The sequence below is a fragment of the Schistocerca gregaria genome, chromosome 1, assembly GCF_023897955.1.
Source record: "Schistocerca gregaria isolate iqSchGreg1 chromosome 1, iqSchGreg1.2, whole genome shotgun sequence".
NCBI lineage: Eukaryota > Metazoa > Arthropoda > Insecta > Orthoptera > Acrididae > Schistocerca > Schistocerca gregaria.
Genome location: NC_064920.1, coordinates 376,301,927 through 376,425,104, shown reverse-complemented (window position 1 = coordinate 376,425,104; position 123,178 = coordinate 376,301,927). Strand labels below are relative to the sequence as shown.

Below are 123,178 nucleotides of genomic sequence, written 5' to 3'. Positions count from 1 at the left end.
AATCAAAGGAATGTATGCATATATGCACATATAAAATGGAAATCAAACACTCTTTATGCAGAAACAAGCAAATTCCACAGCATTTTCTTGTTCCCTGAACAACTCTTCGTTGCAAGAATCAGGGCAATATACACACTGGCACATGTTCTGTTGCCTATACTTCTCCACATTCATACAGTGTTGGCCCTTGCAATTATCCCTGTTTCATTAAGTTGTCCTTAGATTTGCCAACACCCATTTGTAATGTCTTTAATGACCTCCATGTAGTCCAGTCCGAGTTTTGCTTGGCTGGTAAACATTCTGCTGGCTTCACCCCTGCTTGGAGGGCAGCCAATGCCCACATGTTTGATCTGGCTTTCTCAGCTGATAATTTAGTGCAGACATTGACTGTAAAAAGCTTTTCCTAGACTTTAACCTAGGTCTTGAAGGAGTACTTCCATGCAGTGGGTATAACTCATTTTCTTTGACTTTCTTTGTTTCAGTATTTGCAACTACTTCCTGGTGTATTTCGGGATGAGCAATGCCTGCCATGCAGTGCATATTATCACCAAGAGCTGGTTTCAGACATTCAGTAATCAGCCTTGGAGTTTTATTAACAGCTGTGCGTACTTATTTCATGTGGGCGGATTTGTACCACACTAGGCAGGCACATTCAACAGCCGAGAAACAGAGTGCCAAACACATATAAGGACCACCAGGGGTCAGGCACCACAATTACTACCGACAAATTTCCAGATGAGTAAGAGTTGAGTGGACACTTTATGTTAGGTTTTAAGGCAGTGTTGCCTGTAACTGAGTGAACTGTCTCAAGACTTTAAGGTAAATACAAGGTATCTGGTTGTAAAACAATGCCCAGCTTGATGCCTTCCCAAATCACTTTCAGTTTTCTTCCTGTCTTTATGTTTCAGAGGGGGGAAAGTGCATACTTGAGTTCTGTGGGGGTTTGTTTTCAGTTTATTCTTGTTATAGTAATCGGTAAACATTCCTACAGGTCGTGTCAAGATCTGTTCTGCTTCTTCAAAATCACCTGTCTATATTGTCCAAGTGAGGTCATCAGCATATATGAAAGTTTTAGATGGATTATGTCTTGGCTGATCATTTATGTAAATGCTGAAGAGCACCAGTAACAATACACTTCCTTGGGGGTAGATTATTTGTTTGGTTCCTCCATTGGCTGTGTCTTGCTTGCAACTCAATGCAGAATGTTTGCTTGTGCAGGATGGTGCTAATTATTCTAATCAGACCATTGTTCTGGGTCAGAGCATAGATCCTGTGCAGCATTATATGGTGTTGGATGTATTGAAAATAGATGAAAGACCAATAAATGCTTCTCCACAGATCTTCACACTTTCAGACCTGTCCTCTGTATGCCCGCATTAGATGAGCTACCTCAGGTGTGCAGTTTCTTTGGGGTTGAAACTGGGCTGTTCAGGTATACGTAAGCTGTCAATCTTTGGTGACAAACTGTTGAACAGCATCCTTTCAAATGTCTTATGGAGATGGCATGATAATGAGCTCTGAAGACCGAAGACTCTTTTCTTGTTTATATTTTTGAAATATTGTTCTGTTTTAAGCTGTTATTGTACATGGTCTAGTCATATTAATTTGACCACCACCTTTGTTCGATGTCAAGATGCAAAACCACTCAAAGATGTCAGCACTAGCAGTGGAGGGCATATAAAGCTCGTCGAGGGCACGCAAAAAATAGTGTAGTCGCCATAATGCAGAAACAGAACAATTTATCTGATGTCCAAAAGGGCATGATCATTTACTTTCATGTCAAGACTGGAAGTATTTTCTAAATGGCTATATTTGTAAACTGTTTTGGTGACACCGTGGTTGAAGTATACCATGCACGGCAAAATGGCACTATACAAAATTGGTGCTACAGCAAAAGTGGTGCCCCATGGACCTTAGATGATGGGGTGAATGACAGCTGCAGAGATGTGTAGGGGTGAATAGATGTGCAACTGTTGAGCAACTGCCTGCCCACATGTTGTTACATACGGGCCTCCACAGCAGACACCTGATTCATGCACCCATTCTGACTGCTGTTAGTTGGTGACAAAGGCTGGAATTTGCCCACCAAAAGTGCAACTGGACGTCTACTGACTGGTGACAGGTGGCCTTTTCAGATGACAGATGACCATTAGCATGTATGGCATGAAACTACTGAAAGCGAAAACTGTAACAATTATTGGAAGGGTCCAGGCTGGAGGAAAGAGTATTATGGTCTGGGGAATGTTTCTGTGAAATTCCGTAGGTGATCTCATCAATCTAGAAGGTTCAATGGATAAACACAACCATGTGTATAGCCTTGGGGACCGTGTTCAAGCCCACATGCAATTTGTTTTTCTTTCCGACAATGACATCTTCCTCCAGGACAACGCAAATGTGTACAGGCATGGTTTGAATTTACTGAACGCTCCTGGCAACCTAACTCCCTGGATTGAAACTCAATCGAGCATCTCATTAACAGACAGTGTCACAGCATGGAAGTAACATCAAAATGGGGAAATGTCACATTCAAGTTCTCACAACACTGCTTAACCTATACAAATGATTTTCCAGTTACTTCAAAGATGATTCAAAACCTCTAACATTTGCTGACACAAGCATATTGATCAGAATCCAAACTTTACTTAGTAGACACAGAACAGATGATAGCCAAGACACCCTACAAGTAATTCACAGCCAGCTCTTTTGTTATTAATCTTAATCTCATAAAGAATTGTACGATGCAAATAAAACAAGCAATAATAATGTATTGGCATCAGAAGTAGACGTTAATGGTTACACACTGAATGAAACACAGTGTGTGTTAAATTCCTAGGGTTACAGTTGGATAACAGATTAAAGGGATTCAATACACAAATATACTAAAGTTGTTCAGTTCAGCTTGTTTTAGAACAATTTTTTTATTGTGTTGACCTAAAGAAAATGAGTCTTGGCTTATTTTGCATATTTTCACTGCGTTTTGTCTCAGAGAATTATCTTTATCTTCAGGGTCAGTGCATGTAAAGTAAATAATGTGCTTATTCAGCAGAAGCAGGCAGTAAGAATATTGGATGAAGTTGACGGCTGTACATCTTGCAAAAGCTTTTTAAGGATCTTTCAATTCTTGTACTCACTTCCCTATATATTTATTCCTTAAAGCTTTTTGTTACTGATAACAAAAATCAGTTTCAATTGAACTGTGATGTACACCAGAATAGTTATCATGTAGACTTGGCCTGTCTAGCAGAATAATTATCATATAGACTTGCTCGTCTAGCAATCTGTTTGACAAGTTCCTATCTAACATAAAACAAGACATTGAGAATCCATCCTAATTCAAAAGAAAATTAAAAACATACCTCATCACACACACACACACACACACACACACACACACACACACACACACACACACACTCACTCAATATGAATATCTACACACCTAACAAATTTCTGGGAACACAAACAAACTTACTTACTTTTTGGAGTAAGTAATATCCACTGTCTGCTGTAAGGGCTAACACCAATCTTCTGTCTTTGATAACATTCTTAATCATCTCTAAATATTTCACTCTGTGATTTGGATTGATTAAGAATAGTTTCAGAACTCCTTTGAGCATTTACATTCACCAAAATACATCATCATGTTATGCCTCATGTTTTCTGGTGCTGGTGACAACCCCCCCCCCCCCCCTTTTTTTTACATTTGCCAAAATTAATAGATCGTATTAATGGTGCAGCCTGTTAAAATACTGACTGCCACACGCAAAGTGATGGATGTTTCACTGCCAGACCACACCCGGCACTTTGCAGCTGACAGACAGCGTCAGGCTGTTGGCAAAGCAGTCAACATGCTAAATTACACTGGCTAGTTGCATTAGTCACCTAATTTATGGCAATCAGAGTTTCTGTTCTTAGTTACCTTTCATCCTGACTGGAATTTTCACGAATTTCTAGATAAATTAAAAATGTTTTCTTGGCAAGGATTCAAACCTGAATGTTTAACATTTACTAACAACACTATTACTGACTAAGCTACCTAGGTATGACTCAACTTCACAGCTTTGATTGTGCTAGTATCTATCTAGAATGAGATTTTCACTCTGCTGCGGAGTGTGCACTGATATGAAACTTCCTGGCAGATTAAAACTGTGTGCCCGACTGAGACTAGAACTCGGGACCTTTGCCTTTTGCGGGCAAGTGCTCTATCATCTGAGCTACCGAAGCACGACTCACGCCCGGTACTCACGGCTTTACTTCTGCCAGTATCCGTCTCCTGCGAGGAGAGATTCTGTAAAGTTTGGAAGGTAGGAGACGGATACTGGCAGAAGTAAAGCTGTGAGTACCGGGCGTGAGTCGTGCTTCGGTAGCTCAGATGGTAGAGCACTTGCCCGCGAAAGGCAAAGGTCCCGAGTTCGAGTCTCGGTCGGGCACACAGTTTTAATCTGCCAGGTAGTTTCATATCAGCGCACACTCCGCTGCAGAGTGAAAATCTCATTCTGGAAACATCCCCCAGGCTGTGGCTAAGCCATGTCTCCACAATATCCTTTTAGTATCTATCTATTTATTCTGTCTTCATAGTCTGCTACTTGCCGACTCATTTCATTTAACAATAGTATTTGGTCCTTCGAATGCCTAAGAAACTGACTTTGTGCTCCGTTCATCTTTGCCTTCAGTTTACACACATCTTCATTTTATGCAGTCTTCCTTTAAGTCAACTACTCATCTTGCAAGAACCTTGGGATGTTCAAATTTAGATTCTGAGTTTGCTCATACTGTTACACAATCCACGTGAAAAATGAAACCTTTCTAACTACTCTCCTCTGAATATTGGGACAATACCACTGATGATGTATTACAGTGGCATCTGAAATTAAAAGAACTATTTTGTTCTTTTTAGAATGGACGGGTGATGTACTTATGTTTCTTTACACAAATTACTATCACTGGTCATTTAATTCATACTACTGTATAATGGCTGCACCATTGGCTATCCAACTCTGAAGACCTACCTTCTCAATAATTTTTACAAAAAACAACTCCTTGGGTTTTTTGCCCTTCTGTATCATTCTGTCTTACAACGTGTGTTCCATTCTCACACATACTGGTGCATCTGACGCATAGAAAAAAGATGTAACTGTCATGAATTGGAAGGTTGGTTTGAACACCACAGTGCTTTACGAAGCACTGGACCTATTGGAGGTGGTATGTGCTTGCTTGACGTTTGCATTGACTTAATTAGTTAAAGGTAGACTACAAACCATGGAGGCATTTTTCATATTAATAAACCATTGCCAGAGTTGGAAGAAGCAGCAAGTGACAGAAAAAAGCTACGTCTGACAGAGGACTGAACCCCAGGTTTTTCAATCTGTAGTCCAGCATTCACTCTCTCTGTCACCCAGCTACACTTATGCCCCCTTTCATCATAACTGTGCAATATTTCAACTGTGTATTTCTCGAGTGAGCTTGGAATGTTACAAACTCATCAGAAGAACAATTCCTGTACATCCTGTCACATTAGGTAGTCTAGTATCGTAGACAAAACTGTATATACTCTAAGACATTTCTCCCCCTCCCCCCCCCCCCCCCCCAAAAAAAAAGTGCACCATGGAGGAGTTATGCAAATTAGTCACAAATTGGCAAACAGGTATTGACAGATAATGCAAAATTATAAACTTTAATGTAAAGAAGACACATTGAGTTGCAGACAGAAACAATTTAATTAAAAAAAAAAAAAAAAAAAAAAAAAAAAAAAAAAAAAAAAAACAACTTGCATAAAGCTTCTGGCCATGGCTGTCATCAGGAAAAGAGAAAAACAGACCATTGACACATGCCTCATGCACATATGACCATCAAAGCCAGCATCTTGGGCATTTCAGGCCGGCCCAAGATGCTGGAGTTAGCAGTCATGTGTGCATGAGGTATGCTTGCTTGTGTGTCTTTTATTGATGAATGCTGTGGACAAAACTTTATGCAAGTGTCTTTAATTCCATATACTCAGTTGGACAGTAACTATATCTTGAAGACAGCTGTATGGACAGTTTACGCAGATGTCAGCATTTGAGAGAGGACGTGTAGTTGGGCTCAAAGAAGCAGGTTGGAGTAATCAGCATATTGCTCAACATTTGGCTAGGAGTGATGCCATATTCGATGATGCCGACAGGAATGGGTGAACCATGGTTGAACTTAGTGTCAAGATAGAAGCAGTTTACCTAGAGAGCCCACAGAACGTAAGGACTGAGCAATCATCAGAGAGGCACTCGGAGACCCAGATTCATCTTTATCATAGATTTGGTGACCCCAAGGACCATTAATAGGAATCTTACAGAAGGGAGTGGTGTCAGGCACATTTGATCTGGAATCTCACTAACTGGAGTTGAACTATCTTCACTAATGAGTCTTGCTTCAAACTGAGCCCTGATGACCAACAAACATGTGTCTGGAGACATCCCAGGCAACGGTGGGGGTGTCTGATGGCAGTACGGCCCAGCAGCCACGTGTGATGGTGTGAGGTGCCATTGCATTTCACAGCAGGGCCCCTTTGGTTGTCATCCACGGCACCATAACAGCACAGCAGTATGCCAACGACATTTTGCACCCTGTTTTGTTGCCCATCGTGGCACACCATCTGGAGCTTACATTTCAGCAAGATACCTGTCGCCCCCCCCCCCCCCGCCCCTCCCTCTGGTGAGAGTTTCTACTGCCTTCCTAACGCAGCAAGGTCACCAGATCTCTCCCCATCTGAGTTATGTTTGGATTGTTAAGGGCATGGCTCTTCAACCAGCTCGGGATTTTGATGATTTAACACTTGTATTGGATAGAATTCAGCATTCAGTGCCAAGTCAAATAACTGCTTGCATAAAGGCCAGAGGTGAACCAATGCATTATTGACTTTCTCCATTTGTGAAATCTTTCTCTTGAATAAATTATTCAATTTTTCTGAAATTGTAATCATTTGTTTGTCTCTACATGTACATCATATCTACTGATTTCTGTTCCATTTGGAAAATTCCTTCACAGTGAGGTTCTTTTTTTGTTGTTTTGTCTTCGTGCATATTTACTGCCTCAATCCATCTAGTTCAAAGTACCTGCTTTATCAATGTTGACACTCAAATGTGTTCTGGGTTGTCCTAATTTTAAGCAGAATCTTCATTTTGTTCTGAGTAACTTTGTCCTTCCTTAATTTGATATTCGACATCTTTTTTATACCATTCCACATTTAGTACTTGGACAGGGTGGTAGTCTTTCAGAAACTTGGCTGCTGCTTTCAACTTTTGTGGACAGTTGCCCAAGTAAACACAGACTTAAAAATGCCAGATTTGCAACCACACTTTTAAGTCTTCATTTAAAATATGTTGTTTCTTTACTACTGGGCATGTTATTTGTAGGTTTTAATCATTTTATGTACATATCATATGGTGAACGGTGGTGGAATCTTGCTTTATAAAATCCTAGCTGTCACTGGGTAGTCAACACTTGGTGGTGATGGGTAAGTCATCACACAGTGGCTACAAGCACACACTTTTCATGTGATCAGTAGAGCCTGAATTTTTATATAATTACCTATTGGTTTCCTTTGCCCTGACATACATAAATAGTGTAAACATTTATGAATTACACCACCACATTGATATATTTCACTTCACTTCATCATTACATATTGTCATGTCGTAATAACAATAAAGTTCAAATCTGAGAACAGAATTGTCTATGAAGTACAACACTTAGCACTGGAGATAACAGATACCAACATATTGCCAGTACAAAACGAAGAGTGTTGCTATTTATACAAACACAGAATATTCAAAAGTATGCATGTGTTACAAACATAAGAAGTTTTGGGAACCTTCCAGAAATGATAAATACTCAGTAACAAATACATGCTAGTGATGGGGTGTGGCTACCCAAAGCATGCCAGCCAGCAACACTAACTGGTACGCCCACGTTCCTGATGATGTCAGACTCCCTATTTGGGTACATAGGTTTGGGTTAACTCAGCTCTTATTCTTTGCGGCAAATATCCTCCTGAGAATTCTTCACTCCACAAATGATCCTGTTTTATGTGGTTCAGACTTTTTGAAGTGTATAGGGCTTCAGGGCAGACACTGTCTGCTAACATCTTGATTTTGCACTGGTTGAAAGATTCTTCTTATTGTAGATGTACATAGTTTGTATTACTAAATTCATCTTGTTTATTCAAGCTCCAACTACTTCTTTTTGTGTCAGATTAGTTGCTGTCCAGTCCCCTAGATATTTGAGTCTCTCTGAATTCTAATTTTTCCTCCCTCTACTGTCACTCATCCACAAACCGTCTTTAGTTTCATCATCACAATGTCTTCTGGACGAGATCTGTAGATCTGCTTCAGCTGCTTGTGTGTATAGTTGTGTGGTTTGATTAGCCTCCTGTTCTAATTATTCCAACAATATCACGGTCATGTATGAATATCAGACAATTTAACTGTATTCCTATTTTCCAGCCTCCCATTGAATTCTAACCGTCTCCCACTGCATTCCAACCATTCCTTTGATTTCGTGTCACCATTATGATCACTTTCTCAAGGAAACAACAAAAGAGCCAAAGTGGGAGTCCATCCCCCAACCAGTTTTGCTCTTGAAAGACTCAAAGCTTTCCTCTGAAATTGACATTGGATGTCATGTTGCTTAAGGTATCTTCAATCAATTCACTGGATTTTCCATCCAAACTCAGTGTTGTTTTTCTATCTTGAAGCCTACAAATGTGAGAATGAAATTCGTTGTTCTGTTTCTGATATGCAATTACCAACTCCTGAGTAACACTTACAGCACGGTGCCCGTACGCCATACGGGCGCGGCTGCCCTGACGTTGGCGACGGCGCCCATATACCATACGGGCGAGCCTTTATTTGCCTCTGTAAGCGCGTTTAGCGGGTCTCCGAAACAGTTTCATCAACTAATGTGGAGGTATTTCATTCTTCTTCCACAAGAGGCAAGCACTTATCGGCTATCTCATTCTGGGAGCAGTTGTGAGCACTGCAAAGACGAAGTTACCTGCAGTTCATTCACAGGTGTTTACGGTCGTGAAAATATCGCGCAGTGAGTTGACGGAGGCAAAGATATTAGATCTTCTTTATGGAGATGCAGGATCTGAAACTGATCATTCTGACAAAGAGGATTCATACTCTCCAGACGAAAGTACAAGTGATGATTGAGGTATGTATATGTCTCTATTGTTCATAAAGTGAAGAGTTCATTACTGCATTTTGTATTGTGAGTAATGTTCATTACTTCACTTGCATTTAGTACCTTTTAGTATCAATCTTAGCATTACTTTTTTTTCTATGACGACAATGGTACAGACCATCAGTCACCTTCTGTGGTACCTGGTCGTGTGTGCCTCACTGAGCACAAAGAGCAAGATTGTTTGGAACTAGACGATAGGCAAGCACTGCCGGATTTCCAGGAAGTAGTCGGTGTAGCATCGCGTTTTTCAGATGCCACTGAGGAGCTTCGATATTTTAGTTATTTCTTTGATGACGACCATATTCAGCTCATCAAAAGTGAAACAAATCTGTTATTATGACAATGAAACGCAAAGGTAGCCTGAAAATAAACTCTGTTTGGCATAAGTGATCTGCAGTAAAATTTCAAGAGATTTACTGGTCTCTCAATATTATTTTGCATATGTGCGTAGCCAAATTGCCAAAAATCAGTGATTATTGGTCAACAGATTCGTTTTCACAGACAGAATTTGTGAATAAATTGTTGAGTCGCAATCGATTTTGCGCTACATTGTCGATGTTGCACTTGAATGACAATGCTACGTTCATTAGTAGAAGCGAAGAAAAGCACGACCCACTTCACAAAGTGAGGCCTTTGTTTGATTTTTTTGCGAATAAAACCAAAATTAGTCCAGTTTTCGTCCAGGCATGAATCTGACAATAGATGAGGCAATGTGTCCTTTTCGTGGTAGAACAAGCTTCAGAGTATACATGAAAAACAAACCCAATAAATATGGAATAAAATTGTATGATCTCTGCGATTCATCTATCCTGTTATATGCTATACTGTAATGTATATACAGGTTCTGCAGGCAGTGTTGACAATAGTATCCAGGGCCTTGTAGACAGGTTGTGTTCACAGTACTTTGGCAAAGGACATTGCATTTATATGTATAGGTACTACACCAGTCCATCTCTTTTGGACATGTTGTGGGAAAATAAAGCTCTTGGAGCGGGAACTGTATTGAAAAACAGGAAAGGTTTGCGACGAATATTCAGAACACTGGGGGGGGGGGGGGGGGGGGGGGAAAACACCATCTCTTGGCAGTGAAGTGGAAGTCAAAACAAGTTTTTTGTCTTTCCACAAAGCATAAGTCTACCAGCACTAGTATTCAAGTGAGGGCCAAAGGTGGAATAGCAGAAATTGTAAAGCCAGACGTTGTTATTGATTACAATAAGAATAAAGCTGGGGCTGACAGAGCATATCAGTTCTCCAGCTATTATCCGTTTGCCCGAAAAACTTTGAAGTGGTGGTAAAAGCTGTTTTTCCACTTGTTTATCGTGTCAACTGTCAACCGTTTTATTTTATATAAAGAGAACAGTAGGAAGAATGTATTTCCAGTAGACTTTATTCACAGAGCGGGGAAGAAATTGGCTGAGAAGGCCGGAAATATTTTTCAGCAACAAGCCGCTTTATGCTCACAAATTGAGAGGACATTTGCAAGGCACTTTCCCGAGAAGGTCCCACCCACTGCAAACAAGGTGACTACTACTAGGTATTGCAAAGTATGTTCAGCTAGGGGGAAGAAAGAGACAGGTAAGCGCATCAGGAAGGAAAGTAGATGGTGGTGCAAGGACTGTGGCATTGGCCTTTGCATCCCACAGTGTTTCCAGGTTTTTCACACAAAGGCTAATTACATCTGAACTATCAAAATACTCAAGTTTACAGGTACCTGCAGTTAGACAGTCCAGTGATATTTTGTTTTAAAATTAGGTACAGTAATAATGGCATTACGCAAGAGACAGATCATGTAAAACTTTTTTATCCACGACTTTTTGTGTTTTCTTTTTTAAATTATAACACCCATTTGTATTATATATTGTGAAATAAACTCTCATTCATGTAAAGCTCTTACTTTTTCCTTTTAAATAATGCAAGAGCCACATTCTTATCATTTTTCTGTTCTTTGCAATCTAATTTCAAACATCCATTAAATACGCCAGTTCATAGCCAAGTGCCGGGTGTAAATAGGGCAGTGCTGAAAGTGTTAAAGGTTTGTTGTGCACACCATCTGACTTTCTTGAAGCCTCCTCGGTCCTCTCCAGTTTGTGGCTTTAGTTATTTTCCCACTCTTCAATAACATTTCTGAGAATATCTTATGAGGTGCAGTCAAGCAGTATCAGGAATTTTAATTTTTTGCAATTAGTTTTATTTATTCATCTACATAAATGTTACCTCTTTCAAAGTAGTCCCTATTGGACATTACAAGCTTATGCCAGTATTTCTCCCAATCGCCAAAATTCTTCTAGAGCTTGATCGTTGGGATAGTACTCGGCTCTATCGGCAATGTACTTTTAATCTCATCTAAGTGTGAAAAATGTCCCTTTTTGTTAATTTTGGAAAAACAAAAAAAGAATGCATTCCAGTCTGAGCTGCTGGAGATGTCAATCATGTGAGACAGTGTGAGGCTTGCTGTGTGTGTGTGTGTGTGTGTGTGTGTGTGTGTGTGTGTGTGTGTGTGTGTGTGTGTGTGTGTGTGTGTGTGCGCACGCACGCACGCACGCACGCACGCGCTTCCTTTTCTGAAGAAGTCTTTGGCCAATCCTATAAATTTAAAAACAAGAAATGAAGTCAAATGGCAACTTTCGCTTTGTTCCATAATTTTCTGAATACAATACTAGCTTAAGTACATTTTTTTAATAATTAAAATACATGTACAATGGAAAATATTCACCAGTGACGAACATTTCGAAATTCCTTACTGAATTTACTTCTGTTATATTCCAATCAAATTTAGTTCTCCATAAAACATGTAAAATTAAGCTAATGACACCCTTGCTATCAAGTGAGATGCTATAAATACTGTTAAATCTTTTCCAATAATACTGTATAACTTGCCTGTGAAGTTATATTTCTTGCAGTACCAATTCTTAGCTGCCATAAACAAAGTACTTTCTATTAGAAAAGCCTTTACACTGTGTTACAGTTTTGATATGTCAGATTACTTACACATAAAGAAAATTATTTTTAATTTATAAAGGTCACACAGTCAGAATTTGATAGTATTTTTCTCTGTATATAATTATACCTTTCAATTTGAAAGTATTCTCTGTTTGTCAGTGCACGAATTTTAAGATTGGTAGCTGACAGAATACTATTAATATGTTGCAGTCTCTAAGTGTACTTTCTGTTCAGGTGAAAAGGTAAGAATATTAGTGTATCAACATAAAGGCACATGGCACCATCACCAAATTTTCATTGTGGCAAGACACTGATGGAAAAAAAAAACTATTCTGTTCTCCTTGCTTTCAGTATTCCTAATAAAACACAAACTTCCTTACATATTAAAACAAATACTGAACACTTCAAACTTAATAAACAAGCCTTTTGAAGTATTAACAACAAGCCACTCAGTCTCCAGGTGGAGAATTACGCAATGGAAACATAAGCAATTTTGATTGCATAAAAGAAAGATCAGGGAAAGCATTCAGCACAGCAACTGCATCTTGTGAAAGACCCTCATGTCTATTATGAGAAGAGGGCACAGGTTCAAGTGGCGCAGAAGCCAACAGGTCTTGCATTAACTGCCTTGGTGCACTTGTCATTTCTTCTTGTGTTGAGCGATGACAATTTTCAGTCACACTATTTGGCTCAGCTGCTAAACCTGAAAAGGAAGAAAATAATTACAACTTAAGTTTTAATAAACTGATAATGAGATTTAGAGATAGTTCCTGCAGTGTTCACCAGTCAAGGTAGCCCATCTAAAATTTAAACTAGGTTTTGGTACAGGCAAACAATGTACCTGGGGCTTTCACAGCATTCTGTTTTTCCTCTTTTATAAATAGTAGAATAATGATCACAGAGACAAGTTTATGTTTTACCATGATAAAATGTACTGACCTGTATTATATACACACTGATGTAAAAAAAAAAAACCTATTCTGTTCTCTTTGCTTTCAATATTCCTTAAAACTACGTTTGGTGCAGGCAAGCAATGTACCTGGGGCTTTCGCAGCATTCTGTTTTTCCTCTTTTATAAATAGTAGAATAGATATATCACTATATCTTTGAAGAAAATGCCCTTTACTTTGGTGGGGCTCTGTTTATTACTATTATTATTTTTACCAGCTTTATAAAAACCAAAGGCAACAGATATTCAAAATATGCATGTTGCACCTTCTCTAAGTGACTCAGTGTCTGCAAATGTTGTATGAGATGAATTGCAAGGTACAAATTTTTGCTGATAATATAAATATTTTTGATACTTACGTGAAATGATACATAAAGTTACTTTTTTTTAAACAGTCATGAACATTATCTCTGTCTTGTTACAACTTACATACATTATTTTTATTTCTTCTAGACACAATCACAGCAACACACTTAATTATGACTGTTTTGGCCATAAGCAGCAAACTGCAAAGAATATTTACACAAAATGCAGTGTCATAACAATTGTAGGCACAATAAAAAAAAGACAAAAAATGCACCACTTAAATGTCAGCTGTATGAAACCAAATAATGTTACTATCAAATAAAAACAGTAACCAAAACAATGGCAACTATATGAAAGTCACCATCTTTGCACATGCATGGAAACAATATGCTTCTGTGTAATATCCAGTTAGTGTGTTACTCCACCCTACATATTGCAACAATCTGGGATCCTCCTCGGAGAGCTGCCTACAAGGCGGTCAAGACACTGCTGCTCAAGCCTGTCCTCCTCCAATAGTAGCCCTCCTGTAGTCATCAAGTGTGTGTGAGGAATGCTAAAAGGAGCAGAAAATTCCAACAAGTCCGAAGCATCTTCAGTCAGGTTCATCGCAGCAAGTATTACTGTACATTCCCTTTGGTTGATTCATGCCACCTGAAGGAGGGTGTTCAAGAGGGCAACACCGTCATTCTTGTATATCACCATCTTAAAAGACAAACTCATCACCAAAATACTGACATTAGAGCTGGTCAATAGGTTGGAGGATCCTGCAGATGCACAAGTTGACATAATTAAAGTAGCTGATATGGTAGACTGTAGCATCACTGAAACACACAGGCTTGTTTACTTTGTGTCAACTCTGTTTACTCACCACGAATATTCTTGGACTGACCAGTGGTGTCAAGTTTGCAACCTCTGCGTCGGCCGTTGTTCAGACATCTCAAAATACTAACTCCGCCAACCCTATACATATGTTCAACTGCGGAATTATTTGTTGACATTACCGACTTGTTGAAAACGGACTGCAATATTTGTTCAGTGAAAACAGGACAAAAAATCAAATGTATTTGGATAACACTTCCTTACGCACTATACAGAAAGCTCTGCACCAGTCAGCTGGTTTCATTTTCAATACACATCCAGTTGAATTGAGGAGGAGTATTCCAGACACGACCTCCATAAGTTATCCAACCTACTGACATCCTACTGCTGCCTCTGTACACCACTATCCAACCCCTATCATACTCACAGCGTTCCTTTTCGTCCAACCCTCATAGCAGCTCAATCCTGCCTAACAGACCTTTTCAACTTGCCACATCCCCTAAACTCCCTAGCAACTCTCCACCAAATTCAGAGCCAAAACATTACCATAATATTGTTGCTACCCTTTCCACCGAAACCCTCAACTCCACAGAAGTTTCAATTCTATCCAAGGCCTCACTTTTAGACAAAATCCAAATTTAACCATTTTGAAATCCCTACAACCAAAACCACCCTAATGCCAACAATGAACCCTGCCTCTTCCAGTTCATACCACTATCCAACTGTGTTTCCCCTCACCCCTTCTCCCCCACCCCACTCCCAGTTAACAACCCTCTGGTCACTTTTCAGGAATTCCTTACCTCCCACTTAGTCTCACCATTCTTCACAGAGTCCCTTCATCAGAACATAAACCTTTCAGTAGAAGAAAGAACAGCCATACACAACCTGAAAACATCCTCACCTAGGCATCATACCTGCAGAGAAAGGTTCCACCATTGTTTGTTATGGATCACAGAGAACACCTGGTAGAAGGCCTCTGACAATTGTATGATTCCTCCACCTATAAACTCTGCCAGAGTGATTCCATCCCAGAAGTCCAACACAAACTGCAACCTCTGCTAAAAGCCTTATGCTCTCACCTTAATCCATTTCCCTCCTCACTCCTACGACACCCCGCACACCCTCCTCCCCAAAATCCACAAACCCAACAATCCTGGATGTCCCATTGCGGCTGGTTACTGTGCCCCCACTGAAAGAATTTCAGCCCTTATTCACTGACACCTCCAATGAACTGCCCGTAATCTAGCCTCCCATGTCAAAGATACCAACCACTTCCCTCACTGACTCTCCACCAACTTCCTGGATCCCTACTAGTCACTGTTGACATCACCTCCCTATACACCAACATCTCTCATGTCCATGATGTCACCACTATTGAACACTACCTTCCCCAACACCCTTCAGAACCAACCCAATACCTCATTCCTAATACATTTTACTAACTCTATCCTAATCCAATGCTACTACATAAACAAATCTGCAGCACAGCCCTGGGCACCTGCATGGCACGCCCCTATGCCAACCTTTTTATGGGCCACCTAGACGAGACCTCCCTAACTTCCCAAAACACCAAACCCTAGTCTGGTCCAGGTTCATTGATGGTATCCTTCATGATCTGGACTCAGGACCAAGAAATGCTACCTTTGTTCCTTCACAATCTCAACACCTTCTCTCCCATCCTGCTTCACATATTCCATTTCAACCCAGCGTGCCATCTTCCTAGATGTTGACCTCCCCCTCTCTGAAGGCTCTATCTGCACCTCTGTCCACATTAAACCCACCAAACACCAACAATAGCTACATTTTGACAGTTGTCATCCTTCCCATGCACCCTGGCCACCCAGGGACAGTATCTGCAATGAGAAAAATTCCACTGCTCAGTATGCTGAGTATCTCACCAAGACCTTCACAGACAGTCACTATCCCCCACACCTAGTCTGCAAAAACAGACCTCCCATGCCATTCTCCCTCACAATCCCAATCCTCACATCAAAACCTAAAACCAGCCACAAAGGAGCATCCCCTTTCTCACACAGTACCACATTGTTTGCCAATGGTTTGATTACCTATTACAGTGTCCTGAAATGAAGGAGATCTTACCAGAGATACTTCCCACCCCACTTAAACTGGTGTTCCATCACCCACCCAACCACCACAACATCCTAGTCCATTTGTATGCCACTCCCAATCCCTTGCCAAAAGAAGCATATCCCTGTGGAAGATTCAGGTGCAAAACTTGCCCAATCCAACCACCCAGCACTTCCTATTCAAGTCCTGTCACAGGTTTATCCTACACCATCAGGGGATGGGCCAACTGTCAAAGCGGCCATGTCATTTACCAGTTTTGATGCCACCACTGCACAGCTTTTTATACTGGTATGACTAACAACCAGAGCTGTCCACCAGTATAAACTGCCACTGCCAAGTTGTGGCCAAGAGCAAAGTAGATCACCCAGTGGCACAATATGCAGATGAATGTACACACTTGATTTCAGTGGCTGTTTCACCACCCAAGCCATCTGGATTCTTCCCTCCAACACCACCTCTTCTGAACTGCGCACGGGGATTTATCACTCAAAACACATTCTCCGCTCCCGTAACTATCCTGGCGTCAACCTACAGTAACATACTGTCCCCACATCCCTCCTCCCAACAGTTTTCACTCCCTCTGTCCTATAACCTCCTGCCCATTCTCATCTCCCACCCTATTTATTTGCCGCACTCTGCCAAGATATCTGCCAATCTTTCCCACTTTTCTTTTTTTGCTTATTTTCCCCACCTCCCTGCCCCACAACCTCCTGACGCTGCACCTTTTGGCATTCAAGGCCCTGCACACTCCACCAAAAAGCGTTTGTCTCTCTCCCAACCGGTACACTACTATTCCTTCAGCTTCCCCAACCCCTCCCGATTGCTGCTTTCATCCCATGTGACAGCTGCATTCTGGCCCAAGATTCTAGAATTGGCAGTCATGTGTGCATGAGGTGTGCTTGCTTGTTTGTACGAATGGTGTGTGTCTCTCTCTTTCATTGATGAAGTCTGTGGTTAAAAGCTTTATGTAAGTGTCTTAATTGTGCCTGTCTACAACTTAATGTGTCTCCTTCATGATAAGTAGGAATCTGTCTTTTCCCACACTGCTGATGTAATAACCTGGCACTGCCATTGTTTGGGGAAAAAATTAAGTATTCAAATCCAAGTTGAAAGATTTCCTTGTGGCACAGTCCTACTCTGTACAGGAATTTGCTGTAATGTGTTATTTATTTGTATACTGTCCCACAATTTTTCATGCCTTATTAATTAATTAATTAATTAATTAATTAATTCTTTTGTGCATAAATTTTATAATTAGTACACTGTAACCTAAAAACCAACTTGTTCCACGGCAGGTACTTTGACTCACATGGTCCACAGAACCTGATAAATAATTATATTTCATGATATTGTACTCAAATTCCTTCCTTAGCCAAGAAAGGTATCTGACATCCATGTATGCTACCAGTCCAAAACATGAGTAATACACCTCCCTGGTATACCCAAGTGACTGTATGCCTGAGATGTGCAACAGTATGTTAACTGCCTCCATTCTCATCAACAAAGAGGATCCACTGCTCCAATTTTCATTCCAGATGTTTCCTTACTCATGACATTTGCATACCACTGAGCAGGGGGCTTTGTACCATAGCTCATAAAGGAAGCAGAGATGCAAAACTGATTGTAAGCAGACTGTTGTGTTCTGTTTGGGTCAACCTTGTCGTCCTAGTTTCCTCCTAAAATGAATTGTCCAACACTGGGTACCCACAAGCCATAATTGAAGATAGTAATCACTAGCAGCTGGTGTTGTTGACCACAGATGATCGCTCTGATGCACATTTTGTGCCTCGTGAGAATGACTGAATGTCCCAATGATATCACTGTGGCATGTGTCAACTTGGTGATCAGTTTCCATTGCTGAAAACCCTTTTTGCTATAAAGTAATGCAGTGTACACAATCTAAGCTTGAAGTTATCCTTTGAAGTATGTTGACAAACTTAACAGTGTTCTCAGGCCACTTTGTCCCTTTCTTCATTGGAAACATTGTCCTCTACTGAACTACACTGAGACTGCAGGTTACTTTTATCTCCATTACACGAGTGTCGGTGCATAGAAATATTCTGTACTTAAAAGAGTGTTCAGAAAATCAATCTATGCGAATCATGAGAGTGGTGCAAAACTTTTTTTCTGAGCAGTCTCTAACTAAAGGATGGGTGGTTATACAAACAAAAAAATGGAATATAAGTCCCAAGCCATAGATCTAAACAAATGTTGAATAAACAACTCATTAAATGTTGTGCTTTAGCAACGGAGATGGAACATAAGAAATAGCAACTCTGACACAGTACATGTCCCATTAACTTCATCGGGTAGTTAGAGAGAGTACTATTAATATTTATTAAAAGTAACTGGGAAGCCATTGCACGTGGTGATTTCAACGCTGATTGGATTTTGAATAGTGTTACATGACAACACAGAGCTACCAAAGAAGGGACAGGCACAGTGAACTATCATCTTCAGTATTAATAAACAGCGTCAGCTGTATTTCGTCCTTTATTTTTAAGTCGCTACCTGTTTCATGACACTAAAAGTCATATCTTCAGGTGAATGACTGCATAACAATAAACCAAGAAGGAATAACAACCCTGAGGCATACATTGATACAATAATTTTCTTAAATTATTTTGATATTTAAAATTAAAATACTATTAAAAACTTTTACATGAAAAATTAAAATATTTGTACTCACTTAACTAAAACATTAGAGCCTAAAGGCTCAGAACTTTGTACCTAATATTCATTGCCTGTCAGAACTAAATAACAGAGATCAACAAATTAATCTATCATTGATTGGTCATTTCACGGTTCTTTCTCATTTTAAGTAATATCAGAAAGGATGTGCACTCTGGGACAAAAGTCAAAACAGAAATCAGTGACATCCTGATGAATAATCTGGTGGATGAGTTGAAAGGCTTACTCAAGAACATTCATTCAATTTACTACTCAGAACAATGAGGGAGGAGGGGGGGGGGTGACATTACCATATCTGGATCTTCAGATCACCTCATGCAGCACTAAAGCCGCATTTGATATTTGCAGAAAGGCAAACACAAATGATTCATAGCACATCCAACCACCCTATCAAGAAAAGGTCAGCCTTTAGATTGCTGTTAAAGGAAGCCTTCAATAGAGACTTTCAAATTATATGGTACGCAACCTACAAAAATGGTGATAGCAGTGAGTTCATCAATGGTATTAACAGGGGTATCCCTCTGCTAAGCCCTCAAAGTTTCGTCTTGAACTTGCGTGAATCCACAACAAGTAATCAGCAGGATGATGAGATCCATGATTCGCAATCACATTACAACAACTTAGCCCAGATACAATTAGCAGCGGCCACTGTACGATGCAACCAGACTTGTCAGCAATCACCTCAATGGCAGACTCAGTAAGACTGCATTTGCAATGCACACTCCCAGTTTCAGAAATCTCAATATACGGAGAGGAGGGGAGTTTATTCCTGGTTTCTATTTTCCTTGATCTACCTGCTTCATTCAGTGGTATGCAAGTTTTTCTGCAATCTCCTTCTTACTTCAAATGGGATTTTTATCACAACCAGTTATGTTTTGTTTCAATATAGAATTAACTACTTCGAGCTCACCCATCTAGTGATGTTCCTTTCTGATTCTTCCTTTACTCATTGATCTGCTGTCCACTCTGTTTTGTGTAATTCTAAAGTTTTGCAATCGGAGTTGATAGCATAATTTGTGTCCTTCGTATGTCTGGCCACCAACTCAACCATAATTGTCCAGCATCATGCTGGTGATCTCAACTGTATTGTCCAGCATCATGCCAGTGTCAACCCAAGAAACCATTCATTTTCTTATCATTTTTCTGTTTTAAATGCATAAATTCATTCTCAAATTGTTTTATAACCTCGGTGCTTATGTACCATGAGTAATTTTTACACACTGTTTCAATAAATATTATTTTACCAGATGAAACTATTCAGTGACCATTTACATAAACTATTCAACTGAAATGTCCAGGTGCTCCTGCCAATGAGCAATAGGCGAGGGCCCTGACAAGTTCTGGAACTTATCAAACAACATTTTCCAATGTGCATGGCAGCTGATTTTTCAAGTAGCCTATTAGCTTCATGGGGGTAATCTATCGTTTATATTATCTGGGGTGACAGATTCAGCATCAGTCTAACCTGCACACCCATGGAACACCTGAAAAGCAAGAAGTTATGTTCATAGCATACACGGTTCCTGGCACAGCTTTGAACAAAGAAGTAGCTGGAGGAATGATTCTTCTTTGAGACACATGATCAAGTATATTTTAATGCCCAGGAAAGAATGAAAATATTTGTACAAAATGTAAAATACATAATATTATCAAAAAATAAAGCAATATCAGAGAGAACAAAAAAAGAAAAAGTAGACTGGACGGCAAATGAGAGAATAACTGAAACCAAACACCAATATGTATAAAAAAGGAAATGGATGCTTGGAAAGTCTTACGAAGAGGTGACTAGACCAATTCTGTCACAGCTTACTCAAATACACATAAAACATTTTGAGTCCTCTGCTTCTGTATTTTAATACACACTAAATACTGACAAAAATCAATTGCAACAAGAGGAAAGAATGTACAGGGTGACCCAAAAGTCAGATAACATTTGAAAATTCGACATTTCAATGAATAATGAAGGTAGAGGAGTAAAAATTGACGCACGTACTTTAAATGATAGGTGGTTTTACTGAAACCAAAAACTGTACAAAATGGCCAACAGATGGTACTTTGTCCTAAGTAAATTCAGATCTATTCTGTGCTAGATCATTAAAATATGAACTAAACATGCTAACGCTTTTTCTTAGTCTGTAGTTAGAGGATTGAATACGAGATACTTATACTACCTGATAAAAAGTATCCAGACACTTATTAATGGACACTAATATGAGATGTATGATACAAAACAACAAATGCTCAACATAACTGTAGTCAATGGACAACATTGTGAACAGCACTGCACAGAGTACCAGTAGGTATGGTGAGGCATTCCCATTGGACATTGTCTTTTAGCATCCCTAATGAGATTGGGAAACTGAGGTAGACTTGTAACTTGTGACTAACCCACCACCTATTGGCCAGTTTTGCAATCTTTTAGTTTCAGTAAAACCCCATATCATTTCACGCATCTTGAACTTTACCTGCCTGTCTACATTATTCCATTAATTAGTGCATTTTCAAATGTTAATGAATTTTTGGGTCACCCTACATATAAGGTCAATAGTGGCTAACCAAGGGGTGTTAATTAAAAGAAAATTAAGTGGTAAGTTATTTACATACACAGAAATGATACTTGTGCTTAATAACTAATTCAAAGTGAGTCATATAGATAATGTACAAGAAAACTGGCATACAAATTGGTGATTGCAAGACTGTGACTGTAGAGCAAAATGCAGAAGATAGATATTGAAGAAACTGGCAAGAGATTTTGTTCAGACACAGCTCCATTTCAGGCAATGTATTTGAAGAATGTTACTGGTTTCTTTAATTAAATACTAATAAATTCATGAATGGACAAGGATGCACAAAGACAAATTTGTTTGCCTCATGAGAAAGTGTACCGAAATACTGAAAAATTTCAACCTGGAGCACTAAGAATGGAGCCTAATATATCAACACAATATACCTATAAAATTTCAGGAACTTGTTTCCAGAGGATTTATGAATAATCTTCAACTCACTGTTTATTTCTTCCATAAAGATTTAGTCTAATAATAGCTTGTACAATGCATATTTTCCATTTCTCAGGAATGGAACAAGGAAAAAGCCTCAGTGTATATCACAATGTAAGCTTTCCCCTCCACCAAGTAGTGAAAGAGTGGAGTGCAGTGTGTAAACATATACTAAGAGTGTATGTGACTCACACAGGCTCAGATGAACAATTCAACTATATCAGTAGTGAAGAAGATGACATGGTGGGATTGACAGAAGACAGAATCCTTCACTCACGAGTAAATATGTCTACTGCCTTCCACAGTGACTACTGAAGACTAACATCATTAGTCCCCACTGAATAACCTTACAAAGTGTTAAGCCCACTGAACTCGACAATGGAAAAAAAAGGAGCATAGGACGTGAAAAAACAATACTGAAAGCCTGTCCTATGTGGATGTGAATCAGTGTTGAAAGACACGAGTTAAGAATAATTATACAGAAAAGAACATCCTTTGGCAGATAAACAAAAACAAAATATGAGTGCAGCCTTTCTCGGCGAATTTTGCAGGTTGTCAGCCAAGAGCTCGTAAGACCGACCACATAAAGAGAAAAGACAGACAGGATGAAGTCTAAGCAATGGGCTGTGCGTTCTTGCCATACACGGGTCCTCCAACAGCCAAGATCATGAGAATTCTGAAGAAACATGAAGTGAGCCTGCAAACAGGAAAATCAGAGAAGAACGTTCCGTCCCAACAAGGGCCAAGGATAGAGCAGACAGAGACAGACGCCGGAACACTAACCCCGCACACGTGTCCCCCCCACCACTGGCCACTCCAGGTGCCTCGGGCAATTCCGTGGGTGCATGATTGGCCGGTGACAGGAAGCGGAGAGCGGTCCAGCAGAGATATCAGCCCGCGAGCAACAATATCCCAACACTTCACCTGAAGATGGAGAAGCATTCCATCGAAAGGTTGCTACGAGGCGATGACGCTATTCGGCTGACAACCTGTGAAGACTTCATATATGAAAAACAAAATAGCAATATTACCTATCATAAATCTGCCTACTAAATGCAAAGATCCTTGAGAACAGGGAAATGAAATGGAAAAAAGAATGATTAAATTGTCTCAAAAAGCTACTGCTTTAGTAGTACAGGAACATAAAAGCAGAAAGAAATAATGTGACAAATATAAACAACAAAAATGTTTATTTTGTATCAGATATAGAATATTTTAGTGATATACATTACCAAGTGAAATCAAGAATGGAGCCCAAAGAGACAAATAACTGTGTGGTGGTCTTTGCAATGGCATTCTGAAATATTCAGATAAGAAAATACTACATGATACACATATATTATACGAGATGATGCTTGCAAAGATGAAAACAGCAACCAGTCACTGTCAATAATACTGCTTATTTACACAAACAACACTGTTACCAGTTGCATGCTGAGAGGTTCATCTTCAGGCGGCTGTTCATGTTTAGATTACATTTGTTGTTATTTACATTAGTTGTTGGCTGTTTCTCCGTGTTACAGCAAAAGTTTCGGCAAATAGCATACGTATATGCGGTATGTGGTTAAGAAAAGTAAAGATCTACTTTATTTACTATTTTATACTACAATCAACCTGCTACTGTCAGATCAATTTCTTTATTTGACAAGTTGATGCATTAATAAGTATGAACACAAGTCACAGCCTTAATATTCTACTTTCATGTCTAATTATTAAGAAACAACTTCTGCAATACCATCAATAATTACTGCAGTCTAGTCTCATTTCCATAATACAATCTCTCTTTTTACCATCTCATCACACTAATTTAACAGGATCATCATACTCTCAATTGCCTACATCCATTATAGAATCCTTTGGATGTAGATCAGTGTAAATGTGGAATACATAAAACACTTCTTTTAATCTCCTGCATTCCAAGACAGAATTAAAAGCTGATTTTACATGCTGCATTAAAGAGTCATGCATGGAGATAACAGGAAGATCAAACAGGGTCATTGCAGAAAGCAAGCAGAACATAGCTGAAACACCAATACTCACTGCAGAACTCCCAAAGAGTGTCAGATGTGGAGGATGTTGTTAAGCTATCAAATGTGTTGAGACAGTCGAGGTCAAGCAGGGCTGACTGGCAGCCTGCTTCCATGACCAATTTAGTCAGCATAAACACAAGACAGACACCATTACCACACAATTATGGTAATAAACAAAGACAACCACTACAAATTGTTAAGATACGTTATATCTCTTACATGCAGTTCTTTATTTTTTAATGGAGCAAGAGACATACAAATCAAGCTCTAAAATTTATCAAGAGAATTACACTGCAAAGTAATTACAATTTTATGAATTTTAGCCATCCGACATAAATGATGAAAGAAAAGTGGGAAGGGGGGGGGGCTGAGGAAGCAGGACAATGGCAGAACAGTGCATCCTCTGCTTTCTGACTGAATTTTGCCTGAGTTTTGATGCAAATGAATACTAAATTTTAAGAAACAGACTGGACACAATTGGGGCACAAGTTATTACACAACAACACTTAGACAATGTTTTGAGTATGAAAACAGAATTTTTATTTGGGGGGGGGGGGGGGGTGCAAGGATGGGGAAAGAGAGAGGAGGGTGAGGACTTCACTGAGCATACAGAATTAACAGCACAATCCAGAAGATACACAGGATAAACTTCTCAATTACAGACAAATTCACTGACAGATTTGTAATGCGTGAATTTTTGCGCACACAAGCTAAAGAAGTAGGAATTTCAATACTAGGTGCCCTGAGTACTATGGATCATCAAAACGTAGTAGTTCCTTCTTGGCTTTCGATGGTCACCTTATAATTTTAAAAAAATCTGTATATCAAAAAACAGTTCATCCAAGCCTATGATCTTGAGAAAATGAATAATTTTCAAAATAAAATAAAGAAACCATCTACAATCATAAAGCAGTAACAGAAAGGAAATCTAAACACAAACTTTATAATGTGGTTTTATTTGGGACCATCAAAATGATGGATTGTGTGCGCACATGCACATTAAATAGGTTTCCTGCCTTTGACACCTGTGTGGCCAATACAAAAAGTGTGCAACACAGGAGAAAAATAGCATGATGGAACAAATTATGAAATGGATAGCAAATAACACAGGAATAGCCTTGCATGGAGAGTATTTTTAACAATGGATGAAAATATAAAAAATTTCAATGCACAAGAGAAAGAACACAGATGAATTCATACAAAAAGTACCCATTTTTGCAAATTCTCGTAACTAAAACTATTACATAAACTGGAGAGGGTAAAATGAAACCTCAGTTCCACCACCTGAATTCAAATCTCACCAAGTTCTTTTCCTCTGAATGGAATAAAAAATAATTAGAAAACATATTTGGGTGAAAACATGCACTTAAGACAACCAAGCAAAGGGCCTTATAACACCTACTCTCAAATTACCCAGAGCTATGTGTCCCTGTCTTTGGAGCTCACAAGTTTGCATGCACATGTTAGAAAATTAACTTTTCAAATTTCAATATAACAATAAACAAAAGAATCACAGCTTTATAACTTCATGAAATAATTGCTATTTGAAATTAGAAATTTCAACTGATTTTATACAAACAATGTCCATCAATATCATCATACTCAGCCATGACAAGATCATCTTCCTCTTCGTCTTTTCCCATGGACATTGTTATCATCATATTCTTGACAGGTCCTGCAGTGAGTCACTCTCTTCATATGATCAAACTGCCATATTTTCTATGGGTTGAGATTTACCAGCATGCTTTTTTCTAATGTGACAGTTGTCAGATAATCTCATTCTTCATTTTATATTTCTTGTCCTTTTGAGCACGACAGTAGGAACCCCATTACTGTTTACTTGTTTGCTACAGGAACTACAGCTGCTTCTTGACCATACATCAGTACAGATACGAGGTACTCTTTTGATGAAATATTTCAACTAGTTTCCTACTTATCTTCTTTGCCAGAAGGTAATCAGTAGGGCACTTGCAAACATGTTGCATCAAGTGGTGCCTTTACTCAACTGCTAACCCAAGAACATACCATGAGTCAAATCCACAGGGAAAGGTGTCTAGTGGAGTGTGCAGAGACTAGACTGCAGACAGGCGCAGTCAGGAGGTTGTAGGGCAGGGAGGTGAGGAAAAAAGGAACAAACAAGGAGAGGAGTAGGTAAAGATGGGCAGATGGTTTGGCAGAGGGCTGCAAATAAACAGATTGGAGATGAGAATGGGGAGGAGATGATAGGGCAGAGGGGGCAAAAACTGTTGGGTGGAGGGTGTGGAGACAGTATATTACCGTATGTTGAGGACAGGATAATTACGGGAGTGGAGAATGTGTTGTAAGCATAATTTCCACCTGCACAGTTCAGAAACGCTGGCGGTGAAGAGAAGGGTCCAGATGGCTTGGGTAGTGAAGTAGCAATTGAAATCAAGTGTGTTATGTTCAGCTGCACGCTGTGCCACAAGGTTGTATACTTTTCTCCAGGTCACAGTTTGGCTGTGGTCATTTATCCTGGCGAACACCTGGTTGGTAGTCATACCAACATAAAAAGTTGTGCAATGATGGCAGAAGAGCTGGCAAATGACATAGATGCTTCCACAGGTGGCCCGGCCCCTGATGGCGTCTGATAAACCTGTGACAGGACTGGAATAGAAAGTACTGGTTGTGTGGATTGGGTAGGTTTTTCACCTGGGTCTTCTAATCCTTGTGGTAGGATGGTGTGGCTCCATCCACCCCTCTGTCCACATTAAACTCTGCAACCAGCAACAGTGCCTACATTTTAACAACTGTCATTCCTTTCATACCCAAAAATCCCTCCCATATAGTCTGGCTATTTCGGGACAGCATACCTGCAGGGGGAAAAAAAAACTCCATTGCTCAGTATGCTGAGGGTCTCACCAAGGCCTTTGCATACAGGTACTATCCCCAGACATAGTCCGCAAACAGATCTTCTTGTCAATTCCCCTCACACCCCCAATCCTCCCACAACCAAAAAAAGCCACAAAGGAGTGTCCTCTTCATCACCCAGTACTATCCCAGACTGGAAAAACTGAACCACACCCTTCGCCAGGGCTTTGATTACCTATCATCGTTCCCGAAATGATGGACGTCTTACCAGAGATAATACTTCCCATCCCTCCTAAAGTGGTGTTCCATCACCCACCCAACCTCCACAACATCATATGCAATCCTTATGCCACTGTCAATTCCAATCCCTTGCCACAAGGATCACATCCCTGTGTAAGATCCAATGCAAAACCAGCCCATTCCACCCACCTGGCACTTTCTATTCCAGTCCTGTCACAGATTTATCCCACCCCCCAGGGACCATTCCATCTGTGAAAGCACCCATGTCATTTTCCAGCTCTGCTGCAATCATTGCACAGCCATTTATGTTGATATGACTACCTACCAGCTGCTAACCAGGATGAACGGCCACCGCCAAACTGTGGCCAAGAGCAAAGTATACCACCCTGCGGCACAGCATGCAGCTGAACACAACACACTTTATTTCAATGGCTGCTTCACTATCCAAGCCATCTGGATCCTTCCCTCCACCAGACTGTCTCCACATCCTCCACCCAACAGTTTCCACCCCTTCTGCTCTATCATCGTTCCTTTTCACCCACATTTCTGTAAATTTTTAATGTATTTTGTATAGTTTCATGTGGTTTCTTGCAGTTTCACATATTTTCAGGTATTTGTGCATATTTTGACATATTTGAGTATTTTGCATAGCTGTACATGTTTCTGTGTTCTTTATGAAGTTTTTACGCACCTTTATGTACCTTTTAGCTTATCCAGTTCCTCTCACAACCATCAATATCTACAGAGTCCGCCAGAAAAATGTACACACTCTGTCTGGCTCTATCGAGATATCAATATTGTCACTTGATTTGAGTTACGAGTGCGTTGTTGTATGGTCTTTGGCTCAACAGATGTTAGTACTTTCATCTCGGTTTTTAGAAAACAAGATGGCTGTAGCGCGTTTGACATTCAAGCAATGAAAATGTATTGTGAAGTGGTTTTTCAAGTTTGATAATGCCGTTGAAGTGCAAAGTCAGTGGAAGCGGGAGTTTGAAACAGAACCACCGACCCGCCTAGCAATTAAATGCATCATTGACAGTTTGCGTTGCTTGGAATGATTTGTGATATCCACAACAGAATATCAGGAAGACAGTATACAGCTACTAGTCCTGCTTCATCAGCTCTCATGTCAGAAATGTTTCTTAATCACCCACAGAAGTCTGCTATGCAATATGCATGTGAAGTGGGGGTTAGCAGTACAAGTGTATGAAGAATTCTGAAAGCTGTGAAGTGGAAAGTTTACATTCCATGAATACTGCACATGATTAATGATGATGATCCTGATTTTTTAATGCAACTTTGCGAATGTTATCAGCAAATGGTAACTGATGACAAACAATTTTTGACGAAGGTAGTGTGGAGTGACGAGGCACAATTTACACCTAACTGAACTGTGAATCGGCATGCAGCGATTTGACACCCACGACTCTATGGAAGAATCTCCGTAGCTTGGGGGTCGGAAAGGCAAAATCGGAAACTACTTTTCATGTGTCAGCTAACGAATTAAATGAATTCTTCTCTGCACCTCTGAATACCAGCACGGCTGATGATTTCCGTCCACAAGAATCCCCAAACAGGATAACTAACAACTATACCTTTCATCTAAAACATGTAACAACAAATACGGCAAGAAAAGCAATAATGAGAATCTCTTCTGATGCAATAGGCAACGACAGTATCGGTATAACCATGATTAAGAATGTTGCCGATATATTAGTACCTGTCTTAACTGACATATTTAATTTTTCCCTCGTGAACGGAATATACCCCACTGCATGGAAAAGAAGCATAATTCGACCCATCCCTAAGGTCGAAAACCCGCAACTGCCTAGTGATTACCGACCAATTAGCATACTGCCTGCTGTTTCCAAAGCACTGGAATATATTGTTCATGACCAAATCACTGAACACTTGCATGAATTCAGTCTATATGACAAATTTCAATCTGGTTTCCGTAAACATCACAGCACAAACACTGCTCTAATTAAAGTAACTGATGACCTGAAATATGCCATCGACAATCGAAAGGCAACAATATTGACGCTACTGGACTTCAGCAAAGCTTTTGACACTGTTAACTTTGACATATTACTCAGAAAAATGCAACAGCTTAATTTCTCTGATAGTGCAATGAGATGGTTTGAAAGCTACTTAAAAGACAGACTGCAATGTGTTGTCTGCGCAAATGAAAAATCTTCCTGGAAACATGTTTCTTCGGGAGTGCCACAAGGATCAGTCTTAGGACCACTTTTGTTTTCTTTATATGTCAACGATATTTCGTCGGTTTTGTCCTCCTGTAAACATCATTTCTATGCCGACGACCTCCAGCTCTATCTCAGCGTCAGACCTGAAGACGTAAACACTGCAATCGCTCTGATGAATGATGATCTGTCTTCAGTAGTGACATGGGCGAAAAACCTGGGGCTTAAATTAAATGCAAAAAAGACGCAAGTAATCTTAATAGCCCATCAGAAATTAATAAGTTCAGATTTCCGCGAACGGCTACCTCCTATTCTGCTCGAAGGTACTCCAATACCATATCAGAAAACAGTGAAGAACTTGGGTGTAACTTTGGACGAGCATCTCAACTGGGCGGAGAATACAGTCGCAGTGTGCCGAAAAACGTCTGCTTGTCTCTATGCTCTCAAAAAGTTTCGGAACATATTCCCACAGGACTTGAAACGCCAGCTCGTGCAAGCACTCGTTCTACCGAACCTCCACTATTGTGATGTGATTCAACAAGGCATGAGTAGTGAAAACAAAAGACGGCTAGAGCTAACCATGAATGCCTGTGTGCGTTACACCTGCAACATTCGCCGATATGATCATGTTAGTGCTTCATACTCCGAGCTAGGGTGGCTGCGGCCGGACAAACTGCGTGACTACCACACTCTATGTCTACTTCACCGACTCCTCATCGCGCAAGCACCCCAGTACCTAGCTTCAGAGATTAAAATCCTGTCATACCATCATAATCGAAACACGAGGTCACTCTTATCTGGTATCCTAACTGTGCCCACTCACAAAACAAAAACTTTTGCAAACTCCTTCTCAGTTGCCGCTGTCCGCCTCTGGAACAAACTGCCCCTTACCTTGAGGAAAATTCAATCTCCTGTTGCTTTTAAGAAGAAGTTGAAGCATTTCCTACTATCATCCGCATAAAATTCTCCACAAAATTAATGTGCAAGGCAAATCCTCTCATCTGTCAAATAGCAAAGCTAGTGTCTCCTATCTTGCTCCTGAGATGCCTTCCTCTTCATCTATCTCTATTAGACATGCAGTCTCCTTTTCCTTTATATTTTCCTTAATTATGTTTCATCATGTCTCTCTATTCTTCTCCTCGCTTCACCATGAGTCTCCCTCATACTCCCTGCTGCCAGCACTCCTATCTTAAATCTTTCTCTTCAATAATGTATTTTTCGAGGTGTACCTTTCTAATTGTTTATCTCACTTTTTGTATTAGATGTAGTTTAACATGCCTACTGAAACATATGACTGTAAAATAAGTAGAATGCCTGGTTAGATGTAAGAGAGGGCCTGATGGCCCTAATCTTGCCAGGTTAAATAAATAAATAAATAAATAAAAAAATAAAAAAATACAGTGTATCCTGGGCACCATAAAATCTGCATGTTTATGTGGATGTAGTGGTGAATCCAACAGGGATTCATGTGTGGTGTGGATCATCATCTAGGAGCTTCATAAGGCCATTTTTCTTTGATACTACTGTCACTGGAGAAGTGTACCTGGAAATGTTATGGACATCAATTTTGCCAGGTATACATGCACTTTATGGAGCTGATGAAGAGGTCATACCAACAGGAGAGGGGGCCACCACATTACCACCTAGCCGTATGAACTTTCCTGGATGACAGTTTTCCAGGGCATTGGATTGGACAAAAAGATGGTCCATTGAGTTCCCTCCATGGTCACCAATCTAACACCTATGGACTTTTACTTGTGCGAAACTGTGAAAGATAACATCTACCGACATAAGCCACGCACACTGGAGTAACTTCGCCAGGAGATTACAGCGATATGTGCAGCGATCTCCACTGTAACACTGACTGACTTAGGTGCAGAAACCGCTTGCCTTTCTGTTATGTGTATAGCTGCCAATGGTGAACATTGAAAGTAACAATGTGCTAAACTGAATGTTGTACAAGTGTGATCAGTTATTAAATGTAAAATAAACAAATAAGTAATACTTTTCATTCCTTATAGTGTGCATACATTTTTCTGTCTGACTATGTTGCCCATTTCTGTGTCATTCCCATTTTCTTTGCACCATTCCTGGCACAATGGACCCTTGCTCCATCTTTCTGCACCAGTCTAGAAAAATATCCTTTTCCCTGACTGAAACCCAGTTCCACATCCTGTTTCTCAAATGCTGCCTAAACCATGGAATCCCCCCCAAATGCCCTAACTGTAAAGAGTCCTTTCTCTGCATCCCACCCTTCCTTTCACAATGACCTACACCTCTTCAGATTCTGCCAATCTCTGCCCTGGCCCTCACAAACCTGGTACTGCAACCCATGGCACAGGCATCTCAGAACCGCCTCTGCTCCCTCCACAAGATAATAGTACTCTATAATCCCTGCTCTATATATCAATCTCTGAAACTGAATCCCTTGCTCTCCAGCACCTGGAGGAGCATTCCAGACACCACCTCCAAAAAATTATCCAAGCTGCTGACATCCTGCTGCCACCTCAGGGCATCACTATCCATCAACCCCTATCACATCCACAGTGTTCCTCCTTGTCCAACCCTCATAGCAGCTAAACCCTGCCTCACTGACCTTTTCAACTTGCCACAGCCCCTGAAACTCCCTAACAAACACCCACTAAATCCAGAGCCAACAAAATCCCGTAACACTGTTAACCTTTCCATCAAAATCCCCAGCTCTACAGAAGTTACAATTCCATCCGGCAGCTTTACTTTTAGCCCTACACCCAAATTTAACCATGCTGGACTTGACAAAGGCCTACTTTCCTTCTCCCGATCCCTGCAGTGTAAGCACTTCTTTGCCACCAACCCCTCCAACCAAAACACCCCAAATTCCAACACTGAACCCTGCCCCTTGCAGTTCGAACCACCATACAATCACGATCCTCCTCCCCCTCCCCCCAACTCCCTTCCACCTTACCGCCCATTGATCACTTGCAGGAATTTCTTACCCCAAATTAGCCTCACCATCCTTCACCAGGTTCCTTCCCCAGAACACCAATCTTTAGGTAGAAAAAAGTACATCTGTACACAACCTCAAACCAAATATTGACCTAATCATCCTACCTGCAGACAAAGGTTCTACAACTGTTGTTATGAATTGCCGTGACTATCTGGCAGAAGGCCTCGCCAATTATCCGATTCCTCCACCTATAAACTTTGCCAGAATGATCTCATCCCAGAAATACAACACAAACTGCAGCCCCTGCTTAAAGCCTTAGCCTTTCCCAGCACATCATCCCTGAATCCATTTCCCTCATCATGCCTATGACACCCTGCACACCTGCCTTCTACATGCTCCCCAAAATCCACAAACCCAACAATCCTGAACATCTCATTGTGGCTGGTTATTGTGTCCCCACTGAAAGAATTTTGCCAGTGATTGACCAAAATCTTCGTCAGTGATTGACCAAAATCTCCAATCAGTTGCCTGTAATCTAGCCTCCTACATCAAAGTCGCAACCACTTCCTTCACCGACTCTCCATCATCGGCACCCCTCTACCTCCTGGATCCCTACTTATCACTGCTGACACCACGTCCCTACACATCAACATCCCTCATGCCCATGGTCTTACCACTATTGACACTATCTTTCCCAACATCATTCAAACTCCCAACCCACTACCTCATTCCTCATACACCTTGCTAACTTCATCCTAACATACAACTACTTCTCATTTGAAGGGAATGTATATAAACAAATCTGAAGTATAGCCACTGGAACCTGCATGGCAGGCTCCTATGCCAACCTTTTTATGGGCCACCTAGAAAAGACCTCCCTAGCCTCCCAAAACACCAAAACCTAGTCTGGTTCAGGTTCACTGATGATATCTTCATGGTCTGGACTAAGATCAATCACGCTATCTTCGTTCCTTCACAACATCAACATCCGCTCTCACATTCACTTCATGTGATACTCATCAACCCAGTGTGCCACTTTCCTAAATGTTGACCACCTCTTCTCTGATGGCTCCATCTGCACATCTGTCCACATCAAACCCACCAACCTCCAACGGTAGCTGCATTTTGCCAGCTGTCATCCCTTTCACACCAGAAAGTCCCTCCCATAAAGCCTGGCTACACAGAGGTGACATATCTGCAGTGAAAAAAACTCCTTTACTCAATATGTTGTGGGTCTCACCAAGGCCTTCACAGACAGGCGCTATCACACAGACCTAGTCTGAAAACAGATCTCCTTACCATTTCCCCTCACAACCTCAATCTTCCCATCTCCACCTAAAACCAGTCACAAAGAAGTGTCCCTTTCATCACCAAAAATCCCGGAGTGCAATAACAGAACCACATGCTTCAACAGGACTTTGTCAAAGCATGTGGTTCATCCTGCCCTGAAATGACGGACATCCTAGCTGATATACTTCCCACCCCTTCTTAACGCGGTGTTCTGTTGCCCACCCAACCTCCACAACATCATAGGCCAACGCCTTGCCACTCCCAATTCCAACCCCTAGTCAGAAGGATCACATCCCTGTGATCCAGGTGCAAATCCTGCCCAATCCACCCACCCAGCACTTCCGTTTCCAGTCCTGTCACAGATTTATCCTTCCCCATCAGGGACCATGCCACCTGTGAAAGCAGCCACGTCATTTACAAACTCTGTTGCAATCATTGCACAGCCATTTATGTTGATATGACAACCTACCGGCTGCTCACCAGGATGAACGGCCACTGCCAAACTGTGGCCAACAGCAAAATATACCACACTGTGGCACAGCATGCAGCTGAACATAACACATATTATTTCAATGTCTGCTTCACTATCCAAGCCATCCAGATCCTTCCCTCCACCACTAGCTTTTCTAAACTGCACAGGTGGGAATGATCCTTACAATACATTCTCCACTCCTGTAATTATCCTGCCCTCAACCTACACATATCTTTATCTACTCCTCTCTTCATTTGTTCCTTTCCCCCCACCTCCCTGCCCCACAACTTCCTGATGCTGCACCGTTCGGCAGTCTAGTACCTGCACACTCCACTAGACAGTGATTGTCTCTCTTCCCACCTGTACACTACTACGCCATTCCCTTCCCCACCCCTTCCAGAGTGTTGCTGCTTGCACCTCACATGGTGATGCATTCCAGCCTGACATGCTGGAGTTGGTAGTCATGTGTGCATGTGGTGTGCTTGGTTTTGTGTGTGTGCGCGTGTTTGTGTGTGTGTTTACTGACAAAGGCTGTAAATGACATCTATATGCGTGTTCCTTTTAAAAAATTGTGCCTGTCTCAAACTTGGTATGTCTTCCTTACAGTAACTAGCAATCTATATTCTCCACATTGTTGATGTTCCTACCTGGCATTTCCACAGCTTGATTACAGGGAAAGGTGATATTCTCATAAAGTTATGAAGTAGGTTTTATACAGACTAATCTACGAGGCATGTGGAAATGTTCAGACTCAAAGTGTCTGAGATAATACATGATAGGATTATAAGCTCTTTGCATTTTCTTGTTAAACTCTTAACACACAGTATCATCAAATTAATCAATGCTATGCAAGTACTGGAAGCTGGTGTTCCATAACCATGATAGTAACCACAAAGAATCTATTTTAACCTCAAAAACTTACAGTGAATGGGTTCTATGTTACGTGTCATCTCAGCAGAGGTGGCTAAAAACTCCATTCCAAGATGGATTACTAGACATGTTGCTAAGCACTCTTCAAATAGTTACACAGAAAATATTTACAGAGCAAAGTCAGTGAAGAACGAGCTACATACAAATTAGTAAACCTGAAACTATCCTAATGACAGACAGCATAAAATTATCCCTCATATAAGTTTCTTTAAAAAGTCACGATGTTTGTTAACCAATAATACTTTGAATTTGATATGATAAGTAAATACTTACCGTCAAGGGGATTAACCAGTCCACTACTTGTCCAGTCAAACTGAGCTGCAGGAACAGCATCCTGTAAAATATTACAGTAACTTGACATAGGCAACACCGATAAATGGGTTGTCAAACAGTTATATATATATATATATATATATATATATATATATATATATATATATATATATATATATATATATATATGTATGTATATAGAAAGAAACTTCCACATGGGAAAAATATATTAAAAACAAAGATTCCAAGACTTACCAAGCGGGAAAGCGCCGGCAGACAGGCACATGAACAAAACACACAAACACACACACAGAATTGCGAGCTTTCGCAACTGGCAGTTGCTTCGCCAGGAAAGAGGGAAGGAGAGGGAAAAATGAAAGGATGGCCTTTAAATATGTCTGCTTGTGTCTGTGTATGCGCGGATGGATATGTGTGTGTGTGTGTGTGTGTGTGTGTGTGTGTGTGTGTGTGTGTGTGTGTGTGTGTGTGTGTGTGCGTGCGCGCGAGTGTACACCTGTCTTTTTTTTTTTCCCCCCCTAAGGGAAGTCTTTCCGCTCCCGGGATTGGAATGACTCCTTACCCTCTCCCTAAAACCCACATCCTTTCATTTTTCCCTCTCCTTCCCTGTTTCCTGACGAAGCAACTGCCAGTTGCGAAAGCTCGCAATTCTGTGTGTGTGTTTGTGTGTTTTGTTCATGTGCCTGTCTGCCGGCGCTTTCCCGCTTGGTAAGTCTTGGAATCTTTGTTTTTAATATATATAGAATAAATCATATTTGTGAGTCAGAAGTTCCTGTGCCTACCTCTGATTCCATTCCTAAGATTGTTATCTGTATATGTATCTGATACCTTTGTATGTGTCTTGAGATCCCAATTGTGATGAAACATCTATCCCAATGTCTTCAAATGCAACATACACCACAAGCTTCTGTTAAGCTTTTCTCTAGTCCCCAATTTTTTTCCTTTCTTGGTCCATCAGTCCATTGACTGTTTTGAAGCAGTCGACCATGTTTCCCCCTCCTGTGCAAATCACTTCATCTGAGAGATGCATTGCTAACACCAGAGAAACTCTTCTGGCACTGCACTGCTACTTGTTCCTACTTCTCTGTGATACATTCATCTTCTATGTTCACCTCACCTGTTTCACAGAAGACAACTACATATCACAGTGGGACCAAAGTGCCTGGACAATATTGTGTGCAACCCGACACCACCCCCCCCCCCCTCCCTCCCTCCAAGTTTTAAAGATATCAACTGTGTCTGACATATTGTTGAAGGCTAGTCTTCACTCACCTTTTAACCTCCAGTTAGGGTAAAATAGACCTACTGGTGTGAACGAAAGAAATTCAGGACAAAAAGTGTCTTAGAAGCAGGTGGACTTCTATATCATTTTCTCTTTCTTTGAATTATGAATGAAATTCAGAACTAAGATATATTATTGATGACAATAAAATAAGGCCACAGTTTTTGCTGTGTATGATGTTAGTCTCAACAGAATGTACAATATAATAATATTTTCTGGATGGGGCCAACGAAAGAATATGCTCTCACATTGAAACACAAACAAGTGACTAGAATGTTTTGAAAGGAAAGGGCATTTTGTTAGTTGTTTGGGACAGATAAGGAATTAAACAGTGGGGTCATCATGGGGCTCTCTACCTGGAATTAATGACCTCAGCCGCAATTTTGGTCAATTTGAAAGATGATATAGGAGTAGTAAAATACAGGTTCTGAAAGCAATATTAATGCCAGTGATGAGGAATAATTGAATGAGGAATAAATGTATGTGGGCAGGATCAGTCTACAGGCTACACAGCAGACAAGCCCCCTCCCTCAGCTCATCTGCAGCAACAGGCACCTTATCCACATTTGACACCTCACTGAACCAATGCAGGGCTAAGATGACAATGGAATACATAATTTCTTCTAGTTAGATGGAGCAGATATGCATACAGTAAAATTTGAACAGCTAGAAACATAAGGAACATCAGTAGGACCAGTAATACTAAAACAAGGCGAGAGAGATACTCACATCGCTAGATGGATGTGTTCAGTCTAATGTCCCCTCTGGGCTTAGCATTTGTTGGAATGTGCCCCACCCCCAATCCATTATAGTCAAACAGTTAAAGATGGAAATGGAACTCACTCTCACTCTCTCTCTCTCTCTCTCTCTCTCTCTCTCTCTCTCTCTCTCTCTCTCTCTCTCTCTCAGAGGAAGCATAAAAACCTGTTCCTTCATCATCAGCTTTTATCAACGATAAGGAATCCTTAAGGTTGTGCCTCCGTTGGAGTGCTATAATGAAGGGTCACTCCTAGAAAAGTAAAAAAGGGTGCAACAGAAGAAAAGGCTAACTGCATCTTAAAGTAATTATACAAAGAGTAAAAGACGGTGGTAGCTAGAGGGGGTATGGTTGAGAGCTGTCTGGGCCCAGCTTGTGGAAGGAGACATTCCAATCCCAACCACACAGACTTCACCCTGAAAGCAGTTTAAAACATTAGATGCAAGAATAAAAACTCATCTCTCAGCGCAAACAAAAAACCAGTTCAAGTGTCTCCATATTGTTCACCAACATTACGCAAAGAACGGGGAAGACCATGTCTGGCAAGGAGAGCAGAATGAGAGGGCATTCCACCAGAATGTGAGCTACTGTCTATAAGGCTCCACAACCACAAATAGGGGGTGGTTCATTACATTAAATAAAACTGTGGCTCAGTCTGGTATAACTGATGCTAAGGTGAAAGGGCAGTGAACTCCTTCCAGAAGGAATGGAAGGAGGAGTGTCAAGTAGCTGATGTCTCCTCGATAGTGCAGAATTTTCTTTAGAGGGGACATTTGCAAGTATAGGTCTCACCTGCACCAATAAGCAACCTCAAATCATTGCCTGTGATCATCAAAGTGAATGTTGGGTGAGTAATCATTTCTCTAGCCAAATGTCTAACCAGTTCATTTCCAGTATACTCACATGTGTTAGGACCCAGTGGAAGACAGCTGAACAGCTAGTATGACAAAGGACATATGGAAAATTGTGAATTCCAGATATAAGATGATGACAAGAATAACACTGATCAATAGCCTGCTGATCTCTCATGGTGAAACTACACATTAAAACTAATCAAAATATCCACGGGTGTACTGCCGGTCTATAGTGTCCAATTGATTATCAAATACGCCGGGAGAAACTCAAGAATCACATTAAAACTAGTTTGAGTTGGGTCTGTTTAACAAGATGCAGGACACTTAATGTCTATTATCTTCACCACAAAAAAAAATCTACATTTTCCCTGTAAGGAATGCTGTTGCTAACAGATAGGAGATATAAAAGCATACCCAGTCCTATCCAACAACAGGCAAGGACTGTGTATCCAAACAGTTCTTGGACAGGATGAACAGAACTATGGCAACAGAAATGTGTGACTTGCATTTTCAATGGAGAAAACTGGGCACTATGGGAAAGAGCCCAAGTGGAAGCCCTCCAGATAGCTCCTTGGAGAAGGTATTCAGCCAAGGCTACAGACAGCAATACCAAATAGAGAGGTTGTTGACATACAACTCACGGGTAACCACTGGTCCATTAGAGGCCATTAGCCCATTGATGGCAATGAGGAAGAGTGTAACACTTGCATGGAGCTCTGGGCAATGCTGTTCTCTTGGAATATTGGGAACTGAGTGATGTATCCATTCCAACTCAAAACAATTGATGCGATAAAAACTGACGAATAAAATTTGGTAGGGGGACTAGAAAGTACCAGTGAAGGAGGAGGTGTACAATATGATGACATCAAGTGGTGTCTTACACCTTATGAATGTCGGGGGGACTGCAAAGAGATGCCGGCATTCAGAAAAAGCCTATAGGATTGCTGTTTCCAACTTTAGCCATATAAGTTGTTGACCACTCCCCCACTCCCCCCCCCCCCCCCTCTCCGCTCCTGAAACCACACTTACAGGCAGCCAGAGGCTCCCACAATTCGATACCCCAGCATAATTGTCGAGCTACTATCCATTTACGGAATTTTTGGAGGCTAATCAGTTGGTAGCTATCTATGGACATAAGCTTTCTACCTGATTTAAGTATCAGGATGATGGCAGTTTGCCTACACTGCAAACAGAAAACGTCTGTGAGCCAAATGTGATTGAAGACTCTGAGTATATGGAGTCTGTGAGCCACATTCAAATGTTTGATCATCTAATTATGAAACAAATTAGGGCTTGGGGCCATATTGAATAATGAGTTGAAAGCCTGAACCAATTCCCAGTTCATTATAAAGTTCAGGATTATGGCGGCAAGAGGAAAAGGATACAGGGATGACTTCAACTTGTCATTTGTATGTTAAAAGCATAGCCAGGTAAGAAGTGGACACTTATGTTGTTGGAAAGAGGGTTGTGAGGTGTTCAGCAAGAACTGATGCAGCAGTAGAAATACCACCATGAAGGAGGAGACCAGGAACAGTTGCTGATATTTTGTAGCCAGGTAGACCTTGGAGTTTGGCACTGGGGTGAAGAGAGACACTTTCCTAAGGAAGAGATGTAGCACTCCATGGATTCCTTCTTACGCATTTAATTCCATAGCGAGTCTTTGCAGAGAGTTGCTTAAAAGTGATTAGGACAGCTTGAGGAGGATGTTGCTTGAGACATTGCAGGGTCCTTCAACAGTCCTGAATAGCTGTTGCAATGTCTTTAGCCCGCTATGGTATCAGCTGCCAATGGATGGGGCTCCCAGAAATGGGGATAAGTGTTCCAGTGCTATGAGTACAGCACTAGAGATATATCCAACAACCTTGTTGATACATTCTAATGAATCTACCAGTAGATGTATACAACTGCCAGTTGGCCCTTTGGACAGCCCAACAAGACAACAGGTCTGGCAAGCAGTGACAGGGTCACTGGAGAGTGATCACTATCCTGAAGAAGTTGATTCATCAGAAGACTTCTACCAGACGACATGGTAGTTCCCCATAGGATGGTGTACACTGTAGTCCCCAAGTAGCAGAAAGGGGGAGGGGGAATAGGAGGGGGGGCAGAATTATCAAATTAAAGTGGCCATCTCAAAGTACACTTACCCGTTGTAGGGGGTAGGAGCTGAAGAATATGGGCAACCTTGGGATGAGGAGTTCATGGCTTATTTAACCAATGGCTGGTGTTGGGTCATTGGTCTGTAGATTTCTAGGAAGCTGTCTCCATATGTGAGTACCACGAGCCAATACCAAAACTCTATCTGCTGCCAATGACCTGGCCACAGAAGTGGCACTTCACTTCATGAAATGCACTATTTACAATGTTGCAATTGTATGAATTTGTTTTCTGCCACATAACACTAAACTTTTAGAATTTTGTTTCCCGTTACTCAACCCACATCAAACTGCCAATAAATCTAAAATACAAACTGTTAATCTGTAACTTACATAACTGAAAGCTTGAACATACCTCAGACAAAGAATTAACAGTCTCCACTGCAGATGTCTGTGGATCTGGCTTCGCAGATGGTGATACAGGTGAGCTGATACTGGAAGCACGCACTGGCTCCAGTGGGCTGAATCCCAAATTAGCAGCAAATCTTGGTACAGAAGCATTCCAGCGTGGGCCAAAGAGCTGCAAAGATAAATAAGTCACTATTAAGACACACAAGACCTGGACATCATTTCCTGTCCATATTGTTGTGTGTACTCCTATTACATCAAGTCCCCATGTGGCCAAAATTTGCCTTGGTCAACTCCAACCATCACTTTTGTCACAGCAAATTTTTTTGAATGCTACCTTTTACTACCGCACTTAACACAAATTCAGAAAATCTGTTAACGGACATTTATAATGAAACAGTACATAATACCTATAAACTACTTGTACAAGAGAACAGAACAACAGAATATATGAAAAAAGAAAAGAATCTAAATTCTGGCTATGAAGACATTTCTAGCAGAAATCTTTTGCTGACTTGATAGGATTATAATTAAGATATATTTCTAAGTAATCAATGACTTGGGGCACATAGCATGACAGACTTAAGCATGCTTTAGTAACATGGGTCTATGAAACTGGAGATAAGCAAACTGCCTCTATAAAGGACCTTTCTCACTCCTTCCACTCTTTCCACAAGTGTTTGAGAGATTTGCTTGTAACAGAATACTGACTGATTTAACCAAAAAGAATTTGTTAACTCGCTCTGGTACTGGCTTCTGTAAAAGATTCTCCACAGAGAAAGCAATACAAGACCTCAAAAAACAAAGCATTAGCAGAACTCGGCAAGAAAAGTTATACAGTTGGTGTATTTTGTGACCTTATCAAAGTATTTCATTGTTTTTATCACAAAATTCTACTAAGCATACTGAAATGCGACAATATTAATGGTGTCTGTCTTGCAGAGATGGAGCATTATCTTCATAACAAAATGCACAGGATCTGATTGACAGGCTATGTCACAGGCATGAAACTAACCCGTAATGGGGGAATGTAACATGTGAGGTCCCCCAAGGATTGGTACAAGGCCCACTGTTCTTGACCTACATAAATGATCCATGATGAGATTTCCACTCTGCAGCAGAGTGTGTGTTAATATGAAACTTCCTGGCAGATTAAAACTGTGTGCCGCACCGAGACTCTAACTCCGGACCTTTGCCTTTCGCGGGCAAGTGCTCTACCGACTGAGCTACCCAAGCACGACTCACGCCCCGTACTCACAGCTTTACTTCCGCCAGTACCTCATCTGCTACCTTCCAAACTTAACAGAAGTTCTCCTGCGAACCTTGCAGAACTAGCACTCCTGAAAGAAAGGATATTGCGGGGACATGGCTTAGCCACAGCCTGGGGGATGTTTCCAGAATGAGATCCCGAGTTCGAGTCTCGGTCTGGCACACAGTTTTAATCTGCCAGGAAATTTCATATCAGTGCACACTCCACTGCAGAGTGAAAATCTCATTCTGGAAACATCCCCCAGGCTGTGGCTAAGCCATGTCTCTACAATATCCTTTCTTCCAGGAGTGCTAGTTCTGCAAGGCTGCAAGGTTCGCAGGAGAACTTCTGTTAAGTTTGGAAGGTGGGAGACAAGGTACTGGCGGAAGTAGAGCTGTGAGGACGGGGCGTGAGCTGTGCTTGGATAGCTTAGTTGGTAGAGCACTTGCCCGCGAAAGGCAAAGGTCCCAAGGTCGAGTCTCGGTCCAGCACACAGTTTTAATCTGCCAGGAAGTTTTACATAAATGATCTTCCAATGAATTTAAAGGGTGATTCATAAAACTGTAATGTTTTCTGATGACACAGTCACACTAAGATGTGACAAGATTTGTACCATGCAATTCAAACTAGCAATAATAGCCTGTTATCACCCAAAGTAGACATCAATTGTCATCCCATTAATGAAACATCATATGTAAGATTTCTTGGGGTGCAGTTGGATAATTAGTTAAAGTGGAGAGAACACAGAAATAACCAGTAGCACAGTTCAATTTGCTGGTCCTTAGAAGCACCTCTCATGGTGCTGACCTAAAGACAAACAGTGCTTGTTTATTTTGCATATTTTACTAGCTGTAGCCTTACAGAATTATCTTCTAGGGCACTATACCTAAAATTCATAAAATGCTTTTTCAGTAGAAGCCAACAGCAAAAGTACTTCTTGCCAGAGCCTTTTTGAGGATCTTTGAAATCTTACACTCACTTCCTAGTACATTTACTCTGCACTGGTTTTTGTTTCTGAAAAAATAATTTGCTTCAGCTGAACTGTGATACACACAACTGCAATTACAGACACATACTTCTTTTCCTGTTGAGTTTGTCTCCTCCTTTAGGGTTCAGAAGAGAGTTATATTTTCTTATGGGAACATATTCAACAATCTCCTATCTAACATAAAGCAGGAAATTGGCAGACCTTACCGACTAAAAAGAAAATTAAAAAAATTATCTCACCAGCCAGTCATTGTACTAAATATCTGAATATTTAGATTCAGCAATTGGATAGTTCTCTTAGCTATTTGGAAAGCATTAGTGTTTGTCATAATGCTGCATGACAAGTAGAAATTTGCTATAAACAGGATCTAAATTTACAGATTTTGGTAAATATTTTCTTTGAAAAATACCATTACAATCAAGTAAATATTAGCTGCCAAAAGCATGTAAACAACAATTATTTTTTTATAACTGAGAGTATAACATTTTTTTTCTTTCTAATTTACTTGATTAAATTTGGCAGCCCTATGATTTCCTTGTCTCTTGTAAATATATACGTTGACACACTCCAACCCCACCCTCTTGTAGGTTCTCCATTTTGATGGGCTCGATGGATGGACGAGTTTAAAGGCTACATTCAAATTATTCACACTTGTTCATTCATTATTGTGACTAACCATATCACAAAAATAAAAGTACGAGAAAGACAAGATGATATTTATGATTACTTAATAAAGTATGTAGTTATTAGCACTAACAGTCAGTGTTAAATCAGTTATACTAAGAGCAATGTTAAAAATCTATAGAACAGTGTACTTTCAAAAGGAACAGTTTCATCAGTGTTGCTTTTTTGATTAGTTAAATAGTGCATTGCAATAAGCCATTTGTACATATTCAATCATCATGTCAGACATGGTCACTGAAAATAAAATGACAGCTTTGGGACTTCTTAAAACCTTCAAATATTTTTGAATTAGCCAATGAATCATTAAACTACAGAGAAAAGTTTCTCATGTACCTGAATGATTGAAACAAATATAGCAGAAAAGTTTGCTCCAAAAATTTTGATCTCTGGGTTCACAGGAGAAAATTCAAGCCACGATACACTCTGGACTTTATATCAAATCTCTCGGAACACAGTGTGTCCCCTCAGAAACTTCCTAGAGACGTAAGTGATTACTGGGGAAACCTCGGTTCTCAAATTGATACTTTTCAATCGTACAACAAATTTATGATAATATTCATGAGATACCAAGCAAGTGAAAACAAGACATACAGAACAAACAACATAAATAAATCACTGCCATTAAAGGTACAAATGTCTAAATTATTTATGTATTGAAATCCATTCAAAAACGTTTCTTAAGAATGAAATAAATTTTTATAACCATTTGCTAAAATATCACATATCTGAATATGCTTATGTGTAAACATACATTTCTAAGTACAACACAGGACATACAGCAAAAAGAAAGCAAAGTGTGACAAAAATAGAAAAAACATCCTGCAGATAGATATGACTAATTCCTTGTCAACTGAATGGATGAACAATCACTTGGATACAAATTAAAATTTGAAGAGCTTATTTGCTTGTGCATAAACTACATTTCTTCATTACAGGAATCACTAATCAACTTTTTTGGTTCCACTATCTCTAATGAATATTGCAATCAATCTACAGTATTACACTACATTCCAATAATTTAATTAGTTCATTCCCAGCAACAAGTGAAAATAATCCAATGAAATGCATAAAACTTTCGCTGTTATATATACTGTGGAAAAAGATGCTAACAGACAAGATCAACAAAAGTACAAGTGTCTCAGTCCTGATTACAGACAACAAATGGTTCTGAGTAATGACAGGAGATAGTAAAATGGGGCCAACGGAAAATGTCTAAACAAGAAAGTGAATTGCAGTCATCATTAAAGAAAGTTGACAAATACATATTATCACCCTGTTGATGACACAGTCATTAGAGACAGACAGACAGACAGACTATAGTAAGTGGTGAAGAAGGAGGAAGCTGTGATGACTAAATTATAGGATTAGGTTTCTGCTGCTTTTGCAAAATGCAACTTCTTTTTAATTCCTATGACTATAGCCACAAACCAAAAACAGATTATGACGAACAACAGAAAAGAAACAAAGGCAGCAAAGAGTGAAAATAAGAGAAAGAAGAAAAATAGTGAAAACAAAAAACAATATTAATTCTATAAATCACTCACCAACAGAGAGACAAAGCATGTATTACAAATCAAAATTAGAAAGGCTTCTGCTCATTACTTTTTTTATAAAAGATAATTGATGGTTGGTTGGTTGGTTGTTTGGGGGAAGGAGACCAGACAGCGAGGTCATCGGTCTCACCAGATTAGGGAAGGATGGGGAAGGAAGTTGGCCGTGCCCTTTGAAAGGAACCATCCCAACATTTGCCTGGAGCGATTTAGTGAAATCACGGAAAAGCTAAATCAGGATGACCGGACGCGGGATTGAACCGTCATCCTCCCAAATGCGAGTCCAGTTTCTAACCACTGCGCCACCTCGCTTGGTAAGATAATTGACAAAGGCAGCACAAACTGTATTAGTGACATGTCAAAACGTGGCAGTGACAGATGTATCAATTTAAACTTTAAGTCAGGTGAGGATTTCTGTCACAGCAAATAACTATTTGCTTGAACTGTCTATGGTATCACCCAAAAAAAATTTACCATATCTACATCTACATGATTACTCTGCAAGTTACATCTGAACATTCATCAGACGGTGCACTGAACCACTTTTAGGCTCTTTCTCAGCTGTTCCACTATCTAACAACACAATGAAAAAATGAAAAATTAAATCTTTCTGTATGGGCTGTCATTTATCTTATTTTACCATGATGGTCAATTCTATTATTTTTAGAGCATTTCTCATGGAGAAACAGCAGTCTGGCTGAAAGTACTTTAAAAGATGGATTAAACACAGTCTTGATTGCAATAAAACATTATACAATACAATGTTTACTGATTTTGATCAGAATTTTACCATCTTCAGGCCCTTTATAGTAGGTGGTGGCAATGAATGGAGCAAGTATTATGACTCTATGAACGTTGACACCCGCTCCATTCACCACCACCACTACCTACCATCATGGTAAAAAGGGCCTGAAAATGATTGCATTCTGACCAGAACTGGTAACCATCGTAAATAAATGTTTTAGTGTCATTATGACTATATTTAATTCACTTTTATAGTCATTTCTTCCTATGTAGGTGGGAGCTGACAAAATTTTTGGAATATGGAGGAGAAATTTGGTGAACAACATTTTGTGAAAAGATTTCACCATAATGAAGAATATGATTGTTTTAATTATTACAACTCCAATTTGCTCACTATATCAAAAACACTGGATCCCCTACTTCATGACAATATAAAATGAGTTGTCCTCCTTTGAATTTTTCTCTACGTTCTCTGTCAATCCTTCGTCCTTCATAATCATGGTATATGTATGGTGAATTTCTTGTACAAGATGAGTTTTTAATATATACACTGCTACACTTTGTTTTATATGTCCAAGTAATGTATTAAACTTACTTTGTAAGTCCAGTTGTTAGCAGCATTTGCTCTTTTATTCTAACCTAAACGATCGCATGTTCATCGCTAGCATATCATCTCCTAATGATCCAATAGTATCAATATGTAACTAGTTATAATTTTCCTAAGACAGATTTGGAATGACAACATTGCTTAGAGTAAAGCTGCACACACACTAAATAAGCTTTGCTAATGGTCTTGTTCATCTGTTTGTGATGAATCACTACCTCCCATCCACCACGTAGTGCACACAAAGTACTTCCTATTGGAGAATTCCTCCAGTTTTACAATAGAACACCATAACCTGATCTCTGTAATGACACTGTTGTAATCTTGTAACAATTCACTCAAGAGTCTTGTACAAAGTCACTCGTGAAAGAACCTTTACTATTTTGACAGTCTACGTACAATTGTTCTTCGGCAAGATAACAGAACTCTAAATGGACATGTAACCTACTTCAAATGAACAACTCAATGGATACCTACTGTCTTGCTGTAACAGAGGATAATTCATTGGTTGGAATCATCTGAAAGTGAATTACGAACAACAACAACAATGGATATCCTGCCTTCAAACACACACAACAAATGTACAAAATGTTTATTACAACAGACACAGTGGTGACTCACCAACCATATCTATGAGTTTTATCTTCTGAAATTCCAGAAATCTATGGCCAAGTTATTTACAATGCCAGATTCTTTTACACAAATGAACCGGAATAATTATAAGTGCTGAAACAATTATAGTTTCCTCTAAGTGCTAGCTGTAACATTTTCTAACTCTTGTTGCCCCATCTGATCCCTCTATATAATCCACCAAAAACTCTTTTATTGCTCCTTTTCCTTTCTCCCTGGTGAATACAAATTAGGTACAATGTTGTCACCTTTCCTCAATTTTCTGTATTTACTCCCACTTGCTAATTTGCTGATTCTCTTTCAAAAGCAGAGAGAAAAACATTGTTTTGACCTTTCATTTTCAGTTGAATGACTTACTTCTCTGAGGTATCTGTTCGTCAAATTACAGATGCAACCTGACTTTTAATAATATATTTCAACAAGAACCAACACTATGTTTTGTATTTATTACCACCATCAACAACCTGATTAATCAGCAAAGAAACTACTATTTTCAGACAGTTAACAAACCAGTGATTGCAGTACAGTATTTTCAAAACATTTTCGGCAGCTGTAAGGACATTCTTCTCACTACTTAGGGTCTGACAATTTTGTAAGAACAAACCTTAAAATTTTATGAATACTTGTGCCATTACCACTGTGAACTACCACTGATGAAACCTGAATAACGATCTATTTTACAGATTGCACAGTTAAATAGATACATCATAACACTAACCACTTTGATTATAACTTCCACATATAACTGCATTCTGTCATCTTCTTATATCTGTTGATGTGTGCCAACAAACTTAATGCTGCACTTATAGGAAACTGAAAAGGCTTCTTATGAAACAGTCCAGTTGTGTGCAGACTAAGAATCACCATTCCACTATTTCAACCATGATCAAGCTGGGGTTCTGGGCCATCAAGCGCATTTTGCTGCAATGGAAGAAAATCAGGGACTGTAGATGCTTTTTGGTTTTAAGATCTCCAGATTGACTAAAATAAATGAATTATAGCTATTCCATATTGTATTACAGTAGTTTATCTTTGAAACCTGTGGTAGGAAATAATAGATTTGGAGCAAATGAGCTCTATAATGTGAAAGTAGAGTTCTGATGATATCAATGAACCTACAAAAACTGAAATGTGCAAAGAAAAACTGTGACCATGACAATCTAGAGCCTGTGATTCCACAATGAAAATGAACTATTTCTCTGTTGGGCCCAAAACTTGTATAAGATCACTATATTACATATTCTTTATACTTTTGACAAAATTAGCTGCAGATTGTCCATTTCTTGTTGATTACCTAAGTTCACGACAAGCATGTTTTGGCATATGTATCATCATCAAATGTTTCTGTTGGTATTATATTTATACATCATTTTATTCTACATCTATGGAATAATACTATGAGGTTTTACATGACGTTATAATTATGTCTAAATAGGGTGATGTCCATAAACCATCTTGCAACATAAGTAATATGTTGTTATCATATGTCATCCATTTGCTTTCTACTGAAGAATAACTGTGAATCTGTGTTATTTTATGACAGTAGTAAAATGACAGATTGTTGCAGTGATGCTTTATGTTTATCAGTAAATTATATCTCAGGGAGTCAGAGATGTTTTTTGCCAGAGATATTGTGCTTTATGTAGATTGGTGATCTTAATGTTGTCTATTGTTTTTTGTTTATCATGTTGTGTTTATCGCTCTTCTTTTTCTATTATGTCAAAATTATCTGGGAAACTTTATTGACATAAAAGAAACGAAATGAAAAAAAAAAACACCATGACAAACAAAAAACAACACACAACTTTACAACTGCATATCTACATAATGGACAATATCTCTCACATAAAAACTCTTCTGAATATGTAAGATATAATTTATTTTTAAATATAAAGCATCACTAGAATGATATATCATTTTATAACTGCCAAAAATTTACTCATAATTTCACTAATATTCTTCTATAGAAAGTAAATACAGTACATAAAAGGGCTTATGTTTCATGATGACTTATGGACCTTATACCATCTAGATGTAGGTATAATGTAAGACAAAATTTCATAAAACTACTTCATAGATGTAGAATAAAATGATATATACACATAATGCCAACAGGAACACTTGATAATGGCACATTTGCCAATAGGAGCTTGTCGTGAACTTATGTAATCATCAAGAAATAAACACCTTTTAGCTAATTTTGTCAAAAGTTTAAAGAAAATTAAAATTAAGTTTTTTACACTGCTGACACATCACAAAACAAGCATTACTTTATGCTGTTTTGTGTTTTGTTATGCCACACATATTTTTATGTTGAAAGCTCATTTTTAATTTTTGCTAGCCCACTATGCCTACAATGAAATGACAAACACTTGTGAAAGGACAAATGTAGAGGTCATATGATACTGATACATTCTCCAGAAGCTCAGCAACCTAAACTGGAAAGGTGTTCTTTATTCACACCCATTAGTCACCTTTCATTTGTAAAGTGTGAGTTTTGTTTTCTAGTTTAAGTGGTGATGAGTGTGTGTAAAGCATACTATCATGTTTGTGTTCTTGATGGTGATGAAAGAGAAGGGATAGGGGTAAAAGTGGTGCTGGCACAAAAGCTACCTCTCTCGAATAATGCCAAGACAATCACCAAGTTTAATGTTGCCATCCAACACATAGATAACCATAAAGTTCCATGTGCCACCATGAGACACAACAAAGAGACTTGGAATTTAATCCAGAATACAGGTGCAAAGTCTAATGAACATAAATTTTATGCCACTACTTCTCCCACTCTTGCTGACTAAATACTAGCAGTGAAAACTACTACTTTTATGAGGATTTAAAACACCTATCCGCACTTCAGGTAACCTCTACCGCCCGCGAAGTGAAAAACAAATGATAATTCCAATTATTTTCACTGCAAAGGCACTATTTCTTAATTCCATATAATTCTCCTGAAAATAGGCCAAAATGCGAATGCGCAGTTCAAAAGTAGTAGTATGTGCTTCTCAGCAGTGTTGCTAGCACACAGCAACTAAATGTAATTGATGGTCTACATTATCATAACAGATGATTTTTGTGTTTGTTCAGTACTGAACTTTGATAAAATCTATAAATTGATATTATGAATTAAAGTAATTCAAAAACAAAATAAGAGATGGCAAGGGTATAAGTGCACTTTAAAACTGACTAAATACCAAACAAGCTAACCATACTGTAATATATGGTAATGTTGGTCTTCACAGAAAAAACATCTCAACCATTAGTCTGCTAATGAATAAACAACTAAAACAAATTAGGTGCATTCGCCTAAAGAACACCACAACCATTAGTCTGCTAGTGAATAAATAACTAAACAAATAAGGTGAATGGATGATATGCAGCTCAAGATTTTGGATGTGAACAGCAACCACCAACATGTCCATTCCCGAAAAAGGTTGATATTTGGCTGACAAGTACTCTCATAGTGTCAATATATTTTTTTTGTTATCATTATAACATTTTTAAGATTATTGCAAGAAATTTTCATTACTGTGTTAATCAAAATTATTTCTGTACTTTGAAATATTATAGAAATATTGTACTTATGTACACAAGTAGTACAGCATTTACGTTACACAAGCTCGTTGCCAATATTTTCCAGTACAAGACAGATTAGCATGACATTTGTCACGCACATATGTAATACAAAAAATAGTCTCACAGAAACTGAGTTCATAAAATCCTTGTCCTCGCAACCAAGATTTTTTTAACAGGAAAAAAAGGCAACCAATAAATTTCTTGTGGAAAACACTATTCTAAAATCTCCTGATTGTTTATTCATTAATCACTGTGCCTATAGTCTAAATATTGGTGTAAATGTCTGTGAAACAATACCTGGCGTTAGAAAGTGGACACCTATTAATGTTATGAGACAGGAAGCAATACATTTAACACTGCATTTAACACTGCAATTAAAATCAGCAATAACAAGCACCTATAAAATGCACAGTACTTCAACGTAGAATGCAAATGAAGAACCAATGGTGATTTTTTATAAGAGCATTTAGGCCATGGTCTAAAGCATATTTCTGTGTTGAAAAATGCTTCTAATGCTGGCAACAATGCCAGATTCTATAAAGAGGCAAATAGTTAACTTTCAGACTGAAACAATCTCAACGAAGTGCTAAACAGTAAGGTCTTGATGTCATTTCATCACTGCCTAAGTTCATGGAGTTGAGTGTTATGGAGTTTTTAGCACAGAAAAGTGGGCACTGTTTGTTTTGTTTAGTACTATACTTCAGTTAAAATAACCGTTTGATTGACATTTCAGTGAGTTGAGTTATGGGGGCAAGGCATCAGCCAATTACAGCTGTTTCTTGGGCTCCATAGCTTTTCTATGTTGTCTACCCTGCAGGCATTAGCATCAGTGCCTTGCCAGCAACACAAGCTCCAAGGGATTTGGAGGACCCAGACAAGACAGATGAGAGACCATGTTTTTGATGGAAATCACTGATAAAGGATTGTTATTCCTTTAGTCAACTGGATGCCTCTGAAGCAAGCAGGCTCGTACCAGATGCATGCAGATGCAAACCAAGTGACCAAGTGGAGAGCAATACATGATTCCATTTGTTTGTTAATTTTCCTCTCCCCTGAGAAATTCTCCAAACTCTGCTCTAACACATCTGACAGAACACTTCTTCCATGATATCCATCACAGGAACGTGCTACCAAAATCTTCTGATCAAGGTTACTTAATGCTATCAAGACGAAATATCATGAGGCGTTTTTGCTCCACAACTGCACATACACAGATGCTGCTTCTTTGGGCTACCAAACATTGCCCTTCCCCAGATTCTCCTCAACAACATTTAGTAACTTATTCCTTCTTCGTTGGTTGAAGAAACTATTGTTTGGCAGGCATTTCCAGCACAAGATGGTGATAAATGTGAACAGTTTCTCAAACAGCCAAAATGCAGATACCTACAACCAAGTTCTCCACTGACTCAGCCACCACTGAGAATAACATGTGTCATGTTGAAGGGTGAATATGTGCAGAAGGAACAACACATCACCAGTTTCATGGTCACAGCTTTATTTCCTGAGGTGATAATTAAAACTTTACGATAACAGCTAGTGGCATCTGTTAGATTCTGAAGATGCAGAAGAGAATTGTTACACACATGTGTACTGCTCGGCTAAAAGTATCTTGTTACCCATGATTTCAACAGGAATTTAAACCTGACTTATCCATATACAGATATGCAACTATAATCTTCTTACACAACTTATAAATTATTTTGGTCACATGTACAACTCAATAAAGAATGATAATTTAATGCTTCCCACATACCTACTGAAGCTGTATGCTCAGACATTTAACTACAAGGGGACAAAATTTATATAAAACCAACACGCCAAACCTGACCCAGTAGAAACTATAGGGAGTTTTGTGGAACAAATACTAATATTCACTAGCGGAATTCATGCAAGATGAACTGATAATTTGAGCAAAGTGTACCTTTGTACTAGAGTTAATAATTAACCTTTTTGGCCCTAATAGGAGATTATATTAAAATTAGGCTAATGCTAGCATTTCTTGTACTTTGAGTGTGGTAAAATTGTAACACAAATTTTAGATATGTCTCTTGTACCTGAAATGAATGATTTAAAAATATGTATAATGTGAATAATAAATCATAATTCACAACTCTTCAACATTTGTTCATCAAATATGTTCAGACATATTTCTATTTTGCACTTTTTTTTTTTCATCCCGTGTTCTTACTGATAATTATTTTGACTGATTCGAATTGTAAATTTGACCAGAACTATGAATCAGAGCTTTTGTAGGCAATGCTCTGCCGGCCAAGGAGGACTCAAAGTGACTTCAAGCTCAAATTTACCATAAGTTTCCCCCTATAATTTTCCAACCCTACAAAGAAACTCTAGGACTAAAAAGCCATCAACTCTAGAGGTGCATTTAGATGGTCTGCATTTAATGGCAATATTTGGCCGCAATACTGTTGCATCAACAATGCTGAAATGTGACTGCAATAGATGGTAATTATACAGTATGGTTTCGCTATACTGCTGATGCTGCAGGTTGTTGCCAACATATTGCTGAGGGATTGCCAATGCTGTCCAGCAAGAGTGGCGAGTATTTCATATTGCAAGGTAATATCTGTCTCTGTCCTTGTGTGTAAATGCTTCTCTCTCATTTTCACCTTTGACTCCTACTTCTCTCACAGTCCAGTGCCTGAATGAAAACAAATTTGTTTCACTTTTCTTCGATTATTTGTGCCACATATTTTGTAGCTGTTCATTGTCAGGAATTTGTTATAGGCAGAAAGGGAAGTAGACAAATGAGAGAACTATAAATTTTGCAAATAAGATTTATCTCTGACTCACACTTGATGAAAGATATAAAAAATTCTGAAGACCTCAAATCTGAGCCAAATGCAAGGCAACAAAGTTGCATAGGAAGTGCATTTGATGCCACGAGTTTCAGATTATTTCAAGAGGTACCCGAAGTAGGAATTGATAGTGTTAAACAGTAGTGTATGCCAGTGAACAAAAACAAAATAAAAACTATTTTTATTTAAAACTTCCTATGGTGAAATCTTTCAGGCCTTCTATCAAAGCCTTGCATGTTTATTGTACCATGAGGCTTATTGACAAATAGTGAAGTTTAAAGAGGTATATTATACTCCTGTTAGAATCACCAGTTGCCGAAGGCTGATCGCCAACCAGGTTGTAACTGATAATATATACTCTCTCATATTTTTATTGGTTTTAGCCATTCTTGGACCAATTGTTTGTATTAGATATTCAAAATGGTGTTTTGACATTCTAGTAAAATTTGGAACAGGCATGTATCCAGTATCAGTTCACTACTTAAACTTTCTGAAGCACTGAGCTTACTTACAAAAACTATGCAACCACAAAGCCAAATTTATCTTGTTATATCTAACTTGATTCCTTGTGTGACAGAAATGCAGTGGATCCACACTTATTTCCACTAGATTACATGCATACCTTTTATGAAAATATGCAATAGTGTGGCCACTTGTAAACATTTCTGGGCTACACTAGATCGCGTGTTACTGGCAGTTTAGTACATGTGCCTGCAATTTGTGTGGCCATGATAGTGCCTTATATAAATCTGATGTTTATTTTATGAGTGAAAATTAATTTACGATTCTTCTTCCTTATAGATTGCAATAGCATCTAACAGGACTCAAACTCTTGAATCTGTTGGTGTGAGGCATATATGCTCTTGATGGTTCAAATATATTTGGATGTTACTCATCAAATAATTGTTTTGATTTACATGTTTTCATTTTGCTGGTAACACATTTATTGAAAATAAATTGTGTTTTAACCTACTATACAGTTTCATTATGAAGCGTTGCTGCATTTTCTGTGTTTGTAAATAAGGGGGTAACAGCTTAGGCTTGATGTTTGGTTTTACATCACTAGTCCACATCACACTGCAAATGTTGACTTCTTTATAAATTGTGGTGAGCTGCAACTGCACTGCCAAACATAACAGGAATTTACAGTATAGTAGAGTCATAATGACATAACAATGAGAGTGCAGAATCAGCAGAAACTACCGACAGGACACCCCCCCCCCCCCCCCCCGCTCCTGCTCCTACCACACACACACCCCTGCCACCTCCCCCCCCCCCCCCCCCACACACACACACAAACTTGTAATTTTTAAAACATGTCAATAAAATTGCTTTGATTTTAACTATAAATAGATTTTAGTATTAAAATAGTAGTACTGTGAAGACTGATTGCATGTTGTAATGGGAAGGGTATGTGTTAACATGCAGCGGTTCTTTGGTTCGAATCACTTAAGTTCTTTAAACTTTTTTTAATTTTTTAATCTTTATTGAAATGACTCATCATTATTTGTACCCAGTTAATTGGTTTCGATGTAATTTCATATTTCTATTCCTTAATCACATTGTTTTAAACACTGTATGAACTTCTTTAATTGTTCTCCTTTTTTCTTTACATCATTGTTTCTCCACTAAGAATTTTCATAAATGTGAATTATATTACATTTAAATATAAGCAAATGCCAATCTATTGGTAAAAATAAAAGACAAAATGATCTATTTATACTGACTGTGCAACGGTGTCAAAAATGAATTTTTCATTACAATAAATGTATTTTTCTGGATGGTAATCATCGTACAAAGATTTACAACACAGCCTAAATTCCTATTGTTGTTGTGGTTTGATGCAGCTCTCCATGCTACTCTATCCTGTGCAAGCTTCTTCAACTCCCAGTACTTACTGCAACCTACATCCTTCTGAATCTGCTTAGTGTAGTCATCTCTTTGTCTCCCTCTACGATTTTTACCCTCCAGTACTAAATTGGTGATCCCTTGATGCCTCAGAACATGTCCTACCAATCGATCCCTTCTTCTGGTCAAGTTGTGCCACAAACTTCTCTTCTCCCCAACCCTATTCAATACTTCCTCATTAGTTATGTGATCTACCCATCTAATCTTCAGCATTCTTCTGTAGCACCACATTTCGAAAGCTTCTATTCTCTTCTTGTCCAAACTATTTATCGTCCATGATTCACTTCCATACATGGCTACACTCCATACAAATACTTTCAGAAATGACTTCCTGACACTTAAATCTATACTCGATGTTAACAAATTTCTCTTCTTCAGAAACGCTTTCCTTGCCATTGCCAGTCTACATTTTATATCCTCTCTATTTCGACCATCATCAGTTATTTTGCTCCCCAAATAGCAAAACTCCTTTACTACTTTAAGTGTCTCATTTCCTAATCTAATTCCCTCAGCATCACCCGACTTAACTCGACTACATTCCATTATCCTCGTTTTGCTGTTGTTGATGTTCATCTTATATCCTCCTTTCAAGACACTATCCATCCCATTCAACTGCTCTTCCAAGTCCTTTGCTGTCTCTGACAGAATTATGTCGTCATCCGCGAACCTCAAAGTTTTTATTTCTTCTCCATGGATTTTAATACCTACTCTGAATTTTTCTTTTGCTTCCTTCACTGCTTGCTCAAAAAAATTCCTATTGTAGTGCAGACAAAATAACGCAGATGAATATTCAAACGAAAGAAGAGGTCATAAGCAAAATGAAATTAAAGCAAAACAAAGAATAGAAATAGCAAATGCAACAATGTGGTTAAAAAAATAGGATAAAAAATATCAAAATTAATACATAAAATTAATTAAAATCATGTGAACAAAGACTTCAAGCAGAAAAAGAATGACAGAAAGAAAAATTAGAGCAAATGAAGTTTATATGGTGATTAAAATGATGTGACAAGAAATACAAATAATAATACATTTAATTCAATTCACTGAATAAAAATAAGATGAAAGTATTTTGATAAAGATTTATTAATAAAAAAATTTAAAATACCTGATGAGATTCGAAGCCACGACTTTCTGCATGTCAAAGTCTTACTCTATCCGTTACACCATGCAATCAATCCATACAATAAAACTTTTTAAGGTTATTTTTGAGCATCATGCAAAATATCAAATGGCTGCAAGGTTTGATGCCTGAGATCTTAATCTACATCATCTTATAGATGGTTTCAAAAAGCTGATCCCACTTTTGGGTACTTCTCCTTTTTGGTTAACCAAATTTCTGTCGGAGAAATTCTTGACTATGTTAGCTTATGCTTTGACCTTCCATCCTCTAGCAAATGTGTCCATTTCACACAGTCAACAGCAATTAATCCTAAACTTCAGGACAGATTAAAACAAACTCTTTGCCTCCAATGCAGAACCTCACCTTTCACAACTGCAGCTATGAGAGCACACTGAGGGTCATGCCTGCACAGCTCAGGAGTTTACAGCATTATCTGCAGGTTCGAGAATTGTCTGACACATGGTTTTAATCTACTGGGAAGTTTCAGATGCACTACTATTCATACTAGAATGGCACATAGTTTTAATCTATCAGGAAGTTTCAAAACCCCCATACTCAATCGTAGAGTCAGAGACTCATTCTAGAACAATTTATTCTAGTAATAACAGTATCAAAAATGATTACCTAATTGAGTGCAGTAATCAAACTTTGTATTAATGTATATATGTGGTGCCTGTTTCTTTCTTTCTTTTTTTGGCATGTCCGAAAGAACAGACACCATTTTGATCCAACAGCCAGTATGAATTAAGACGCAAAGGCAATACAGTCAATGGCCTCTTCAGTGCAGACACACACCAGGGTCAAACTCTTGTGGGAATTGGCAAAATACCAAGGGTAATGATGATAATGCGCAAGGGACACTACATGTGTAGTGTGTGGATAAGTTGAGAATTTCACAGTTGCGATGACCACTGTGTCCGGATGGTGCGTCTACCTAGTAAGCAGGAGACGCGTTCGAAGTCAAGTCCAGCACAAATTTTCAACTTTCACCACTGATTTAAAGCAATCCCTTTCCCACCCAGTGTCTGTAATTCCTTTGTGTCTTTGTACTAATGCCTGAAATATGTTGAAACAACTGTGTAAAAAGCCTATAGAAAACAAGATATTTATACTATCTTGCAGGATAAGGGATGAGTCAGCTTGATGTCTCATTAGTAGCACACTATCGGGATATTACTGAAACTGCACACTAGATAAGAACAAGTGAAATGAGTAGCTGCTGGAGCAATCACCTAACATTCACCTGATGTGAACTAAGATAGTTTAAATAATTATCACCTATAGCATTTGAGTACTAGTGTTCCCAAATAAAAGTTTAGTGTCTCAACCACTGCTACCACATAAATGTGTTCTATTCTATATGCTGTGAACCACAAGTGGCAATGGAACATATGTGAGTGCATTGTATCCCCACTAATGAGAGACGCACAAGAGAAAAAAGAAAGTGCTACAAATTTACTTAGAAGTAGCATTACTGTTTATGAAGTAAATTTCTGAAATGTCCCACTAGGTATTAACAAGATCTTTTCTTCCATTAGTTATTAGACATCAAAGCTGAATTACAGTTCTTTATAAACATTTGTTTGCTATTAGATACGTGGGAAGAGCTCACACTCGCACACCATAAACTAGTACATGATTTCTTTTAAAATTATACTTACGAGGTTTCGTGAATCTATACCAAGAGCAGACAGCAGTAATTTATTTGAAGTTGACCCTGCCCATTGGTAAGACAACGCATGCGTAGTTTCTATATTTTTCAGATGAGCCCAGATACTTTGGGAGGCTTCTAAGTAATTTGTTAGAGGAAGCCATGTCTGTTCAGTATGCTCCTCAGTGGGAGTGTCTTTGCAGCTGCGAAACAATGCTAGGATCTTGCTTTCCAACGACAGTACCACCTGGAAGAGTCAACAACAACATATTACAAATGACGTGAATATACATGTAACTGCAAACTGCAAGTACAGATACACACATGTAGAGGTGTGTGTGTGTGTGTGTGTGTGTGTGTGTGTGTGTGTGTGTGTGTGAGAGTGAGTGAGTGAGTGAGTGAGAGAGAGAGAGAGAGAGAGAGAGAGAGAGAGTGAGTGTTTTTTGGGGGGGGAGGGGGGGGGGAGGGCATTGAACCATCACAGACAGGGAGCATATAAAGGACACTAGGTGATGAATAATATTACATTTCACAAATAAAACTAACAGTTTTGAACACATCAGCAGCTCATACACTGCACACCACTCAGTTTGTACATTCAAAGAGATAGAGGGGCTGGCCAGTACTTACCTCAGCTCAGTACAGCCAATAGATACACAAAAAACAGAGCCGAAAATTTACGTTCCTAGTTTTCAGAACTTTGTTCCTTCATCAGGGAGGAGAGAGGGGAAAGAAAGGGAAGAAGGGAAAGTGGATTTAGTTACTCACAACCCATGTTATGAAGCAACAGGGAAAGGAACACAGTGAGGGTAGCAAGGATGGAGGCATGGTTGTCAGAGGGCTTTCACTGTTCCTTATCCAAGTAACACCAATGTAGAAAGATAATGTAGCAGGTTTATCATTTTGAAATATCATTTGAAAGTCAGTTGTTTATGAGAAGATCATGTTATATTTCAAGTAAGAAGCAGAAGTGCCAGCACCTGTCAGAATTCGACAGCAGTAGGATTGTGGCCTATGGAGACTGCAGATCATCATTACACAATATTGCTGCTCACACTGCCCCATGACTCTCCTGCAAATACGTAATCGATGGATTCAAGATGAGCATGTCATGCAGGTTCTCAACAGCCCCATGCGACTAGTGTGCAAGAGGACAGGCATACCATTAACTTGGCTGTGCAGGGTCATACTGCCATGTCATGTACCTTCAGTCAAGAAATAGGTTCACTCACAGTAAGACAAGCAGCCATGTGGAGAACCAAGTCTGCAGCATCACAGACTGTCTGCATTATGACCACTGTTGCAGCTTTCATTTGATACAGCAGTAGAGGTATGCATGCTGACAATGGTGTATCCGCAATTGACGCTGGAAACAGGACTGGCACCATGACATCTTTACGGAAGAGTCCCTGTTCTGCATATAGCATAACAATGGTGGCTTCAGGTACAACTAATGTTGCCAGATTGCATTTGGTATTGTTGTATATGGGATCAGACCTGGTGTGATGGTTTTAGGGTGTCACTGGGTACACAACAGTATCAGCTCCAGTTCACATAGCCAGTAATTTGGAAATCAGCTTTTACATTTTTGAAACGTTGAAGCTGATGGTCATGCTTATCTTCAAGGTCAGTATGACAATTATCTATTGACAAGACTACAATAGACTATGCCAGCTGGACTGCCTTGGCCTTCGACAATATAGGGTGTTCAGCTGCTGCCATAATCAGCACATCATCCAAGTCTCCCAGCCATTAAAAATATGGTCAGGGGTTGCAGAGAGGCTGGCATGACACCACTCACCAGCCATTACAATAGATTAATTATGACATAGATCTGAAGCAGCATGAAATGACACACCAATATCTGTCATACAAGCTCAGTTCTATTCATTCCCAGCCAGGGTAGACTTCTTGTTGCTGCCGTATACTTAGCTTCACACCCTGTATACCTAAAATCACTGACACATTAAACCATATATTCTTCCTACAATACTGTACAAGCACAAAACTAAAATTTCATTATTTGCTATCCTTCCCAATGTTTTAATTTTAATGACCCACAGTGTCGGTGGGAAAACTATGGCTATTTGCTTAAGGGAGGAAGAGAAAGGTTGTCTATAACGTCAGTTGCTCAACATACTCATTGCTAATGTTGTTGTGGTCTTCAGTCCTGTGACTGGTTTGATGCAGCTCTCCATGCTACCCTATCCTGTGCAAGCTTCTTCATCTCCCAGTACCTACTGCAACCTACATCCTTCTGAATCTGCTTAGTGTAGTCATCTCTTTGTCTCCCTCTACGATTTTTACCCTCCAGTACTAAATTGGTGATCCCTTGATGCCTCAGAACATGTCCTACCAATCGATCCCTTCTTCTGGTCAAGTTGTGCCACAAACTTCTCTTCTCCCCAACCCTATTCAATACTTCCTCATTAGTTATGTGATCTACCCATCTAATCTTCAGCATTCTTCTGTAGCACCACATTTCGAAAGCTTCTATTCTCTTCTTGTCCAAACTATTTATCGTCCATGATTCACTTCCATACATGGCTACACTCCATACAAATACTTTCAGAAATGACTTCTTGACACTTAAATCTATACTCGATGTTAACAAATTTCTCTTCTTCAGAAACGCTTTCCTTGCCATTGCCAGTCTACATTTTATATCCTCTCTATTTCGACCATCATCAGTTATTTTGCTCCCCAAATAGCAAAACTCCTTTACTACTTTAAGTGTCTCATTTCCTAATCTAATTCCCTCAGTATCACCCGACTTAACTCGACTACATTCCATTATCCTCGTTTTGCTGTTGTTGATGTTCATCTTATATCCTCCTTTCAAGACACTATCCATCCCATTCAACTGCTCTTCCAAGTCCTTTGCTGTCTCTGACAGAATTATGTCGTCATCCGCGAACCTCAAAGTTTTTATTTCTTCTCCATGGATTTTAATACCTACTCCAAATTTTTCTTTTGTTTCCTTCACTGCTTGCTCAATATACAGATTGAATAACATCGGGGAGAGGCTACAACCCTGTCTCACTCCCTTCCCAACCACTGCTTCCCTTTCATGTCCCTCTACTCTTATAACTCCCACCTGGTTTCTGTACAAATTGTAAATAGCCTTTAGCTCCCTGTATTTTACCCCTGCTGCCTTCAGAATTTGAAAGAGTATTCCAATCAACATTGTCAAAAGCTTTCTCTAAGTCTACAAATGCTAGAAACGTAGGTTTGCCCTTCCTTAATCTAGCTTCTAAGGTAAGTCGTAGGGATAGTATTGCCTCACGTGTTCCAACATTTCTACGGAATCCAAACTGATCTTCCCCGAGGTCTGCTTCTACTAGTTTTTCCATTCGTCTGTAAATAATTCGCGTTAGTATTTTGCAGCTGTGACTTATTAAACTGATAGTTCGGTAATTTTCACATCTGTCAACACCTGCTTTCTTTGGGATTGGAATTATTATATTCTTCTTGAAGTCTGAGGGTATTTCGCCTGTCTCATACATCTTGTTCACCAGATGGTAGAGTTTTGTCAGGACTGGCTCTCCCAAGGCCATCAGTAGTTCCAATGGAATGTTGTCTACTCCGGGGGCCTTGTTTCGACTCAGGTCTTTCAGTGCTCTGTCAGACTCTTCACGCAGTATCGTATCTCCCATTTCATCTTCATCTACATCCTCTTCCATTTCCATAATATTATCCTCAAGTACATCGCCCTTGTATAGACCTTCTATATACTCCTTCCACCTTTCTGCTTTCCCTTCTTAGCTTAGAACTGGGTTTCCATCTGAGCTCTTGATGTTCATACAAGTGATTCTCTTTTCTCCAAAGGTCTCTTTAATTTTCCTGTAGGCAGTATCTATCTTACCCCTAATGAGATAAGCCTCTACATCCTTACATTTGTCCTCTAGCCATCCCTGTTTAGCCATTTTGCACCTCCTGTCGATCTCATTTTTGAGATGTCTATTCCTTTTTGCCTGCTTCATTTACTGCATTTTTATATTTTCTCATTTCATCAATTCAATATTTCTTCTGTTACCCAAGGATTTCTACTAGTCCTCATCTTTTTACCTACTTGATCCTCTGCTGCCTTCACTACTTCATCCCTCAAAGCTACCCATTCTTCTTCCACCGTATTTCTTTCCCCCATTCCTGTCAATTGCTCCCTTATGCACTCCCTGGAACTCTGTACAACCTCTGGTTCTTTTAGTTTATCCAGGTCCCTTTTAGTTTATCCAGGTCCCGTCTCCTTAAATTCCCACCTTTTTGCAGTTTCTTTAGTTTTAATCTACAGGTCATAACCAATAGATTGTGGTCAGAGTCCACATCTGCCCCTGGAAATGTCTTACAATTTGAAACCTGGTTCCTAAATCTCTGTCGTGCCATTATATAATCTATCTGAAACCTGTCAGCATCTCCAGGTTTCTTCCATTCTCCAGTAAATATTATTTCTGTATGTAGAGATTAAAAATGGCTTGCGTTTTATCTCTTACAGCAATTTAAGTTGTATAATGCTACAGAAAACCTCCAATGTGTAGTGGATGCCAGTGAAGACACAAACCTTTAGTATAAACACAAAAGAATTTAGCAACAAGCATTTTACATCTTGTCAGGAGTGATTAGTTTGTTCAGAGTTTGGTAAGTTACCTCATTTTGTTCCAATGGTGAATGGAAAATAGTAGAGCAGACACAGGCAAACCACTAACAATGCTATGATTTACAGACTGTTACAGGATATATAAAAAGGAGTGCAGAATTCGGCCAGTGATGGTCAGCAGCAGATGATGGTGTTTTGGGGCTCATCTCTGGTGACAGACGAAATCTCTCCGTCTGTCCCTCCCCACTGCTACTTTCATGCCGAGATGTGATATGAGTACATCAGAGATGTAATAAGCAACATCCTTCTAAACATATGAATGGAAAAACATGGCTGAGATGCTGAGAACACTGATGAATCTTGTGATTGGAAGTAATTACAGAATATTATAAATGTGATGCAAATGGCTGTGGCATGTAGGTCAGAGGCAGAGAGGGAACCTTGGAGGATATCACAAGCCTGTTTCTCAGCCAACTCAAGATTGTTTAGCACAGTGGTGTTATAAACAATGCCCTTCTAAACAGACAAAAGGGAGATCAAGGTGAGTAAAATATGGTAAAAAGATAAGAACAAAAATTATATTGTAAGTGAACATTTTATCCATACTAATATTATACATGTGAAAGTAACTCTGCCTGTTAAGTTCTAACAACCAATGTGCTGAGTCAATTTTGATAAAATTGTTTATTTAAATAGCTTGAACCCTGACAAAAAATACAAGCTGCTTTAGAAAGCGTGTAGTACAAGATGCTTATTGATTTGAAGAATATTATGTGAATTAGGGAAACATGTATTCTCTAAAAAAGAGATTTTCTCTTTAACTTTCAGTCTTTACTATATTTGTGAAAATTATTTTATTGGGTGATACTGGCTACGTGATACAACTCAAAATAACGAATACAATCCAGAATGAAATTTTCACTCTGCAGCGGAGTGTGCACTGATATGAAACTTCCTGGCAGATTAAAATTATGTGCCGGACTGAGACTCGAACTTGGACCTTTGCCTTTCATGGGCAAGTGCTCTACCAACTGTGCTACCCACGCACGACTCATGCCCCATCCTCACAGCTTTACTTCTGCCAGTACCTCGTTTCCTACCTTCCAAACTTTGCAGAAGCTCTCCTGTGAACCTTGCAGAACTAGCACTCCTCAAAGAAATGATATTGTGGAGACCTAGCTTAGCCACGGCCTTGAGGATGTTTCCAGAATGAGATGTAAAGCTGTGAGGACGGGGCGCGAGTCATGCTTGGATAGCTCAGATGGTAGAGCACTTGCCCGCGAAAGGCAAAGGTCCCGAGTTCGAGTCTTGGTCCGGCACACAGTTTTAATCTGCCAGGAAGTTTCATAAAGAATACAATGCTTGTACAATCCTTAATGTATTTAATCCATACTTCTACACTATTTGTTACATAATGTACACATCGTATACTAGGGTCCCGTAGCTTCTTCTATAGCACGACGCAAAAATGGGTACTCCTGCCCATTCCACTCTATAGATGCTACTCAGCAGTGATGCTATGCACGCTGCCGCATCGTGCTCTGGGAAGCTCGGGAGGGGGGAGAACAGGGAACACATCATGAGCTATGCCATCCAAACATGTGAGGCAGCTGATGTTACTGCCGGTACAGTAATCACCATTGCTCAACATAACAAAACTCCTGACATGTAAGTGCAGCCACGGGTAACAGATAATACTGATTACAAGGAGTCCTCAAGATCCTTCATTTGTTAGAGTGTTGTAAGGCGGGGGACACTTCACAAGTATGTGAGACACAATCAGCAAAGAACAGCAATTATGCTTGGGAAGGGGAGGTGTGTCACGCATACGATAAGGCCATGGATCGAGGAGAGTAAGACTAATACAAAGCTGAAATAAGTGAATTCTTTCCAGGCCACACAACAGTAGTCTCCTTGGCAATGCACAGTTTATTGGAGGGAGCGGTAGTTCACCATCCCATGCTGCAGCTGTGATGGATAAAGTGTCTCCTCTGTGCTTCCAAATCAGTGCTTTGTATGTCCATTACAAACATTGATTGTATGGTTTCTTCCCTGGCTAAGTGATCACCTAGTTCACTCCCCAAAATTTCTGTATGACTCAGGGTCTAGAAGAAATTGACTCAGCACAGGGTACAGCTGAAATCATAAAGAAGGCCATGGACAGTGGACAGTACTGGATGGTGAAGGTAGCATAAGTCAAGATACTGCTGAAAGCTCACTGAGTCATTAAATACCAAAAGTCAATTACACCCACCTGAGAGCATCAGAAGTGAAAAAATATTCTAATTTATCAATTCTAAAATAGCACAAGCTATTTAATACATACGACAGATCAGAGTCTTACTAACTTCATTCTATCATCAACCATTCCAACACAGAGGAAGATAATCGAAGTTCTCAAGTCATTTAATGCCATTTCTTGAGTCCCTTTGGTTATTATAATCACTTTGAGTGACAATGCAGGCATTATTACCAAATAAGAAGGAAGAAAGGAAAATTAGGATTAAATCTCCCATCAATGCCATGGTCGTTAAATGAGAGGGAGAGCTTGCTCAGGCTGTAGAAGAAAACAGGCCATGTCCTTTTCAAAGGTACACTTCTGGCAATCCTATAAGACCTTTGCTTGTTAACCTATTACTACTACTCCTCTGCCTAGGGTGGAGTTATCAGATAGCTCATGAAGGCATTATTGGAGCCCCCATGCTCTGTTAGTTGTTAATGTTAATTTTCAAAACCAGTTCTCCCACGTCTTTTTCAATTAGGTAATTAATAGTGTGCTCTGCTCCAGATTGTCCTGCAAGGTAACTTGCTTGTCACAATACAAGACAAGTTGACTGTCTGCCATGTAAGTAAACAAATGATACAGTTTAGACGTACAAAAGTGTACACCTGTGACAAGCTGTATGCCAGACTGGAGTTGAAACCCAAATCCCTGTCTCTCATGTAAAATGCTCTAGCATCTAAAAATCTGAGCACATCCCACAGACTGACTTAAAAGCTGCAATTTGCTCCTAGTTCCTCACCGCACCTTCCAAACTAATCAATGGAAATGTTGTTGAGTTGCTCAAGTAACTGAAATGGGAACCACAGAGAAAAGGATTACATTCTTGTATTTAATTCCTGGTAAATTTAAAAGACCAATATTTTGGACACATGGTGAAGCAGTTTACCGCCTCTATTTCACTTTTGTTCCAAAAAAGGAAGGAAGGAAGAGCAGAGTTTTAAACTTTACAATGATGACAGAATGAGTGTAAACTCAGAACAAAGGAACCACCTCTGCATTCATTCTAACTCATTGAGGGAAACCATGAAAAACCTAAACAGAAACAGCTAGATAGAAATTTGAACCCCAGTCCTCTCAAAAACAGGTTCTGTGTCTTAGCCACTTAACTATCTCACTCGGTTTTGAGTAATGACCACACGAAAATACGAGTATATAATTATGGCCCAACAGACTGTTTTGCTTATTCCATCCACAAATAAAACAGACTACAGACCAGCTAGCAATAGTAAGAGGTATCCACTCACGAGGTGATGCACAGTGAGAATATGAAGACAAATTAGTAAATCTATTGAAACTCTACGAAAAAATGGGAAATTTTCTTAAGGGGCTGAATTTTTATCAAATACGGTGCCAGTAATGGTTGTGTTTACAGTTTCAAACAGATGTAATGCGAGACTGGCATTACATTTTTCATGGAAATGGACAACGATTAGTATCAGACAGCAATATTATGCTGTACATAAAATAAAATGGATTGCGATTGAGATGCAGTCCAAGTTGACAGAAGCTAACAGAAATTCTGCCACAGATTCAAGACCTTTTATTACTGGGTGAATGAAGTAAACACAGATGTACGAGCAGTGCAGATTTGGTACATTATGGTCATACAATTGAGGTTTCTTCTGAAGAAGCACTGGATACAATGCATGATATTGTGGTTGAAGACTATTGCCTTTAAATTTATATTACTGTCAAGACATTTGGTATCTCACATACAGAGTTACATAAGATTCTGGTGACAGCAACTGCAGTAATGGAATTTTCATAATTTCATGATAATTTACTGCAAAAAGTGTGCATCATCGTTAGCTCCTACACTGGAACAATAATGACTTGTTCACAAAATGAGTTGGTCAGGAAGTGTGCTTTCAGCTGCTCACACATTTGCCACTGTGAAGGGCAGGAATCAGAGTAAAGTTTCAAAACAGTTCCACATGCATCCTCTGTCACAAGTGACTTCTGTTTTCTAATCCCAAAATTAAGCAGCATTAGAAGCAAAATGGATTATTATTATTATTATTATTTTAATAGAAGGCTATTCAAATAATAACACAATAGTTCTCTACACACTCACTGCAAATCAATTTTCAAAAAGCTGAAAATACTAATAATACCTTCATTATATCTACACAAACACGCTGTGTGTGTCTGAGTCCATCTTGCAGATTTACTGATAGATGCCAACTTTCATGCCTAAAATACCCTAAATGTGTAGCACTCCATACTCAGTGAACAAAAAGAAGAAACACACAAAGGCATGTGAACCATATTGGTACAAAACTTTACAACTGACTGCCAGTCAACAATAGGTAGTTGGAAGATGAGAATCAATTTAAAACAGAATTTTAAAAAAAAATCAGCCCAAGCAATGTTTTCACTTGTTAAGTGACTATATAGGCCAATAAGATTTCCTGATAATGCTTACAAAAAAGTAAAATTGAAAATATTGTCTTATTTCCCTAAACCTTTTTGTTATATGGTCAAAAGAGAACAATCATGCGATGTAAAATCTTTACTGAATTACTGTAGTGTGTGTAAGATCTTGCTGTTTAGGGAGAACAAAAGTAAAGCCCTACAAAAAACCAACTATGCATTATTACAACATATAGAACTGTGTTACTATGCACTGAATGACCTTTTCTTATTTTGTTTGTAATTTGTGTACATATAAATATGTTCTATTTCCTTTAAGTGCTTTCTCTTAAATTTATATGTGCATTTGTACAACATTCATACAATATTCATTATCAATGGGCTGATAAATAAGATAATATAAATAAATTTGAACCAAAAGGGAAACCAGTTGTGATTAAGCAAGCTGGGATATTTTTACTTCTTGTTTTGCCATCTGCCTCCTTAAAATTCATTTTTTTTTTTTACTTTTAACTAATTACCATTAAAATACATGAGTAATAACATGCATCATCATTAAAGAGAAAGGTTGGCCCTCAGTTTTAAAGAATATAACACAAGATCGAATATTGTGGTTAGTTTTATCCATGTAGTTGATTTTCTAATTTATTTTGACTATTCCTAATTAATACTGATAAACATTTGGATGAACAACTAATGGTATTATTAAAGGGTCTATTTGGCTCTATTCGAAAACTTGTTAGCAGAGCCAACTCTTAATTAATTCGAAAGTAAGTCACAGTTTTGTCAAAAGTATCATACATCATAATGATGTTAATTTCATAATTTAAATAAATAATTTCACCTAACCCTTGCAACAGAAGAAATTGTTAAAATGAACAAGTTTTTTGATGTATCCAGTTAATTTAATGAGTTAAGCTTTAATTGTAATTTCTGTAAATTTAACTTCAAACAATGTGTAGTTTCAGTACCCATTATTGTGAGGATATATATGGGCCCAATTTTGCGTCCTGAGACAGTCAGTCCACGGCCGAGTTTCAGGCAAGAAATCTGTGTTGATAAGAACGACAACAATGAATAAACTTAACCATGGAATAAGTGTTACACCAACAGGCCGTGTGTTAAAGCAATTACAATGTCTCTTCAATTTATTTGAAAGATTGTGAAATGTGTGGTTAGATTTTTGCTGCTAGTAGATGTTCAATAGTAAACTATTGTAGCAGTATGTGGATGTTTGCCCACAAACTATTAATGAGGCTTATGAAAAGTTAAACAATAGTTCACTGCCCATATAACTGTATTACTGGGGGATTGTGAACAGTGAAAGTAAAGAACAGCGAAACACTACAGTGCGCCTGTCGGCTACATTATTTACAGTAGCCAGTGTCGAAATTACAAACCCCATTTTTCAGCCATTCAGCCAGTGTAGCAATGCAGTATGTCATCACTGAGGGCTATCAGCAAAGAAACAAAGCAAGCGAATGCCATCCAGTGTCTTCAGCACTACTCCATCTTGCTTGGGAAGAAAAAAAGATTGTCTATGTCCATTGTCAATATTGGTAAATCACTTTTTTTTAGTGGGGGGGGGGGGGGGGGAAGGTATAAGATTGAAGTGAATGGTGAATGGGGCAGGTGGGGTCTGGACCCAGTCAATAGATATTCATCTTCTAGTAGGTGCACATTAAATCACTTTCAGCAATAGGGTTTCTTTTTGGCATATTTCATATAACTGATGTTCTACAGCTGTATAAATAATATTATTGCAACTGGTAAATGAAGGTTTTAATATCAAATTACGATCAGTCTTCAAGAATGAAATTTTCACTCTGCGGTGGAATGTGCACTGATATGAAACTTCCTGACAGATTAAAACTGTTTGCTGGGCTGAGACTCGAACTCGGGACCTTGGCCTTCTGCGGGCAAGTGCTCTACCAACTGAGCTACCCAAGCATGACTCACGCCCTGCCCTCACAGCTTTAATTCCACCAGTACCTCATCTCCTATCTTCCAAACTTCGCAGAGGTTCTCCTGCATACCTAAGGTCCTGAGTTCGAGTCTCGGCCCAGCAAACAGTTTTGATCTGTCAGGAAGTTTCATGATCAATCTGGTTCTTTCTGTCTGTAGAAAAAAAAAGAAGGAAGGAGAAGAAAATTAGTTGTATCCTACCTAAAGGTACACAACTCTGTCTTATAATTTAAGTAATTTGTAATATCATCGAAAACCTAAATCTGCATGGGCTCATGAGAATTTGAAATTCTAGCATTCAATAAGCGTGTCAGTTTCGGTAACCATCAGATCACTTTGCTCAGTATAATTCAACAGTTAAATATAGCATTTGTACACGAGTTAAGCAATATCAGTGCTATTGGAAAATATAATTCTAAAGTTCCTCATCACAGTCTCTGTTCATTCGCAAAATAAAAGACTGTGGTACCACCAGCCAGCTTTGGTCCATGAAGTTTACTCTGTTCGGCAATCCTGACTTAGGTTTTCGTGAATCATTTCACGCAAATGCTGGGGCAGTTCCTCATACAATTATAGAGTTCCTGTGTGTACATATATTTTGAGCTATTTATTTCCACTGTATTACAATGACAAATCCTAAACCATTGTGAGACTATCCATGGATGAATAAATGCGTAAATAAAATAACTGATTCAATACGAGAGTAACATCAGTTATTTTTCCTGGCCAACCTATGCACTGTTGCAATGATTGGTGTGTGACAAAAAATGATAAGCCATATCTTGGTTTGATCTCACATCACAATGACATGATAAAAGTCATGTTGGCAGTCCCCTGCAGAAATATCGAACCATGCTGCCTCTATAGCACTCCATAATTGCAAAAGTGTTGCAGGTGCAGATTTTTTTTTGCACGAACTGCTCTTTTGATTATGTCCCATAAATGTGTACTGGAATTCATGTCAGGAAAGAATGTTCTTCAAACCAATCGTGAACAAAAGTTCCATCAATGCTTGAAACATTAAGTCCATGAATGATTGCAAATGGTCACAAAGTAGTTCACCTGTGTCAGAGGACACAGACTGTTCTATGTAAACATGACCCACACCATTATGGAGCCTTCACCAACATGCACAGTGCCTTATTGACAACTTCCGTTCATGGCTTTGTGGGGCCTTTGGCACATTCTAACCCCACCATCAGCTCTTACCAATTTAAATTGGGACTCACCAGACCAAACTACAGTGCTCCAGTCGTCTAGAGTCCAATCGATACAATCACAAGCCCAGCAGAGCCACTGCAAGCGATGTCGTGCAGCAAGCAAAGGTATTCACGTCAGTCATCGACTGCCATAGCCCACCAACAACAAATTTCGCTGCACTATCCTAATGGATACATTCCTCACATGACCCACATAGATTTCTGTGGTTGTTTCACAGAATGCTGCTTGCCTGTTAGCACTGACACCTCTCCGCGAACGCCACTGCTTCTGGTTATTAAGTGACCTGGTCATCGGCTGCTGTGTTGTTTGTAGTGAGAGGTAATTCTTGAAATGTGGTATTCTCGACACTGCGTATTACAGATTATTGAATTCCCTAATGATTTATGAATTGCAAGGTCCCCTGCGTATAGCTCCCATTACTTTCCCGCATTCAATGTCTGTTAATTCCTGTTGTGCAGCCATAATAATGTCAGAAATCTTTTCACATGAATCACCTGTGTACAACTGACAGCTCTGACAATGCACTGCCCTGCACTACCTCGTGTGCATGATATTACCACCATAGGTATGTAAGCTTATAGCTATTCCATGACTTTTGTCTAAACTGTATGCTATTCTTTACCAACTTGGGTTGACCACTTTTGAGGTCAGAAGGTGCAAAGCATATGCTACGTTTAATAGGATGATGATGAGTAAATAAACCAATCTTCAGTTAAACTACTGCTTCCTTCCCGTAAAGAAAGTGTAAAACACAAAGTCTATCTCCCTAAATGCATTGACCTTAAAGATAAGCATCTGACACATAGATAAAATGGAAGTGACATACAATTTGATGTTTACAAAGAAAGACAATCACTCCTATAACTGTTAAACTAACAACAGTGATGGCAATTATGTTCATAACTATGATCTGAATTGGCTTCTTCCAGTCTGGGCAAGACCCATTTCAGTTTGGCAACACGAGATAAAAATGATTTGCTCATCATAGGAAAGTATACCATAAATTATAAGCCACTATTTCAGATACCTGTGTACTATCTTCTTTGGGTTTAACACTGGATGAGAACTCTACTGCTTCAAAATCTCCAAAATCATCATCAGCCAGCATGGAATCTGGGATCACATCATGTAATTGGGTAGCTGAAGCATCAACCCAGTCTGTCCTTCCACTTTCTCCACTTTGTGGTTCCGGGAAGAAAGAAGATTCTTCACGCACTGATGGTCTCTCTGTTGATGCCCCATTACCTCTATTTGGTCTTTCACTGTCACTACTGTTTCCAGATTCAATATAAGCCACTTTATCAAATTTTAGGTCCTCCAGTTCTTCCTCTGGCAATTCAGTTACATTATGGAAAACACCAAACTCATCAGAACTGCTGTCATGGTAGGAAATACCTTCCAACTTCTCAATTTCAGACACCACTAGTCCAGAAAAATTTTCACTTTCACAACTAAAGTTTGTAGTGTCTTTCACAGACTCACTAAGGTCCAATTTCAGAGGCAATGGTTTGATGAGTGTGTCACCCTCAACCACTACTGAAAAGTCAGAGGAAGTAAATAAACTATCTTGTGATTCACACTCTTCAGGAGTTGGTCCACCTGCTGATGTCACAAAATCATCATTGTACTTAATACTTTCACTTACAGGTTCTTCAGTCACAGTACTTGCAACAGGGAATTCTGTGACTACACTGCTGTTTGTATCTGAATCCGTTATTTCTGAAAGCAATGTGCTCCCTTCAATGTTCAGAGCTGACAGTCCGGGAATGGAAGACTTTGAATTAGCAATGTCATCAGGAGTACAGTGTGATGTATCTCCTAATGAATTTACAAGATCTGCACCATTTCTATCATTTAGTTCTTGCTGACTTTTACTGTATGCTTCTTTAAGGTCTGTTTCATGTTGTGAAACAGAATTAACAATAGATATATCCTGATGACCATTGCAGCTTTGAGTTATGCTAGTATAAGATTCCATTTGTTTATCAATTTGTTTCATATCAGGGGCTTCTGTTTCTTGCATGATTGTAGGAATTCTGGTTTGTGCAGTAACATTTCCTCTGCATGTTACATTACCATCAGTCTGTTGATTTCCAGTAACACCTGAAAAGTTCAACATGATCTATTAATACAGAAGCAGCAATACTATCAATATTATTAGCTTTGTATACAGTACTTACAAAGCTAGAACATTATGATAGAATAGGTAGCAGCATACTACAGTGGCTTCGATTTTTGAAACCTGACATCAGATCAACAATACTTATATTAAACCATTTTGTCTAAATCCCGTCTGAAGTATGTGTTTATCAGCCATAGAAATATGTATAACAGGTGTGTACAACACAAATTAGTATGTAAGTACTTATGCGTTTATACAAAATTAAATGTTGTCCACCAATTTCTTGATGATTTGTGTGGCATAATGATATATACAGATAGTTTGCCCATAATTTCATCTGAATAGTGCATAGTGGTATATGTGGGTGATTGTCATGTTTGCTTGGGCAGAGCAGGGGTTATGGTTTTATAAAAATGAAGCATAAGAGCAAAATATAGTGTTCATATGTAGCTTGTACCTCTCAAACGCCACCAAAGGAACTGGGAAACTGAAAACATCGCTTTAGACAGACTGACTAGAATCAGCTTCTTTACCCAAGATAGTATGAAGAATTTTACAGCAATCACTTCCCAACAACCAAAATCAAGAGTTTCACTTGTAATATCGTTTTATTTTAAATGGAATTTAACCCACACATGGTTTACTAAGACTGACAGTACAACATCAGTTCATTTTTAACATTACCCCTTTCAAAAGCTGAAGTTTGTTAGCTGTCACTCTGTTGATCCCTCCACTTACACTACATTGGTAAACAATAAACGAAATGATAATATGTGGAGAATAATGTTCCATCATAATTTCTGCTACTTGAATTACCTGTGGCGTTAAATGACAAATCTCCCATCGAAAAATCACCAAAGTCGTCGTCGTCATCATCATCATCTTCATCAGGATTGTCATCCAAGGGCGGAGGTGATGATGACACCATTGGTGGTATTATGTTTGACATGGTGATGTACTTACACAAAACTTAAGTTCAGTGTGAAGTATCCATCTGAAATCACCACATAAGTTCATGGAACGTGGAACACGTAAAAGACAATTTGGCATATGCCAAGGTAAGCCCTTCATTTATACACACAAACGAACGTCACATGGCATTACACAGAAAACTAGTAAGTTCCGCATGCCAACATAAAACACAAGTCAAGAAGCTTTACATATTTTTTTCTTCAGAAGCCTTGTGGCGCTTACCTCACAGGTATTGGAATCTAGATTAATACTGACTGCGAACAGAAAATAGAACATGTATCTTAATTATGACATTACACACTTTCTATCGATTCACCACATTACACATATCCTACATTATCTGTCGTAAACACAGCAGACATATGACATTTCTCAATCGCATTCCATTCGATCAAACTTGGGGAGATCGATGTCGATGAAAATCAATGTCGACATAAACTGGAGACTTTTCATGAATCTTTATTGCAATAGTACTATCCGGATTAGGAAAGATAACGCAGCTGTTGTTCTTGACATATCATATAATCAGTTACAGTTCACAAATAGTTCTCTTCATTCTATATGTATTACCAACGGCGCAGACAAGTCATACCGCATGAACCCTTATTTTTTAGCGGATATGAGACGTGCGCAACCCTGGAAGTTTGAGTCGCAAGTCTGGACAAAATCGTTCAAATCCGCTTGCGTAAATCACACATGCGTATACAAAGCTTAGCATGTGGAATGGTAATAGTCGTAAATCTGGCGCACGAGAGATGTCTTAGTTGTTTGTTAAGTATACTCTGTAAGTGCTCACTGAATTCTAAAACGCCTGAAACATGTATGTGCTGTAGACATTGTACTTTCATTGAAATGTTTAGAAGACACAAATTTTTGTGGGCAGTTAACAGCAAGCAATAAAGCCATCGGATTAGAAGGCAGTTATAGCAGACAGATGAAAAGTGACAAAAAAATGTTTGTGGACTATTCAGGCTATCGTTGTGGCCGATCCATAGCCTCCGGCTCCTCCCCAGCTACTCGGCGATAGAGAATCACGGAGATAAACGGCCGCGCCCAGGAAGTAGTAGCTGTGGCCAGCCAGACAGCCGGACCCAGCAACAACACAATGCAGACTTTCAGCGAGATGCACGAAATCAGCATAAAGAAATTTTTCAACAAAGTAGCTCTCATACTCAAAGAGACTGACGACGAGAGAAAAGATATCAACATGTAATGGCAAAAGCCGACAAAACCTGAAAGAAAAGGCGTCAGGAAGGGCCAAGAAAACCCTTAACGGATGGATACATCTGCTGCAGAAGTGTCAGACACGCCAGCCTCAAAAACGAAAACGCCCACCAGCAAACCCGAGGACGTGGACGTCATCCTATCGCCTGACTGGCTACAGCACACATCTGCCCTGCCCCCGCAAAGTGCGTGACGCCCACCACTGTGAATGCAAGGTAAAACAATGCACAAATCCTCTCATGGAATGTGAACAGAATGAGTTTCTCAGTGAAATTAGACGCACTTTCAGATCTCTTGCACCATAGAACGTCAGACAGAGTTTTCAGCAACACTGCACAGTGGTTAGCACACTGGACTTGAATTCGGGAGGACGACGGTTCAATCCCATCCTGATTTAGGTTTTCCGCGATTTCCCTAAATTGCTCCAGGCAAATGCCGCGATGGATCCTCTGAAAGGGCACAGCCGACTTCCATCCCCGTTCTTCCCTGATCCGATCAGACCGATGACTATACTGTTTGGTCTCTTCCCGCAAACAACCCAACCCAACTCAGCAACACTGACTCTGAAACCCGATGAAGGATGGCTATTATGGTCAGAGAAGAAATAGAAACATGAGAACCGAAACTAATGGTAGACGGAAGCAACATAGCAGTAGTAATAGCAGGAAAGCTGTTCATAAACATATATGCACCGTCGGGGACAAGAACAACAGTGCAATAAATCAGTTCTTCAACCAACGCATTTTCGAACTCCACCCACACAATAACAACAATCTTCTGCTAGGGGAGATATTAATTGCGTTGCCGCGCCAGAAGACCAGATCCCAGTACTGAATCTACACTCCTGGAAATTGAAATAAGAACACCGTGAATTCATTGTCCCAGGAAGGGGAAACTTTATTGAAACATTCCTGGGGTCTGATACATCACATGATCACACTGACAGAACCACAGGCACATAGACACAGGCAACAGAGCATGCACAATGTCGGCTCTAGTACAGTGTATATCCACCTTTCGCAGCAATGCAGGCTGCTATTCTCCCATGGAGACGATCGTAGAGATGCTGGATGTAGTCCTGTGGAACGGCTTGCCATGCCATTTCCACCTGGCGCCTCAGTTGGACCAGCGTTCGTGCTGGACGTGCAGACCACGTGAGACGACGCTTCATCCAGTCCCAAACATGCTCAATGGGGGACAGATCCGGAGATCTTGCTGGCCAGGGTAGTTGACTTACACCTTCTAGAGCACTTGGGTGGCACGGGATACATACGGACGTGCATTGTCCTGTTGGAACAGCAAATTCCCTTGCCGGTCTAGGAATGGTAGAACGATGGGTTCGATGACGGTTTGGATGTACCGTGCACTATTCAGTGTCCCCTCGACGATCACCAGAGGTGTACGGCCAGTATAGGAGATCGTTCCCCACACCATGATGCCGGGTGTTGGCCCTGTGTGCCTCGGTCGTATGCATTCCTGATTGTGGCGCTCACCTGCACGGCGCCAAACACGCATACGACCATCATTGGCACCAAGGCAGAAGCGACTCTCATCGCTGAAGACGACACGTCTCCATTCGTCCCTCCATTCACGCCTGTCGCGACACCACTGGAGGCGGGCTGCACGACGTTGGGGCGTGAGCGGAAGACGGCCTAACGGTGTGCGGGACCGTATCCCAGGTTCATGGAGACGGTTGCGAATGGTCCTCGCCGATACCCCAGGAGCAACAGTGTCCCTAATTTGCTGGGAAGTGGCGGTGCGGTCCCCTACGGCACTGCGTAGGATCCTACGGTCTTGGCGTGCATCCATGCGTCGCTGCGGTCCGGTCCCAGGTCGATGGGCACGTGCACCTTCCCCTGTCCACTGGCGACAACATCGATGTACTGTGGAGAACTCACGCCCCACGTGTTGAGCAATTCGGCGGTACGTCCACCCGGCCTCCCGCATACCCACTATACGCCCTCGCTCAAAGTCCGTCAACTGCACATACGGTTCACGTCCACGCTGTCGCGGCATGCTACCAGTGTTAAAGACTGCGATGGAGTTCCGTATGCCACGGCAAACTGGCTGACACTGACGGCGGCGGTGCACAAATGCTGCGCAGCTAGCGCCATTCGACGGCCAACACCGCGGTTTCTGGTGTGTCCGCTGTGCCGTGCGTGTGATCATTGCTTGTACAGCCCTCTCGCAGTGTCTGGAGCAAGTATGGTGGGTCTGACACACCGGTGTCAAAGTGTTCTTTTTTCCTTTTCCAGGGGTGTATTTGAAGAGCTGCAAGATCTGATAAGGCGTCTAAAACTCGGCAACTCATGGCGTTTGCACAACAAATAAAACATGGAGTTTACCTTCTACTACAATAGGGGGTAAAGCAGATTAGACAGGGTGTACACAAGCAAAAAATTTGTCGCCCCTGTATCACACATAGAAGTCTGCCCAGTGATCTTATCTGATCACTGTGCATACGAGAGCAAAATTCACCTACCATGAAGAAGGATCCCTGGTCAGAAAGCGAGACGGAAAATAAAAGGAGACGTTAGGATGATATTCAGAAGGGTACACTCATACAATTCCACTATAGAGTGGTGGGCAGAACTTGCCAAGGCAGCAATCAGAAGATCACTGATCAGATACAGTGCGGGAAAAGCTTCCTGGAAGAACAGCATGGCAGACTTCTACGCACTGTGTCTAAAAGACGCACTGAACGTCCCTACAGACGACCCACACTACCTGACATGCGTGAGTGGGTTGGAAGCACGTCTCCTAAACATCAAATGACAGCGAATGAAAGGCTTTATCGCTCATAGCCAAGCAAACGGTATCATCAAGGATGAACCTGTCACACTTAGTCAGGGAAAGGCAAAGGTACAACAGCAAAGTCATTACTGAACTCCGTGACAGTATGGAAACAAACTGCCGACTAAGCGAGAAATCCTACACCACGTAGAATATCACTTCAGAGAAGTCTTCAGAAGCGGATAGACGGACGACGCCGAAACGACAGACATCCTACTAGAAACACGTTGGAGCAAGAGGAATGAAGACAACATCCTGACCGAAAAAGTTACTGAGGACGTGGTGAGAGCCATCCTCAAAAACAGCACAAACGGCACCGACTGGATCCCCACGGAATTCTACAGCCACCTCTTGGACCTAGTAAGCGGATTCCTAACCGAAATGGCAAACGAAATTTTAAATGGGGCAGCAGTACCAGCCTCCCTCGTGGAAGGGACAGTATTCTCTCAAAGAAATAGAAATCGAAACAGATCGAGGAGTTCAGAACCATACTGCTGATGAATGCAGACTACAAGATTGCCGCAAAATGCCTTGCAGAAAACATTAATGTTGGAATTGTGTGAACAATATATTTCGTGTGAGACGGTGGCGAAACCTCTCTAGTGCTATTGTACACTCATGCGTTTTATGTGTCTAATATAATGTTCCTTGGTTGTTGTCTTTGGTGGAAGTGCAAATATAGTTACTGGCACTAAATTTCTTTTCCTCACTATTACTTATTCAACTGTGTCGACTCCAATAGGGTATTGGCCCAGCGATGTATTTGGAATAAGTGTAGCCATGATATAGTAATGAGAAAGTATTAGAAAAGTTCCAAGTAGTGCACTTGCGTGAAGTGTGAGTTACCCTTAAAAGACGAACGCAACTCTTTAGGTATTATTCTTTACACTAAAAAAGATCAAAGTTACTGTTAAAATGAGCGAAACACAAATTCTGCAATCGAAAGACTTACGAGTCGCGAAAACTATGCAATGTGGGAATTGGAAGTAGAAGTGTACAGGTGTCGTTTGAAAAGTCCGTGCAAAAACAAAAACTACTTACGTGTTTGTTACAAACCTTTTTTATTTTTCGACATAGTCTCCTTTTAGACTTATACACTTCGTCCAACGCTGTTCTAATTTGTTGATCCCTTCGAATAATAGGAATTGTCCAAGTCTGCAAAATAACTATTAGTTACTGCAACCACCTCCTCATTTGAATAAAATCGTTGTCCTGCCAGCCATTTCTTCAAATTGGGGAACAAATAGTAGTCGAAGCGAGCCAAGTCTGGAGAACAGAGGGGGTGTGAAACGAGTTGGAATCCTGTTTCCATTAATTTTGCGACCCCAAATGCTGAGGTGTGTGCTGGTGCATTGTCGTGATGGAAAAGGACTTTTTGCGGTCCAATCGCTGGTGTTTTTCTTGCAGCTAGGTTTTCAAACGGCCCAATAACGATGAATAATATGCACCCGTGTTAGTTTTACCCTTTTCCAGATAGTCTATGAGGATTACCCCTTGCGAATCCTAAAAGACAGTCGCCATAACATTTCCGGCCGAAGGAATGGTCTTCTCCGTTTTTGGTGCAGATTCTCCCTTGGTAACCCATTGTTTAGATCGTTCTTTGGTCTCAGGAGTATAGTAATGTATCCATGTTTCATTCACGGTGACGAAACGACGCTTAAAGTCCTACGGATTTTTCCTGAACAGCTGGAAAACATCCTTGCAACACTTCACACGATTCTGGTTTTGGTCAAGCGTGAGCAACCATGGAACCAATCTTGCGAATAGCTTTCTCACGTCCAGATGTTTATGCAAAATATTATGCAACCGTTTATTCGAGATGCCCACAGCACTAGCAATCTCAAGCACGTTAACTCTTCTGTCATCCACCACACAGGGCGTCCAGAACGTTCAGCAACACTTGTGCCCATATGGCCACTCCGAAATTTTTGAAACCACTTTTAAACTGTTCTAATTGAAGGTGCAAGGTCACCATAATGTCTATCAAGCTTCTCTTTAGTCTCCTGAGACATTTTGTCTTTTATAGAGTAATGTTTAATCACCACACGAAATTCTTTTTCGTCCATTTTTTGACAATCACTCGACTTCCTTGATTGACAAGAATGCCAAACCCAAACAAATAGACCAATATGGCTGAAACTTGGTGTGCATTCTTTCCAGAGATGCTACTAACTGAACATGACCTCGATACGAGCCGCCGTTGCCATCTCTCGAGCTTTGCACAGACTTTTCAAACACCCCTCGTATTTACATTGGACGATCTATCGGATGTGGTGGATGGGACAATGAAATCCACAGATCAGAATTAGGCAAGTTGGATATCAAGGCAAAATCAAAGTTGATACTACTGGTTGATTCAGTGGATTTGTTCACATTGAAAAAGCTGCAACAGCGAAAGAAGTCTGGGACAAATTACAAAGTGCATTTGAGGATGGAGGTCTTACAAGGAAAGTAGGATTATTACGTGAGTTAATTACCACTCGGCTGGACAAATGCAAGAGTGAAGACGAATACATCAACAAAATAATAGCACGTCGAACCGACTGAGAAACATAGGGTTTGAGATTGCTGGCAAATGGACCGGGGCACACTGTTGCCAGAACTGCCCTAAAGATATGCGACCATGATTATGGGTCTGGAAAGCTGAGGTATACCAGTCATGCGCGATGGTGTTAAAATGAAAATCCTGCAGGATGTAAAGAGTACTTCAAGCTGTCACGTACTGGAGAAGGAAACTACATCTGCTCTTTATTCAAAAAACAAAAGGACGAAATCAGTGAGGTGCTATAGATGTCAGAAGAAGGGGCAATTGCATCTCAGCGCAGAGAAAAAGTAAACCCAATGTCAGACATGTAGCGCAAGAGGCATGTTGCTGATAGTCCAGAGAAAGGGATCAATAATAAAGGTAAGGCACGCTCATGTTTTCATTCTTTTGGAGATGTGGGTAATTGTCAACTGGAATGGATTTTAGACTCAGGTGCATCTGTGCATAGTGTTAAACACAAATCTCTTCTTCATGATGTTAAAAATAAGACTCATATGGAATATCTACTGTTGATGGTAGCAAGCCCCAATGTCGTTTGGCTGGGAAACTAGACCTACATGTAAGTGTAAATGGTGAATCTGGTATGCTTACAGCACATCATGTTCATTATGTAAAAAATGTAGTGACTAACCTATTGTCTGTAGTGGAAAATGTCAAGAAGGAAAATACAGTAACTTTTGACACGCATGGAGCAAGAGAAATTAGTGAAAATGGTGAAGTTATAGCTACAGCAAGCAAAGATAGGGGTATTTTTAAGTTGGAGACCATTGACAGTAATCATAGAAATGTTAGCCATTCAGTATACTCAGGGGAAAGTTTTTTATTGCACCACAGACTTGGGCACCTAAATAGAAAGAAGATGTATGTGGCTTGACGGAGTGTGAAACCATGGGTGAGAATTATAATTTTCTTACATTTATTGATGATTACTCACGATATACTTATGTTTAATTTCTTAGTTCCAAAGACTAAGTGAGTGACACTTTTCAGGAATATCGTAATATGGTCGAAAGGTGGACAACAAAGAAGAGTAAGATCATCAGGTCTGATAATGGGAGAGATTACATTAACCATGAACATCAGATCAAACTACCATACAGTAGAGCCGCTAATAGCACCATTGTCAAAAGAGAAAGGAGCATGACAACTGAAGCTCGATTATCAAAATGTTTTTAGGTAGTGACAGTATCAATGGCAGTATATTTGAACAATATATCACCTACAAAGCATTAAGGAATACAATCCCCTACAAGATATGGATAGGAAAGAAACCTGACCTAAGCAATATAAGGGTTTTTGGGTGTGATGCAATGGCGCACATTTCAGAACGGCTGAGGGGAAAATGGGACCCAAAAGCTAAAAAGTGTATTTCAAAGGGCTGCCGATTAATGGATCCATTGAATAAAAGGATAGCTACAAGCAAAGACATAGTATTATTTGAAAATAGAAAGGTCTCTGAAGAGGGCAATACTACTAAGTTAACTGCACCTAGTTCCAAGGGTGAAACCTTATGTGAAGAAGGATGAAATTAAGAACAGAAAAAGCATAATCAAAGGCAAATGGAGACCATTTATGATGACAATAAGTCTGAGGGAGAACAAAATGAAGAGAACAATGTAAGGCATTCTTCTCACTTACCAAAACCGAAAGAATATCCGGATTTTGAGATATATGCAGCCCAGTCTTTTAATGATGAGCCAGCAACAGCAGAAGAAGCAATGGGCGGCCTGAACTCTCAAGAATGGAAAGAAGCGCTGTAGAGGGAATTGGAATCTTTATCTCAGAACGAAACCTTTGAATGGGTAAATATGCCAGCAGATAAGAAGCTATTACAGGCAAGATGGGTATTCACTTTGAAGAGCCTCGAAAATTCATCTCCAAGATATAAAGCATGTTGTTGTTGTTGTTGTTGTTGTGGTCTTCAGTCCTGTGACTGGTTTGATGCAGCTCTCCATGCTACCCTATCCTGGGCAAGCTTCTTCATCTCCCAATACTTACTGCAACCTACGCCCTTCTGAATCTGCTTAGTGTATTCATTACTTGGTCTCCCACTACAATTTTTACCCCCCACGCTGCCCTTCAACGCTAAATTTGTGATCCCTTGATGCCTCAGAACACGTCCTACCAACCCATCCCTTCTTCTTGTCAAGTTGTGCCACAAATTCCTCTTCTCCCCAATTCAATTGAATAAAGCATGAGTTGTAATAAAAGAATATTCACAAAAACGAGGGGTAGATTACAAATAAATTTTTTCACCGGTAATCAAGTATGCCTTATTGAGATATCCTTTAGCCTTAGCAGCAAAACGAAATTTAACAGTTCATCATATGGATGTAAGGACAGCACATTGAAATGGGGAATTGGAGGAGGAGAATGTTTATGGACTTCAACGGAGTGTAAATTGCTGGAATCGATGTCTAAATAAAACTCTAATAAATAAGAATATGAAGCACTCTAAGGCAGAGCCCAGTATACACCATAAAAGGGGAAGAGAAGGGATAGTGATAATGGCAATATGGGTGGACGACTTTTTTGTCCTGACTGAAAACGAAAGCCAAACGAGAATTTTTAAGATACAGTTTCAAACCAAGTTTAAGGTGGATGATTTGGGAGAAGTTAAACGTTATCTAGGTACCTAGATCACTAAGGATGAAGAGAGACAAGAACTGAGCGTAAATCAATCATATACAGAAAAAATCTTAAACAAATTTGTCATGAGTGATTCTAATGTTAAATATAAATGAGACAGATGAAGAATGTGATACAAATGTTCCATATTTAGAAGCACTGGGGAGTCTGTTATACACTCCTGGAAATGGAAAAAAGAACACATTGACACCGGTGTGTCAGACCCACCATACTTGCTCCGGACACTGCGAGAGGGCTGTACAAGCAATGATAACATGCACGGCACAGCGGACACACCAGGAACCGCGGTGTTGGCCGTCGAATGGCGCTAGCTGCGCAGTATTTGTGCACCGCCGCCGTCGGTGTCAGCCAGTTTGCCGTGGCATACGGAGCCCCATCGCAGTCTTTAACACTGGTAGCATGCCGCGACAGCGTGGACGTGAACCGTATGTGCAGTTGACGGACTTTGAGCGAGGGCGTATAGTGGGCATGCGGGAGGCCGGGTGGACGTACCGCCGAATTGCTCAAAACGTGGGGCGTGAGGTCTCCACAGTACATCGATGTTGTCGCCAGTGGTCAGGGGAAGGTGCACGTGCCCGTCGACCTGGGACCGGACCGCAGCGACGCATGGATGCACGCCAAGACCGTAGGATCCTACGCAGTGCCGTAGGGGACCGCACCGCCACTTCCCAGCAAATTAGGGACACTGTTGCTCCTGGGGTATCGGCGAGGACCATTCGCAACCGTCTCCATGAACCTGGGATACGGTCCCGCACACCGTTAGGCCGTCTTCCGCTCACGCCCCAACATCGTGCAGCCCGCCTCCAGTGGTGTCGCGACAGGCGTGAATGGAGGGACGAATGGAGACGTGTCGTCTTCAGCGATGAGAGTCGCTTCTGCCTTGGTTCCAATGATGGTCGTATGCGTGTTTGGCGCCGTGCAGGTGAGCGCCACAATCAGGACTGCATACGACCGAGGCACACAGGGCCAACACCCGGCATCATGATGTGGGTAACGATCTCCTACACTGGCCGTACACCTCTGGTGATCGTCGAGGGGACACTGAATAGTGCACGGTACATCCAAACCGTCATCGAACCCATCGTTCTACCATTCCTAGACCGGCAAGGGAACTTGCTGTTCCAACAGGACAATGCACGTCCGTATGTATCCCGTGCCACCCAAGTGCTCTAGAAGGTGTAAGTCAACTACCCTGGCCAGCAAGATCTCCGGATCTGTCCCCCATTGAGCATGTTTGGGACTGGATGAAGCGTCGTCTCACGTGGTCTGCACGTCCAGCACGAACGCTGGTCCAACTGAGGCGCCAGGTGGAAATGGCATGGCAAGCCGTTCCACAGGACTACATCCAGCATCTCTACGATCGTCTCCATGGGAGAATAGCAGCCTGCATTGCTGCGAAAGGTGGATATACACTGTACTAGAGCCGACATTGTGCATGCTCTGTTGCCTGTGTCTATGTGCCTGTGGTTCTGTCAGTGTGATCATGTGATGTACCTGACCCCAGGAATGTGTCAATAAAGTTTCCCCTTCCTGGGACAATGAATTCACGGTGTTCTTATTTCAATTTCCAGGAGTGTATTTGTCTCAAACGTCATGACCTGACATTGCTTTTGCCACAAATACAGTGAGCAGATTTTGCACAGACCAAAAGTAAAAGCACTGGAAAACTGTGAAAAGGATATTCCGATATCTAAGAGGAACTTAAAACCACGAATTAAGGTACTGTGGAGAAGGTTTTGCAAAATTAGAAGCCTACAGGGATGTGGACTGGGGGAGTGAATTGGGAGATGGGCACTCTACTACTGGCTGCTGGTTTAAATTAATGAGAGGCCTCATTTCATGGCCCTGTCAAAGGCAAAAAACTGTTGCATTGAGCACCAAAGAGGCCGAGTATACGGCGCTATCTTACACCACACAGGAAGCATTGTGACTAAGAACATTAATATCTAAAACAGAACCCAATTTAATCGTGGAACCCATAACGATTTTCTGTGACAATAAAGGAGCGTTTTACTTAGCTAAAAATGATGTCACTAGTGCTAGGACAAAACATATTGATATAAGGCACTATTTTATTCGGGACGACGTAGAGCGATAGATCATCCTGTGGTCTACCAGCGCACAGAGGTCATGTTGCCTGACCTTCTGACAAAACCCTTGGACAAAGAGAAGTTTCAGAAGATTGTGGAGCTATTTGGTTTATCTTGTGAAGTGGTGTGTTGGAATTGCGTGAACAACATATTTCGTGTGAGACGGTGGCAAAGTGTATCATGTGAAATATAATAGACCTCTCTGGTGCTGTTGTATGCTCTGATTTTTATATATTTAATATAATGTTTGTTGGTTGTTGTGTTCAACGTATTTTACCTTGAAGTGCAAATATAGTTACTGGCACTAAATGACTTTTACTCACTATTACTTATTCAACTGTGTCGAGTCTAATAATCAAGACAGCATTAATGGAGTCCATTAGGCTATGGCAAACGTGTGCAGCGCTTAGAAGGAGCATATCTGATGCTGCCTGCGCATACAGAGAGATGATTGGGCACACTGCACTAACAGAACGACCGCTGCAATAATTTCTCTTGATTCTCACAAGGCTTTCGACAGGAACAGCCACTGGTACATACTGCAAACGTTGACGAGACTCGGATTCGGCCGCAAATTTACTCAAATCATACGAAACTTCTAAGCGGACGCCATATAACTAACAACCATAAATGGATGGACAACAAGAAGAATTAAACTAGGGAAGTCAGTGAGACAAGGCTACCCACTGTCTGTGGCGCTTTTCATGGCTGCACTTGACCCACTCCTACAGAAACGGCAGCCAGGTTAAATGGTTATCAAATTGGAACGCAAACAGTCGCATGCAGGGCCTACACCAATGATGTGGAAATTTTTGTCAGCAATGAGCAGGACATCGAGAAAATAGAGCCAGTCATAAGAACTTTCCAAAACGCATCAGGAGCAAAAGTGAATCCCAGGAAAACAGTGCTGGCAACGGAAGTCTGACAACCAACAAGCAGTGATACCGAATAACTGACATTCATAAAACACTAGGGATAGAAATAAAAAATGTCCACTAAGGATGGCAGCACAAAACGGCGAACAACTCTACACATAATAAAAGGGCTCGCCAGGACTCATGCGAAATGATATCTAACATTGGGACAAAGAGTGGAATTCACCCACACTACGATGCTGTCGAAAGCCTGGTATGTGGCTCAGACACTACTTGCAACAACAGAAATTGCACGAGTGCTACGAGGGTCTGTCTATTACTTGTTGTGGAGGTAGGAGATATTGAAGGTGTCACAGGCGACGTACTTACTGAGGTTTGAGAGCATTTATTAGTTGACGTGAAGACGAAATGTGCAGCACTGTTGCTCCACAGAGCAATCCAAATGGAGAACAAGAATGGAGAGAGTATCACGGCCTGCCTAATAAATACCTATGCAGGCCTCAGTGACAGGGAGCGCCAGTAGGCACCAGCCATATCCATTTCAAGATGCGGCACATGGCGCAACTGACACTTGACAAGAGCTACACACTCGCCATTTTGGCTAACCCACAACTACAGACTGCAAACTACATCTTCGGCGCACTAAAAGGGCAACTAAGAAAAAAATGAATCGAGATAAAATTTCCAGAGCACAATTGGCCAGTAGTGTGGAAAAGCATCTCAGAACGAGCAATATTGGAGCACGACAGATCTAAGTGGTACAACGTAGTGTACAACGCCATACCAACTAACGAGAGGCTGGCCCTGAGTCATAAAAAGGAATCGCCCAACTGTGAAATTTTCAACTAAAACGATACCACAGAACAGTGGTTCCCATGTAGGGAAAGCAGCAATATATGGGCAGCATCCAAAAGAATGGTAGCCCACATAAACAGGAGCGACCCACGCAACGTACAAATCACGGCACTCACCGTCCCTAACGTGAAACCGTTGCACATACCGAAACGCAGTGCCACGATGTGGACACTAGCCGTGACTGTGCATGCAGTTAAAATACCACATAATTTTAAATGCTGAAACAGTTCTTATCATATAGTGGAAACCAGGAAATATCCTACATCCCTGTGCTAACAAATCCAATAGGAAAAGAAATTATTACCTGCTCACTATTCCATTTATATAGACCTCAAAATAGAAATCATACACAACAGAAAATATCACTACAGCTAAAGTAGTATTAAGTGAAAATACTGTATTATTGTTATTACTTTTCCTTTATTTAGTATAATTTAGCTCCTTAGTGCATTAAGTGTTTTCTGATTTCCTTCTATTTAAATGTATAAATGTAGTGCATCTGGCTTTACAAAAAAGCTAAATTAATATATAAACGTCATAGGTAAGCATTAACGAACTCAGTTTGAGAGACACTCACAAAATACAGAGACCCATGGAAACAATGACCTGAACAATACCAAAAAAATGAGAACACTCATCTTACTAAATAGTGTAAGATGTTAGGTGTTTTGTAAAACGTAATTTGTTATCTTGTAAATAAAATTCTATAGCAAAAGTCTATAATAAAACGGAAACAAAGCTGTGGTGTAGAGGGTAATGGTTAACTGTGGTGGATGAGGAAGGTGGTAGTTTTGGTTTGCATCCTGCCATCTGCAAAAAATCTGTCATCTGTCTTCACATTTCTAACAGTTTCTGTGACTCGTAATTGTTAGTCATTTACAAATTAAGCATGAAATACGGAAGTGAGAATGAATATTCAAAACACATTGGTTATCTGGTAAAAGCAACATACCACTCATTGCCGAATAAAAACCATAAACAAGTCTGACGCACTTAAGAAAGAATTAAAAGGTGACTTAATCTCACCAGCAGCAGCCTACACCTATAAAACAAAATTTATGAGTTGGTAATTTTAGGAAAGTCATAAATATGCACATATGCGGACAAAATAGACACATCGAAAAACGTTTTGCATCACCCCAGTTCCAAGGACTCCTGAAGATAGACGTTTAATGTGGATATTGTATCACATGACACAGCCCCTTTGACTGTTCAGAGATGTCACTAAACATGCCCAAAGATGTGAACAACCAGTGCCTATTAGACAGAGGGGGCAGACAGCCGATCAGTTCCAGTCATTCCACCAGGAAGAAGGTATCCAGCTCTTGTTGTCTGTAGTTCAACCACTCCTAGACGGCCAATACCGCGGTTTGATTGCGTCCGCATTGTTACTTTGTGCCAGGAACGTCTCTCAGCAATGGAAGTCCCATGGGTCATGGAGTGAACAAAAGTGATGTTGTTCGGACATGGAGAAGATACAGAGAGACAGGAACTGTCGGTGACATGTCTCGCTCAGGCTGCCCAAGGGCTACTACTGCAGTGGCTGACTGCCACCTACGAATTATGGCTCGGAGGAATCCTGACAGCAACGCCACCATGTTGAATAGTGCTTTTTGTGCTGCCACAGGACGTCGTGTTACGACTCAGACTGTGCGCAATAGGCTATATGATGCGCAACTTCACTTCCGACGTCCATGCCGAGGTCCATCTTCGCAACCACGACACCATGCAGCGCAGTACAGATGGCCCCAACAACATGCTGAATGGCCCACTCAGGATTGGCGTCTCGTTCTCTTCACCGATGAGTGTCGCATATCCCTTCAACCAGAGAATTGTTGGAGATGTGTTTGTAGGCAACCTGGTCATGCTGAACGCCTTAGACACACTGTCCAGCGAGTGCAGCGAAGTGGAGCTTCCCTGCTGTTTTGGAGTGGCATTATATGGGACCAATGTACGCCGCTGTTGGTCATGTAATGCGCCGCAATGGCTATACGATACGTGAATGCCATCCTCCGGCCGATAGTGCAACCATATCGGCAGCATATTGGCGAGGCATTCGTCTTCATGAGCGAAGATTCGCACCTCCACCGTGCACATCTTGTGAATGACTTCCTTCAGGATAACGACATCGGTCGACTAGAGTGGTCAGCATGTTCTCCAGAGATATACCCTATCGAAAATGCTTGAGATAGGTTGAAAAGGGCTGTTTATGGACGACATGACCCACCAACCACTCTGAGGGATCTACGCCGAATCGCCGTTGAGAAGTGGGACAATCTGGACCAACAGGGCCTTGACAAATTGGAACACATATCAGACGATTAGTACGCATATTTAGCTTTAGAGGAGCTTCATAATATTCGTAATACATAAGGCTGTGTAAATAACGAGTATGAAATGGGCAGATTGTCACTTTTAAAGAAAGAAAAGACAGCAATAGTTTTCAGATTTGCAATGACTGAACCAGCTGAACATGCAACGGGCTTCTGCTTTAATTCTTCTGCTAGAATGGCTACCGCAATCAAGGCAGCTCTCGTGGCTATATACAAATAAATGCACGTCGCCTTCTATAGCAGTGAACATCTGCTCAAACGACTCAATCACTAGTACCTTCTATATACACTAGAGCAGCATGGTGATTATATATTTCTGACAAAATTTCTGGTTTGGTTTTCTTGATCGACAGTGACCCAGGGGTCAGCATACTCTCTTCCTCGTGTAGAACTTATGTGAAATCTAATGAAACTCTTCATTAAATGGCTGTAAATAACTCTATTATTTGCACCATGGCCACAAAACCTTAACGATTACTACAGATTTTACTTCGCATTTCAAGTGTAAAATTGTGGCCGCCAATATCACTCAGCCTATCTCAGGTACTGATTTTATTTCAAATTTCACGTATACTGTGGACTTGGCGAAAGCTCGAATAATAAACAAGACATATGTCGCAAAGGGTCGCTCTGTTGTTGGTGAAAGAATCGACATTATAAATACACAATTCTTCCAAAACATTGTGCATGATGTGGAGTTTCCGTAGGTGATAGAGGTTGATGTAATTTGTTTTTTACTTCTATGTCTATACCTACATGTATATTCTGCAAACCAACGTGAGTTGTATGGCAGAGGGTACATTCTATTATACCAGTAATTAGGGTTTCTTCCTGTTCCATTCAAGTATGGAGCGTGGGAAGAATGATAATTTGAACGCCTCTGTGCATTCAATAGTTATCCTACTCTACAAACTAGTAAAGTCCGTATCGCACAAAAGCGATATTTGGGCTAATTTGTTGGGCATTCAAGTTTTGAATTTTGATATTATTTTAAGTGCATTACGTTACTATATTTACAGTGTACACATATATTAGTGTCCAAGATAACTTCAGTGACTTTTGTGACCTGTCATTGGTAGAATATTACTATTATTGTCTAGATAAACATTGTAAAAAGAGTGTAAACAATCATGAGCAAGAGTTTTTGAGCTGCCGTGGGAAGTTAGTTCTAGGATTCTATGCAGCTTTAGTGACAGATCAGTACATTGGGGGGAGGGGGGGGATGTAGTGGTATGGGTATTGGGGACGTAAATGGGTTTCTTCCATGGCATTTGGCGTTGCAAAGTACGTTCAAGAAATAGGAATAAGTTGAACAGGAAGGGAAGATTACAGCCCACTAGGGCTGAACTGGATATAGTGCTAGGGAGAGACTGGTGAGGTTAAGGGGGGAGAAGGTTTCAGACAGGTGGGAAGAGGTAGCGAGAAACAGGGACCAAAGAAAGAGAACAGTACCTGACAGTTTCATCATTGGCACAAACAATAGATTGTAGATGTAAGTGTAATTAACACTCAGCAGACATTCACCAGGAAACTAACTGTTTTTAAAAACATAGAAAGTAGGAGGAAAGTGCTGTTGTTAGGTAGCAGCCATGTAAAAGGTGTGAGCCAGATCTCACAGGAAAAATTAAATGGCCGGTACCAGGTCATAAGATTTTTCAAGCTCAGTGCACGTCTTAGCCAAGTGATAGAGTATTTAGGATCATTGTGCAACGGTTTTACTGAGAAAGGTCATGTTGTATCAGTGGTGGAGAAGGAAACAGTATTGATAGGGGTCAGGGTTACAATATTGAGTGTGATCTGGTAAAATAGCATCTGCAACAAACGAAACAGATGTTGGCTAGGTTCCTGCTTTCATGCAATATGATCGGCCCCAACTGAACAGCTCTGTCCGTAGGGTCAATATGGTGTTTGATCAGCTGCTTTTGGCAGCTTTTTTGTCAGGCATAGGTTTGATTTCTTTGATGCTATTTGTAGGTGGGACTTCACAAGGCATGGCCTATATCTCAGTAGGAGAGAGAGTGCTAAATTGGCTGGGAATTAGCAAAATATTTAAGGCTGGCACTATAACTCTTGGGAGTACCTGTTTTTTAGTCTATGATCAGTCTCCAATGATTCAACATTGAATGAAATTAAGCTTAATGAGGAGCTCAGACAGTCAGGTACTAGACCTGATCACAAGATTCTCATAAAATTAAAGTGAAAAATAATGTAAGTTTTTCAAAAGATTCTCATAAAAGCACGGTGAAAAATAATGTTATAATAAGCATCAGAATATCAGGTGATTAGAAAAGTAGATGTGCTTCTTGTTTACTTAGAAGATTTAGAAACTGAGGGTGGTGCAGATGTACTATACCTGTGTGAATGTCATATAGTCACAAACATGCAGAAGGTAAATGTAGGTGGATATCAGTTTTCAGCACATGAAAGTAGAGACACTATGGAGAGAGGATAAGTTGCCATATATGTCAAAACTGATCATAGTGTAAACATTTTTGTGTAGAGCAACATATAGAAGCATGTGCATCTGATCTTAAACTAAATGATTGTATTTTTATAAGTGTACCTGTGTATATGTCCCCATTGAGAAATTTTCAGCTATTTATAAAAAACTTGGATTCTATATTGTGCTGTCTGTCAGACAGAGGGAATCCAATTTTTGTTTATGGCGATTTCAATGTAGATTTTCTGAAATAGAAAGCTTGACCTTGATGTATTATTGTTTCTTTCAATTGGCCATCAGTTACTGATTTTCCTACTTGGGTACTATAGGGAAGCAGCACACTGATAGATAATATTTTTATATGGCAAGATAAATGCAATCGAACAAAAACGTTTACTTTTAGAAATGGTCTGTCTGATCATGATGCACAGCTAGTTACAGTATATGACATAGATCAATATAGTAATGCAAAACAGTTATCCAAAATAAGGCATTCTATTAAACAATTCCAAATTTTAGAGAAAGCTTCCAACAGTCGGACTGGGATGGGATGTACATGGCACCTGCTGCTAATTTCAAATTTAACCTAGTTCATGATACCTTTGTAAGTATATTTGAAAACAGTTTCCCTAAGACAATAGTGAAATATTATTGTAAGAAACCATCTAAAAAAACCATGGCTTACTAAAGGAATAAAATATCTTGCAAATAGAAAAGGCAAATGTCTTTTATAGCTAGCAGGAGTAATGATCCATAAAGAGTCAAAGATTACAAAAATTACTGAACTGTATTAAGAAGTTATTAAAATGTCCAAAAGTATGTGGATTATGTCTGAGATTAGCACCTCTAATAATAAAATTAAAGCAATTTTGAATATTGTTAAAGGGGAAACAGGACAACCAAGAGCACAGGACGACTGTATTTCTATCAAATTGAATGAAAGGCCAGTTAACAAAAAGGCAAAAGTAGAAAATATTTTTAATAATCGATTTTAAGTGTCATCGAGAAAACAGAAACAAACTATTAATTAGCAGATGCAATGCTGTATAGGGAAGAGGTAATACCTATGCAATTTGGTAAAATTGAAATTCAGTCCACATTTCCTACTGAAATTAGGAAAATAACAAATTCACTCCAAAGTAAAAGCTCATTTCCAACAGAATATTAAAAACTTGTTACCAACAGATTAGTAGGTTTTTCAGCCACATATGTAGTTGCTTATTGAAACAGGATGCTTTCCCAAATAGACCGAAATATGCTATTGGTAAACCATTGTATAAAAACGGGAAACTAACAAAAAAGGGAAACAAACAACTACCACCCAATCGCACTTCTGACAGCTGTATCCAAAATTCATGAAGAAGTAATATATTTGACAGTGCTTCACATGTTTGTCGAAATGATGTGCTAACAAAATGTCAGTTTGGTTTTCAGAAAGTCTTTTGAACAGAAAATGCGATATCCTCTTTCAATGAACAAATATTAAATGCTCTAATCAACTGAGCATCACACATATATTTTGTGATCTCTCAAAGGCTTTTGACTGTGTGAATCATAAAATTGGGGCAGTGCACTAATGGTTTAATTCATGTTCAACTGGAAGAATGCAGAAGGTTGAAATTAACAGTACAGATCGTCTGCAGAAATGAACAGAGTCCTCTAAATGGGGAGGTATCAAGAATGGTGTCCCAAAGGGTTCAGTCTTGGGTCCTTCATTCTTTTTAATACATATTAATGACTTGCCACTTTTTGTTCATGAAGTTGCAAAGCTAGTTCTTTTTGCTGATGATGAAGTATAGGAATCATACCCAACAAACAAGAATTAGCTGAGGAAACTGTAAATAATGTTTTTAGATAATTATTAATTGGTTCTCTGTACATGAACTCTCACAAGATATTGAGAAAACACAGTATATACAATTCTGTTCAGTAAATGGCATAACAACACTGATAAATATAGACTTTCAACAGAAGTTTGTTGCTAAGGCAGAATATTCAAAATTCCTGGATGCATGCATTGATGAGAAATTGAGTTGAAAGAAATACATTGATGATCTCCTGAAACAGTTAGGTTCAGCTACTTATGCTATTAGTGTTATTGCAAACTTTGGTGATAAACATATCAGTTAATTAGCCAACTATGCCTATTTTCATTCACTGCTTTCATATGGCATCATGTTTTGGGTAATTCATCATTAAGAGAGAAAGTATTCATTGCACAAAAGCATGTAATCAGAATAATAGCTGAGCCCACCCAAAATCAACTTGCAGACATTTGTTTAAGGAACTTGGGATATTCATAGTACTTTAGCAAAACAGATATTCACTTACGAAATTTGTTATTAACAACACATCCCAGTTCAAAGATAATAGCAAAGTGCATAGCTACAACACTAGAAGATAGGATGATCTTCATTATTCCAGACTAAATCTGACCTTGTCATGGATAGGTTTGAACTATGCTTCCACAAAAATCTTTAGACATCTGCTAAACAGCATTAACAGTCTGATGGGTAGCAACCATTACTAAACTAATTAAAAGAATTTCTGAATTACAGCTCCCTCGACACCATAGATGAAATTATATATAAAAGTGGTTAAAACATTTTACCTTATATTTGGTGCACTGAAGATGACTACACAGGGACTGAAATCCGGATAAATATTATTTATGACTGATTTCTATACTATTCAAGAAGATAAATGCATCAGTGCACTTACAAAAGTGATGTAACTTTCTAAGGCCGCAGGGTCTTGGCTGATTGTATCTACCTGTTACTGGAGATGTTATCCATTTCACATGACCTTCTGAAGTCAATAGATTGACAACATCAGCAATGTTTTCTCAGCATAATCTATTTTCGTAGCTATCACCTTCTGGCATCAGCATCTATTCAAGTACCTTTATTGACTGCACATTCTGGTCACAATACAAAGGGCAAATGAGTACTCATGTGGATTAAGGAAATGGACAGGCCTGTCTGTGACCTACAGGTAAGCATTGTGGAGGCAATGACATCCCCCTATAGGGGTCTGCAGCTATGTTGCGTTGTCTAACTGAAGAAGAATGATTTGAAGCATTCATAGACTTTGTATTTTCAGTGTTTGTTGTGTTTGTAGTGAATGGAAGTCTATCTTGTTTGTGTTGGAGATTTGACTGTACTCCATTAAAATGTCCCAAAAGTGTTTTACACTAAATTCCAGAAGCAAATACGACAATGTTCATAAAGCCAGCATATTTTGCTTTTCACCTGAGGAAAATTTGAGTCATAAATGGATATCAGCTGTTTACGGACAAAACTGGATACTGAATAAACGTTCTGTGGTAAGTGTCACTGTGTTTTGGCTGATTATCGTTTTGTAGGTACTGGTACTTAAAACACACTTCAGCTGCACTGAATACAGTAAACATAAGAATTCATTTATAATCTCACATTTATTTAGTTTTGATTACATCTTTCAAACTGAACTGTATGCTTATTTGTCTGTATGTAAACTGCATTTCAACAAAGAGCAGTACCAGTAAGTAAGACCTAAAAACTTGTTGTACTTTGAGTATTTCTGGGTAAATTCTAGAACCACTCGTCCTTCCGCTGTCTCCAACACCCAATATTTTAGTTGTGAATGGGAGAAAGGAACCCTGTTTACTCCACATCACCTGTCTGTGCGCGCAGGTTTGAAGTTTATCATGAGACGACTGTAGATGCGGCGATCGAACGGCACTTACAAGTGTTTGCCGGTAGCGCCATGGAAGCCATAGTGAAAGAACAAGGTGCTGTGCTGTTTATAACTTTGACTATTGTAGTGGAAAAAATAAGAACAGTTGAAATACTGTTAAATGATTGCTCGCTTTGGAGTTGGAAAGAATAAGACGTGTATTCAGATTCAGAATGAAAAAGGACTTGGTTTATTAAGCCAACTTTGTATTATGTGTAAATGTACTCTGTTTCTAACCTTTGGATACGCGAAGAGACTTACTTGACAGTGCTTTTTTATGTGGAGAATGACATTTGTAAAAGTTCTGATACTTGAATATACATCGTTATGTGAAGCAAAAGCAACTGCATAAGTCTACTTATTATTTTTTATATAAGTAGAAAGAGTCTTGAGAAATTACTGTTCCTAGCAAATATACTTCAGAGAAGAAGAGAAAAGGAGGTTGCAGCAGCAATCTAATCAGCAAGAAAAATCGGCTGAGAATCTCAAGTAAGTCGTATCGTTAAAGAAGTGGGAGTTTACACACATATTTCATCACTTTAAGTCATCCAAAGTGTTATAAACTGTTACACTGTTCAAGCACCATTGAACTGTTGCTGCTTGAAAATGATGAATCAAGGAAGAACAACACAGCCTATGTAAACTACAGTGCCATAAGAAACATTGTCTCCACTTCATATGCCTGTGGAGGCAATGAATCAAAAACCATAACTCCTAAATACTGGTAGCTGTTAATTCTCCTATGAAGCCCAGCTGCAGGTATCGCTATCTTTTATTTCATGTAAGTGAGTCGTTTTTCTTAAGGCATATTTGTGTTATTTTCTTTTATGCATAGTTAACAACTTAATATAAATAATGACAGGACAGACAGTATTTTCAGCTTTTTAAAGTGCACTCTGCAATAAGCTCCACTGGCAGAAATTACTAAGATGCACCTCATGGCCTTTTTTGCCAAACAAAGATTTCCTTTGCTCCTTGTGAGTAACAGCAAAGAAATACTCCATATGTCAGATGTTTGCAGAATTAGGCATGATTGAAGTAAGTAAAATATTATCACTAACATTAGTTCTAAGATTACCCAATAAATAAGTGACTCTAGCTGACTTTGTGCATATAAAATTCATATGTGCCTCACACGTTAACCCTGAGTTGAGATAAACTACCTGGAGCTTCACTGATTTATTGTCTGTTGCTATATTATACGCATTGTTTTGTCGTGATTTATTGTTAACTCATTGATTTCAAACCATTCATTAGCTGCTCTTGATTGTCCTTCACTTTGTGTTTTTAATGTGTCTGTGTCTCTCCCTGGTATTATAGAATTAGTATCAGCTGCATAAAGAACTGATTTAAATTTTACCACACACAGAAGATGATTTACATAAATGATAAACAACAGAGGACTCGATATAGATCCCTGTAGAACACCTCTTGTGATATTTAGAGCATATGATCTTAAATTGTTGAAGTCTATCATTTGCTTTTTTTTACATCCAAGTAAGATTCAGTGAGAGAACGTACTTTATTCTCATGACATACTGCCATAGCATTTGTAATAAGTCTCTGTGATTCACCGAGTCAATAGGATTACTAAGATCTTCAAGTGTAGCTTCATGCAGGTAATTACATTCAGATTAGTTTAATATAAATGATACAATATTTCTGACTACCTTAATTGTAGACAGGCCAGCCTGAATCTGTATTAGGATTCTGATAAAAATCCATGTCAAGCTAAATGCACAGAAATTTCTAAAACCATACAATATTCGATTACTTTTGGTGGTACTGGTACAAGGGATATAGGATGGAAATTATTAGGCCTTAACTTGTCGCCTTTCTTGTGTAAGGGCGAAACCACTGTTATTTTTAAGTGTTGTGGAAAGTCAGATAGTGTAAGTCTACTGTTACTAAATTACAATCTTTACCCAAGAGCTGTTTGTTACACAGTTACAAGCAGTGATTCAATACTCAGTGTGTTCATTAATGATGATGAAGTGAAATATATTATAAAAATGGAGTTCACCATTGAAGTATCCACTTCTTCCAAATTAACAATGTAAGTGTAGACCAGATGTGGTTTGAATTCTAAGAAATAGTATCGACAACAATTTGGAGTATATACGAAATAAATTAACAAACAATGGGGCTGATCTCCCTTGGTACACAAAATGGGTTTCAATAGTATTGCAGAAACAACGTAAGAAGCACGTCAAATTTAAACCAATGAAAAATCTCCAAGATTGTCGATCTTTTACAGAAGGTCCAAATTCTCTATGTTCAATGAGAGATGCTTATAACTGTTTCCACAACGAGACTATATCTCGATACCTGGCAGAAAATCGGAGGAGATTCTACTTCTATTTAAAGTATGCTTGTGGGAAGACAGTAAATGCTTTCTCTGTGTGACAACAATGGGAATACTATCGACGACAGTGCTTCCAAAACAGAGTTACCAAACCCAGTCTTCCGAAAATCTTACAGCAAAGAAGACGAACTAAATATTTCAGAATTCGAATCAATAACAGCTGCCAAAATGAGTGACTTAGAAGTAGATAACCTCAGAGTAACGAAACAACTTAAATCAATTAATAAAAGTAAGTCTTTTGATCCAGACTCTAGACCAATTATGTTCCTTTCAGAGTACACGGATGTAATAGCTCTATACTTAATAATCATATACAGTTGATCACTCGACAAAAGACCCGTACCCAAAGACTGGAAAGTTGCATTGGTCACACCTATATTCAAGAATGGTAGTACAAGTAATCCATTAAATTACAGGCCCATATAATTAACGTAGATATGCAGTTGGATTTTGGAGTATATACTGTGTTTGAACATTGTGAATTACCACAAAGAGAAAACGTCGCTCTTGTAAAACACGACTATCTCTTTACTCGCACGTAGTGTTGAGAGCTGTTGACGATGGACTTCAAATTGATTCCGTATTTCTAGAATGCTTTTGAAACTGTACCACACAAGTGGGTTGTAGTGAAATTGCGTGCTTAAGGAATATCGTCTCAGTCATGTGACTGGATTCGTGATTTCCTGTCAGGGTTGGTCACAGTTCGCAGGGATGGATAGGAAGTCATCGATTAGAATAGAAGTGATCTCTGGCGTTCCCCAAGGTAGTGCTGCAGGCTCTCTGCTGTTACTTATCTGACTAAAAGATTTAGGAGACAATCTTAGGCTGTTTGCAGATGATGCTTTCGCTTATCGTCTAGTAAAATCTTTAGAAGATCCAAAAAAATTGCAAAAAGGTTTAGAAAAGTTATATGTATGGTGCGAATATTGGCAATTGACCCTAAATAATGAAACGTATGAGATCATCCACATGAGTGCTAAGAGTAATCTGTTAAAGTCCGAAAATGCGGTAAATTAATTAAATATAAGGGCCGTAAATTCAACTAAATACCTTGGAATTACAATTATGAAAAACCTCAATTGGAAAGAACACATAGAAATTGCTGTGGGGAAGGCAAAACAAAGACTACGTCTTATTGGCAGAACAGTAAGAAAATGTAACCCATCTACTGTAGCCTACTGCCTATAATACACTTGTCCGTCCTCTTTTGGAGTATGTTTACATGGTCAGAGATACTTACCAGATAGGATTAATGGAGTACATTCAGAATGTTCAAAGAAGTGCAGCACATTTTGTATTAACGCGAGGTAAAGGGAGAGAGTGTCACCGACGTGATGCACGATTTGGGATGGACATCATTAAATCAAAGGCGTTTTTAGCTGTGGCTCACGAAATTTCAATCACTAACTTTCTTCTACGATTGCGAAAATATTTTGTTCACGTCGACCTGCATAGGGAGAAACGAGCGTTAAATTAAAATAAGGGAAATCAGAGTTTGCACGGAAAGATTAAGTGTGTGTTTTTCTCATGTGCTCTTCGAAATTGGAATAATAGAGAATTATTGTAAAGATGGTTGGATGAACCCTTTGTCAGTCGGTTAAGTGTAATTTGCAGAGTATCCACGTAGATGTAGATGCACAGGGTGTAAATTATAAGTTGACAAACTAGAGTAAATCGAAAAATAACCTTCATACGAAAAATTTTGTAGAATCCGATGTTGATTATTTTCGATGGGGACATCTGCTGGTGCTGAAATTAGCCTTCCACCCCAGCCCCCTGGGTGTGGGGCAGAAGGCATCTTCAAAATTTCAAGTGGGAACCCCCATTTTTTATTGCAGAAACAGATTCTACATACAAAAACTACATACATTTTCTCTTAAGCATTTGTTTTGATTATTGCTAGGTGGTGCTGTAATTCAAGAAAATCCATATTCTCATTTTTTCGTGGAAAATGGTTGTGGATAAATAAAAAATACTTATTTACTTCGTAATTTTTGATTTTCTAAAACTAAAATTCTCCCTCTCTTCCCATAGGGTGGGGTTTGAGAGAGAGGAGTAAGAGTTTTACAAATGTTGACCCAAATATTAATTTTTTCCACGGATTCGGACAAGTTTTGTTTGTTTTGTGGTTATGATGTCACAAAAGTTTAAATTATCAAAAAATCATCTGACTAGCTAACTAAATAACCAAACATCATACTTACTAACGAGTGAACTCATTAACTCACAGAGTAAACAAAGTAAAAGACTAACTGAGGAAAAGACTAACCCACTTGCTAACTAAAGATGAACGGATTCCCCTTTAAGATTTGGCGGTCTTGAAAAGGAACGATTGGTTTCGTTTTATTGTTGATTATTTGCAAATACTTGCAAGTAAACGAATTTCACAGTGCTTGTCTCCAAAGAGTCCCCTCGCCTCTCACTTTCAGCCTGCCTGTTGTCCATAAATCTCACTGTGTTATGAAATCAAATGTTTAAAGTGATGACTGCCAATTTTGATTCATTTAATGACTCGTGCTGTAAATCCCTGCACACATCTTGATAACATGTCTGGTGTAATTGCAGTTCAAGCATCTCTTATTCTTTGCATCACGTTTTCGCGAGTGGTAGGCGTTTCCTGATAAACGATATCTTTTAGATAACCCCATAAGAAAAAATCTGGCAAGGTAAGGTCAGGAGATCTGGCTGGCCAGTTCACAAGAGCTGCCCTAAAGATCCAGCGACCATGGTAAAGTTGATATAGTACATTGTGCGCTACTAATGAATAATCCACTGGACAACCATCATGTTGAAACCACATTTTTTGTCGAAGTCCGATGCTCAGGTCTTCAAGTAGGTTTCGATGTTTGTTGCCATTCAAATTACCATCGATAAAATATGGACCGATCAGTTTACCACCAGTAATACCACACCAAACATTAACTGACCATGGTCGCTGATGGTTGACTTCTCGAATCCAGTGTGGGTTCTGTTCATTCCAGTCATGCATTTTATAGTGATTAGTTCTTGATGCATGGATACATGGTATGTATGAAATTTGTGAAGCTTCAGGATTTTACAAAGACTCATGTTTGAACGTCCTGATAGCCTTGGTATTTCTCTTGTGCTCACATGTGGATTATGAGCCACAGCAGCTGGAACTGGCACTTCATTGTTTTCTCCACAAACAGTAGCTTCACGGGATCTTTTTTTCTGGTTCACATTACCTTCCACAGTAAATTGTAAAATAACTCGAAGAAAAAAAGGACTGTGATCGTACTTAGCCAGCAAAACACTGGGCATAAAGCGCGACTGCATCGTCAAACTTTCTCCCACCTTCTCCATAAATGTGCACCATTTCAATTTAGTCTTCCACAGAAAGATAATTTATAATGACATGTGCCACCCATTAACCCCATGGGAGGAAAGATAAGTGGTATCGAGAAAGACAGGGTTAGAATGTCTGTTAGCGAGAAACGGCCTGCTTGTGGTAATTCCGCCGAGCAATACTAACTCCGCGTCAAACGGGACTGGTAGCGAGCAAAAGCCGCGAACACAGTCACACAAGGTAATCAAATATAAGTCGGCCAAAAGACAATCGCTATAAACGATGTATTGCTTTCCGAATGCTCAGATGCGTAAAAGATACAGTGCGTTTATTATATTATTAATTATAATTTCTAAAGCCCTGTCTTATTACAAGAAAGGGCTCAACAGCAAGGGCTGGATAAGAGCATCGATTATCGATCAGGGCTGAGTGGGATATCGATTATCGCACATAATTCTAAAAATGTAAACGACATAACAGCCGCGATGTTCCGAAATAAAATAAAGGTGTGAACAATGTGAATTGTTGTTGTTGTTGTGGTCTTCAGTCCTAAGACTGGTTTGATGCAGCTCTCCATGCTATTCTATCCTGTGCAAGCTTCTTCATCTCCCAGAACCCACTGCAACCTACATCCTTCTGAATGTGCTTAATGTAGTCATCTCTTGGTCTCCCTCAACGATTTTTACCCTCCATGATGCCCTCCAATACCAAATTGGTTATCCCTTGATGCCTCAGAACATGTCCTACCAACCGATCTCTTCTTCTGGTCAAGTTGTGCCACAAACTTCTCCCCAATCCTATTCAATACTTCCTCATTAGTTATGTGATCTACCCATCTAATCTTCAGCATTCTTCTGTAGCACCACATTTCGAAAGCTTCTATTCTCTTCTTGTCCAAACTATTTATCGTCCATGATTCACTTCCATACATGGCTACACTCGATAGAAATACTTTCAGAAATGACTTCTTGACACTTAAATCTATACTCGATGTTAACAAATTTCTCTTCTTCAGAAACGCTTTCCTTGCCATTGCCAGTCTACATTTTGTATTCTCTCTACTTCAACCATCATCAGTTATTTTGCTCCCCAAATAGCAAAACTCCTTTACTACTTTAAGTGTCTCATTTCCTAATCTAATTCCCTCAGCATCACCCAACTTAACTCTACTGCATTCCATTATCCTCGTTTTGCTCTTGTTGATGTTCATCCTATATCCTCCTTTCAAGACACTATCCATTCCGTTCAACTGCTCTTCCAAGTCCTTTGCTGCCTCTGACAGAATTACGATGTCATCGGCGAACCTCACAGTTTTTATTTCTTCTCTATGGATTTTAATACCTACTCCAAACTTTTCTTTTGTTTCCTTTACTGCTTGCTCAATATACAGATTGAATAACATCGGGGAGAGACTACAACCCTGTCTCACTCCCTTCCCAACCACTGCTTCCCTTTCATGTCCCTCGACTCTTATAACTGCCATCTGTTTTCTGTACAAATTGCAAAGAGCCTGTCGCTCCCTATATTTTACCCCTGCCACCTTCAGAATTTGAAAGAGAGTATTCCAATCAACATTGTCAAAACTTTCTCTAAGTCTACAAATGCTAGAAACGTAGGTTTGCCCTTCCTTAATCTAGCTTCTAAGATAAGTCGTAGGGTCAGTATTGCCTCACGTGTTCCAACATTTCTACGGAATCCAAATTGATCTTCCCCGAGGTCGGCTTCTACTAGTTTTTCCATTCGCCTGTAAAGAATTCGCGTTAGTATTTTGCAGCTGTGACTTATTAAACTGATAGTTCGGTAATTTTCACATCTGTCAATACCTGCTTTCTTTGGGATTGGAATTATTATATTCTTCTTGAAGTCTGAGGGTATTTCGCCTGTCTCATACATCTTGCTCACTAGATGGTAGAGTTTTGTCAGGACTGGCTCCCCCAAGGCCGTCAGTAGTTCCAATGGAATGTTGTCTACTCCGGGGGACTTGTTTCGACTCATGTCTTTCAGTGCTCTGTCAAACTCTTCACATAGTATCGTATCTCCCATTTCGTCATCATCTACATCCTCTTCCATTTCCATAATATTGTCCTCAAGTACATCGCCCTTGTATAGACCTTCTATATACTCCTTCCACCTTTCTGCTTTCCCTTCTTTGCTTAGAACTGGGTTTCCATCTGAGCTCTTGATGTTCATACAAGTGGTTCTCTTTTCTCCAAAGGTCTCTTTAATTTTCCTGTAGGCAGTATCTACACTCTTGGAAATTGAAATAATAACACTGTGAATTCATTGTCCCAGGAAGGGGAAACTTTATTGACACATTCCTGGGGTCAGATACATCACATGATCACACTGACAGAACCACAGGCACATAGACACAGGCAACAGAGCATGCACAATGTCGGCACTAGTACAGTGTATATCCACCTTTCGCAGCAATGCAGGCTGCTATTCTCCCATGGAGACGATCGTAGAGATGCTGGATGTAGTCCTGTGGAACGGCTTGCCATGCCATTTCCACCTGGCGCCTCAGTTGGACGAGCGTTCGTGCTGGACGTGCAGACCGCGTGAGGCGACGCTTCATCCGGTCCCAAACATGCTCAATGGGGGACAGATCCGGAGATCTTGCTGCCCAGGATAGTTGACTTACACCTTCTAGAGCACGTTGGGTGGCACGGGATACATGCACACGTGCATTGTCCTGTTGGAACAGCAAGTTCCCTTGCCGGTCTAGGAATGGTAGACTAATGGGTTCGATGACGGTTTGGATGTACCGTGCACTATTCAGTGTCCCCTCGACGATCACCAGAGGTGTACGGCCAGTGTAGGAGATCGCTCCCCACACCATGATGCCGGGTGTTGGCCCTGTGTGCCTCGATCGTATGCAGTCCTGATTGTGGCGCTCTCCTGCACGGCGCCAAACACGCATACGACCATCATTGGCATCAAGGCAGATGCGACTGTCATCGCTGAAGACGACACATCTCCATTCGTCCCTCCATTCACGCCTGTCGCGACGCCACTGGAGGCGGGCTGCACGATGTTGGGGCGTGAGCGGAAGACGGCCTAACGGTGTGCGGGACCGTATCCCAGGTTCATGGAGACGGTTGCGAATGGTCCTCGCCGATACCCCAGGAGCAACAGTGTCCCTAATTTGCTGGGAAGTGGCGGTGCGGTCCCTTACGGCACTGTGTAGGATCCTACGGTCTTGGCGTGCATCCGTGCGTCGCTGCGGTCCGGTCCCAGGTCGACGGGCACGTGCACCTTCCGCCGACCACTGGCGACAACATCGATGTACTGTGGAGACCTCACGCCCCACGTGTTGAGCAATTCGGCGGTACGTCCACCCGGCCTCCCGCATGCCCACTATACGCCCTCGCTCAAAGTCTGTCAACTGCACATACGGTTCACGTCCACGCTGTCGCGTCATGCTACCAGTATTAAAGACTGCGATGGAGCTCCGTATGCCACGGCAAACTGGCTGACACTGACGGCGGCGGTGCACAAATGCTGCGCAGCTAGCGCCATTCGACGGCCAACACCGCGGTTCCTGGTGTGTCCGCTGTGCCGTGCGTGTGATCATTGCTTGTACAGCCCTCTCGCAGTGTCCGGAGCAAGTATGGTGGGTCTGACACACCGGTGTCAATGTGTTCTTTTTTCCATTTCCAGGAGTGTATCTTACCCCTAGTGAGATAAGCCTCTACATCCTTACATTTGTCCTCTAGCCATCCCTGCTTAGCCATTTTGCACCTCCTGTCGATCTCATTTTTTAGACATCTGTATTCCTTTTTGCCTGCTTCATTTAATGCTTTTTTATATTTTCTCCTTTCATCAATGAAATTCAATATTTCTTCTGTTACCCAAGGATTTCTAGTAGCCCTCGTCTTTTTACCTACTTGATCCTCTGCTGCCTCCACTACTTCATCCCTCAAAGCTACCCATTCTTCTTCTACTGTATTTCTTTTCCCCATTCCTGTCAATTGCTCCCTTATGCTCTCCCTTAAACTCTGTACAACCTCTGGTTCTTTTAGTTTATCCAGGTCCCATCTCCTTAAATTCCCACCTTTTTGCATGTGAATTAAGTCAATAAATTTATGAATTGCGTTTTCTACACTTTACCACCCGAAACTAAAAGACTCAAATTAAGCAAGCACCCCAGGCTTCTCGACAAACAAGGTTGAGTACTCCAAGAGTAATTAAAAATTAGGTTTGTGAGTCAGTTAATTTTTTTAGTTAATGAGGTCACTCATTAGTAAGTAGGACATTTGGTTAGTTAGTTAGGTAATCAGATGATTTCTTTGATAATTACTAATTGTGTGGTCTCATGACCACGAAACAAACAAAACTTATCCGAATTTGCGGAAAAAAATAATATTTGGTCGACATTTGTAAAATTCTAATTCCTCTCTCTCAAACCCCACCTTATGGGGAAAGAGGAACAGTATTAGTTTTAGCGAATCAAAATTACAAAGTAAATAAGTACTTTTTATTTATCCATAACCAGTTTACACGCAGAAAAGAGAACATCGATTTTCTTAAATTTCAGCTCCAACTAGCAAAAATCAAAACAAATATTTAACGCAAAATGTACATAGTTCTTATGTAGAATCTGATTCTGCATTAAAAATGGAGGTTCCCATTTGTAATTTTAAAGTTGTTCCCGCTCCACCCCCACGGCGTTGGGGTGGTGGGCTAACTTTAGCACCAGCAGATGTCCCCTTCAAAAATAATCAACTTTGAATTCTAAACACTCTTTCGTGTGAAGATTGTTTTTCGAATTATTCCAGTTTGTCAACTTAAAATTTACACCCAGTATGTGAAAGTAGACAACATACAGATGGTAAGTGATGCTCTTAAGGAAATTTTCTGTTTAATCGTTCTGTGGCTCCTGCTGATAACATATTGTCTTTAACCGAACAGATATAGCACAGCTTATTGCAATATTCGCCAGGAAACAAAACTGAAACAAAATTTTTTAAGAAACTAGTTTCATTTTTTAATTGCAATAGTACATCAGAATTTAGGTATGGGAGCGATTTAACCTCTTTAGAATACCCCACCCTCGATTTACAATCTTTGTAAGTGGTGCAGTGCTTCTCCAGTATATAATTGCTTTCCTTGAACCAAATTTGTCCAGAGCATCAACAGCCATATCATTAAAAGCACACAACAATAGCTTCACATTTAGGCGTTCAGTTGAACTAGAAAATTTCAATGTAACTGAATTGAAGTATTGCAGTAGTTCATCTTTTTATATCACGTGCAAATTTTCAGTGCTGTGACAGATGTTAGACCTGCCTTCAAACTGTCATGGACATTAGGAAAACACAGAACCTTCTCCTTTTTGACTGAATTATTATTATGGGTATATATCATATAGCCGGCCAGAGTGGTCAAGCGTTTCTAGGCGCTACAGTCTGGAACCGCGTGACCACTGCAGTCACATGTTCGAATCCTGACTCGGCCATGGATGTGTGTGATGTCCTTATGTTAGATAGGTTTAAGTAGTTCTAGGGGACTGATGACCTCAGACGTTAAGTTCCATAGTTCACAGAGCCATTTGAACTATATATATATATATATATATATATATATATATATATATATATATATATATATATATATATATATATATATGTGTGTGTGTGTGTGTGTGTGTGTGTGTGTGTGTGTGTGTGTGTGTGAGAGAGAGAGAGAGAGAGAGAGAGAGAGAGAGAGAGAGAGAGAGAGAGAGAGAGAACAATATACACAAAATGCAATGGCGAACGATTTTTAGAAGACTGTAGAGGATGAATATATTTGATTTCCACATGTAGATGACCAGAAAATTTAGATACTGCTTTCCTAATAATTGTATTACTTTCTGCTATTATCCCAACCACCTCAAACCCAACACCTTCTAATTTAAGAATTATAGCTTTGATGTACAACAACAGATCACCAACCTGAATATTATGAAATGGAATAAGAGATACCACATCTTTGTAAGGTGAATCCATGCTCCAAATCATAAAAACCACAGGCACTGGTTGCACAAAAAAATTTTGTCAGTGTTAAAGGCTCATCCTACAAATTTCCCACATTTGTAGTCAAGATGAAACTTCAAATGAATTTCTTCCACCAACAGTAACAAACTTTATCTTCTGAAGGTAAGTGCTCACTATATTTGTGATGTAGCTCATAAACTGATCACTCTGTTGCTCAGTGATGGAATTTGTTAAGAGTTTACTATAAAGCTTCGAGAGGCTGGTAGGATTTGGCATACAAAAGCTACTAATGCTACTAAAAATTTGTAAACATGTGGGCTAATAGAAATTACTAATGACACTGCTTCTTGTCATGGTTATGTTCATGGGATGATTTGAGTAATGAAAGGGAACTTACTAGAGAAACATATTTTGCTTTGAAACACATATCACACAACACAGGTATGATGACATGATTCCTCTTACATCTACAGCTATTAAGAGAGCCATGTATAGGCAGCAAGGTAATTACAACACATATTTATTTACAGTACACACATTGGTACCTACACATATTTTCCCATGCTCATACAGATAACAAATTTGAGATTATATAGAACTCTCATATTTAAAGCAGACAGCAATTAGTAAGACAATTCATATTGGCTGTGCTGACATCACAAACATTGTAAAGAGTCGTAGTTTTCACAGGCAAGAACACATGTCTATGATTTGTAACTGGTTACAAATACGTTTTAGTTAACATAAAAAAGATATTAAAAATACCGTTTTTTCTTATGTTGACTTTTGTAAGTCATACTTGGAAATGGTCGCTGAAGCCATTAAAAACCACCTACAAGTCAATGTTTCTGATTTCAGAAGTCAAACGTAGCGATATTATTCATCTAAAGATTACACTTTAATAATATGCAGAAATGTAACAAATTTCAAATTACCGTATATATTTTCACTTTTCAGCAAGATGGAAAACAAACCAATTCATGTTGGCACTGATAACACCACAAGGTGGTAATGAATCGGCACTTATATGAAAATGAGGACACATATCTAAAATGAATCACTGTTTAACATGACATAATAAAAAAAATTAAAATTTTAATTGTCGTTTCAACCAGTAATAATGTAGCAAGCACAAAAGACAGTCATTGTGGCACTGACTATGTCACAAGAATCACTTTCTTCAGTTAATATGATTATAATGTTACGATGGAGACATGTATTGCAATTGTTTGTTCCCATTATGGCTCAGCGTGGTCTAATGATTGTGACCATCAAATACTGTCAGTGTATAAACATGAATGGCATGCAACATACGAGGTCCGTTTAAAAAATTCCGGAACTCTGTCAACAAAATTTTTCTATGCTTAATTTTTACTTATTGTGCACGGTCCCCTATGAAATACTCTCCTCCACAATTGATACGCCGCTCCCAACACAGTTTCCACTTTCAGAGGCAGTTTTGGTATGCAACTTGATGGCTCATGCAAAGCACTGTCTACGAATTTTCTTTTATCTCGTCTACCGTTGTAAATCTTCGTCCTTTCAACGAGGTTTTCAACTTTGTAAATGAAAAAAGTACTCAGGAGCCAGGTCTGGAGAACACAGATGATGAGGCAACACAGTGATTTCGGTTTTTGTGCAATAGTCACGCACAAATAGAGCTGAAAGTGCGGGAGCGTTATCGTAATACAAGAACATGGATTGTCTCGCTACATTGCAGGCCGTTATGCCACATTTTCTCGCAAGTGTCGCAACACGTCCCAATAGCACCATCTATTAACAGTTGGTCAATGTGGCAAGAACAAATGATGAACCAATCCTTCAAAGTCAAAGAGAACCATCAGCATGGCTTTGATATTTGACCTGAATGACATTTATCTTTATTGTCTCACGCATAAATAAAACTTTACATGTGAAATCGATGAGCTTTGTAAAGTATGGTTGGTCCCTCTCAGAAATAATAAAACTAGTTTTTTCTGAAGAAATAAAAACGCTATCTTCAACTAGTTATTTCCGAAGAAATAAAAAAGCTGTCTTCTAAAGATTTTGTAGTCCTCTTTGGTGGGGTCTAATGACATTTACCAAATTGATACATCTAAAGCCTGCTGCGAATTACGGAAGTGTTTATCTGAACTAAGTCACACAAATGTTATCCTTGTAAATATGTCACACGACTTGATGCCCTTGTCGCGTATAAACAAGGAAATTAGTGCTGCCAATGAACTTTTTTCCAGTATATGCAAGCAATATATAAATGTTTTTATTGTTAATATTAATACCATTGGATGCAGATTCAACACTACTCATGGACTGCACTTAAATGGCCTCGGAAAGCAACTTGTTACATTTAATCTAATGGAAATTATTAAGAGACTGCAACACTTACCAACATCCTCAGGGGTACCTGTATCATCACCACAGAAAGTATTTCCAGGAATGACTAATGCAAAATCAGATTCAGTAACAGAAAATGCAGCAGAAGTACCTAAAGCAGCAATACTAACAGCAGTAGAATCAACAGCAGCGTCAGAAGAACCAGTATCAGTAACAGCAGAAGCAACTCCACCAGCAGTAGAACTAGTTCCTACAGCAGCAGCACCATCTCCCATACCAGCAGTAGCAGAACCAACTCCTTTTCCAGTAATAGCAGAAACTAATTCTCAACCAGCAGCAACTAAACCAACTTCTACACCAGCAGAAACAGAACCAGCTCATCCTCCATCATCTTCTGGGGTAGAAGAAAAGAATAGATCAGTCACAGTAAGCAAAGTATCATCTTTGTCTCATGATGAAATGGTACCAAGTGATTTGAGAAAACAAGTTATAAAACTTGTTGCCAGTGAAGTGAAACATACTTCCTACCGTATTTCAATTAGAACCAAAAAAATTACCAAAGATAAATGAAGCTTTTTTGTGGATTATTCCAAGGAAGTCCAACCACCACCTAAAACAGATTCCAGAGCTGGAAAAACAAATAAATGTTCTCCATTGCCACATAAAACTGTACTCCTCCCCTCCTGTGACAAAAACTCTATCTTATTTATGCACTTAAATGTCAGGTCTCTGAAAAATAAAGCTGATGAGCTTGGTATACTATTAAAAAGTAACAAAAGAAGGATTTTATGTGTAAACAAGCATTGGTTAAAGGTTCAAAAAAATGGCTCTGAGCACTATCGGACTCAACTTCTGAGGTCATTAGTCCCCTAGAACTTAAACTAGTGAAACCTAACTAACCCAAGGACATCACACACATCTATGCCTGAGGCAGGATTCGAACCTGCGACTGCAGCGGTCTCGCGGTTCCAGACTGCAGCGCCTAGAACTGCATTGCCACTTTGACTGGCATTGGTTAAAGGAAGAAGATTTAAAACTGTATGTACCATCAGGTTTCAAATCAGCTACATTCTACTGCAGACCGAGTGAATCTTATGGGGGTTCATCCATATATGTTAGCAATGATCTAGACTTAAAGTTTTCTGTTCTTGAAGAAGTGAGTTATGTATTAAAGGTGGTTTTGAAGCAGCTGCTTTGATTATACTTACTATACAGCTCATAACGGTATCTTTATATCACACTCATGAAAGTAATGTAGAACAATTTATAGATATGATGTGTTGCCATAGCAACAAGATATAACAATACAAGAGAACTGTTTCATGTAGTTGGATTAAGTCTAAAAATCAAATGGAAAAATTTGTGTATGCAACAGATTGGAAGATGTAAGAAAGTAATAACGTTAAAAGAAAAACTTGGAATAAGTATACAAAAGTATGCTAAATACAAAATTTTAATTTTTGGGATCTAAACATAGACATTAGGAAAATGACAGCCAGAAATGTTAACTTAGTAAATATGTTAAGATCCCATAATCTCTTTTGTGCTAATGAAAGTCCTACAAGGCATTTCTTCTGTCTTGACAATCTAATAACAAATGTATATAAATGTGATTTTGAGCTAGGGTTATTAAATCTTGATTACCTGTCAGACCATAGAGGTATATGGGTGAAACTAATTACTGAAAAACCAAAAGTAGACCAGGAAGAAACTCAGTGTGTGAGACTATTTACAGATAGAAATATTAGCAAGTATAGAGAATAACTTAAGTCTATAGATTGGAATACTATTATACATTCCTTCAGAAATGTTTGTGAAGCCTTCAGCACATTCCTCAAAATCATTTCTGGAATCTTCCATACATGCTGTCCACTGGTTAAAAAACAAAAATCAGAAAAGTCAATAAACCTAACCACTCAGCCTTACAGAAGTGGTTCCCACCTCAATTGCAAAAACTGAGGCTATTGGTAATTACTTGTCACGATAAGGTCAAAAAGGGAGCAGTAGATAAAGAGACTTACAAAAACATGAAAAGATCTGAAATTAAAATAGCCAAGTGTTGATTTCATTAAAAAAACACACAATAAATGTAAGACTGCATGGAAAGTAGTAAAAGCAGAGCTAGGAATGGATATAAACTATAAAGACAACAGAAATGCTGCTAACATCACTGCTGATGATTTCAATCACTTTTTTGTCAACCGTGCCAAACTTAGCCTCTCAACTCAGGGAAACCAGAATTCCAGTTCTACACATACACTTATTTCTCACCCCACACCTGTGAGAAATTTTCAACAAAACATTACAAACATAGTGCCAGTTTGTAAATGGAGAGAAGTATAAGTAATTGATATAATTAAAGCAACCTTCAAATTAGGATGCTCCAGATCTGAAGATGTTTATGGCCTGTCAAAATTTGTAATTAAAAGAATGTAGATGTCATATCATATCCTCTTTGCATGTTGATAAACTGGATGCTCTCTAGTGGAACTTTCCAGATTGTCTCAAAACGACAGTTGTCTTGCCATTTTATAAAAAGGGTGACAAGTCCTGTATCAATAATTATAGACCAATTTCACTAGTGCCTATTCTCTCAAAAATAATAGAATATTGCATACTCCAGCAAATATGCTTATACCTACCAGACAATAATATATGAAATGATTCTCAGTATTGATTTAGGTTAAATTTATCATCGGTCAAAGCAGTTACCTTATTTCTTTTGTACTAAGGTCATTCGAGTCAGAATTATCTGCTGAAGCCATTTTAATTGACTTGAGTAAGGTTTTTGACTCAGTTAACCTCGTATTATTATTAAACAACTGTGTTGCTATCGAATCAAACCCTTGGAACTCTCACTAACTGAATCATAACTCAGCAATAGAAAACAAATTGTGAAGCATAATGGCTAAAAGTCACAGACTCTAAGTATAAAATGATGTTTTCCTCAGGGCTCAGTGCTTGGCCCTTTACTATTTATATTATTTGTGAATGATTTTCCGAGTAACTTAGCCTGTAAATCTATCCTCTATGCTGATGACATGACATTAGCTAATTCCAGAAAGGATATAAACAAACTCAAGGAGGAAAGTGAAGAATGTCTCAAAATATCTAGCATCTTGTTTAAAGCTAATGAGGTAAGTACGAACCATGAAAAGACTGTCAAGATAATCTTCTGTCTATCAAACAGTAACACTGTGTTATCATCTGTTAAACTACTAGGAATACACATTGACTGAAAATTAACGTGGGACACACATACAGATTATGTATGTGGAAAGTTATCACGAGTTAACTACCTACTAGCCAAACTACACACATGTGTTACACAAGATTTATTACTTCATTCATATGCTTTCTTTCACTGCCATCTACAATATGGCATTCTTTTATGGGGTAACTCCCTGGGAGCCAAAACATTTTCACTTGGCAGAAAAAAGCAAATTAGACAGCTTTATGGAATTACTGACAACAAGACTTCATGTAGACCTTATTTTAAAGACTTAAAAATTCTCACAGTCCCATCTCTTTACATATATTGTTGCCTATTAAACATAAAAGAAAACTTAAAACCACTACCTCTATAAGGAAATCTGTTCATCAACACAATACTCGACAAACAAATATGATTGATATACCCACAACCAGGCTCAAGAAAACCCAGGCTAGCTATGAATACATAGTCAAAAAATTATTCAACACTTTACCTGTAGAGGCTCAAATGGTTTCACTGGATGAAGTAAAATCCCTTTTATAATCTAGAAGAATTTTTAGATTAGTTGTAAAGATGACCTAATTTATTAATAAATTAAGGCTTACTGTCATAGATATGGGTGTTGAGGCAGCTATAAGCTAATAGGGTACAACACTACTGTGTTTTTTACCATGTAATATTTTGTTATATGAAACATAATATACAAATAGCTATAATTCTTCTGACAGCATCGATTGCATGTTAATGCTCATATATTCAGGCTTACTGTTATGTATAAATATGGGTGTAGAGCCAATCACAAGCTAACAGGGCACAACACTGCTATATTTATACCATATAATACTTTGTTATGTAAAACATGATATACAAACAGCTGTAATTCTTCTGACGACATCGATTGCATGTTAATGCTAAAAGATGGATAAAATAAATAAATAAATAAACGAATAAATAACATCTGTCCATTCATTTTTAACCATCTGAACCATTTGTATCACTGAGTATAGCTTAAGCACTCATTACTGTAGCCTTCCTGCTTCATTTGTTGTTTCTCTGTAAAGGTTTTCTTGACTTTCACGCAAAATTTAATGTAGACACATTGCTCCTCTAGTTCTGCCACTTCGAAATTCCCAAACTGCACGACACGGCGTTCTACTCAATACAGCACTGAATGATAACTAAGAGACACACAACAATGTCACTTCCAGCAGTTATACATTAAACACAAGCATGTGCATTTCACTCCAACACACCATTGGCACGAAATTACGAATGTTCCGCTATTTTTGGAAGTGACCTCTTATAGAACGCTTTAACTACTATTTGCAACTGAATGGCAAATGCCAAGAACATAAATCAGGAAACAGAGTTTTGAGAAGAAATCGAAGAAGAAGATATGATGTGTTGCCATAGCAACAAGATATAACAATACAAGAGAACTGTTTCATGTAGATGGATTAAGTCTAAAAATCAAATGGAAAAATGTGTGTACGCAACAGATTGGAAGATGCAAGAAAGTAATAACGTTAAAAGAACGGAAAGACCTCGACATATTAGACTAAGAAGAGATACGACGAGAATAAATCAACTAAGAAGATTCAATTGGGGGGGGGGGGGGGCAGTATATAGCTCACATACATCGCGCCGAAGCCGACGCGGAAACAACATTCGACGCCACTGGCACCAGTTGCGGTACACCTGTGCTGACCTGCTTTGACAGCTGCCTACCGACGCTGATGTCGACACCAATGTCTGACGCCGCCGGCTTGCTGCTCACTGGTGCTGACTTGCCATCACATCTGCTTACCTACGCTGGGTGAGGGCAAAATAGAACTTAAGTACCTTAGCAAGAAGTGATGTAAACAGTAGAGTGACTTTTATTGGTGTAGTTACTATACTTAGAGTTAATTCATTAAATGATTACCAGATCTAAAATTAATAAGAATATGGATAACACACAGAGAATTGGGGAAACTTCAGAACCAGCCATGGGTATGAAAATAAGTAATGAACTGCCAGACAGGTCTGAATTAGTAATTTAATCAAAGCTCAAAGTGTAGATTCAGCAGTATTAAGAAAGGAACTAACTGCTCAAATACCTCTTTAAGAAAGGAACTAAGTGCGACTCTAAATGCCAAACTAGAAGACCAGAGTTTACAGTTAAATGAAACTTTAAAAGCTCAAAATGCTAAATTAGATGTCCAGAGTGCAGCTTCAACTGCTCAAAATGCTACTTTAAGAAAGAAATAGGCTCAGTAAATTCTCAATTAAATTTGTTAAATGCCAAAGTGGAATCGCAAAGCAAAGAATTTGGTAGTCTGTGCGAAAGCATGGGGGCTTTAAAGGCTGAATTTGACGATTTAAATAATAAAGTAGAGGATTTGAAATTAGAATTAAAGAATGAAGTAACTAACTCTTTAAACCTCCATGTAAATCAACTGTTCACTGACTTTAGCCAGAAGCAGAATAATGAAATTCAGGATTTCATAAAAAGTTAGAATTTGATAATGAAGATAAATGTAATAATGTGGAATCTGAACTTTGTGGAAGGTTAGGATCATTTGAAAATGTTTGTAATATTAAGTTTCATGCAGTAAAACAGAGACTGCATACCTTAAAAGGGAGCGTCGATAAGAATAGCGAATTAATACCAACAATCCAACTGCAAATTGCAGGCATTAACACTCGAGTAGATAACGTGGAAAGGAACTTTAAAGAGAAACTAGCAATCTCAGACTTAATAAATATAAACAGTCTGGGGGAGCTGGTAGAGGAAATTATAGATCGAAAAGCTACCAAGAAAATAACCTCTGGAAACGTTTCGACTATTGCTTTGTCCAAACGTAATGATACTAGCAAGGCTACAGACGACTTGTGGAAAGGTTTCAAACTTATCCAGGCTAGAATAGAACATAGAATAACTTCATATAATGTGGTGTCACTTAGCGAAGCGGTGATTGTTTTGCAATGGGAAAAATGTCCAAAGAATTGTAAAGAGAAGTACTGGTCTGTACTTTCTCAAGTGAAATTAATATCAGATCCATGGGATCCGGGCAAAGTCATTTATCCCCAAGGGACACTAACATTCTTAGTTAATAGGCGGAGTGACGATCGTCTGGTCGCGGGTTGTTTCCAGTGTTTCTTCTGTAATAATTTTCGTGCAGCGAATTCGGCCAAACTCTTAAACTATTCTATACTCCCACACTTAGAGATACTGGTAAAAACCTTAGCAGCGAGAATTTGTTATTGCGTAATTCAAAATGGCTCCTGGTAAGAGATTTTCTTGTTCCAGTCAGTTAAATGTCCCAACTTTGCTCAGCTGCAGCATAAGGCAGAGAACTGCAAACATCTTGTCTCTGACCTCAGTCATTTGACACAGCCTTGGGACAGGATACATTAGCTGCCTTGTCAGTTGTTATCTCCCACAGTCATGGGAATACTATTCTCATGAATAATGTAATATAGTCAAGCCTGCTTTTGCCTTTTTGCCCTACATGAGGTTTCCGTCCTCGCTGAGCTAGGTCAACTGCTTTATTCTTTGACAAATGTACTGCCATAGTCGGTCCAGAGTTCAAATTTATATTTCCTTATGCATATTTGTCTTAATGAATGGAAGTGAATGTTACATTAGCAGAACATGTAATATTGGATGAATAATTAAATAATGATCAGACAGTAGTATACAATGTTCTATTTTGTATAGAACAGTTCATGCGTTTTATAAGACGTAATGTAAACAGGAGGATTTGTATTGATTTTGAAAGGGATGGGTAGTGTAAATAAGAGCATGATTTACACCAACAGATAAATCATGGCTAACACAGAACACACATCACACCTTTCAAACAACCCTCGCAAACAAGTGAGACTGGTTCTTCACCATTTGCCATTTCCGTAGGGTTGCTAAGATTTTCTTTGGGGTGAAGGTGGAAATGTTCGTTCTGTAGGAGACGATTTAAAACCATACCTCCTCCGACTTTTCACCCAAGTGCTGGCGAGGTAGGGGTCCTGGGGAAGTGGGGTGGGAAGGGTAACCTGTCTTTGTGGCTGTTTTCTTTCTCTTCTTCGATCTTAGCAACAATTTCTGTTTTTTTCCTTTCTTACTTCTCTTTTGAGGACCTAACTATTTTTTATCTCTTTCCATATTCACATACTTCTATCGCTGAAGTCCTTCCTACTCTCCATGGTTTCCAATAACCTACAACTTATTTCACGTAAGAAGGCTTAAGAATCAGAACACACAAACACACGCATACACACAAAGAAACACGAATACACAAACAAGTTACTAATTAGAAGGATGTAAGATCCTCCAAGGATTGTAGGTGAGAAGATATATGTACATCTAGAAAGATGCACACATGGGTTTTATTATGATGGTTTGACATCTTCTATTTGCATGAAAAGCCATCATGTATATATATAAAATGAAGATTCCATATTGCATTTTTACATAATTATAGAAAAGCTATGATGATCTTACAACGAGCAGGAAGCATGAGTAATGAAGGGGAGCACAAGCAAGATTGGAGTAAATTGCGATGCTTATTGAAGAAAAGTCAGTGTAGCGAATACTCAAGAAATTAGTAGGATAGAGGGGCTTGAACAAAGTAGGTAGACATAGTATCTACCATGAGTTGAATAATATGAGTAGATGTGGCATCTACTAAGTTTATAGAAGTAGAAAAGTAGAGGAGGACTCTAGGGTATTAAATGAGGTACTAAGAAGTGGAAGTGAAGTGTAACACAGATTTTTATTTCACGAAGAAATATTTAATTATAGTGTACATAAATATGTATACTAAGGCAATGAACCACGAGGCCTACTCATAAAGGATAAGGGAGGCATACCCACCAATTGCTAAGGATATAGGGCAGGCATACCTACATAGAGATAGGAAGACCTGTGGCTTGATGAATAGGGATGTTTTATAAAGGAGCATACCTACCATAATGGAAGGAGGAAGTGAACTCATGGGGGCAACCCACATGTAAGGTATAGGTAATGATCATAAGGGAAAGTATTGTGACAGAAGTCACACATTTAATAGGAATTATTATGGTAAGTTTGAATTCGATATACCACTTGCTTTATTATGTTTTATGTGAGTTTACAAGTGTCAAAAAGAACACTTTCAGTTACCCAGGTCCTCCAGACTACAAATTACTACAAATAATGTTACTAGTATGTAATAAGGAAAAAATAGTACAAGGAATTATAATAAAGAATACAGTACTCAAGTGTCATGAACATCTGGAGCTTACGATTAGAAACTAAAGGTTTAGTCCCCACGATTCATAGATATAAGAAAAATAACTCCAACATTGATTGAAATGTTCACGTTTTATAATTAAAGTAAAATTAAAAGAATAAGGAATAGCTAAAAAATACGAGAAAGGGTATTCATAATTATTAAAAGATCAAGGTATACTGTTGAAATATAAATTGGTATTACATGTGATATAAATGTACATAATGACTGTATATAAAATATCGCGTGTTCGATCTGGGGGGGGGGGGGGCTCATTGCATGTTTGTGTGTGCAGGTCTAAAAATGTGGATGCGGCGGTCAACGGCGGTCAACAAGTACCTGCTGTACGATCCATAGAGTTTCAGTGTAGAGAAGAACATGGAGCGTTTATGTATCATTCTGTGATTTTAGTGACTGTGATGATTGTTAAGGACAAATGAAGATATGAGGTTAGACTTTCATGTAATTCATGTGTTGGACTTTCTAGAAGCAATAAATGTTCATAAATTATGTGGTAGTTAAACCAACGCTTTTGTAAATGTATTCAATCGAGTCTAATGCGAGACGAATAGGTTGACTTGCAAACTTCCGAATATTTATGTGAGAAATGGTGAATTTGTTCTTTGTGGAAGTTGAAATATACCAAGACTAAACTAAAACTATTCTGCGAGTATCCACTTATTTCCTGAGTAGAGAGAGAGAGAGAGAGAGAGACAGAGTCGGCTAAATTTCCTTAACCAGCTTTATTCTTCGGAGAAGATCGACGTGGCCTGTAAGTAGGCTGTTTAGGTTTTTCTTCTGGTAATGCTGCCGCCACGTTGCACTCTGTATGAAAATCACTGGCTGTGCCCTTTGCATTCTGTGGCTGGTTTGCATTGTTGTCTCCCATTGTAGTGTTGGGCAGTGGCAGCTGGATGCTAACAGCACGTAGCGTAGCGCAGTTGGAGGTGAGCCGCCAGCAGTGGTGGACGTTGGGAGAGAGATGGCGGAGTTTTGAAATTTGTAAGAATTGGTGTCATGAACTTATATATATATATATATATATATATATATATATATATATATATATATATATAATGACTATTAAGGTAAATACATTGTTTGTTCTCTATTAAAATCTTTCATTTGCTAACTGTGCCTATCAGTAGTTAGTGACTTCCGTAGTTTGAATCTTTTAGTTAGCTGGCAGTAGTGGCGCTCGCTCTATTGCAGTAATTGGAGTAACGAAGATTTTTGGTGAGGTAAGTGATTTGTGAAAGGTATAGGTTAATGTTAGTCAGGGCCATTCTTTCGTAGGGATTTGTAAAAGTCACATTGCGTTGCGCTAAAAAATATTGTGAGTCAACAGAGATTATCTTATAACAAGACACACAGTTTAGCGCTACAGGGCACGCATTTGAGTGATTAATTTGGTACTTAAACCATTTATTTTTCAAGATTGTTGAATTACAAAGAAAGTTTTTCGTTATACATTTCATTCCATTGCTGCAATCTGTAACACCTGAGGGTATAACTACATTAATCCTCAGGGGGTACACACCTACTTTATGTACCATGTGTCTGGCAAGCACAAGGAGCCCTAGCTAATATGATATTTGCTTATACAACTTTACACATCGGTACCATATTTCTCTAACACATAAATTACACAGCTATCTGATCATTTAACTGAGAGAAACAAACATTTATTATACTGCATCAGTGACAGATGTTTACGTAATTACACAGTTGGATAACTTCACACTTACGAAATTGTATTTTGTCTGTACTTTGTGAACTGTTCATACTTTTTCGGAACCATTATGATACTATGAGAGCTTTGAATGACATATTTGGTATGAGATTATGATTTTTAAAGTACGTTTGAGGTAGATGACACTTTTGACATGAGCAGAGAATTTTTTTTAGGTTTTCAAATTATTGGAAGAAGCTACAATGATTTTGAGATTTGGCTGAGGTTTTATTATGCTATGATGACGATGTGTATTACGCTGCTGCGGTATGTTTATGATCAATAAGCTGATGCTACACTCCTGGAAATGGAAAAAAGAACACATTGACACCGGTGTGTCAGACCCACCATACTTGTTCCGGACACTGCGAGAGGGCTGCACAAGCAATGATAACAAGCACGGCACAGCGGACACACCAGGAACCGCGGTGTTGGCCGTCGAATGGCGCTAGCTGCGCAGCATTTGTGCACCACCGCCGTCAGTGTCAGCCAGATTGCCGTGGCATACGGAGCTCCATCGCAGTCGTTAATACTGGTAGCATGACGCGACAGCGTGCACGTGAACCGTATGTACAGTTGACGGACTTTGAGCGAGGGCGTATAGTGGGCATGCGGGAGGTGGGGTGGACGTACCGCCGAATTGCTCAACACGTGGGGCGTGAGGTCTCCACAGTACATAGATGTTGTCGCCAGTGGTCAGCGGAAGGTGCACGTGCCCGTCGACCTGGGACCAGACCGCAGCAACGCATGGATGCACGCCAAGACCGTAGTATCCTACGCAGTGCCGTAAGGGACCGCACCGCCACTTCCCAGCAAATTAGGGACACTGTTGCTCTTGGGGTATCGGCGAGGACCATTCGCAACCGTCTCCATGAAGCTGGGATACGGTCCCGCACACCGTTAGGCCGTCTTCCGCTCACGCCCCAACATCGTGCAGCCCGCCTCCAGTGGTGTCGCGACAGGCGTGAATGGAGGGACGAATGGAGATGTGTCGTCTTCAGCGATGAGAGTCGCTTCTGCCTTGGTGCCAATGATGGTCGTATGCATGTTTGGCGCCGTGCAGGTGAGCGCCACAATCAGGACTGCATACGACCGAGGCACACAGGGCCAACACCTTGCATCATGGTGTGGGGAGCGATCTCCTACACTGGCCGTACACCTCTGGTGATCGTCGAGGGGACACTGAATAGTGCACGGTACATCCAAACCGTCATCGAACCCATCGTTCTACCATTCCTAGACCGGTAAGGGAACTTGCTGTTCCAACAGGACAATGCACGTGTGCATGTATCCCGTGCCACCCAACGTGCTCTAGAAGGTGTAAGTCAACTACCCTGGCCAGCAAGATCTCCGGATCTGTCCCTCATTGAGCATGTTTGGGACTGGATGAAGCGTCGTCTCACGCAGTCTGCACGTCCAGCACGAACGCTCGTCCAACTGAGGCGCCAGGTGGAAATGGCATGGCAAGCCGTTCCACAGGACTACATCCAGCATCTCTACGATCGTCTCCATGGGAGAATAGCAGCCTGCATTGCTGCGAAATGTGGATATACACTGTACTAGTGCCGACATTGTGCATGCTATGTTGCCTGTGTCTATGTGCCTGTGGTTCTGTCAGTGTGATCATGTGATGTATCTGACCCCAGAAATGTGTCAATAAAGTTTCCCCTTCCTGGGACAATGAATTCACGGTGTTCTTATTTCAATTTCCAGGAGTGTATATGAGTTATTTGATTATGCTATGCATCTGTTATGATGAAATATTGAAGAAGTGTCAACGAATAAGGTAAGGAATAATGAGTAGTGGTTAGGGACTCCGGTTTGTGAAAAAGGTTGTTGGAAACCAAGAATCGTACTTTAAGAGCTATGAAATGTATGTACATGTGTGAATGTATTACAATGCCGATGAAAATTTTTTGGACACTATCATATTTAAAGGATTTTGTTTCTACACATTTGTAACGCAAATTATTGACCTGTGAAATTTTTTATATGAGACTGCCACTGTAGCGGAAACTGGAGTCGTAAATATTTAAGTAAGAAAGTTAAGTGACCACCTACACGTAATGCGTCATGGGCACCCAGCTGGAAACAAGCCATTAGTGTGTGCCTTTCAGAGGCACAGGTGGAGAAAAAAATAAAGAGGCCACTATCCTCGCTATTGACATTCCTTCGTAGAAAGCATCGCAAAAACGACACGCTCATTACTTGGAAAGATACTTTCTTACATCTGCACACCTGATAATGACAAGTGTCTTTCTACAAGAGTTGAGAGAATTTGTACTAACTTATGAAATGTCACATGACTAATGAATGATATTTTTATGCTTTGCCTTTCATAGTTGCTTGTTTCATTTGATATCTGTTTTCCAGCTGTGTTACAGCATTGGTTTTATAAAATAAAATTAAATGCATTTGCTAATGTGAAAACTTTCTGTCAACAGATATGTTAAATAATAATTTTATGATCCACATTCTTAAAAAAAAGGAGCACTTGGAAAGGAAAGAACAATAAGAAGGGACTAGTAACAATAACTGCATATATAATTTTCTTTTCCAGTACTTGGTAATTTTTTTACAATAAGTTTTTGTGGTGCACCACTTAAATCATATAGACATTAAGATGTGAATATACATTTCCCTTATCTGCATTGTTGTCTTTAGTGTAATATTTTTTCTGCTTGAGCTTTGTCATGTGTAGGTATAAGTTATTGTATTTGCTGCTGCTGTTTGCCAGGCATAGTGCTACTAAATTTCACTTTGTATTACTCTGTTAAGCTAGTTTTACTTCTGATTTATTTTTCTTGTTGCTGCACATTGGTTCATATCAGTTGTAATGTTTCATTGCTTGGCAATTTAGATTTACTGTAGCTTGCTTTGCCCATTGCCATTTTTTTTTGTCATTGCTGTTTGTGTTAATGGTTTTGTGCTGCTGCATTGCGTCGTCCCTTAGTTTAGCATCTGAGCTCAATAGGTTTAAGTTAGCTTAAGAGGGGGTAGACTATATAAGAAACTAACTATGATGAATTGGAAGGAAAGCATTGAGAAGCTATAAGAAAATGGTTTGGCCAAAAAAGTAGTGTACAGTGAAGAAAAACTATTTTTGAAAGAGGATGAGAACAGAATACAGAAAGCATGCTTGGATAGGATTTTTTTTGGCTGGAGCAAATGTTGAAATAAGAGGGACGATCTATGGTATGAAGTTTTGGGTTGGACTGCAGTACCAAATGTACCCTGAAAACAAACCCTGTCCTTTCCTTTTGTGTTATCCCACTATATGTTTGTGTACCCTTGTGTATTTATTTTCTTCCTGTCTCTGTGTACCATTTCATAGAATTTTTTCTCTTCTAATACTAAGCTACATTCACTATGATGAGAAATACTGTTACCCTCAAATATAATTTGCATTAATAATATGTTATTTACTTCGTAAAGATGTTTACACATTATTTATTCTGTTTTGTTCTAATGGTCATGTGTGAAGTTGATGTTTCAAAAGTTATTCTGATCTTTTATGTATGTACTTATGTCATAATTTTTGTAACACTGATGTATATGTTTATTTCTATTCTTTTGTAAAGACCCTCTTACTACAAATGTTCTCTTATTATGTTCTTTAATGATATATTTTGTACCTTTGTTATTGTATTCTCATGTTATAAAATTGTAATTGACACCACTTTATCAAATTAAGTAACTTGTAAGTTACATTTCACTGCACACATTTCTGTTGGTCATAGTATATGGACAATATGTGAGAAGTAGGGACTGATAGTTTTTGCAAGTGTGTTGATAATTCAGCAAGGGAATTGT

The 123,178-nt window shown here is 39.5% G+C and overlaps 1 protein-coding gene across 4 annotated transcripts; it reads right to left on the bottom strand.

Annotated features, from left to right (window-relative positions):
* Window positions 1-11,826: 11,826 nt before the first annotated feature.
* LOC126347417 (aftiphilin) lies at window positions 11,827-74,405 on the bottom strand. 4 transcript variants are annotated; one of them, XM_050002269.1, is made up of 9 exons: window positions 73,995-74,207; window positions 73,882-73,913; window positions 73,504-73,681; window positions 71,593-72,668; window positions 58,139-58,375; window positions 40,616-40,780; window positions 35,197-35,257; window positions 24,046-24,138; window positions 11,827-12,859 (listed from the first exon to the last, which is right to left on the bottom strand). In XM_050002269.1, the coding sequence occupies exons 3-9, from the start codon at window positions 73,634-73,636 to the stop codon at window positions 12,606-12,608; spliced, it is 2,019 nt and encodes a 672-aa protein (XP_049858226.1). In that variant the 5' UTR covers window positions 73,637-73,681; window positions 73,882-73,913; window positions 73,995-74,207; the 3' UTR covers window positions 11,827-12,605. The 4 variants fall into 4 exon arrangements, with proteins under 4 accessions (XP_049858226.1, XP_049858225.1, XP_049858227.1 ...); XM_050002268.1 differs by having other exon boundaries at window positions 24,046-24,141; window positions 73,995-74,067; XM_050002270.1 differs by lacking the exon at window positions 24,046-24,138 and having other exon boundaries at window positions 73,995-74,228.
* Window positions 74,406-123,178: the final 48,773 nt, after the last annotated feature.

What these genes read in the sequence shown, in the direction of transcription:
- LOC126347417 (XM_050002268.1), bottom strand. Translation starts at nt 73,636, where the DNA reads ATGTCAAACATAATACCACCAATGGTGTCATCATCACCTCCGCCCTTG. An exon ending in GTATAGATTCACGAAACCTC is followed by an intron (nt 40,781 to 58,138) that starts GTAAGTATAATT and finishes TTATCTTTGCAG; the next exon opens with CTCTTTGGCCCACGCTGGAA. An exon ending in ACTGGTTAATCCCCTTGACG is followed by an intron (nt 24,142 to 35,196) that starts GTAAGTATTTAC and finishes TGGTCATGGAAG; the next exon opens with CAGGCTGCCAGTCAGCCCTG.